This window comes from Sciurus vulgaris (assembly GCF_902686455.1).
Source record: "Sciurus vulgaris genome assembly, chromosome: 2".
NCBI lineage: Eukaryota > Metazoa > Chordata > Mammalia > Rodentia > Sciuridae > Sciurus > Sciurus vulgaris.
In genome coordinates, this window is record NC_136462.1 from 98,789,089 (window position 1) to 98,915,596 (window position 126,508).

Below are 126,508 nucleotides of genomic sequence, written 5' to 3' on the forward strand. Positions count from 1 at the left end.
GTAGGTGAATATTATCAGAGTCCTAATTATTGAACCTTTCTGGGATCCCATCATCAGAGATTTTTTAGTTAGTTGGTTAGTTCACTCCCATAGCTTAGTTCTCTTCCTCTTTCACATCACATTCCTGTCATCCTCCCTCTCAGATTGTCAGGGCACTCCAAATTTTTGTTTGCAGTCTACTTTCAAACTCAGTTCTATATTTTTCTTTATCTAAAACCATGAAGTTTCAACAGAGGAGGTAAAACCAATCTTATTTTAAGGTCCACCCTCAAAAAACAAATGCATTTTTTCTTTAGTTATGAAAAAAATCTAAGACTTTGTTTATACACTAGTTTCAGGTATTACTACGTATTTCTTATGATCATCGGTCTTGCATATTTTGGGCAAATAGTGCATAGCTTAGGTTTTAAAGTGAGATAAAACAATATTTTTGCATGTATTTCATTATAATGGAAAGGAAGTTAACATTTATTTAAAGACTACTATATGTGAAGCACTGTTGGGCTGGGTGCTTTTATTTATTCGTTACAGTTATTGAACACCTATCTAGAGCAGTTTCACTAAAGGCATTTACTAGACTTCTCCTTCCAGATTTCCCATCCATGAAACACCTGGGCTGACCCTGGGCACTTAGTGACCTCGGCCAGCAGGTCCATTTTAGGCACCTTTATGTTTACAGATAATCCGAGCATCAATCATCGTTCTCTGCGGTAGTACCTAGGTCATCTCTCAAGAAAGTTAAGAACTCTCGATTTGTTTTTTAAAGACAGGGCATTTAAGTGACGATAAGTGTGTGCATGAAGCCTGTTTTAGGATCAAACCTGGTTTTCTCTGACTAAAGCGTGGCTTCGGAGAATGTTTAGCCAAAATATCGGGGGATTCAAATCTCTTTTCTAGTTTTTTCTAATTTCCAAACTGAGAAAAATTCTTAAAGATATAGGACAACTGTCTCCTCCGCGGCAAGACCCACGAGGAGAAGTGACACTAGTCGCCCCAGGTACTTCCTGAAACTGCAGAGTACAGGAGCAGGTGAAGGAATCCATACAGGATCTGAACCCAGAACGTCCTGGGGGCTTCAGCGAACTCCAGCGCTAGCCTCACTGGCAGGGGAGGAGCCAAGGCCACGCACGCGAAGCCCCGCCCCACCGTGACGTCAGGGACGCGACGCGTCGCCACGCAATGCAAATCGGGAAAAGAGGATGAGCTGGGCTGGTTTCCGTCGGGGTAGCGAAGGCTAGTTTTCCCTCGGTTTGTTGGGAAATGGGCCTGTGGCACGGAGGCCGGCGTTCGTGAAATGTGCCCGGCGCTACGGTGAGTGCGGGTCAGGTGTCTGGCCTTTGTTTCCTGGGAATTTGTCCTCAGTGAACCCTTTACCCTTCCACCAGGTGTTGGTCACCAGGGAAATAAGCTCTGCCGGCGGAGAGAGGTGGGACAACCCCAAGAACTGTCTTGTAGAGGAAGGGCCAACCTCTAGTATTTCCAGCTGCCCACCTACGTTGCCCAGCAAGTTTCCTGTGGTTTTCCGATCTTAGAAGGTGGCCTTGACCATTCCTTCTTTCGCTTGGACACTCAGACCCAGTTTTGACCTCCTCCTTCGTTACTCAGTTTTCTGATTCTTTGCTGTGTATCTAAAATCCCAGGCCTTGCTACAACCCCTCACATTCATCCCAGTTCCTCCTGCGCCCCGGCTGCACTTGGTTTTAGTGAAGTGAAAGCATGAGTTTAATAAGCTAATCAGAGTTAAAACTGACTTCCTCTAACAGAAGGATTTCTTTCTAAAATATGTCTAAGATCCTAGAGTTGTAGCCCGGACAAATTTATTTCACCTCTACGTACCGAGGAGATTATTAGAACCCTGAATTGCAGTGATGTATTTATATATAAAGCTACAGACCACACTCCAGGGTTTCTTTCCTCCAGTTTATCCTTGTGACCTTGAGTAAGTCACTTAATCACTCCCAGAATATTTACCTGACTCACGGAGGTGTTTTGGAGCCCCAGGTATTTAATATTTGTTAAGTGCTTTAAGGGTTTCTGATCAAAGAAATGTCTAACTAGAGAGCATCCTTACTTTTGTATATATCCTGCTGTATTAAAAATGCCCAGTGATAATTGTTAAGAAGTGTTCCTGTTGTAGGCTTGTCCTGCGGCTTGCAGAGTAAGCAGATTTTGCATTTCATCTGAGTCTCTTTAAGGTTCATTGTTGTGTGTCATTCATGATAGTTTCTCATCATTACAGTAAGGTGATGTCAGTTGTATGTTTTTATTAAACTGGTATGGCTGCTTGAAATAATGTATTCCTATTCTTGTGACATGTTAGGTGCATCCTTAAAATTAGTAAGAATCCTGCAGTAGTAAAACACACACACACACACACCTGTCATTAATGGAATTTTACATGAACATGTATTTGGGAAAACTGCATAAGAAAAACAAAACTATTTTAAAGATGCTTTGAAAAGCATTTTAAAATATATTTACTTGAACTTTATTAATTATGGGCATTTGTTTATTGATTGTGAACATAGTGGGAATCAAAATGGCTTCTTAAAGCAAGGCAATTGAAAAATAAAGTCAGCATAACAGTTTCTTTAAATAAAATGGCTAGCATTTGATTTAATTATGTGGTTTTCTACATGAAAATGCAGTATATTTTTGTAGAAGTCAAAGGAAGAGTCCAGTCAAATATTAGTTGCTAATAAAATTAAATATAATTAAGGAAGCATTTGAAAAAAATATTTTATGTTCTAACTACAAGGATTCAAGACCACCTTGGGCAACAGAGTGAGAACTTGTTTCAATAAAGGAGGAAGGAGGACATTTTACTATTATCGTAATTACCTTTTGCTGCATCATAAATCACTCAAAAACAGTAGCTTAAAACTACAATTTAGTATTTTATGTTTCTCTTGGCTGACTGGATTTAGGTTATTCTCACTTAGGGTTTTATGAATTTGTATTCAGGTAAGTTGCTAGGGTTGGAGTTAACCTGAAATCTAAACTGGGTTGGACTCGAAGGTGGCTTACTCACATGGATGGCAGTTGATGTTGACTGGAAGTTCAACTGGTGGGTCTACATATAACCCCTTAGTGTGTTTTGAACCTCTCACAGTGTGACTGCTGGGGTCCAAGAATATATGTTTGAAGACACAGCAAGTAGAAGCTGCTAATCTCTTAAAAGCCTGGACCTAGAAATTGGCACAGCATTATTTCCAACATGCTACACTAATTAGAGCCACCAGAGAGCTGTGTCCCCATCAGATAATAGACTCCCCCCCCCCCTTTTTTTTTTTTTGGTGTTAATGGGTAACCTAGGGCCTTGTACTCTACCACTGAGTTAGGCCCACAACCAGACTCCTACCTTTTGAAGCAAAAGATACCAAAGAATTTGAGACTATCTTCATTTAGTTCACTATCATTTTGATGACAAGGTCGTATTGAACTCATATTTGGATTTCTATAATAGATGAAGAATAAGGTACACTTATTTCTTTAATTATAATGCTTTTTATCTTCATGGCATATTAAAAATTTGAGGAACATTTTTCTGTATATATATTTTAACTTGATACAGATGGTAACCCTATAGAAGCAGAGGGATCATTTTTATTTAATTTTGCAGATAAACTGTGGATATGCAGTGGTGTGTTGGGAGAATTTAAGGAATTTGCTTAACAACATATGATTAACAAGTGGAAAATAAAACTAAGACCTACAACATTTCCTTAGTATTAAGTAAATTAGTGGTAAAGGATAATATGTTACATTAAACTTATTGGGAATTCTATACTTAAAACTATACCAATTCAAGTGAAATAATACTAGTACATTATACATTGCATATTATAATACTGTTTTCAGAATAACTCATTCTGAAAAAGGTTACAGGCACAGGACTCCTGGAGGTCTTATTTTAATATCTCATTATAGAATTTTTAAAATGAAGATGATTTTATTCTTTTATTAGGTTGGGGAGTATATGATTTAAGATGCTGATTTCATGGAGCAAATTATATTCCATGCTTTTATGATTATGTCAAAATGAAGCCTGATATTATGTATAACTATAATGCACTAATAAAAAGAACACATAGGCTAGGATATAAAAAAAAAAGATGCTGATTTCAATTAGAAATAAATTGTCATCTTCCTTTTGTTGTTTCTAGAAACATTTGTTACTATGTTTTCTTTATGTTTATGGTTCTTAGTCTTGACTGAAAGTAAGAAATCACCTGGGGAGCCTTTATAATACCTGTGTGTAGACTCCATTCCCAGAGATTCAGATTTAACTGTTGAGGGGTGAGGCTTAGGCCTTAATATTTTTAAAAAGTTCTTGAGGTGATTTTAGTATATAGCTAGGACTGACAGCCATATCTTTTTCTTTCCTTTCTTTTGTTCTCCTTTTCTCCCCCTGCCCCCTCTCTGTTTTGGTACATAGTAAGGTATAGTTCCCTACTTACCTATTTTGCAGCTGTTAAAAAAAATTGGGCAGCAGGGCATGGTGACACACACCTGTAATCCCAGCTATTTGGGAGGCTGAGACAGGAGAATTGGAAGTTTGAGGCCACCCTGGGCAACTTAGACCCTTTTTCAAAATAAAATTAAAAAGCTGGGGCTGTAACTCATTGGTAGAGTGCACCTCAGTTCAATCCCAACTTCCCCTCCATAAACAAAAATGAAAAACCCTACACAATTAAATAAAACATTGGGCAATAAATGAAGGAGAAGATAAAAGAAATGGATTCAAGTTTCAAGTGTAGACAAACATCTATTTAGAAAACCTTTTGTTTCTAGGAATGGTCTTTAATAAAAAACAGATTTTGACTTGTTTTGTTAGTCCTGTGTTTTGGCACTAAGCATTACCATTATTTACTTGTCTTTCATATTAAGAGGTAGAAATTCTAGTGTGTGTGTGTGTCTGTGTGTGTGTGTATTCCCTGTAGCTCTCAACATTGCACCTTATATATAGTAATGTTTACCATAATGTCGAAATGTTTACCATATTTCAGCTGATTTATGTCGTCTCTGTTTAGAACTAGGGCTAGTTATTTTACTCTTCTGTTTATTTCCCCCTTAGCATTTTAAGAACTTTGTAAAACTTTCTTGAAATTCTTTCCTTGGTTTCCACGATATTGCACTTTCCTGATTTTCCTTCATTGTAATGACTCCTGCTTCCTTTTCTCAATCTTTTTTCCTTTAGACTTCATCAGTTCTGGAACCTTCGAGTAAATTGTCAGCTGAAGAGAAACAACTCACTTCCTTGATGATTTATTCTCCTGATTTTGGTTACTAGTATATATGATGTCTGTTTTATTTGTTTTTAAAAGATATATTTATTCATTTGTATTTTTTTGAGATGAGGATCTTGCTGTGTTGCCAAGGTTGCCTCTACCCCTGGGTTCAACTGATCCCCCTGCCTAAGCCTACCAAATAGCTGGGACTTCAGGAATGCACCACCATGCCCACCCTGCTGATGTCCATGTTTTTAAAAGTACTATAGAAGTTTTAAAATATACTACACAAAAATGAAGAAAATAGAATTGTTCTAAACGAAATCTAGATAGCATCATTTCAGTTTCACTCCTTCATCATTTCCCAAATAATTAGGATTATAAAAATTAACATTAGTGGGTTGGGGTTAAAGCTCAGTGATAGGGGCTGGGGAGATAGCTCAGTCGGTAGAGTGCTTGCCTTGTAAGCACAAGGCCGTGGGTTCGATCCCCAGCACCCAAAAAAAAGAAAAAAAGCTCAGTGATAAGAGTGCTTGCCCAACGTGTGAGGCACTGGGTTTGATCCTCAGCACCACATAAAAATAAATAAATAAAATAAAGGTATTGTGTCCATCTATAACTGAAAATATCTATTTTTTAAATTAACATTAGTGCCTTAATAGTTGATCCACAGATTTAATGCCTGCTCTCTCTACTGCTTTGTAATTAATTACATATTTATACCTTTGGTAAGCCATCTTTCTTTAGATGCCATTCTCTTATCATAAATTGAATTATGTACTTTCCTCTAAATCAGTGGTTCTTACTTGGGAGCAATTTACCTCTCAGGACATTTTGCAGTATCCAGAGACTTGGGTATCACAACTGGAGAAGGATGAGTACTACTGACTTTAGTGGGAAAAGGGGAGGAATGCTGCTAAACATCCTACACTCTACAGAGCAACCTCCCACAACAAATTTTTATCTAGTCTAAAGTGTGAATTTTATCTGGTTGAGGAATGCTGCTATAAATGAATCACTTTAACCTAAAGTATTCAGTTTTTGTTAACAGCAGTATGGTCTTCACATTTCACAAGGGAGGAAGAGAGAGGGGCGAGAATGGGGGACTGGAGGAATTGAGATTGTGTCTGTAAACAAAACACAGTACTCATTTCAATCAGTATACTACCAAATCATGTTTCTGCCTTTTTGTCTTCTTTTCTGCAGTAGTCTTCTAGTTCTTTTCCATAGTATCCTTGTCCCTGTCTCTTTTAGATCCAACTTGCATAATCAATTTGACTACCCTGAGATAATTTTTTTTTCATCAAGACTTCCTTTATTGCTTGCTAAGTTAAACAATTATGGGTGGCTTCAAAAGTCCTCCACAATGTTACTATCTCTACCTAATATAATTTAGTTATTATTGTTACCTAACAGTTATTAAATGTTGACTGAGGACTACCTAGGTAGGTGCCAGGGATACAAAGACATATCAGTAGACTCCCTTGATCCAGTTGATTATTTCTCAATAATTCCTATAGTATCCCTCATTTTTCTCCTGTTCTAATTTATCATTTTGTGTCTTTATTCCTGGTGGTTCTTTCTTTTGAAGTGCCCTCCTTTCTCACTCTGTTCTTAGTTAAATCTTATCTTTGGGGCCACTTTCTGTCTCTGCTTCATCATTTCAGCATAATCGTCCTTTGGTCCAAATACCACACTGAAGGAACAATACAGATAATAAGCAATATGGTGATCAGACCAAACAGTGAACTGCAGGGAGCTGGAATCTTTAGGAACAGAGAAGTGAAACTTACGTTGGCCCTTGAAGGAAGAAAGACCAGCACAAAGGATGAGAGAGTATAGTCTCAATTGGAAGCAACTTTGTCTTTTCTAGCTAAACTGAATTTTCCTTACCTTGTGACTTCCCAGTGTCCAGAGTCACAATATATAATCTAACAATTAATGAATATTAATTTGTTCTTGGTAACTAGGCAAAGAGACATGTAATCTGAAGGCCTGTTCTCTATTTCCTCTAGAATAGTGCTATTCAAAGTAGCCAGTCTGAATCATTTAAAGTCCTTCAGTGTTAAGATAAAAGCCTGCCCTAAAATGTAAATCAGTGCACTGTTTTCTATAGTGAGAAACTCTTGCTACTATAAAAAGGTCAGTGTGCTTAATTGATTTACATTCTATCACAAGCTTCTTATTTTATCAAGACTAGCAATAAATACTTTTGCATTGGTCTTTGGATGACACTTGAAGTAGCATTGCTATAATGGGAGAAGTTAGTATGTTTTAAAAAATTATAACCTCTAGTAAGAAATACATTTTATATTTTAATCCAGTATTCCATACATATGCTTATGCACGTTGTATTAGTTCTGTTTCTGTTACTATAATGAGACACCTGAGGCCAGATACTTTAGAAAGAGGAGAGATTTGTTTAGCTCACGGTTTTGGAGTAAAAAGTCCAATTAGCCTAACAATGGTTCTTGCAGAGGCCTGGTAACTGCATTACATCATGGTGGATTACATCATGATGGGAGTGGGTATGAGGGGGAGAGATCACATGGTAAGACAGGAAGCCAGAGAGATACACTGGGGACTCTCTGGAATCCTATAAGTCCCTCACGCCTTATACCTTCCAAGGGAAGTGCCCACGAGGCCCTACCTCTTAAAGGTATCACTGCCCTTCATTATGTGTGCCGTACTCCAATATTTCTATTTTACATATTTTTGAAATGCTAATTGCAATGTCATGAATTTTTGGGGGGTGTGGAGGGTACTAGGGATTGAACCCGGGGGTGCTTTTACCACTTAGCTGGACCCTAACCCTTTTTATTTTTTATTTTGAAACAGGGTCTCATTACATTGTTGCTGAGAGTCTTGTTAACTTGCTAAGTCTGGCCTTGAACTTGCAATCCTCCTACCTCAGCCTCCTGAGTCACTGTACCCAGCTTGATGTCATGGATTTTAAAAACACTGCCTTCAAGCATTTAGCACATTGCTAGAAGTATAGTATATGCTTTAAAAATGGCAGAAGTTTTAGCAGTAATTAAATCTTGAGAGAGGATTGACTTCTTATAATTATAAAATGTTATTTTATCAATACTTGGTTGTCTGTGTCATTTTGCATTGAATGAATTTAGAGTGGATTATATGAGATTTAAGAGACAGCCAGTCTTAGAAGATAGAGTACCAGATACCAAGTACCACTGTGTGAAGAGCAGATATGGGGAGAGACGGTGGGTGACCAAGAAAGACAAACTTTGTATTCCTCTTATTGTTACTAAGGACCTTGGCAGTGGCTGCTGTGAAGCCCCAGTTCGAATATCAGGATCAATTTAAGTGACTGAACCTCAATTTTTACTTTTATTTTTTCAGTGAAGACTTTTTAATCATCCTGTCATTTAATCATTTAAGTCATTTAATCTCTACTCTTTCTCTGTGGAAGGATTCAGCACTGTCAGGATCTTGCTTTTGCACCAACACTGAGGTTCTTAATCTGTCAGATTTACACATCTCAAATATTGTTCTTAGAAGAAATTTTTCTTATACATACTTATTTTCTTTCAATTTATGATCCTTTTTGAAGCATAACATAGTTTTACTGGGTGATATGTTTTATTTAGTTTGTTCTAGATCCAAACCAATAGATTCTATAAATTGACTTATGTGGTTATTGAACATGTAATCTTGTATAGGAATCAATTGACTGCCATTGTTGCTGCTGCTTTTTTCTTTGTTTTAAACTATTACAACCAAAGGAAATTGTGAATTCATTTAGTTATTTTGGCACTGATTTACTTATGTCAATTCATGTTTAGTTTTCTTTAATGGCAAAATGCAGAATGACTTATCAAAAATATAATTATTATGTTTAGGTTGGATATATTTCTTTGCTTTTTCATTTGATTAGGGAACAATACCCCTTACTCTGTTTGACTTCTGCAGAAACATGTGTGCTTGTGGAGACTAAAAGATCAATTAAAATAAAGCTGAAAATATTTTTAACACCAGCATCATCATTCCACAGTATAACATATACAATTTTGCTAATAAAAATAGAAACAAGTAGTTCTTTGTTGGACTTTGGAGAAGGTTGTTGAACTGTTCTTGAAACTCAAAAATAGAAAAGGTGGCTTAAAAAAAAGTATAACCCTTCTAGAAGCTCTTGCTAAAAACCTTGATAACATCCTAATGTTATCCCTTTTCTTCTTCGTGTCTAATCATTTTGCCAAGTCCTGTCATTCTACTGTTGCAGTGCTTCTCGTGTTTGCTGCCTCCATTCCATCACAACTGCTCTCCTTCTGACCTTCATCTTTGTTTAGGATCATTGTAATAGATAACTAGTTGTTTTTCCTACCTTTAGTCTCTTAAAGCCTAACTTCATACTTTCATTAATTTGGATAGCATAACTCGCTTCAGGATCTTTTTATGGCTCTTCAGAGAACAAAGCAAGTGCTTTAGTGTGACATTCAAGGCCTTTAAAAAAAAATCTATTTCAAGACAATTATTTTAGGTTTTCCTGCTTACTAGATCTTGTTCATTCTCCACAACAGCTAATTCCTAAAGATGTACTTTACTTTTTTAACTCTTTCCTTATATTGTTCCTTACCTCTCTCAGAAGCTTTGTATCATCTGATGCTATTCTTTTGTGATCACTTCCAAGATCTCTGTGGTCGTACTTAATCTTTGCTCTTAATTTTTCTTATAGTACTTTATTTATAAGTCCTTAGTTTGATATCATAGTATATTATCACCGCTTAATATGCTTTCTCTTTAACATTAGTTTTTGTAGAAAGTTAATTGGGTCCTTGAAGTCTTCATTTGGTGACAATACAGTCTTGCCAAGAATCCCCATTTGGTGTGCTCCCCTGATCTACCCCATCTGCAAGCATCCCTGTTATGTGTACACACATAACACAACTTAATTGATACATACCTAGCCATTCTTCCTCTTACCTTCATTTTTTACTACCTGCTCTATCTTCTTGTTCAGAATTTGCCAGATCATACAAGGAAACAAAAATGTCATGAAACATCAAAGACTTTTTAAGAGTAAACTAGAGTGCTTGGATGTTTTCTTATAGAAACGAATATGTTCTTTTATTCCCAGCTCCATATAACATGGCCCTACCTACAACTTGTTTTCTTTTATAACCTGATATCATCAATTAGAAAAAGAATATTTCTAGATGAAAATTCCTTCTGCTTGTGATCTGTACATTAATGTGGTTTTAACAGAAGATAACTGTAAAAACTCTTATTAGTCTTACTGCTAGTTCCTTTAATAACTTAATTTCTTAATAACGAAAAATGATACAAACAAGAATTCATTTAATGAAAATTTGAAACAATTATACCTTATGTATTTGAACTCCCAAAATAGATAGTCAAGATAATTTAAAATTAACTCTTTTAGCAAAAAATACAATTTAAGAGGTCTTTGGTTTTTTGTTTTGTTTGTTTGCTTATGCATAGATTTGAACCTAAGACCTTGCCCATGCTGGGGCATGTGCTCTACTACTGAGCTATACACCCAGCCCTGGAGATTTTTAGCTGCTCTTTTGCTTTACTGTGAGTGAGGAAGATTAGTGAAATTATTTGTTTTGTTTCAGGAAAGAACTAATTTTCATTAAATACACCATCCATTGTGAAAGTGGAAAAGTAAAGATTAATCATCATGCCTGCTGTGGCTTCAGTTCCTAAAGAACTCTACCTCAGTTCTTCACTAAAAGACCTCAATAAGAAAACAGAAGTTAAACCAGAAAAAATAAGCACTAAGAGGTATGTACCCTTTGCTAGTTTGATTGAGTCATGTATTAATTTTAGTTCATTTCCTTATTCAAGTTAGATGAATAGTCAATTTAATGTTTATTTGAAAAATGATACCATCACATGAATAAAGTAAGACCTTAGAGAAGTTCTTCACTTTGTCTTGGCAGATTATATATATGTGCTGCTTGTGTGTGTAATATCTGCTCTCTGGACAGTATGTTTAAGAGACAGAAAATATTGAGGGTTTTATAAACCATTGTCTTCATAAAGCAGTGTAAAAAATGTTTGTTCTTGTTACTACACATGTGAGTTATTGTGCTAACATAGTCTTTGTGATCAAAAGAGAACTAATAGGTAGTTTTTGTTCACTATTCAGAGAGTTATTATCTTGTTCAACCTCGGCTTTTAACTTAATGATTTATTTTATGTATTTTTATTTTTGAGAACACATTTACCTGCAGAGGCAAGGCTAAAGATGATACCTTCTTGATAAAGATTAAAGAATCTGTCGTGAAATAAAATATAATAGTCATAGAGACATCTGGTTATTTCAGTATTTACTGCAAATATGATTTTGCTAAAAATCATGAATCACTAAAATTGTAAACCTGTTAGTTGTGCTCTGTTGAGGGACAAAAGACAATAAGAGAACTTTTCTTCCCAATTTATTTTGACTAACAAAGGAGATTAGGAGATAAATAAGTAACCACATTATTATAGCACCAGAAATGAGTTTTTAAAAAGCAAAGTGGACCTAGATGACCATATTCCCCATACTTGGGGAAAGCAGACTATAAATTAAGGGGGAAAATGACAAGATAAATAGGAGGGTCTAAAAATTGGTATATGTTCTCAAATGGACCAACAAGTAGATATCCATAGAAACCTATGAATGCACAGGGACATCTTAATGAGTCATTTTTTTAAGGGAAATATACAGAAGATCGGAAGAAAACAAAACATCAAGGATTATAAGAGAAAGGTAAAAACTTTTAAAAATATCAGGAAGGAAAATCCCAGAATGAATGAAATTTCTAAATGTTACCAAGACAAAATTTTTTTTTTATTTTTAATTTTTAATTTTTTAATTTATTTTAATTTTAGATGTCGATAGGCCTTTATTTATTTATTTACATGTGGTGCTGAGAATCAAACCCAGTGCCTCACACATGCCAAGCAAGCACTCTACCACTGAGCCACAACCCCAGCCCTAAATTTTTTATTTTTAAAGATAACCTTTTGGGGGAAGAATAAGAGGGATTGACTTATTTCTTGGACTAAGTTGGTTGTGTTAATGGGTGATAAGGAAAGTGGTTCTACTTAACTCCTATATGTGACTTTCTAAATAGGAAACAGTGGGAAGATAAAGCCACTTTTATGCTCTTTCAAAGCCGAAGGACAGAAGGATCTTTAAAGTCAGACTTAAAATGGGTCATTCCTTTCTGGAAGTGTTTGATTTACCTCTAAGATTACCCTCACTCCAGAGGAAGTGGTTTAAGTTGGTTGTATCCAAACATAATGTACTGATTGAGGTAGTTAACATAAATCATGAAATTTACTTTATCAAGGTTATGTGTGGACTTTATATATAACCTATAATTTTTTCCGCAGATGTCAAGTATTTCAATTTTTTTCCTCTTAATTTTAAGTTATGTACACAGTGCCCTGAAGATCTTCAAGGCAGCAGAAGAATGCAGATTAGATCGTGATGAGGAAAGGGCTTATGTCTTATATATGAAATATGTGACTGTTTATAATCTGATCAAAAAAAGACCTGATTTCAAGCAGCAGCAGGTACCTTTTATTTTTGCATTTTTATTTGTTATTTTTGCATAATGGAATGATAAATTTCCCCTAAGAGTTTAAATAACAATGATCTTTCTTTTCCTTTCCTCCTCCTCTTCCTTTTCCTTGTGGTGTTGGGGATCAGATCCAGGCCCTCAGTCATGCTATGCAGGTCCTCTACCAATAAGCTGCACCTCCAGCCTAACAACGAAATTTCAATCACATTATGCAACATCAAGTTCAAACTCTTATATTGATAGGAAAAGCAAACTAAAGATATGTTTCATTATTTTCAAATATACATGTGTGTATTCCCATATGTACACACTTTTATTTTGCCTTGGATTAGTACAAGTTTATAGCAGTATATAGACTCAATATATATCTGCTTTCTGTTGTAATAAATTATTGACAGGTCAAGTGGAAGTGGAAGAACTGAGTTTACTCATGTGTTAAATTAGATCTCAGCTTGTAACATTAATACTGATCACTTCTGAAATCCTTTAATTTTAAATTATTTTCTGCTCATGATTCATTGAATAGGTGTTGATCTTCCTTTTGCTGAAGCCAGGAGTAGTGATGGAGGATGGAGGCAATGTAAATGAAGACTAGCATAGGTGTTGGTAGAGAAAATGGTTTCATTTCTTGTGCCAGAAATGAGCAAAAGAATGTAGAGGTTATATTAAAGAAATAGGAAATATGTTGTGTTTTCACTTATTTCTCTTTTCCCCTCTCTTCCCTTTCTGCTGGGGATTATACCCACGGCCTTAAGCATGCTAGGCAAGTGCTGTACCACAGGGCTACATCCCCAGCCCTGGTTTCATCTTAGGAATGGTTTTGCTCTCACACAGTAGTAGGAAAGGGGTGCTTATATATTTCTTACCTGATAAAGAAGCTATTCTTTTTTTATTTTTAAAATTATTATTTTTAGTTGTATATGGACACAATGCCTTTATTTATTTTTATGTGGTGCTGAGGATCAAACCCAGTGTGCCTCACATGTACCAGGCAAGCACTATACCACTAAGCTACAACTCCAGCCCCAAGAAGCTATTCTTAAATTAATATTGAGATTTTTATTTTATTCTTTGGTGGTCAAATTGACTTGTCTCATTTAAATGAACTTCTAACAAAATTTCTCTTATTTGAAGTTACCTATTTTCCCCAGAGTAGCATGACTAGTATAATTTGTTTTGTTTGTTAGTTAAGGGATAATTTTAATGTTTTAGTTAATGGTGATAAGTCATTGTTAGTGTTTCTCCCCACCAGTGAAATTATGCTAATAATATTTACTGAATTTTAGACCTAGTTTTGAAAAGGCGTCCCTTTGCATTTGAAAGTTCACCTGCTTGTCCACCAATGGTTGAATTGCTGTGGCCATGAGAAAAACATTTTGATTTATTTATTTTTATTATTTATTTGTGTATGTATTTTTGTGTTGGAGATTAAATCCAGAGCGTACTACCACTGAGCTACATCCCTGGTCCTTTTTTTTTTCTTTTTTTCTTTTTTGTGGTGCTGATGATTGAACACAGGGCCTTACGCATACCAGGCAAGTGCTCTACCACAAGCTACATTCCTAGTTCCCCCATCCCTAGTCCTTTTTTATTTTTTGTTTTGAGACAGGTTATCACTATATTGCTGAGGGTCTCACTAAGTTGTTGAGGCTCATCTCAAACTTGCAGTCTTCCTGCCGCAGCCTCCTAAATTGTTGAGATTACAGGCATGAACCACCACACATGTCAGATTCTTAGGCATACTTATCTGCAGATGAGAAGCAGAGGCCTGCCTGAATTCAAACTAATTGTATCCTGGTTAAAATCTGTTAATATGAAATTGCTTAAAGAGTAAACTGGGTGCAGTGACGCACACCTGTAATCCCAGTGACTTGGGAGGCTGAGGCAGTAGGATTGAAAGTTGAAGGGCAGACTCAGCAACTTAACAAGACCCTGTCTCAAGACAAAAAAATAAATAAAAAGGGCTGGAGATATAGCTCAGTGATAGAGTGTCCCTGGGTTCAATCCCCAGTACTACAAAAAACAAAACAAAGGTATAAACATTGCTTACTAAAGTAAATTTTAATTAATTAATTTTTTTTGGTACTGGGGATAGAACCCAGTGCTTTGCACATGCTGCAAGCTGTCTATCACTGAGATATATCCATGGGCCTTTTTATTTTACTTTGAGACAAGATGTTGCCAAGTTGCCCAGTCTGGCCTGAAACTTGTGATCCTTCTGCCTCAGCCTCCCATGGAGCTGTGATTACAGGTTTGCATTACCCACATCCAGCTATTAAAGTGAATATTTTTGAAAGATTTGAGATTTGGAGAAATTGGGTGTTTGCTCTTTTGCCTGTTAGCGCTGTTTTTATGTATTAGCTTAACTGTTTTATGTACTAGATTACTTTTTGCTATAGTTTTAAAGGTTGATGGTTGTTTTTTTTCTTTGATGAGGTTGGAAATGTTTTTCCAGCTACCCTTATTCCCCCTTGAGTAGGTTGGGAGTAAATTTTAATTGATAAGAGATTTTTCCATTGCCACAGTGTCCATTGCATTTCCAAAGGGTATCTAGGTGAAAGTGGCAGAAGTTCAGGTTAGGAAGCTGCCTGCAAAGGCTCAGATAACATATGCTGTTACTTTATATGCTACAGTTACTCATTTCCTGGTTTTCAATAAAAGGATTATTTTCATTTGCTCTGTCTAGAGTACCTCATCTGCTTCTTAGAACTGTGTTTTGTTTTTTATTTTTTGTTTTAGTCTAACCTATCTAGTGTACCTTAAGTATGTGAGGTATTAACTTTACTGTATATATTGTCCCTTAAATCAGGTAGGGACAGAATATATGTCAATTTCTTCAGAAACTTGTATTTTTCACTCTATTCTACCAAATATTTAAGATTTAGGTTAAACTTAATTTAGCAATCTCTCACTAGTAGAGGACACAGTACATTTATTGCCTGCACATTGAAAAAAACCCAAAAGGTATTATGAGGGTTTTGTAAGCATCTAATGGTATGAAAATACTTTTGAGACATTTGGAGAATAAATTGTACATTTGTGTGGATTAAAAGCTTTTAAAGATGTTTCAATTATATTAATGTTTTTATTTAAAAATGTTCTTTATGTAAGCACCATGATTTAGTATTTTTAACATCAGTGCTGTGTGCAGTACCCAGTACTAACGGTACGGCATGGTTTTCCTGTAATTTTAGGAGTACTTTCATTCAATACTTGGACCTGCAAACATCAAAAAAGCTATAGAAGAAGCTGAAAAACTCTCTGAAAGTCTTAAACTGAGGTACAGACATTATTATGAAATCTTGAAAAAAAATGTAAATTTAGCTTATAAAAATATATGTCCATTTATATCTTATCATATGTATAATACCCCAGTTCCTAGGGTTAAGATTTCTGTTAACTGGGACACAAAATATTTTTCTCTTCACCTATAGTTCATATGTTATTATCAGTATTTTGTATTGAAATTTTCAAAGTATTTAGAATGATAGGTTGTAAAGGTAAGTTCTGATAGATTAGAACTGAGGTCCAATTTTTTTAAATTATACTATTTGTAATTTCTGATTGTATTTTTCAGAAAAATTTAATTCTTCCTATGCTCCATGTTATACTGTGCTACTGGATACTGGTCTTAAGGAAATAAAGTATTTACTCTTACTTTTGATACCCATGGTTGTGAAAGTTATTTATGTTTAAACAAAGATCTGATTCTGGTATTTGCTATGACTATCTTACCACACTTAAAAATGGTTACAGATGTTAAACAGTGTTTCTCAGCTTTTAGTTTATTGCTATTATAGACAACATAATGGTATCATATAGATCCTAGTAAATAAATAAATAAATAAGTTTCTGCTCACTTCTGCACCATAAAAATTGTTGATGGATAAATCTGCAAGCAATGAAACTGGTTTCAGGCAATGCAAGCTGCTAGTGAAAAAGGGCGTACTGAGAAATTAATGACACAGATAGTAGAGAGAAGAGGGAAACCAGAAGGTTTAACCAGGCCAATGTATTTATGGTTTGAACTTTTGTTTCCAATGAGAATGTATCATATTACTTGTATTTTAAAATATTATTTTAAAAATAAAGATTGAAACCTTTTTTTGATGTTGGGAAGCAAATCCAGGGCCTTTCCCATGCCAGGCAAGCACTCTACCATTGAGCTATACCTCCAGTCCCTGAAACATATTTTTAAAAGACAAAAAAAACACCAAAAATTTAATACTTGAGTTTAGGTAGCAGGAATATTAATAATGTATCTATTTTAAAGTGTTTATTTACTATTGATATTCTATTGCTTTTGTAATACAGGGGAGAGGAGAATCTTGTTACTGAGTTCTTCAGAAGGCAAATTAATAAATATATGATGACTCACACAAAAGTTATATAGGTTAAAGAATGTCTTTGTATAACTTTTTAATCCTCATAACAGTAACTTATTACTGGGCAAAGGGACCTTGATTATAAAATTTTTTAAAACTTGGTACAGTAGATCTTGACTTTGAGCTTTTTATTGTCTATTTCTTTTAAATAAATGTGCAGTGTTCGTGTGAAGAAAATTATATACATAATAGATTACAATTGACAAAGATAACTTCTTGAAAAAAAGTTTTCTATCATGACACCTTTTTTCTTTAAGAAAATAACTCCACTTATAAAGGAACTCAATGAGAATGATTCAATATTCAAATATTTACTTTTACACAGTTATAGAATGGCCTCTCTTACGGTGAAGTCCTTATTGCTGAATGAGCTCTTGGACCTCAATTCTAAGGTTTTTGAATGTACACTGAGTTTTTCCTGTTGCATAGATTAGTTTGCATCTAGATGGAGAGAATCATTACACTCTTGTTTTTCTCCCTGTGTGTTGTTCTCCTGTTCCTTGCCCTATGTTTGTTTTTTTCATTGGCATTTAGAGCAGTTCTGTATTAATATATTTCACATTCGTCTTTACTAATTCTCTAATAAATCAGCCACAGAGCTCTTCTCCTTTTAAGTTTCTGAAATCTGTATATAGTTAGGATTTCTCTTTCATCAGGCCAGCAGTCTGAGAAAGGAATTTGAAGATAGTCTGTCTGAAGTTTGGAAGGTAAATTATAACTTTAAAATGAAAGTCCTAAACACATTGGGGTAAATTTTCTGCTAAAGTCTGCCTGGTCATTTGGTATCATGCTATTTATCTCCCCTCTCCTAGGGCAAGCATAATTGTAAATTCCAAAAACACTTGAACCAAAAGACCTAATAAGTATGTGGAAAATGTTTCAGCATCACTTGCCATTAAGGAATATTTATTTAAACATTTATTGATTTACCCATTTTTTTCATATCCATGTTAGAGTGATCTTAGATTTAATTTTTACCAACTCTGGAAGTATCAGAATTCTCCAGAAATTAAATAGGCAGGTAAAGGAACCAGAAGTGAGTGTCCGATGAAGAGTGAGCCTTGATCTCACTTACGTTAACTAGTTGAAGCTCTGAAGTGGGAACGTCATCAGCTCTGTTTGAGGATTTGCCACTCTACTGTAGAAATGGAGCAGACAACAAGGTGGGGGGTGAGATGTGGATATCAAAAAGAAAACAGGAACTGGACACAGTGGTGCCCACCAGTGACTGAGTCTGAGCAGGAGGATTGCAAGTTCAAGGCCAGCCTCAGTAACTTAGTGTGGCCCTAAACAACTTAACTAGACCCTGTCTCAAAAAAACAAAAATAAAAAGGGCTGGGGATGTAGCTCAGTGGTACAGTGCCCCTGCGTTCAATCCCTGGTACCACGAAAGAAAAGAAAGGAAACAGAAATAAAGAGAATCTTAAAAGTTTCCTCATTTCTGCCAGCCTGACTGTGCTTACTTCTTAGGGTAGACAGTTCACATACTGTTCCAGCATAGAATACTACTAGAGAAGAGATATAGAGCAGTGGGTAAGTGTGTGGAGCCAGATTCCCTGGGTTTGAATCCCTTTTGTACTTACTAATTGTGTGATCTTGGGCAGGTTACTTAGTCTCCCTCTGCCTCTGTTTTTTCATCTGTAACTGTGATAAGAATAAACCTGCCTCGTAGAGTTTTTTAGTGCATTAAGCAAATTAACACATGTACAAACGCTTAGATTGATGCCTGGCATGTAGTAGATACTCAGTATTTGCTGTTGTTATTAACAATGGAAGCAGCCTCCTTCAGCACCTTTCTTTCTGGCATTCTAATGATTTACATTATTGAGTCTAGGTAAAACATCTGCATAATTTTGTTTCTTGTCCCAAGTCTTTCATTTCTGTATTGTAACTGTGAAATAGATGTTGGCATATGAGATAGAAAAATCTGGAGTTGATGTTTCCGTTAACATAACCAGTGATGGTACTTGCTTGTTCTTCTGTCAGCAAGTTTTCAAACAGTGCAGTAAGAAAATTGGGGAAGCAAATACAACAGAAATTGGTCCTATTGGAGATTTCAGAATCTAATACTGAATATTGTCTGAACAGGTGTAATCTGGTGAAACCTCTGTTTTTGTAAAATCCTATATGAAATTGTTCACTTTTGTTTCCATTTATTTTAACATGGATTTTTATAAATCTAATAGCATATTGTTTTCTCTGTAGAGTTTTATAATTTATTTGAAAATATTTTAAAATTTCCCTTGTGATTTTTTTCCCTTGATCCTGGGATTGTATAGAAGTGTGTAGTTTAATTTCGAAATATATGAGATTTTTTTTAATATCTTATTGATTTCTAATTTAAGTTCACTGTGGTCAGAGATATTCAGTCTCTTTAACTATATTTTTATACTATGTCTCAGCATATGGTCTATCTTAGTGAATGTACTTATGTGTACTTGAAAAGTGCAGTTGTTGAATAAAGTGTTCTCTGTATGTTTTTAATTCATTTTGTGTCAGTACAATGAAATACAAAGATAGGCAGACTGACTTTGTAAAGAAAGGAGGTTTATTCAGCTCATGGTTTTGGAAGCTGAAAGTCCAGACAGCATGGTGCAATCTTGGGCACCACTACAATGACTTTATCTAATTCTAATCATCTCCCTGAGGGTCTACCTTTAAGCACCAAAATCACATTGTTTTACTAGCTTAACACTTTACAGTGGGGATTAAATTTCACCATGAGTTTGGTAAGGGGGAGGGGGGTTCACAAATGATTTTCAAATTATAGCACTATGTATCATTCAGCTCAAAGTGATTGAGTTTTGTTCAGATCTTCTCTGTCTTAACTTTTTTGTTGTTTTTTATTCATTGAATTTGAGGGGATTTTGTTTGCTTGTTTTTGGCTAAGTTGTAATAGTTACTAAGAGAGGGTGCCAAAATCCTAATGTATTTATTTCTAATGTATTTATTTAATTCTTTCAGCCTTGTTTTATGTATTTGACATTGTAATTCTGAGTACCCAAACTTTTATTGCTATTATAAATTCCTGATGAATTGGCCTTTATTTAGTTAGTTATTTTTTGCAGTAATAGGGATTGAACATAGAGTATTGTACAACTGGCCACATCCCCATCATACTTTGAGACAGGGTCTCACTAAGTTGTCAATGCTGGCCTCCAACTTGTAATTCTCCTGTCTTAGTCACTAAGATTATAGATGTGTGCCATTGTGCCCAGTTTGAATTTATCTATTTATCATTATATCCCGCTTTAAATCTGGGAATATTCTTTTTATGTGTATTGTTTGCATATTTTTCCATTTACTTTCAGCTTTCCTATACTTAAGTGCCTCTCATGTACATATATAATTGAATCTTACTTTTTCATTCATTCTGACAGTTTCTACCTCTTTATTGGTAATTTTTATCTGTTTGTATTTAGTGTAATTACTGATGTAGTTGTACTTTTAGCTCTGCCATTTTACTATTCTTTTCTTTTGTGTCATGTTTATTTCATTTCTTAATTATTTCTTGCCTTTTAATTATTATTTAAATTCTACACAATCACCTAGCTTTTAACTATATTAAATTTTTTAAAAATAGGTTCTCCAGGGATTTCTTTCTCAGATGTATGTGTGTGTATATATAATCTTTAACTATAAATGTTATATATCATTTGCAATCATATGTCTGTTTACCACCCTTCATCCTTTATGCATTAGTTGTCACATACACATACACTAGAACCTCCCCCAAAATAGGGTTATAATTTTGCTTTAAATATGCATATATGTTTTAAAGAAATTTTAGAGAAAAATATTCCTTTATATTCACCCTTTTATTTACCATTTCTGGTACTTTCTATTTCTTCTAGATACAAGTTCCATCTAAAAACATTTCCTTGGCCTGAAAAACTTCCTTTAATACTTCTAGTAGTACAAGTCTGTTTGGAACAAATTCTTGATTTTCATTTATCTGAAAATATCTTTATTTCATATTCATCCCCACCCCTTTTCTCTCTTTTTCTTTTCTCTCTTTCCTCCCCCAGCATTGGAAATTGAGCCTGGGGTGCACTACCACTGAGCTATACCTCAGCCCTTTTGTTTTTATTTTGAGACAGGGTCTTGCTAAATTGCCTAGGCTAGCCTTGAACTTCCTCCTGCCTAAGCTTTGCAGGTGTTGGGATTACGGGCTTCATCTTTATTCTTAAAAGATATTTTCAGAATAACAGGATTTATCCTTTTATAAATTACAGGATTCTGGTTTACAGGTTTCCCTCATTTCTTCTAATACTTTAAAGCTATTTCGGTGTCTTGTGACATCCATTGTTTCTTATGTGGAAATTCATAAGTCATTTCTGTCATTGATTCCTTGTATGTAGCGTGTCGTTTTTTTCCCTTCAAGATTTTCCCTTGAGCTCTGGTTTGCCTATGATGTGGGAAGGTTGGTTTGCTTTGTATTTTTCGTGTTTGAGATTCACTCACATCCTGGTGTATGTAAATTCATATTTTTGATCAAATTTGGAAAGTTCTTGGCCACCATTTCTTAAATATTTTTCCTGTCCCATTTTCATTGTCTTACTGGAGCTCCAGCTATACATATGATAGACCTTCCTATTTTGTCCATCAAATCTAAGTTGTATTGTTCTTCTCATTTTTCCTCCTCCTCCTCCTTTAAATTGTTTTCTCCTTTCTTCAGATTGGATCATTTCTATTACTCTTTAAGTAATGTCTCCAGTTTTCAGGTAGGTGAGTTTTTGGGGTTTTTGTTGTTGTTGTTGTTGCTTAGCCCCTCCTCCCTAGACATGCATTTCAATTCTAGAATTTCTGTTTGGTCTTTTTTATAGTAACCATTTCTTTGCAGAGGTTTCCTATTTGTTCATTCATTAGAAGAACATTTTAAATTTATATTCTTGATCCACTTTGAGTTTTGTATGCTAAATCCATCATCAGGGTTATTCAGAGTCAGTCTGCTTTGCTTACCACTTCTAAGTGTGGTCACATTCTCTTTTCCTTGTATATCTAATAACTTTAGACATTGTGAATGATATATGTAGAGGCTTTGCATCTATTTTATTCCTCTGAAGTGTTGATTCTCTTGTCCTTACAAGCAGTTTACTTGGTTAGACTCAGATTTTAGGTTCTGTCTTGCTGAAATATCTTTCCAATTCTTTTAAACTTAGCTAAAAGAAAGACTTAGCTCCTTAGTGTCTGCCCCATGCAAGATTAGTTCAGGTGTCACATAGAGATTTGGGCAAATTTATACAAAGAAATTAGAACTCTGGCTCTCTGGAATTAGGATTTCTATTGGAGTTTTAGCTGCTTCCAGCATCAAAAAAGCCCTGGTTTTAGGTGTTAAGCTTCAAAAAATGGGAATCTCACTTTGTTCAAGCATCAATTCCTGTCTACTTCTTGCCTGATTGTGGTTGCTACCTGATTCTTACGTGTTGTCCAGAGTTTATAGTTTTCTGTGATGATTTTGGTACAATAGGAACTACTAATATATTACCAAAAAACAGAACACCACATCTTTTTGTTGTTGTTGTTATTTATTTTGGCAGTACTGGGGATGGAACCCTGGGATGCTTTGCCCCTGAACTGTAACCCTAGCCCTTTTTATTTTGAGACAGAGTCTGGCAAATCGCTCAAGAATTTTTGGCCTGGAATTTGTGATTCTCTTGCCTCAGTCTCCTGAGTGGCTGGGATTACAGGTGCGCTGCACTGTACCCAGCTTGCAGCTTTATTTTTTACAGAGAAAGGATTTTGATTTTTTTTTTTTTTTTTTTTTTTTTTGTACTAGGTATTGAACTCAGGGGCACTCAACCACTGAGTCACATCCCCAGCTCAATTTTGTATTTTATTTAGAGACAGAGTCTCACTGAGTTGCTTAGCACCTCGCTTTTTGCTGAGGCTGGCTTCCAACTCAAGATCCTACTGTCTCATCCTCCGAGCTGCTGGGATTATAGTCCTGTGCCACTGTATCCAGCAAAAGGATGGTATTTTTTTTTTTTTTAAGTGTGAGATATAGTTATAATCACCATGTTTCTATCAAATCATAGTGACAATTTCACCACTGAAGTAAATCATTCAGAACCAGTCTCTAAGCATAAGGATACAAGTAGCTTAAGGATTTAGAGAAACATCATTTTCCTTATACTCTTTCCCCTTAAGGACTATCTCAGCCTTGTTTGACATTCTAAATTCTTCTCCAAGACTTAAAGATTTGATTTCTTGTTAAGTGGATGCTTATCAAATTGGAAATATCTTATTGATAATATATTTGTTCACTGTTAACGTGATGTTGATAATGTGGTAGGAAACAATTTTGAGACTAGAAGTCATTCTTAAATTAGGCTTAAATTTTTTAATGAGTAAATTTGGCAAAATTGTTTGAGTAGTCACCATTTCCTTTGAATAGTTCTGTTTGTTGTATAGTCCTATTTGTTCATTTACAAAATTTTAATTGAGAGCTATGCATTCAAAAGGGTATATAAAATGTAAGTATATAACAAAAAATAAAATGAAAACTATTGATTCATTCTTTATTGCCCTTGTTATTCGTTTTTCTTCCTCCTCCTCTTTCTTTTTCTCTCTTTCTCTGACTTAAACTTGAAACTCACAGACATTGCCAAGCATTGCTGGTGTTATAATCTGATAAGAAATCATTCCATATCTTTTGGGCATCTGCTGACTGTAGTTAGGATAGCTGTGTAATTTTCAACAAAATGGAAAATTCCTTGAAATCCTCCTTTAAAAAAAAAAAAAAAAACTATTAACCTTGATAATACTTCCTCCTCCCCTGTGGTGTTAATACTCTTTAAAATGATCTTTTTGACATATTTAATCTAAATCATAAACACAGGTGTAAATATTTGATATTTGTTTCTTTTGCAGAAAGAATTAGGGACTTGTAAATCTTGAATCATTGAAAGATTGAAATTGTGCCAGGTGGACATGGTGGTACATGCCTGTAGTCTGAGCTACTCAAGGAACTGAGGTGGGAGGATCACTTGAAAAAGGAAGAAGATGGAAAACAGAGGAATAGAGCAGAGAGCATAAAGTGACTTTCAACTTGAGAGCACAGACTTTCTTTTCAAGATTTTTTGGCAGGTTAAAAGGAATGTACAGATAGCCGCAGAGGGCAAATATACGAGTTGTGGTTTATAATGGAGCTCTAGCAGAGTTAGATTGCAGATGGAAGGAGAGATCATGCAGCCACAAAGTACCTCCAAGGCAGGGGTACTAATTTTTTAAAACGTGAACTCCTTTGCTTTCCATTCTCATGCTAGTAAAAGACATCTTGACTTTTTTTTCAACTAGATATGAAGAAGCTGAAGTTCGGAAAAAACTTGAAGAAAAGGACAGACAGGAAGAAGAGCAACTGCAACAACAGAAAAGGCAGGAAGCAGGAAGAGAGGATAGTGGTCCATCGGCTAAAGGTTCTTTGGAGAATATGTTGGATTCCAAAAACAAAACCCAAAGGGTATTTCAAATTTATTGTGTAAAGTAAAAAGACTGATTCTTTTTGTCAGATGATATGCTTATGGGGAGTTAAGATAGCTCTATAATGTTCTTTTAGGCAACAGGGATAAAATATATTTTAATTTGAAGCTGAATTAAATATTATAGCTTCAGTTGAGTTTAGGTTTTTCTTTGAGTGTCTGTAGCAGTGTGTTCTGTTTATTAATTATATTTTTAAGTCACTGTAAACTTGATGAGAGTGGTAAGAGCAGTTGAACTGTGATTCAGTACATCTAAGTTCTGGGCTTGTGTCAACTCTTGCTGAACCACTCTGGGACTCAGTAGATGATCTTTAAGGTTTCTTCTTTCTCATAATGAAATTCACATTAAAAGAAAGATTTGGTATACTACTTTATTTGGTGCTGAATATCTATTTCTGGAGTCTCATTCACTCCTTTTTGCTTTCTTCCTTCTTTCTCTGATTTTTCCCTTCCTCTTTTGCTCTTTCTTTCTCTGATTTTTCCTTCTATCTCCTTCCATTTTGTTTAGCTACTACTTGTAGTCTTTTTAGCTTATATCATCTGTTTTCCAAAAGCCACCAGTGACTTATTCTATATCTCCAGCTATTATTATCTCCCTAACTTCCTCAGAATTATTCTTCCTAAAATATAATTTCTTTGTTATTACTTCCTTGAGAAATTTTCCACTTTGATTTTTTTTTTTTCCTGGACATTTTATAGCTTTCCGATATCATTTGTATGTGAATCATCAGTTTCTTTAAGTAGTGTCAGCTACAAATGTAGCCCAATGATAAGAGTGCTTGCCTAGCATGTGTGAGACCCTGGGTTTAATCTCCAGCATTGCCTGAAAAATAATAGCAGTGACATTGGGCTAAGCACTACGTAAAAAGAAGTGTAGAAATCTGGTTTTTAATTTTAGGAACTCTGTTATGGAAGAGAAATAACACTGCCTTTGGAAGATATTTATTTATGGGTCACATGGCTGGTATTATCAAATAAGATTTGAAAGGACCATAGGAAGGGAACTTTCTTAACTCTTCACTTTGTTGCCTTTCCAGAAGTGGTCACTTATAACTTTTACTTGGTTTTGCCTTTTTATTTTGGAACTAGAACACAATGAAGTTCTCTCACCAAGCTTTAAAAATCAACTAACATTTTGCCATACTTTTAAATCTGTCTTCTGTCCTTTTTCTTTTGCTGGGTGTTTCAAATCAAATTATGGTCAAGTATACCATTTTACTCCTAAATATTTCAGTATTCATCTCAAAAAAAAAGGAATATATTCTTAATAATTACAATGCTATTTTTCCCCCTCACAAAGTTAGCAATAATTTCCTCATATAATCCAATAACTATTCAGATTTCCCCACTTGTCTTGACATGATTTTTTGAGTTGATTTATTTCAATCAGGATCCAAACGAGGTAGACAAATTTTTGTTTGGTTGCTGTGTCCCTTAAGTCTCTAAAATAATCTCCACTTAAATTCTCTTCCCTCGTTTTTCATTTCATGTACTTGATTTTTTAATATTGGAAAATGAGCATATTCTGTATTTATCTTAGGACTTCCTCCTTTTCTCATGTACTTGTTTTTCTATATTCCATATTTCCTTTATTTCCTATAGAGTTAGTTTCAAGTTTGTTTCATGACAGGACTGCTCCACAGACGATGATGTATCTTCATATTGTATCACGGGAGGCAGCACATAACATACATTTATTTTTAATGTTTTTATTAGTGAAGCTAAAATTGATCCATAGGTCTGTTTCCGGTGTGTATCAGACGAGTTAGTATCTTACAGGATTATCACATGTTGTCTTGGTTAGAAAATGTAAATTATGGAATTAGTACTTTGTATTACTTCATTTTCCTTTAATGATATAATAGAGGATACTGGCATAGTTAGAATTATTTCATTTTAAGAAACACTTTCTTAATAAATATTAAATTTCTGTAATTTGTGTTTTAAAATTATATTTGACCTTTAATAGAAGAAAATTGTAAGGAAATGTCCTATGATTCTGATATGCTTCTAGTTATTTTAGCTGTTGTTTACTTCCAGCATGACCTGGTAATGATATTATTATTCATCTATATTTTTATAAAATGTTATTATTTGGCACACTTCCTTTCTTAGACTTTGTGTTTCAATGAAGTGTTAATGTTGAACCTTTTGTTCTATGAAAGTTGAAATTTTTTTTCTATGAAATAGATCAATGGTGAAAAGAGTGAGAAAAATGAAACTTCAGAGAAAGGTAAGTGTAAAGAAAGAGGAAGTTCTTTTGAGAGCTTCCTTTAATGAGAATAAACTTGAGATTTTATACAATAATTCTTAGCATTGTGTCAAATCTCTGTAAGCTTTATCATTTTTCCTGACCTGCATAATTATATTGAAAATGTTTTAAATTCTAGATTTATTCACTGAAGGGAATATTTTATGAATAATTTTAGCCTAAAGGACATGATAAAATATGATAATGTGAAGTTGAGAAAATGTCAAAACTATAGTTGTCCTCATTTTCTAGATACAGTTTAGCATGGTGTCTAAGAGCATGACTTCTCAGAAGTCAAATTGCCTGGATTTGAATAATAGCTTCTCCTCTGAATTTTCACATTATCTCCAAAATATTCCTTAACCCCTCTACCTCACTCTCTCCATCTGTAAAGTAGGGATAATAATAAAACCTGTTTCATATAGAGTTCATGTAAGATTGAATTAGTTAATATATGTAAAACTCTTAGAATCTATAGTAAACTTTTAGTGCTAGCGATTATTATTTTCCTCTCTAGGTTGTAGACCTAAATTCTTTGCTGAAAATATTGCCATAACAGTGTTTAAAATAAACAGAATAATGTGAGGTGTTGTTGATTTATTCTAAGATTAGATTTTATCCATTTGTTGCTTCATAGTTTCTCATGCTTAAAAATTACCGTTCTCAATGTTGTTTTCACCTTGTTAGTCTGGTTTGTTGTCAAAATAATCTCAGTGGTCAGAGAGGAAAGAAAGATGTGTATTAGCAGTTGTAGGTGTTTTAGCTTAGGAAATACTGAGACTAGCTTCTTTCCATAGCTACTACTGAAATAGTTGTTTTTATATCTAAATTCCCTTGTAGTGCTCTTAAATTTTATACTCCAGGTGGTAGAGCTGAGGAAAAATAGCATCATGGGGCATATTTATTTTGTCAGGGTCCCCCCTCCCAAATTAAATAAATAATTGCAGTAGCTTTGGTTTCTTTTTTGTTAAACTTCTTAGAAAACATATTTTTCTTGCTTTCTGACTGGGAGCCAACTAAAGAGCATCAAGTAAAATGAGAAGTGGCAAGCTTTCCTGTAAGGTGTTAGGTAGTCAGTATTTAAACTGGAGACCTCTGTCTTTTTTCTCAGCTGTTGCACTGAAAGTAGCCATAAAGAATGTGTGAACAAATGAGCATGGCCCCATTCCAATAAAATAGGTGACTTTAGTTGTCTTCCCCTCATGTGGAACACTGATAAGTTTTTGGCTTATTACTATGGGAGTACTTGGAAATCTAAAAGTTTTTTGAGTACTCATAGCACTCCACTGGAAATTTTTAAAGAGAAACTTAGAGTCTTTTGGGAATTTTCAAACCATAGATTTTTTTTCTGGTGAACGTTTTCCTACTGTCTTAATTTTTAAAACAAGAATATTCATACCATTCATGTAATCTTACATATACATAGGATAATGATATCTGTCTCATTCCACCATTTTTCATTACATGAATGGTATGAATCTACATCATGCACAATCATAGAAATGAAATGATGTTCCCCATTTGTGTACAATGAATCAAAATGCAGTCTGTAAAAAATTTTTTTAAAATAATAATAAAAACAAGAATATTTACATAGTTAAGTATATTAATTTCCTTTATTTTGTACCAGTAACAGAGCTAACACTAGATGTAGTTGTAACTTCAAGAGCAAGTTTTTATTTATTTATTTATTTTGTGATGCTGGGGATGAAACCCAGGACCTTGCATGTCGTAGGTAAGCTCTTTACCTCTACCACGAGCTACATTTCCAGCCTAAGATTTGATATTTAAATCTTTATAAACAGAGCACTGCTCTGGCACTGTGGTGTACCTGTGATCCCAGCTATGGCAGGAGAATTGCCTGTTCAAGGTCAGCCTCAGCAATTTAGCAAGACCATATCTTAAAACTAACAAATAAAAAGGACTGGTGATATAGCTCAGTGATAAAGTATGCCTGGATTCAGTCCCCAGTACCACAAAAACAAATAAACAAAGCACTAAACTGGTTTCTTAATAAATACTAACACAAATTATATTTGTTAGTTTAAAAGATGATAAGTGGTATGGGATAGTACATATATGATAGCAAGTATACTTTGCTCTTCTAGAAAAGGTGTGTTGGTCCTGTGTTTGGTAATTTGCTAGCACATGGAACTGTGTTTTTCATGTCTCTACTTTCTCCCTCCATTTCAAGGAACAGTCACAGCAAAGGAACTATACACAATGATGATGGATAAAAACATTAGCTTGATTATAATGGATGCTCGAAGAATGAAGGATTATCAGGATTCCTGTATTTCAAATTCTCTCAGTGTTCCTGAAGAAGCCATAAGTCCAGGGTAAGTCATAGTGTATTTAGAGAATATGGTAAACTGTGCACAGTAGTAAATGTTAGAATCCAAGCTAAAAGCGATAAAGTAGTAATTTCTCTTCCTGTTGACCTTTCATTCTTTTCTTTTTTATGACATCATACCTCAACCCTTTTTTGAAGCATAATGTCAAGAAACATTCCACATTGGCTATTTTCTCCTGTCAGTGGCATTTGGAGTCTTACTAGAAATGAGATGAAACTGTTTTTTTGTGCTTTCTCTCCCCAGGTATTTGTTGACTGATTTCTCCTGTTACTTTCTATTTATAGATTTATGAATCATGTACCAAATTGTGAACCAATTGTTCTACATACCACAATTCCCCACACTGTTATCTAGAAGTATACAAATACTTTCTTTAAAAAGAATTATAGCTAAGTGATTAAGAAAGGATACAGTCTCTGAGTCAGACTACATTCATGTAACTGTCATTTATTGCATTATCCTAGCTTGTGCCTATCCTGAGCCTATGTTTCCATTTGTAAAATGAGGACAAATAATAGTACCTACCTTACAGAAGTTTGAGGTATTTTGTATATACCACATGCACTTAGAACAGTGTTGGCACAACTAAAAGCTTACTACAACATCACTTTAAACATTTTTGGTAAAAAGACCTTAAGCCTTTTTTGCATGTATCTATGCAAGTAACTTCATAAAATAAAATAAAGTTACTTGCATAGATACATCATATATTAGAAATCATTATGACATAGTACCAGAGCTAAACTTCTAGATCCAGGGCTATTTTCATTCTTTTGAGCTTCTCATATGTAAATCATATACCCTGTAGATTTTAGTTTATGGGATTGGATTAGTTAAAATCTGTGGTACAACATTAAAGTATGCATTTTTTTAATCATATGATGAAATCTGCAAAATTTTTGACATATTGCAGATGCTTAATAATTGTTTAACCTGAAGAGTAGAGTACTTTGTAAATATCCTACTTAAAAATAAGATCAGAATGCTTAGTCTCATCAAGCAGATGTGAATATATTCCCAGAATTTGAAAAGATGAAGTTAATAGTATTTAGATGATCTATACCAACAGAAAGCTGGTGGTTTGAAAGTTTGTGCTCAGTTCTACATTGAAACTCAAAAAGATGACTTTAGGTTGAAGATTAAGGACAAATTACATATTGAGAAAATTATTCCCTTTTAATTTCTGTTCCAGTCCTGAGTTGATTAAAGGAGTTTCAGTTTGGTCCTAATGTACCTCTTAAATATTTGATTATCTCCCTTTCTTACCAGGGAGCAGGCCTTAAGTTTCTTTAGGCAATCGTACTTATAGCTAGCTGATGGGGATTACATATTTTTTCATTTCTATTTCTAGATTATTTTAATATAGTATATGCCTTCCTAAGTGTTTAGCTCCTTTAGCTAGCCTCCAGACCAAGAAATAGGACATAATCATCACTTCAGAGCCCCTAGTATGTGCCCTCTAAGTTATTGGAGGAAACCAACTTTTTCTTCCCTTAAATATCTTAATTGACTCTATTTTCTATTCTAGTATCAGGCAATTCCTCCTTCCATCAAATGGAATAAATGCTTCAATAGATGAGTAGAAAACTACCAGTTTTTAACAGAACATATTCATTTGTCTGTTTTTAAAATTTTATATAAATGGAATCATATAATTTGTAGTATTTTATGGATAACTACTTCTGTTCAACCTTATGGGCTCTGTGTGTGTGTGTGTGTGTGTGTGTGTGTGTGTGTGTGTGTGTGTGTGTATTACTGGGAACTGAAGACTGAACCCAGGGCTTTACAAATGCTAGGCAATACCACTGAGCCATATACCTACCCCTAAACCTTATTAGTGTCATCTCTGTTATTGTATGTATTTGCAGTTAGTTAATTCTCATTACTATGTGTGTTCTGTTATGTGAACACAGCATAATTATCTTTTATTTTTAGACTTACCTTTTTATTGGAAATTTTTCCATATATATAATGACATATAATTTCTTATTAAAATGAATTTATTTAAGTAGCTGGGCATGGTGGTGCATACCTATAATCCCAGCAGCTCAAGAGGCTAAGGCAGGAGGATCACGAGTTCAAAGCAGCCTCAGCAAAAGTGAGGTGCTAAGCAACTCAGTGATACCCTGTCTCTAAATAAAATACAAAATAGGGCTGGGGATGTGACTTAGTGAATGAGAGCCCCTGAGTTCAACCCCCAGTACACCCCCCAAAAAAGAATTTATTTAAGTAAAGGATCATTTCAAATTGAGTATTTAGATTAATTATTACATTTAAATATTAAGTTATAGGACAGAGCAGAGTTGAGGCAAATTGTGAAGATGATCCATGAAAGACTGAAGTTTAGGAAACACTGGTTGATACTCTTGTTTCCCAAAATGCATTCAGTAGAATACCAAAAGGGATCCAGATAGAGGGAGTGGCAAGAGTAGAAGCCTATAGGCAGGAGCATCCAAGAATCTCAAGGAAATTGATGGCCGGACTGAGTGAATAAACCAGGGCAAGTAGTTAGAGAAGAGGGACATTGAGATAATAGGATTGAGGATACACACACACACACACACACACACACACACACACACACACACACACGGCAGGACATTGTAAGGATTTTACTTCTTATTTTAACTCTTTTTTTTTTTTTTTTTTTAAGCAAAAGATAAGGTGAACAGCATGCCTAAATAGTTGACATAAGAGGCAGCATTGAAAGTTGCCAAGTAAGATTATAAATATGAGGCCGATTACCAGAGTTTTAATTCTGTCTCCACTTACCAGCTGTAGCCTTGTGCAAGTTACTTAGTCTTTTTGTAACTTGGGTTTCTTGTCTATAAAATGGGAATTATGTCTACCTTATAGGATTCTTATGAGGGTTGAGTGAGGCATTGAGGTATTTAAAATAGTATCTGGCACATAATAAATGCTATATGTGTTCGTTAAATAAACATTTTGCTATTTAGTTAATTATCGATTGCCTGTGTAGGTATTATAAGAGAACTGAAATGTGAATAATGTTACTCAGATGATCCCTGAGTTGTTTATATGTGGTAGAGAGAGGTGCCCTGATGACTTCCTCTGTTTTCAGTTTTGCCCCAGCTTTCTTTTTTTAAAGGTCAGAATTGAGTCCATTTATTTCAGTTTTAATAATTATTGAAATCATTTTCCAGCATGCAGTAGTGAAAGGGTTCAATGTTTAGGTTATTTGATATCTTAATATACAGTTTGACCTTAGAAAGAAATCTGCTTGAAGTTTGCTATGACTTAGTACAGACCAGAACAAAACTCATATTAGTATGCCAGCATCTTCTGTCAAATTTTGTCCCAATACAAATGTTAATACATTTCAGAGTCACTGCTAGTTGGATTGAAGCAAACCTCCCCGATGACTCTAAAGACACATGGAAGAAAAGGGGAAATGTGGATTACGTGGTGCTTCTTGATTGGTTTAGTTCTGCAAAAGATTTACAGCTTGGAACGACTCTGCGGAGTCTGAAAGATGCACTTTTCAAGGTTAGCAAGTTTCCTTGTTAGTTTATTGTAACTGTAAGCCGCCTTTGGTTGTTAGGAAAATGTGTTGACCAGCTTTTCTCTCTTGCTTTGGCTATATAATTTTTTAATATTCACATTTAAAAGATTAGTTTTCAGTCACCAGATAACAGTAAACTGATTTATATAAAATGTATTAGAATTTTCATCAATATAAGTTGTCTGAAAAAATGATTTTTTAAAAAAATGTTTGCTTTTTGTTGTTATAAAAACTAGGGTGGACATGGTGGTACACACCTCTAATCATAGCTACTCCAGAGACTGAGGAGGATGAGGAGTTCAAGGCCAGGCTGAGCAACATAGTGAGATCCCATTTCAAAAAAAGAAGAGAAAAGGAAAGAGAGGCAGAATTAGACTATAAAACATAAAAGTAAAGGAAGAAGTTATCAAGGGATAAATGTTTGATAGATTTGACTTAATAAAATAAGTATAGAAAAATACCACAGGATTAGAAGGTGTAAGACAAAAATATTTGCAACAACTATGGCAGTGTTTTAAAACATGCAAAAACTGAAGAGTGTTTACAAATACTTAAAATTAAATTGTAATATAAATAGTGGACTACAGATAGTGATGAACAGAAGAGGAAAAACAAGTGGGCCTAACCAGAAAAACAGTCTTTAGTATTAGATATGTCCAAATTAAAATGAGTACCATTTTCACTGATTAAATGAACAAAGATTAAAAAATAATATTCAGTTTAACTTGTTAAATTATTAAGTTCATTCTGCTGGTAAGAGGGTCATTTGAAAGATTGCCCATCAGTAGAACAATCTTAAAAGCTTTAAAACAGTTCGTGTTTTAAGACAGTTAATACACCTGGGGGTTTGACTTAGTTGGTAGAGTGCTGAGGCCCTGAATTCAATCCCCCCCAATGGAAAAAATAATAATAAAAAGTAAAATAATACAGAAATAGACCCAAACATAGACCGATTACGTGAAATGCCAGTATTCAACTGGCTTTGACCTATAGAAGAGGTTTCATGAAATTCAAGCTTTCATATATGAAAGTTTAGTGTCTGATAAAGGTGATACCACAAATCAGTGCAGAAAAGATGAACTGAAATAAGTGGTTTAAGGACAACTGAATAGCCAGCGAGTAATTGGAAATGGATCCCTTCCTTATTTCTTAGATCAGACTGGATCCCAAATGGATCAAAGGTATGGAGCTTGAAACAGTAAATGACTAGGAAAAAGCACTGGTATTTTTAATTATCTTAACCCCTAACTAAGATGCCATGAAGTAAAATTCAGGGAAAATATTTGTAACATACATGACAAAGACCTGTTTTCCCTAGCACATTCACTGTTTTCTAAAAAACAAAAAAAGGAAATAGCTCTGTAGAAAAATGGTCGAAATCATAGAACAATATTAATGGTTAATGAACATGAAAGAATGTTTAACTTCACTAATAGAGAAATGCTAATTAAAATGATCCCATTTAATGTCCACTGGTGGTAAAAATTACAAAGATTATGAGAATTCTCATATTGTTGGTTAGATGTGTAAAAGATATAACCTTTTTGAAGAGTAGTTTGGCATCATCTACCAAACTTTTAAACTACAGCTCTGCTCCTAGGAAATGATTCTAAAGAAATACACAAATGTTTATTTCTTATAAGTGATCATTTTGAAGATGAGCAATATATATTGAAAGCCATAAAATATTCTTGTGCCTTGGCTCAGCAACTCTACTTCTAGGAGTTTTCCCTAAAGGAGGTGATTAGATGTGTGTATGAGGATCTTTGGTTATTTATTTCAGCATTGCTTGACAATTAATTGAGGGGATAAAGCATTCAAATGATTGATTCAGTTTTGAGGTGTTTGTGTCTGTAAAATAGTACCTAATCATTGTAAATGATGATATAGCTTCTTTTTAAAAATATTTTTAGTTGTAGGACACAATGCCTTTATTTTTTATTTACTCATTTTTGTGTGGTGTTGAGGGTTGAGCCCAGTGCCTCATATATGTGAGGCATGCCCTCTACCACTGAACTACAACCCCAGCCCAATATACCTCCTTATTAATAAATGGTGTTCATATGAAAGAAAAGCAGCAGAGTTTCATTGTTTTATAAAAACAAAATTATAAAGTAAAGTGTATTTAGATAGAAAACTGTATTAAGAACAAACTTCAAAATGTTAAAATGGTACCTTTGGTTGGTGAGTTTATAGGTAACTTTTACTATATATTAATTTATTTTCTAATTTTTATTCTGAGATTGCAGATTATATGTATGATTCTTAAAACCTGATCTATACATTGGTTTTATTTAATGATGACTTTAGAAATTGATTCTCATTTAGAAATCATTTATCATTTAGAAGATGAATCTTGTCTTCAAGGGAACAATTTTACAATTCAAGTTTTCTGTGTTTTTCACTGTCAAGAGACTGTTCCCAAATTAAATATACTATTTCCTTATTTTATAGTGGGAAAGTAAAACTGTCCTGCGCAATGAACCTTTGGTTTTAGAGGGAGGCTATGAAAACTGGCTTCTTTGCTATCCCCAATATACAACAAATGCTAAGATCACTCCCCCACCACGAGGCAAGAATGAAGAGGTGTCTATCTCATGTATGTATGTGAGAATTTTGTTTTAAGTTGCTTCAGTAACATATAGATTAATTATGTTTTCAGGGTAATGTTTCTTCATTATAAATGCATTTGTCCTATTACATAGCAGTTTGTTTTCAGGCAAAAAACAAGAACAAAACAATACAGCCTGGAAGTTAACATTTTCTTTGAGACTTTCATGACTGTCAATTTCATTTAGTGTAATTGTCATATATAACATGCATGACAAGTATAAGTACTATTTGTGGAGTTTTATTTATTTTTTTAAATATTATTCTTTTGGGGATTTTAGTGGATTTTACTTATCCCTCACTGGAAGAATCAATTCCTTCTAAACCTGCCCAGATGCCACCTCCTTCTATAGAAGTAGATGCAAATATAGAATTGGTAAATGATCAAGATGAAAGAATGGGACCACTGAATATGTCAACTACAGTTGAAACAATTTCTACTTCCAAAGCTGATGTTTCACCCATAATTCAGCCAGTGCCTATTATAAAGAATGTTCCCCAGGTATTGTCTTGCTTTTCTTTTAATTTTATTCTAATTTGTTTTGATATTAAATACATAGTATAGAAATGAATTTTTATATATAATCTTTAATATCTTTAAAAAAGTATCAATTGTAAGAATCTGTACATCTTGAAACCTTTATAATCCACTAATTTATTGATTCATTTAATAACATAAAAAACCAAAATTGACAATGAGATTCATAACATGTTAACATAAATGACATTTTGATGAAGATAATTATGTTTTCTCAAACAAAAATATTAGTGGAAAGATTGAAATTGTTTTACATTTTTGGAAAGCATGTCCCTATCTGGCTTGATAGAAGACAACTGGATTGTCACGTCTGCTTCTGATTCAATCTTTTGCAATGTTGAATGTCACAGAATCTCTGACATAATTTATTCTACTCTTGAAGAATGAGTCAAAAGAGTAAATAACAACCTGAGTATTATGAAAATTGTTTTGACCTTATGGGCCTGCTGAAAGAGTATCTGGAACAATCTTTGAGTACTACTGCTCTAAAAATTCAAAGACATGTCCCTGATACCAAAGTCCTCACAGGTGGCATCTTTATTTCTACAAAATTTTTACTATAATTCAGCCCTGTTGCCACAACTACATTCTAATAGATAATTCAAAGGATTTCAAACATAGCTGCTGACGCTTTGCTACAGATAGTACCAATAAAAGCCTGTATTTCCACAGTGAATTATAACAAATCTTTTGGGGGGTTTTTTATTGTAATTTGACCGATAGTACAGTTGTCCCTTGGTGTCCTTTGTGGATTGGTTCAAGGACTCCTGGATAACAGGATAACAAAATCAGTAGATGCACCGGGCGCAGTGGTGCACACCTGTAATCTCAGCAGCTTGGGAAGCTGAGACAGGAGGATCTCAAGTTCAAACCCAGCCTCAGCAATTTAGTGAGGCCTTAGGTAACCCAGCAAGATCCTGTCTCTAAATAAAATATAAAAAAGGACTGGGGATGTGGCTCAGTGGTAAAGCGCCTCTGGATTCAATCCCTGGTACCAAAAAAACAAAATCAGTAGATGCTGAAGTATCTAATATAAAATGGTATAGTATTTGCATATAACCTAAACACATCCTCCCATATCATCTCTAGGTTACTTGTAGTACAATGTTAATGCTTTGTAAATAGTTGTCATACTGTATTGTTTAGGGAATGACAAGAAAAAGTCTCTGTTTAATACAGATAGCAATTTTTTTTTAAATTTCTGGGATTAGAGATTTAACTCAGTGACAGAGTGATTACCTAGCATGAGCAAGGCCCTGAGTTCAGTCCTCATCTCTGAAACAAAAAAAAAGATCCTTTCACTATAGAACCCACGGATATGGAGGGCTGATTTTGGGAAACTAATTTTCCCAGATATTTGGCTTATACACTACTTAAATGTGTGATGGCAATATTTTGGTTTTAAAATAACTTAATTCCATTGCATTTAAATTTGACACTTTGACAATAACTTATTTAAAACTTTTTAAATGACCAAGATGGTCAAATTAAAAATTGTAGCTTTTTCTTAGTTAGGTTAAATTTAAGAGAAGATTAATATTTCATAGGTAATCACCAAGATTTTTTAGCATTCATTTCAGATTTTTTCCCCACACATCTTTAAGCAGTATTTCACATTTAAAATGGACAAAATTAATTTGTAGAGCAGACTGTGAACAGAAAATTTGGTAGTTTTTGTTTTTTTGTTGTTTGTTATTTAAGGAGGTTGTTCATTTCTTAATTTTTAAAGGTCATCGTTAATATTTCAAATTAAAATGTAGGATTAAATAGAATTTGGTGAAACATGTTTTCTTAAAGTATAAATTTTAAAAGTTCTAAAAGCAGCTTGCATCCTTGCACTTCCTTTCAAGTTAATCTGTGTATTTGAACTATAATCCTTTTTTGTTCAACATGACTCTGAAATATGTACAATTTGTCAAATGTATTTTGAGAATCTTCTACATTCAGCCTTAGTCGAAAGTCCAGGAAGTGATTAAGGATCTTCTCTATGAAAGATAGCATGAAAATTTACAAATATGAATAAGACCTGGATTCTGTCTGATGTTTAGAAGGAGAGACTTGCATAAAATCATTTATAACATAAGACAGAATATCATTATTGTACTTCTAGTCACTGGTACACAGAAAAAGGAGAAAAATTTTAGCTGAAAGGGCCAGGGAGGTTTTCATAGAGAAGAAAGCAATATTTTATTTGGACCTCGGTAGGTTTTGCAGATTTAAAAGACTAGAAGAAAACTGTATGACTAAAGACAAAAGGCTTGCTCTGGGACCAGTGAGCAGTATTTGACATATGTAGGCAGGATTTGTGTTGGACAGAGGAGAGTGTAGATGAGATTGGAAAGATAGACAAGAATCATCGAGACATGTATCAAATTTACATTTTATCCTAAAGGTACAAGGAAGCCATTAGAGAATTTTAAATTTGAAAGCAGCATGATCATAGCTATGCTTTTAAGATTAGGGAATAATGATTCAGCTACCAAAACGTAAAGAAATCTTTATTTTGGTTTCTGCTCCACCTTTCATTGGTAACCATCTCCATAGTGGGTTTTTTTTTTTTTTTTTTTTTTCTTTTCTATTTCATTCTGAAATATGTGTAGAAAAGAAAAAGGAGTAAGTTTTGTTTTTTGTTTTAAAAAATGAAGAGGTAGAAAGAGAAGTGAAGAGAAACTCGGCATGATTTTTTTCTTCACTAGATTTCTCCTCTCATTTCTGTGTGATATTCATCTAAAATTTATTTTATAATAGCACATAGGTTGTTAGTGTCAGTGTTCTCACAAGTTCTTATTTTGTTTCAGTACAGTGTATTCTCAAGAAATAATATTAGACTCAATTTTTTCAGTGTTGTAGGGTTAATATGCTGTTAAATTGAGGTAATAATAAATACTTAACTCATCAAATCAGAAATTTAGGTTGTTGTGATTTAACTTGGAGGAAACTAATTAGGAGATTATCTCTTTTTAAAAAAATTTTTTTAGTTGTCAATGGACCTTTATTTTATTTATTTGTACGTGGTGCTAAGACTTGAACCCAGGGCCTACACATGCTAGGCAAGTGTTCTACCACTGAACTACAACCCCAGCCCAGCATATTATCTCTTAATAAAAGCTGTTATGGAATATTTTATTTGTTCCCTCAGCAACATATTTATTGACTATGTGCCAGGCACCATCTCTACACTTTTAGAAGCATATGTTTTAGGAAGGAAGAAAGGTTTTAAACAAATACAGTTATTTAACCAAAATCCCACTAAGTGGTCTGAGGGGAAAGAATCAGGTATTATAAGAATATAGATAAGGGGATTGGCTAGTTTTAGAAATCAGAATTTTTTTCTGAGGGAGAGATTTTTAATGTTGTAGTAGGTATTATATAGATGAACAGCTGATAAAAACATCCAAGTTCGGAACAAGTGTGGTAGGCTTTGGGGGAAAAAAATTATTTTAAAGGCAAGTATGACTGATGCATATAATAGTGATAAGAATGGAGAGGTAGGCAAATGTAAGACCTCATGGCCTTTTCCAGGCCATGGTGAGAATTTTAGATATAATCTGAGTGTAGTGGGTGACAATTTAAAATAGGGTTTTAAGCAAGGGGTGGAACATGGTTAGATTTGTTTTAAAATGATTACTCTAACTACAATATGGAGAAATTGTTCGGAAGCAGGTAAAAGAAGAAATTGACTACTAGTTGGAAGTTATGCTATGGTTCCAATGGATGTTGGCCTGGGCTTGACTGGTTGGTTGTAACAGAAATAGAGGTACAGATATAGGAGGAAAGGCATCAGACTGCACAGGGGTACAAGAAGATGTTATAGGACTCGGAAGTTTCTGGTTTGTACAACTATTTGGAGATGGGTTGCATCCAAGGAATAAGGACCATGAATCAAGTTTTGGCCATGGTTTTAAGGTGTGACATTCCCAAAGAGTTAATGAGTAGGTAGTTGGCTACATTGAAATGGCACTTAAATCTAGGTTTGTCAGATTTAGGTTTTATGTTTTAGTATGAAGACATTAGTGACTCTTCCATATACATTACATATCAGGATGAACACATCTTTTCTAGAAAAAGGAAGTATCATTGGTGTTTTTCTCCCATTCAAGTACTCCCTTATAAAAAAAAATCTTGACATTGAGAAATTTATAAATAGTCATCCTGGCTGATGTTCTCTCCAGAGTGACGTTCTTCTATCACAGCTTGATTTCAGGAACTGAGGCTATATGCTCCTGAATTTTGTCAAAAGAATGTGTTGCTCTGTTTTGGTTTCCCTAGATTGATCGTACTAAAAAACCAGCAGTCAAGTTGCCCGAAGATCACAAAATAAAATCTGAAAGTACAGATCATGAGCAACAGTCTCCTCAGAATGGGAAAGTTGTTCCAGATCGTTCCACCAAGCCAGTATTTCCCCCTCCAACTGCCATGTTAACAGATGAAGAAAAAGCTCGTATTCATGCAGAAACTGCTCTTCTAATGGAGAAAAACAAACAAGAAAAAGAACTTCGTGAAAGGCAGCAAGAGGAACAGAAAGAGAAACTGAGGAGGGAAGAACAAGAACAAAAAGCCAGAAAGAAACAAGAAGTTGAAGAAAATGAAATCACAGAGAATCAACCAAAGGCAAAAGAAGAAGTGGTGAAGAGAGAAAGTGAACAAGCCAAGAAAGAAGATAAAGAAACTTCATCAAAGAGGGGCAAAGAGGTAACAGGAGTAAAAAGACAAAGTAAAAGTGAACATGAAACCTCTGATGCCAAGAAATCTGTGGAAGATAAAGGAAAAAGGTGTCCAACTCCAGAAGTACAGAAAAAGTCAACAGCAGATACCCCTCCTGCATCTGTAACGGGAGATTCAAGTGCAGGCAAGGTAAGCAGAACAGTACAGACTGCCAACTATGAGAAATAAAATGTGTATAAAAAGATAACACTACACTTGGGGTGTTGCTCAGTGGTAGACATTTGCCTAGCGTGCGTGAGGCCCTTGGTTCAAGCAAGGTACTGAGGGGGAGAGAGAAAAGAGAACACCTGTGGCATTCTGTAAACATGGCAGGTATTTTGAGTCATTTTCTCGGGTTGATAATTTGTTCTGATTCATCCACATTTGTTCACCTACTCTTCTTTGAGGCCACTGACGTGTATTAAATGATTGGTTGGCAGTGGCATTGTTTTTTGTGTCTGTAAGATGTAATCTGTTTTTAATAACTGGACCTGTAGCTACTTCATTTTCATGTGATGTATGACTATCAGAAGACTTTAAATGAAATACAATCTTCCTCTCAGTATGGAGAAATCAAGTGCTAATTAACATTTATTATGAGTTTGTATCTACTAAGCAAATGTGCAAAGTCATTGCCATCTAAAAATAGCCAACATTTATCTTTGCTTATAATCATATTTTTGGTCAGGTCTTTGTCATTCTGTTTCTTTGTCTATTCAAATAATATTGGCAATAACCCCAATTTAATGTTGCCTTTTTCTGCCCTTGGCTACACAACCAAACTTGATTCTCATAATTTTGGAGATGTTTTTTGCTGTTACTGTTTTTCAGTTTAATAATATACTTTTTTTTTCTCCATTATGCAATTAACAAGACCTTTTCCTTTTGAACCCTATATAAGTTTTTATAATAGCAGGAACAATTTTAGCTCCTTTTACATATATAAAACTATTTCTTGGTATAAAAATGATTTCTAATGGAAGACAAAATACCAAAATACCAAATGTCAGTTTCTATACTTCCAAATCAACAAAGCAGTTCAGGCATGTTACCAAAATTGACAATTATATTGATGCTGGACTTACTTGATAACCTTTAGTGTCAAAAATATAGCTCATGTACAAAAATCTTCTAAACACTCAAGGTAAAATGTGTATAAAATGTGTATAAAAAGATAACACTACACTTGGGGTATTGCTCAGTGGTAGACATTTGCCTAGCGTGCGTGAGGCCCTTGGTTCAAGCAAGGTACTGAGGGGGAGAGAGAAAAGAGAACACCTGTGGCATTCTGTAAACATGGCAGGTATTTTGGTGCCCCTGTACCAAGACTCAATAGGAAGATCAGAACTTGTGAACTTTTATATAAGATATAATTTAAACATCTTTCTTTAAGTGTCTACCATCTGCCAAATATCTTCCCAACATTAGCTTGTTCATAATGGTAATCCCATAAGGCATTCAGTTTACAAGTGAAGTTGAAACTTAGACATTAAATGTTTGCCTAAAATCGCACAGGTTGTGAGATTCCAAAGCCACTTTCTTTTCATCTTATTATATTTGAGACAGTTTTTTGAACTTAAACCATTCATATTTGTGGGATATTTTAATATAGGTACCAAATATCCCTACAAATCTAAATAGCCCTCAGATTATGACAGTTTTTGTTATGACAGAGTTTTTACTCTCCCTGTAACACATTGAAAAAAGCAAAGATTGCATTCTTCTAGGCTTCTTTCAAAAGTAGAAGCAATATGTAAATTATTCTAGAATAAATTTTGCTAAAATTAATCAAGTGTTTTTTTGACAGTTGTTTTAAAAATAGGATGAATTCTTTAAAAAAACCTATAATGTTATGAGAAGATTAAAAAATGGATTTTGCGTTTTTTAATTTGGTCAGTATAAAATTCTATATTCTCTTGAATACTTTAAATTTTGGGGGGAGCATTAACCCTCTCAGAGTAACCAAAATCATGTGAGATTTAAATAAGAGTCCAGTGAATATACAGCATTTTATCCTTGGTCATGTATTATATACTGTAAACCACTACTTCCCAGACTACTTTGATTTTCATAATTTTTTTTTCTTTTTCACCGATTCATCAGTGTTTTAGCTTTTTCTCTTTAGTGTTAGGAAATTCTAAATGACCTTAAAAATATGTTTTGAACTTGACAGTAAAGTAAAGTACACTTTCCAGAAGCCTAATTTTTTCTCCTTTTACATTTTTAGTACTGGATTTGATTGTATTAGCTAGTGGTAGATTGGCTTTTATTGAGACAAAGGTAAAGTTTTCTTTCACTTCTGTAATTTTAACAGTTTTACAGCCTATTAAGATTAAAGGACAACCAGAAAGTAGATTTCTAAAGACAGAAACTTTTATAGAAAATTCAGAGGATACTGAAAGAAATTAAATAGTTCACTGGTGTTAAAAAAATTGGAAAGGGTTTGGAGGGTATCCCAGTGGTAGAGTACATACTTAGCATGCTGGAAGGCCCTGGTTTCAGCCCCCAACACTTCAAAAAAAGAAAAATTGGAACAAAAATCATGGATTAAACATGTATAACCATAGGGTTGTCTTTGTCACATGGTCTACATGGTCTTGAGATCTACTCTGAGAGGATTTTTATCATCTTTGGTGGCTACTTTTTGTTTTTACATGATAGATCTATATATATGCTAGAAGGAATAGAGTTTGATTTCCTATATAAAGCTGACAGTATGTTCTCTTCATTTTATGAAATATAAAAATACGTAAACCTTATTGTATGATCTAAGAGTTCTACTTCTGGATATATGCCCAAAAGAATCAAAAGTTTGGTCTTAAAGGGAGATTTGGATACCTATAACAGTATTATTCACAGTTCATAACAATATTACTCACAATTGCCAAAAGATAGAAGCAACCCAGGTGTCCATTAGCAGATGAATGCATAAACAAATATGTAAACATACAATGGGAAATTATTCAACCTTTAAAGGAAGGAAATTCTGATACATGCCACACAGATAGACCATAAAGACATATGCTAACTGAAATACACCAATTACGAAGGACACATACTGTGATTCCTCCTATATTAGGTCATTTAAAGTGGGCAAATTTATAGGGACAGAAAATAGAATAGTGGTTGCCAGGAACTGGGAGAAATAAGAAGTTTAATTTTGAAACATGAGAGGAGTTCTGGAGATGGATTATGTAACAATGAGAAAACACCCAGCACCACTAACCAGTATACCTAAAAATGTTTAAGAGGTTAAATTTTGTTTGATATTTCATCACAATTTTTTAAATACTTACACTTTTTATAAGACATTTTTGCCTTCGTTTCAAGAGCTTAATTGACGTATGATTTACATACCATAAAAATCACCCATGTTTAGGGTACAGTTGGGTGATTTAAAAAATTTACGGAATTGTGAAACCATTAACAATCCAATTTTAGAACATTTCCATCACACCCGAAAGTTAATCACTCTTGTTAATCACTCTTGTTCCCACCTTCAAGCCCTAGGCAACACTGAACCTACTATCTTGTATCTATTGATTGACCTTCCCTGGGATATTTTGTAGTCTTTCATATCTGGCTTCTGTCACTTGGCATATATTTTTAGATTAAACTATGTTGTAGCATGTACTGGTAGTTCATTTATTTGTATTACCAAGTAGGGTTACATTTTGTGGACATACTACATTTTATTCATCAGTCGATGGACATTTGGATTGTTTCCACTTTGGGACTTATTTTGAATAATGCTACTCTGAACATTCGTATATATCTTTTTGTGAAAATGTTTTCATTTGTTTTGAATGGATACTTAAGAGTGAGATTTTCTTGCTGTATTTTGAGGAAGCTTTGTAAAGAAACTTGCTAAAATGTTTTCCAAAGTGGTTGCCACATTTTAAGTTCCCACTGGCAACATATGAAGGTTCCCGTTTTTCTACATCCTGGCCAGTACTTGTTATTCTTTTAGATTGGAAACATTCTAATGAGTGTGAAGTTGTATTTTGTGGTTTTAATATGCATTTTCCTAATGACTAATGATGTTGGGCATTTTTTCCCAAGTATAGACCTTATGTTTATCTTCTTTGGTGAAATGTGTATTTAAGTCTTGCCAATTTTTAAATTTGGATTATTGCCAGCTTTTCTGAGTTGTATAATTTATAATATTCTCAATACAAATTCTTTATTAGAAATGTGAATTCCAGATATTTCCTCCCACTCCATGGCTTAGCTTTTCATTTTTTTTTTTTTTTTTTAGTTGTAGGTGGACACCTTTATTTTTATTTATTTATTTTTATGTGGTGCTGAAGATTGAACCCAGCGCCTCACGCGCTAGGTGAGCGCTTTACAATTAAGCCATAACCCCAGATCATAGCACTTCATTTTTTAATGAAGTTTTTCAAAGCACAAAAGTTCTTGTGGGTAAGTTCAGTCTGTCTGTTTTGCCTTATGTGACTCATGCTTTTTAATATTATATCTAAGGAGCTTTTGGTCAAAGCCAAATTCATAAAGTTAAGAATATTTCCTGTTTTGTTTTTAAAAATTTATACTCTTAGTTTGTACAGTTAGATCTCTGTCTACCACCACCCCCCACCTTTTTTGTTTTGTTTTTTGGTGGTGCTAAGGAAAGAACCCAGGGCCTCAGGCAAGCACTCTACCACTGAGCCACATCCCCAGTCTCTGTCCATTTTGGGTTAATTTTTCTTTTCCTTGGTTTCAGTTACTCATGGTCAGCCATGGTCTGAAAGTTACATGACAAATTTGAGGAATAAATAATTCATAAGTTTTAAATAGGTTTTATTATAGTATAATTGTTCTTTCTTATTAGTTCTTATTGTTAATCTCTTGCTTTGCCTAATTTATAAATTAAATTTTATCACAGGTCTATGTGTATAATGGGAAAATCATTATATATAAATATATATATATATATATATTTCACTGTTATCTGTGGTTTCACCCATCCACTGGAGATCTTGGAACATGTTTCCCATGGATAAGAGAGGACTACTATAGTATGGATTAAAGTTCTAAATTCATCTCTTTGTATATGTATATTCAGTTGTCCCATTTGCCTTTGATAATATTTTTCTAGCACACAAATTGTATTAATTATTGTGTTTGCCAAAATTATATTTTATGATGGGAGAATATGAAGATAGAAATTGGGTGCCTTATTATTAGGTCCTTTTGTTTTCTATTAATAACAGGTTTTCACTGAAGGAGGTAGAGAAGTGTGAGTCATCTGTTTAGAGAAGTTGGTGCCTCAATATATCAGTCCGTATTTTTTCATAATACTACAGTAATTTGTGAAGTGAATAAACATAAATGTGTTAGAGCAAGGTGACAGAGTAGGCCATGGTATTTAAATTTGTAGCCTTTTTTATTTGTATCCTTTGTCCTCATGAACCAATATGGAAGGCCACCTACCTGCCATCATTATAGGCTTATGCACACTATTCCTGTTGATTGTTCCAGACTCAGGAGCTGCAGAAGTAAAATGGACTTTGTTTAGGGTCTTAGGAATTGCAATTCAGGAAGGACAGATTTAGATAGCTCCAAGTCAGTGTTCCAAAGAAGACAAAAAAGGAGGTTGCTTGTAGGAAAACTTCTGTTGGAGTATAGGTGCTGTGTGACAGGGGCTATGTGACCAATAGAAGATGTAGAGACATTTTTACTTAGTAAGATTATTAACAAGTAAATAAGTATCCCATTTTTACTTGGTAAAAATATCTATAAAAATATTTGGGTCCATTGTAATTATTTATTCTAGATGCCTATAGTTAGGAGGTAACAAAAGTTAATATTCCTAGGCAGCAGCTGGAGTTGTGCATAAGTCCTGCCTCCTTTTGGCCTCTAGACTCCATTTTTAAATGCCTTAAAAAAATATTTTACTGCTCTTTGTTGTTTTCATCATAGTTTTCCTTTTCACACTCCTCTTCCTATTGGTATAGTAATATTTGGATGTGGAGAAAAAGTTTTCATCTTTGAATCTGTTTTTAAATATATGAAGGACAGCCAAGGCAAAATTTTTATTCTTTGGTACAAGCATCTTCAGTATGTATATGGCAAAATTTAATTGAAAAATAAGAATTATTTTTTCCTTTATTTTCAAATTAGGCTCAGCGAGAACCTTTGACAAGAGCACGAAGTGAAGAAATGGGGAGGATCGTACCAGGACTTCCTTTAGGCTGGGCCAAGGTAAAAGTCAAAATGAAAACGTATAATTTTGTGCTTTGAAATAAATTAAAAAGTTACTATGTTCCTTTAAAAATATACTTTTGTTTTACTTATTCTACCTCACCTCTAATACAGCCAATTCTGTTTCTTCATTGTAGAAGACAGCTCCTTCCCCTAAAAACCACAAGGTTAGATGTTTCAATACCCAACCTGGAATATTATCTGCAATATATGAGTATTCTGTCAATATTATTTTGAAATAGTGTATTATGTTAAAACTTAAACGTCTTTGGACGTTTAATTAGAGAAGTGAGTGTCATTTTATTGGAATTATTGTAAGAATGTAGTTTGATGCTAGAGTATGAGCTCTAGCATATGTTAGTCCCTGGGTTCAATCCCCAGCAAACCACCCCTCCAAATTAACCTAAAAATAAATTTAGCAGTAATATACTTTGGAATGTTTTCTTTGTTTATAAAATGGTCATTTTTGGTTTTTTGTTTTTCTTTTCCTTCTAAGTTTCTTGACCCAATTACCGGAACCTTTCGTTATTATCATTCACCCACCAACACTGTTCATATGTATCCACCGGAAATGGCTCCCACATCTGCACCTCCTTCCACCCCTCCAACTCATAAAGCCAAACCCCAGATTCCTGCTGAGAGAGATAGGGAACCATCCAAACTGAAGCGCTCCTACTCCTCCCCAGACATCACCCAGGCCATTCAAGAGGAAGAAAAGAGGAAGCCAACAGTAACTCCTACAGTTAATCGCGAAAATAAGTAAGTTTATATTAACTCCTAGAATTAGAATAATATGCTATATTTTAAGACCTACTCTAAATAGATTATCATATTAAAGATAGGGAATCAGAAATTTCTGTGGAGGCTGTACTAGCCATTGTTATTTATCATGGAGAAAAAAGAAATGAATAAGAAAATGTTCCTTGTTTTTTCAGCGAAGTGCAGCTAACTTAATATACAAGAGGGAATTATAAGTAAATGTAGATCTACAAGTATTTTTATACAGTTAGAATTCATAGTGGTATACCACAGACCATCCACAAGTTTTTCATAAACTGTGGGAGACCTTTTTCTCCCTTTTAGGACCATAATTTATAGAATTGTTGAATTTTCATTCTTGCAGCACCTAAGTTCCAAGCTTTTTTCTCCTCAGCCAGTAATGTGAGAGCAAAGCTTCCCTGTTATATGGAAACAAGCACTATAGTGTGTCTGCCTCTAATCATCATTCTGTTCCTATTTATTTATTGTATTTCTGCTATTCTGTTCACAAGTAGTGATCAATGGGTTCATTTGTTTCCCAAAGTAGTATCTCATTTAGATACATTTCTGGCTTCATCCCTTTTTTAATTTGCTAATGGATAGACTTTTTTGTCATTTCCTAAACAATGCAGTGTATTGGTTATTACAAGTAATCAGGTGATTAAAGTACACAGGAGGATATAAACAGGATAATACAAATACTGTAGCATTTTATAGAAGGGACTTGAGTTCTTAGATATTGGTATCTGCAGGGGGTCTTGGGTACTTATTTATATTGACTATAAATAAATGAGTTTGTTTTCTCATTACATACCTTTGTTAATTACTAAGGAATTCCAATTAGGCTATCTTTTTGGCCCTTTTAGTAATACATTTCATGGAAGTAGTTGATATTTTTTCCTCCTGAGAACTTATTCTGTCAGGTAGAAACTTGTTTGAAGGAGTTTTTTAAAATTCTGTTTATCTGTGGGGCACAGTGGTGCACACCTGTATTCCCAGCAGCTTGGGAGGTTGAGGCAAGAGAATCACAAGTTCAAGCCAACCTTGGCAACTTAGTGAGACCCTGTCCCTAAATAAAATATTTTTTTTAAAGGACTGGGAATGGGCTCAGTGGTTAAGTGCCCCTGGGTTCAATTCCTGGTCCCCCCCCCCAAAAAAAAAAAAAAAAAATTCTGTTTATCAAGTTACAGATTTTAGAAATCATAATAACTGGTGAGATTTAATTCCTTCTTGACTCATAATTCTTATTAAAGTTTATTAACTTGGCTACTATTAATTAAAGACCACCTCATATTCATTTCAGTTCACGTATTTTATACATACTCAAAAAAACAGCTAGGCATGGTGGCACATGCAGAAGGATTACAGGCTCTTCAAGCTCAGTCTCAGCAATTTAGCAAGACCATGTCTCAGAAAATAAAAAGAACTGGGGATGTACTTTCAGTAGTGGAGAGCCCTTATGTTCAGTGCTTCCAAAAAGAAAAGACCTATCATTTAAGATTTTCCTTAGAGCTGTAGTTCTAGTAGTTCCACATATAAACCAACAAAAGTCTAGGAGTTTTTCTCTAATCTGAAATTATCCAATGGATCATTCCATGCTAATGGAAACATTCTTTATCAGTGCTAATGTGAGTTTTGGCTATTTTGAATGGAGTTAGTGACACTGAAGAACTGAATTTTTAATTTTAATTGATTTAAATTTGACTAGCCCACCTGTGACTAGTCAGCCACAACTCTAGACTTGAAGTAATAGTACCTAAATAACCTCTGCTTCTTCTGATATCTCTTCCATGGTAATGTTTTTTTATGATTCTTTGCCATTTTGGTTAGGTTCAAATATTTACAATGCCAGCCTCCCTGGGCCATTTAAGGGGTTTGAAAGCGCCTTCTCTATTAGAGATCCTCATTCATGAGAAGCTAGAGGATCTCTATCATGGTATCTTTAGGACCACCAACCCACATAAGAGGTTAAAAGTACATGTTCGTGGGAGGGACATAGATGACATCCAGGTGTAACCTAGTTAATAAGTGTCCTGTAAGATGCAGTTACCTTATGAACTAATAGACTGTGGACAAGGTTAGTGTGGTACAAGTAGTATAGTTGGCTGCCAATTGTAGTATGAACCTTAGTTTCAGATGCTCTGCATTTTAAGACATCTTCTGTACTCTTTCTTCCTTAGGCCAATATGCTATCCTAAAGCTGAGATCTCAAGGCTTTCTGCTTCTCAGATTCGGAACCTCAATCCTGTTTTTGGAGGATCTGGACCAGCTCTTACTGGACTTCGTAATTTAGGAAATACTTGTTATATGAACTCAATATTGCAGTGCCTATGTAATGCCCCACATTTGGCTGATTATTTCAACCGAAACTGTTATCAGGATGATATTAACAGGTAATAAATGTCTTATTTGTGCAATGTAGTGTGTGTGTGTGTATATGTGGATGTGTGTTGTTTTTTGTAATTCAACATATTTATGATCCTGAGCCCTGTTTTTTTTTCCCCTATGTTTCTTTTTATTGGTGTTTCATAGTTGTATATAATGGTGGGATTTGTTGTTGTAATTCATGGCATTCACACAATATGACAGTATAATTTGGTCATTATCACATTCCATTCCCTCTCATCTCCTATCCCTTGGTTCCTTTCCTTTGTTCTGTTGATCTCTCTTTGATTTTCATGAGATCTACATCCCCACTTTTTTTTTTTCCTTCCTCCTCTAGCTTCCACATATGAACAAAAACATGCAAACCTTGACCCTCCAAGTTTGGCTTATTTTGCTTAAGATAATGGTCCCAAGTTGCAATATACTATTAAAAGGATATTTAATCATACTTATTATCTGGTCCATTTTGTACTGCTCTAACAAAGTACCCGTGAGTGAGTAATTATAAAGAACAGAAATTTATTGTTCTCAGTTCTGGAGATGGGATGTCTAAGATGAAGGTGGTAGCATCTCTGGTCAAGGCCTTCTTTATTTTGGTACTGGGGTTTGAACCCAGGGGTGCTGTCCGAGCTGCATCCCTAGTTCTTTTGAGACGGGGTCTTCCTAAGTTGGTCTGAGTTGCTGGGATTAGAGTTTACAGCATCATGCCTGGTTGGTCAGGGCCTTCTTGCTGTGTCCTCACATAGCAGAAGGTGGAAAGATGAGAGAGGACAAACTCCTTTTGTCATGCCCTTGTCTAATTGTACCTAATCACATTCATGAGGGGGAGCCCTCATAGCCTAACACCCCACCTTTTAACACTGTAACAGTGGCAACACCTGAATTTGGAGAGAACACATTCAAACCATAGCACTTCTCAGTTCCAGAGAAGATAAATTAGGAAAGGGGAAAATATCTTTATTTGTAAGAGTAAGATAGAGAAGAGCCAACTCTAATAGTAAGGGACAGACAGGAAGAGAGCAGCACAAGAAATCAGAACCTCACTCTTATAAAACTGCAACCTGTTGATGAGGAGGAGGAGCAGGGCTTACAGCCAAAATAAGTAAGTTGGAGGACTGAAGCAGAGTAAGATTCAGATGAGTATTTGGTAATAAATCTGCACGTAAATATTTTAATGTAGGACTGTGGTATGTGAATAGTTTAATGTTGACATCAAGAATTCACTGTCCCTTTCAACATTTCCTTTATTGCTATTTTTTGTAACTTTAATTTCACTTACATAGGTCAAATTTGTTGGGGCATAAAGGTGAAGTGGCAGAAGAGTTTGGTATAATCATGAAAGCACTGTGGACAGGACAGTATAGGTACATCAGTCCAAAAGACTTTAAAATCACCATTGGGAAGATCAATGACCAGTTTGCAGGGTACAGCCAACAAGATTCACAAGAATTGCTTCTGTTCCTCATGGATGGACTCCATGAAGACCTAAATAAAGTAAGATTTAATTTTTCTAAGTTGCAGACTCCCTAGGGTTGTTCAGTGGCAATTTATTGAAATGTAGTGACTTTGTACTAAGGCATGGAGCTACAATACAGATATATCTGGTGAATGTAATACAAGTTGAGGATCCCTTATCTAATATGCTTGCTTTTGGGGTGGTTTGGATTTTAGATTTTTTTGGATTTTGAAATATTTGCATATACATAATATACCTTGGGACTGGGGCCTCAATCTAAACACAGAATTCACTTATATTTCATATTTACCTTATATACATAGCCTGAAGTTAATTTTACAAAATATTTTTAAGTAATTTTGTGCATGAAACATTTTCATGGTGTGTAATTTTCCACTTGTGGCAGCATGTCAGTGCTCAAAAAGTTTTGATTTTGGAGCATTTTGGCTTTTCAGGTTAGGAATTCTTGACCTGTATTTGAAAAGAAGTATATATAATATTAGTGTTAACAGACAGTAATGCTGAGCAGTTTGCAAATGTTAAACTAGTTGTTGTAGATACTATTCATAACTCACATGTATTTGAAAATAAAATCAAGTGATTTTATAGAAGATTAGCTACAGATGGCCTGAACTCCTTTATTGTATATTTATGCTATTACAAATGTTGGTTACATAGTATGTATATATCATTACACTATATTCTTACTCTTTCTAAAATAAGAATTATACCATGTAACCAAATGATGCAGGTTTAGTTTTTATTGAGACATGTATCTCTACATAAATGACCATCCTCCATTTGTATGACAGCTGCAACCATCATCTCTCTTTCAGATAACTTTGGGGTCACCATTCTTACCAGTGAACACACACATCAGTATTTGGATATATACACATATTTGTATATGTTTCTATTTATGAAGCTAGAACAATGAAATTACATTTCTCTAGTTATAGCCCTGATTCACAGCTTCTTTTTTTAAAACCAGACTTCATAAAGTAGGTTTATTTCAGCTACAATTACTTTTTGCAGCACTTATCAGAACTACAAGCATTTTAAATCTGCAGTGTTTATATTTAATTTTATTCTTTCAATTTTATATTTAATGATGTCTTTCAGGTGCTAATAGTCTAAATAATCTTATTTCCAGGCTGATAATCGGAAGAGACATAAAGAAGAAAATAACGATCATCTTGATGACTTTAAAGCTGCTGAAAATGCTTGGCAGAAACATAAGCAGCTCAATGAGTCTATTATTGTTGCACTTTTTCAGGGTCAGTTCAAATCCACAGTACAGTGCCTCACCTGTCACAAAAAATCTAGGACATTTGAGGCCTTCATGTATTTATCTCTACCACTAGCATCCACAAGTAAATGTACATTACAGGTAAGTTTCAGAAGGAAAGAAAATGATTTGTTGGGTAAAAATGTCATTTATATACATACATACTTTTTTCAGCAACTTTTTTGTGATCATCACCTCTGTAAACATAAGAATTAGAAATTTACCTTTTTTATCAACTCTTTTTGAGAGTTGATAATGTTTTTTTAAATTTTTGGTTTTTTGTCTTGCATCACTGAGGGTAGAACCCAGGGCCTTGCACATGCTAAAAGCACATGCTTTACCTAACATGCCCAGCCCTAAAGTTTCAATTTGAAAAGTTGTATGTTTACTTCACCTTAGATCTGCTTTATAGGGGGATATCATATATTTTGGTATATATGTGATTTATATAATTGTGATTATATAAATGTGATTTATATAATTGTTTGTTGATACTGTTAGTCTTAACTTCCTCTGGAACATCATTTCCTCCAAGCAAGTCTTCCCTAGCCCATCTAGTGCAAGTTGGAGGTCTTTCCTGTTTGCCATCATGACCCACAGCACATTTCCTTTCATCATAGACCCTCACTGTGCTGATTCTGTTCATTGGAGTATGTTCCTCACCCAATTTGGAACTTTTGTTCAAAAGACTGATGTATCCCTGGTGCCTAAGGAATGAATTAGTAAAGAGCTACTGTCTGGTGCTGTGTGAGGACATTAATTCTTGAACATTGCTACTTGTTTTTTTTTTTTCACTAGGATTGCCTTAGATTATTTTCCAAAGAAGAAAAACTCACAGATAACAACAGATTTTACTGCAGTCATTGCAGAGCTCGACGAGATTCTCTAAAAAAGATAGAAATCTGGAAGTTGCCACCTGTGCTTTTAGTGCATCTGAAACGGTAAAGGGAAAATTTTTTCTATCTGTTCAGTAAAACATAGATGAAGAAATTCAAAGTCCTAGGTAATTTACACTTCTTATACTGGCTACAAAAGAAACATACCAAAGGTAGATTGTCTGGCTGGGGCAGCTGGAGGGAAATAAAGCAGAAATGACCCCAGAATACAATACTGTTACTTCATGTAGTTCCATGTGAAACTAAATTGTTACATCAAGTGAAAATGTATAAAAATAAATGTTGTACAGTATACTTCTAACACAAATTAGTAGGTCAAAATTAACATTCCAACAGTAAGCATAATGAAACAGATTTAATCATGTGTTAAAAAATGAAATAACAGGATTTTTTAAAAGTGTAATTTTAAAGGTAAAATATGTTAGTGATGTTAAGTGTAGACTGTTTTGTCCAGATTTTTCTAACTGATGAAAAAAAATCTAGTCCTATAGTAGAGGGAATGATGGTGAAAGATGTAAAACACATACCAGATCTTTTACTCTTACTCTTTGGTCTTTTGATAACTTTCGAGTTGGTTTTGTGAAAAACTTCTTTAAAGGATGTTTCCCATCTTTTTATTGAGAAGTGTAATTTTTGTTTCAAAGAAAGCATTTCTGTATGGAAGATTCTTAGTTATTAATGTTAATTTCAAGATTGTTGTGTTCATATTTCTCTTATATAAGTTTTTCCTAACAAAACTTGACCATTGTCCTTTTTCTTGAGGATTGTAGAGGTATAAACATTTTATAAATGAACACAGATTTGTTCTGTAAATATTTGAGTGCTGTTATTCTTAAAGGATATTCACAAGTGTATACCGTTTAGAATTTTCTTTTTAAAAAATAATGATGAACCGGGTGTGGTGGCACATTCCGTAATCCCAGCAACTCAGGAGGCTGAGACATGAGGAGCACAAATTCAAAGCCAACTTCAGCACTTTAGTGAGGCCCTAAGCAACTTAATGAGACCCTGTCTCAAAATAAAACATTTTTTTAAAGGCTGGGGATGTGGCTCAGTGGTAGAGAGCACTTGCCTAGCACACAGGAAGCCCTGAGTTTGATCCTGAGCACCACAAAAAATTAATTCTGGAATAACCATGTTACACCAACCAAAGCATCAGTATTTTTGGTGTTTAAAAAGAGCAGAGTATGCAAGAATGATGATGGAGATTAAAATAATCACCAGTCTGCCTACAGTCACTTTGTGGATCTAGTGTTCCCTAAAGTACAAGTTTAAATCTAGAGCAGCTCTCCTCAGTCTTTTTCCTGTCTGCTTTTGTGGCGATTAGTGTTCTGAGCATGCAGTCCTTTGTAGAGGACTTACATAACAATTGTAGCTGGTCAGTGGGTCAAGGGATCGAAGTGGGGACTTCCTCTATCATTGTTATTTTGGACAAGTTATTTAATATCTGCAACTTCAGTGTCCTTGTTTGTAAATTGGAAATGAAACAAATGTTTTTAACAGGTCCTTCCACTCCTAAAATTCTGAGTCTTTATATTTGAAATGAACTTTGTGGTTGTGGCTAAAAATCTGGATGTTAAATGAATGAGGATTCATGCTGATGTTTTTCTCTGGCAGTGTAATTCCTGTAATGTTTTGTTCTGCAGTTTTTCCTATGATGGCAGGTGGAAGCAAAAATTACAGACATCTGTGGACTTCCCTTTAGAAAATCTTGACTTGTCACAGTATGTTATTGGTCCAAAGAACAATTTGAAGAAATATAATCTGTTTTCTGTTTCAGTAAGTATCTTCTTAAACTAAAAACTTTTTTTTTTTTAAGTAAACTAATAGGAGTTTCAGATGGCTTTTACCTAATAGAGTAAGAACAGCATAAACATTTGAAATTACTGACATTTTAAATAACCATTCAATTTTCATTTATGCTCTGTCTTGTTTGGCACAGAATCACTACGGTGGGCTGGATGGAGGCCACTACACTGCCTATTGTAAAAATGCAGCAAGACAGCGGTGGTTTAAATTTGATGATCATGAAGTTTCTGATATCTCCGTTTCTTCTGTGAAATCTTCAGCAGCTTATATCCTCTTTTATACTTCACTGGGACCACGAGCAACTGATGTAGCCACATAAGGGGAGCTAGTTAAGTTGTAAAAGGTTCAGTAAACAACTCTCAAAATGCTTACAAAGATAATGGATAGCTGCAACTGGTTATTTAGAGGAATTCTAGGACAGTGGGAGCTGTTTTACTAGCACTATATAATTCAGGTCAGTGCTGTTATCAAAAAACTGACAAACAATATTTAACAAGTATCACAGTAAGCATCCCTTACCAGGTACCCTTTATTTCAAAACAACTTTTTTAGTCTGCTCCAAAGTTAAAATAATTAACTAGCTAAGCATTATTATTCTACTGATCTGAAAACCATTATAACCTTCATTTTCTTTTTCACTGTTATGGCCTCTTCACATTTCTAATCCCAGCTTGATCTGCTATGAATACTCTAGGATGATGTAAAGCAGATAGGAATGTATATGTACATATTTATTGCACACTTGCACATCAATGTACATAGTTTAATGTGGTCCTTTTGTGAAGCCTAGAACTCAGAAGATTGCTGTTTTTGTTTCTTCTTTTTGTTCTTTTTTGGCCTATTCTGAGTAATGGCAGTGCTTTCTTAGGGAAATGACAGGGCAAAGCTATTTTTCTGTTGGCTTTGGGCTGTATTTGTGCACTAAATCTTTATTCTAAAACAATAAATGGAAACTTTCTTTAATTTTTTAAAATAAGAATTTCATTTACACCTACATTAAAATCTTAATGAGAAAAATAATTAAAAACCCTGTAAGTGTTCTGTCTTTAATATTATCAATATAGGACAGTAGAACTATAGATTTTACACATATATACACACACCATTTATCCCACCACACTAACTCTAAATTTAGTTCACTTATCCCGTTGAATCAGGGATTCCATTCTTCCTTTAACATGGCACCAGAGCTACAGAGAGTACTTAACAATTCTCTAAGTTGAAAGTGAAAGATAAAAATAACACCCAGACTCATTCAATCAAGGGTAGAATTCTTAAGAATTGAGGTAAAAGGGTACGAGTCTGACCTGATTGCAGAATGAACTGCAATAATGAACCACATCTTTTCAGAGTGATATATTAAAAATGATAAAGGCTCTTAGACAATATCATTTATCTCAGGGACTCAGTTGCTACAAATTAGGTCAATAAGACACTTCATATAAAACACTCCATATGATTCTGAAAGTGCTTCTGAAAAATTGTTGCCATTAGCTCTCAGGGAGAAGATGAAAAGCATGGGTTTCCAGTGATAAAGCTGACAACTTTTCATGTTCTTTAGTCGGTTTAGAAGACTTACATATTTTTGGCTGAATTATTATGTCAGTTAAATATTTTACAGTCTTATTTTTAAGCTCAGAGTCATTTGAATAAAAACAAAAAAATTGTTATGTGCGCCAGGGGTAGAACCCAAGCTTCACATGTGCTATAAAGTGCTCTATCACTGAGCTACACATAGCTTGATCCTGAGCAAAAATCATTGTCACATAGCTCCATGCAGTATCTTTGGAACAAAATTTGTTGAATATATATATATAATTGAAATATTTCATAATAGAGAGCCACGGTAATAAGTAAATTTTGAAACCTGAACTCTATATAATCTGCAGTGCTTTGAAGCTCCCCACCATTAGCATTATTTTCATGCTTTTTTCAGTGAATCAGGACCCATCTTTTGTGTATAACTTTTCTTACAAAAACATTGCAGGTAAGACTGAAAAATGTTAGTGATGCAATTAAGTTAGTTGTAAGAGTTTTAATGACAAAGCAAAACTTAACTACCAGTTTCTGATTGCTTGCTTTGCATTTTCCAGGAAACATTGTTTTCCTAGCTCTTGCATTTTTGTATAGGTTTAGAAAAGGGCTGGCAGCTATAGAACAGGAGATATGCTGTAGCAGTTTGAACAGAAGTTTCTGGAATCTCACTGACTCTTGTGTCATCAAAGCTATACCAGGCTTGGGTAACTGAGTTCTTGCAGAAAGCAGTGTAGTGGCCCCCATCCAGATCACCAAAGTGGTTCTAGGGAAGAAAGGAATGTCAGACTTAGTATTGACATGCTAGTGCTCTAGCTATTACAACCAAAACATTAGGGCCAATAAAATTATTAAAATTGTCCCTTATACTTAATTAAAAGGAAATAATTTTGTTACGTCATATGCATAGCCTGTGACTGCTATATTGTTTATCACTTCATTGGAACTGCTTACATGTTGTGCCCAGTGAGTAACAGAATCAGTGAATGAAATAGGATAGTATATGACAGCATTTGATTAATATTATCAGTTAATACTTACTGTACATGCATGTTGAACATTAAAAGAAATTTTTTTAAAATAAATGACAAGGTAGCTAATCTTTACTAAATGAACTTATAATTTAAGGAGGAGCTCAAACATAAAAAGAAAAAAGTCATTTAACATTAGAATCAGACATTTAAGCAACTGCATATTACCACAGCACAATTTGAGGGAGATGGGCATCAACAACTACCTCTATCACTTAGGGTCCAAAAAAGAACCTGTCCCATTCCTTATTTTTCCATGTCTTTCTTAAGCCAGCAAAGGATTACGTGAAACAAAGACATTGAGTAACCTTACTCCCAAGAACATAATATGAGGGGGTGCACACCTGTAATCCCAGCAGCTTGGGAGACTGAGGCAGGAGGATTGCGAGTCCAAAGCCAGCCTCAGCAAAAGCGAGGTGCTAAATAAGCAATTCAGTGAGACCCTGCCTCTAAATAAAATATAAAATAGGGCTGGGGATGTGGCTCAGTGGTAGAGAGCCCCTGAGTTCAATCCCCGGTACACACCACCTGCCACCCTGCCCAAAAAAAGAACATAGTATAATATAGAACAAGGGTTGGCAAACAATTACCCATGGCCACACCTAGCCTGATACCTGTTCTCACATCACCCATGAGTTAAGAATAGACTGTATATTTTTATATGGTTGAAATAAGTCCAAATAATAATTTGTCACATTTGAAAATTTCATGAAGTCCAAATTTCAGTGTTCTTAAAGTTTTATGGGAACACAATTAGGTTCATTTGTTTATGTTTTACAATGGCTCCTTTAATGCTACTGCAGTAAATTTGAATTATTGGAACAGAAACCATATGGTGTGCAAGGCCTAAAATATTAATAGTATCTAGAGCCTTTTACAGACTAAGTTTGCTGACCCCTGGCATAGAAGAAAATTGATTTTTGTAGCCAATTTCAAATGTGAATTCATGTATAATAATATATAGTGACCTCAGAATAATTAACCTTGCTGAGCTTTAATTCTGCATCTTTTAACATGAATATTAGACTAGTCTTACACAGCTATTGTCAGATACATATTCTAGAATTAGCTCAGAGGAGGTAAATTACATGTCCCCTTACACCTACCTCTTTTGTACCTTTCCCCTTTTGTGTCAAAGAAATATGCCCAAACTGACAATTAAAACATCTTTCTGGTCCTGGTCCTTGCCATATGATCTTAAACTAACAAGCTTCAATGAAGCTTCCTTGTGTGTGTGTATGTGTGTGTTTAATGGTGCCCACAATAGTGTGATATAACTTCATTGAGAAAAACAAAACATCTAGTGGATGTGTAGTTCTCAGGTCAGAAAATTATGTTCTGAAATGATTAGATCATGGCTGGAGTATTATGTTCAGTTTTGATGAATTTTTTTTTAGATTGACATAATGAGAGAAGGTGAAGCATCTTTCTTGACTTCCATGTCCAGCACTTAAGGTAGACAGCTAGTCCAGAAGCCTATTCCAAAACTTGTAAAGGATGCTGGATTTAAAAAAAAAAAAAAAAAAAAAGTAAATACCCTTTAAAATGCATAGCTCATGTGAAAGATGTTAGAATGAGGGTAATTCCCAGGAGTAAAAACAAGAAATTAGAAAGTAGCATGATGCCCTACGCCCTTGACTACTTGGGAATAAAGACAGTTCCTGGTCTGTTACCAGAGTGCCTGTTAAATGGTTACACATTAGGGGTAATATCTTAGGCCCTTGCCAGGTGAGAAGTTGGCTTGATGTCTATATACAAAACCAGATGAGAGATTCACCCTCAATGAAAGGATAAACTAGCAGGGGGTAGGGGAAATCCTCCCTTTAATGCTTGTGTTAGCTTGGACTCTGGGTATAGATAATAGAAGTCATTCCTGAGAATTTGTTACTACAAATAGCCTTCTTACCAGTTTGGGATTCAAACTTACACTACCTGTACTGTCTGTGAATCCTGGCATTTAAAAAATGAAAAGTACTTCTTGAGTACTTAACCTGAAGAAAATTTCCAGATTGAGGCACCTTAACTCAGGCTATCCAAGATACCCATCTAGAAAACCCCAATGGAAAAAAAAAAAAAACAATGAAGTTGAGCTCACAGTTCAAATAATGGAAGGCACAAGGAAACAGTTCACTCCTAATAAGCCAGGAAGCAATAAATATCTAGATTAAACTCCCAAAGGACTTTAAATAATAGAATTGTCAAAATAAAGACTATAAATAAGTATATTTAAGATTATTAAAGACATTTAAGAGAAGGAAACTAATAAAATAAAAAGGCTAAACAACTTCCAGAAACAAAATTACAATACTTAAAAATTAGTGGATAGGCTGGGTACACCTGTCATCTAGCAACTCAGGAGGCTGAGGCAGGAGCATCACGAATTCAAAGCCAACCTCACAACTTAGTGAGGCACTAAGCAACTCAGTGAGATTCTGACTCAAAAAAACAAAAAAGGCTGGAACTGTAACTCAGTGGCTAAATGCCCCTGGATTCAATCCCCAGTACAAAAAAAAAAAAAAATTATATATATATATATATATATATATATATATATATATATATGTATATATAGTGGACAGACCAAGCATGGTGGTACACACCTGTAATCCCAGCCACTTGGAAGGCTGAGGCAGGAGGAAGGCAAGTTCAAGGATGGCCTGGATGGTTTAGCAAAAGACCCTGTCTCAAAAATGAATTGGGGATTTAGCTCAGTGGTAAAGTGCCTCTGGGTTCAAAACCCGGTAATTGAGAGGGGAAAAAAAAAAAGGAAGAGGAAAGAGCAGAAGGGCTGTTATGTATAGAATATAAAGAGACTGAATAAATTATAAAAATTAAGCTGTGCAAATGACCATGAATGGAATAGTGATAGAAAAATATGGGTTAAGAAGCATGGCATCATGTATAACTAATTGTAACAAATTTTAAAAAAAGAAATGCATGGCAAATTGGATGAAAAAAAGTCAGTATATTTCTAGTAGAAGGCCTAGGAAGGAAAGCAGAATATAGGAACAAGGCAATATTAAAAGTGATGATGGCTAAAAATTATTAACAAAAGATATGAATTTTCTAACTGAGGAAATGTAATGAGCCAGAGACAAATAGACCTGCAGAGCAAGGCAAGGAGGAAAACCTTAAAAGCAACCAGAAAGAAAAGACAGATTACTCACACCCAAAAATGACATGTTGCTGATAGAAGTTCTCTGGCAACCACAGAAACCAGAAAAACAAAATAGCTTCAAAATGAGGAAGGTAAAGAACTTGTTATTCCAGAGCTAGTTTTCTAATTGCATTATCATTTAAGAATGAAAGTAGACTAAAGACTTTTTCAAAGGCTGATATAGAAGGATATAAGAGCCTCACTGAAAAGTCTGCTAAAATATGTGCAATATATATATAAACAAAATTGAATAAAAGAGGGAAGAAAGAAGAGAGAACGATTAGCAAAAAAGACTAGTAATGCTATTGGCAAATATAAACCAACAAGAACTGGGTAAGTAATGTCTCCTATGGAGGCACAAAAAAAAAAAAAAGTTAAAAATAAGATGCTGGAAAACAATAATGGTGTTCAGTGACCAGAATTTTAAAAAATGCTATCAAACCCATTTGTTTGTGAGGAATACAAGACCTTGGTTAACTTTAAGTTTTAAGTATGGAGTCCATAAATTTTAGGGTAATTGCTAAGGATTCAATGTGTAACTTCCAAAGTTGTGGAGGAAAAATAGTCTAACGAGTACTTTATCAACTAGTAACCACCAAAAAATATGAGGAAACAACTAGAAAAGTCAAGATAACATAAAGCACAAAAGATGATCAAAAGCAACCCAACTTTATTTATGACCAGTTGAAATATATGGAAATAAACTAAACTTACCAGACCACAAACTGGATTTTAAAACTTTAGTTCTAGGGCTGGGGAGATAGCTCAGTTGGTAGAGTGCTTGCTTTGTAAGCACAAGGCCCTGGGTTCGATCCCCAGCACCGCCAAAAAAAAAAAAAAAAAAAAAAAGGAACTTTAGTTCTATACACTTTATAATATTTAGAAGTCAGAAAAAACTAAATTTAAAGGGATGACCAGGCCCAGCGGTGCACACCTGTAATTCCAGTGACTCAGGAAGCTGAGGCAGGAGGATCACAAGTTCAAGTCCAGCCTCAGCAACTTAACAAGACTCTATCTCAAAAAATAAAAAGGGCTGGGGATGTGGCTCATGGTAAGAGTGCCTCTGGGCTCAATCAAAATAATAATAATAATAAAGGGATGGAAAAAAGATGTAGATGTACTACAAAAAGAGGATTAGCTATATGACTAGCAACCATATAATTATCAGCTAAAATGAACTTTAGGCCAAAAGGCACTACAGTTACTTTAAAATGAAAAAAGATCTAGGTCACCAAAAGATTATAATTCTTAACTTTTGTGAACCTAATAAAGTAGATTTGTTTAAAAAGAGAAAGAGAACTGTAGGGAAAATTTGAGAAGTTTACCAGCATAATGGAAGATTTCAGCACATTTCTTTGAATTGTCAAACACAAAAATAATGTAGTTGTAACTTTGAACAATACATGCTTCACTTACCTAATAAAGAATCTGACTTCTAAGGTAAAAACATACAAGTCTCAACAACTACAAAAGTTTCAGACAGACAATAGTCTTTGAACACAATATAGTAAAATAAGAATTTTTATAAAAATTACCCAAGTCCCCATACTTTTGGAAATTAAAAAAATATTTCTAGTAACTTTGTGAATAAGAAATTACAGCATCAATTTAAAATACTTAGAAACAATAATGAAAGCACCAAAACATAGGATATAGTCTCTGAGAATATCTTTAAAATAATATGGTGTGAGGAAAGGAGTGGGTCAGTATTATAGATCAGTTGAAAATTGTTGATACTGGTTGATGAATGTGTAGGAGTTTATTACACCCTCCTATATATTTTGTATTTGTTTGCAATGTACTATAATAGAAAAAAATGGTAGGCAGTAAAAATGGTACCTATAGAATTTGTAGTTTTAAATGCTTATATTTAAAAGAACAGACTAAACGTTAATGAACTAAGTATCTAACTTTAACCATTAAAACATGAGAGAATAAACCCAAAGAAAGGAGACAGAAAGAGAATAAAAATGTTGAAATAGAACACAGAAGATATAATGAGGAAGATCAGAATGCAAAAGTTAATCTTTCGAGAAGACTTAATTTGGACATCAATAATAAAACTAATAGAAGAGAAAAAAGAAATGATAAGTAATAGAAATAGTAAAAGATAGTATAGCTACAGACCCAACAGAAGTTAAAATATCTTTTTGTGCTGTGTGCGCGGTACTAGGAATTGAACCCAAGAGTGTTTTACTACTAGGTTACATTCCCCAGCTCTTTTTATTATATCTTGAAACAATATTTCACTAAGTTGCCCAGGCTGACAATTTTCCTGCCTCAGCCTCCCAAATTACTGGGATTACAAGCATGTGCCATCATGCCCAGCACAAGCTCATTTTTAATATCCTGAAAATTTTAAGTCAGCAAACTGGACTTAGATGAAATAGATAAATATCCAGAAAATACTTAGCAAAAACAAAGAAAAAAGACAAAACCTGAATAGACTCATAGAGAAATTCAATCAATAGTTAAAAATCTTCCTCCAAAAGGAACACCAGGAGCCAGGCGCGGTGGCACATGCCTGTAATCCCAGCAATTTGGGAGGCTGAGGCAGGAGGATCAAGAGTTCAAAGACAGCCTCAGCAGATTATCAAGGCACTTAGGAACTCAGTGACAACCTGTCTCTAAATAAAATATAAAAAAAGGCTGGATATGTGGCTCAGTAGTTAAGCACCCCTGGGTTCAATCCCTGGTACCAAAAAGAATAGAAAAGAAAGGAACGCCAGGCCCAGATGAGTTTACAGGTGAGTTCTATCAAATCTTTTAGATACTTTTCATTATAGATTTTCACACACTTCTATATAAAAGGAGGAAAAAACTTCACAGCTCACTTACTGAGATCAATATAACCCTGATACCAAACTAGACAGTGACAATATTAAGAAGAAAACACAAGTCACTCTCATTGAAGAAGATGTAAAAGTCTTAAAATGTAGTAAGACAAATACAGTAAAATATTACCCAAGACAATAACAATCAAGTTATGTCTTTTCAGTAATGCAAAGATAGTAATATTACAAAGTACATAAATGTAATTGTATTGTGGTTCCAGGGAGCCATAACAGCTTGATTATTATAGAGAAAAATCTAATAAGATTCTACCCCTTCACAAACACAAATTTAAAACCTGAACCAAAGGAAATGTCTATAATGTGAAGTTACCAAAAACTTACAACTTCATTTTTGATGATTTCCTTCAAAATGAAGAACAAGAAGATGCCTACTATCACTATCTTCTACTCAGCATATACTGGAGGTCCTAGACAGCAATAACACAGGATAAAGGAATAACATAAAATAATTGGAAAGGAGAAAACAAAACTGACATTTGCAAAAGAGCTGTAAACATATTGGTAAAAATGAAAATTGAGTTAGTTGACTGGGGTATGGTAAAATGACCACTTGGATGCATCAGCCATAAACAATTAAAACAAAAATTTTTAACATTTGTTACAGGAACAAAATCAACGAAAATGGGGCTTATAGGAATAAATTATCAGAAAAGATACGTAAGACCTCTGTGGAGGAAATTATAAACTATTACTGATACTAAAGCAAATCCTAAATAAATAGAGAGATGTACCATTGTTCCTGGGACAGAAGACCAAACTCTCTATAATCAGTACAAACAAAATAAAGTAGGCTTGGTTTTGTTTGTTTTTAAGGAAGTTGACAAGGGCCAAGAATAGTCAACACACTGCCTGAAGAATAAGAATAAAATTGTGATGGTCCTGACTTAGGGGAATAATGATGGTTCTTGCTCTGCCAGAGATCAAGATTTATTTTACAGCTATATAACTAAGATAGTATGGGATTAGCCCAAACACGAATGACTTGACCAAGAGACATAGCACAGGAAAAGCAGCATTATAAATTACTACTGAGAAAAAGAGAATGCTGACATTAATTATTCATATAAAAAAGAAAAATTGAGTTTCTACATCACACCATATCTTTTAACAGAAGTACAGAACAACAGATTTTTTCAGAAGACATATAAATAGTACATAAATGCAGGATTGGAAATGATTTTTTTTCCTTTTTGTGGTACTAGGGATTGAAACCAGGGGCTTTACACATGCTAGGCAAGCACTATACCAATATCCCCAGCCCCTTTTATTTTTATTTTTATTCTTATTTTTTACTTTCAGACAGAGTCTTACTAAGTTGCCCAGACTTCAAATTTGCCATCCTCCTGCCTCAGCATCCCTGTGTTGCTGGGATGGCAGGCATACACCAACGTGCTGGGTTTAGTGAGGATTTCTTAAATGAGACAGAAAAGACTAGAAAAATTTGGTGTTTCAACTAAGTTAAATTAAAACTTCTTTGTCAAAAGTGACTGTAAAACATAACCAAATATAGTTTATGAATTGTGAATAAATTCTGATCTTTAAAAGAGCAAAACTTTGGGACAATTGACATTAGAAAGTATATAAGTGATATAGTTTTAAAGTGATATAGTTTTAAGTTTTTTTTATATATAACACTGGTATTGTGGGTATGTAAAAGAATGGGATTTAAAGATCTATGTTGATTTTTATTTTGGGATGGAATGTCATGATAAATGCAACTAATATTCAAATAAGTCACCAAAAAAAGTGTGTGCATACCCCCATACAGAGAACACAAATATATTAAGGTGTGCCCAATGGTAAAATGTTAATTATTGAGACTAGGTGAAATATGTATCAATGTTCCTTATATAGTTCTTTCAGATTTTCTTAATATTTGCAAATTTTATTGAAAAACCCTGGTACAAAGTACATGAAAGGATGCTCAGCATCATTAGTCATAAGGAAAATGCAACTCAAAACCACAAGATACCACACTTTCCACTTGTATGGCTAAATTTTTTAAAAAGATGGAAAATAGCAAGTGTTGATGAGGATGTAGGGAAATTTGAATCTCATCCGTTGCCAGTGGGATTGTAAAATGATGCAGACATCTTGGAAGACAGTTTGGCAGTTTCTCAAAGGTTGTATAGACTTACCATATATCCAACAATTTCACTGTTAGGCATGTATCCAAGAGAAATGAAAACATATGTCCATGTAAGAACCTGTACACATACATTTGTAGCAGTGTTATTGATAACAGGCAAAAATTTAGAAACAAACCAAATGTTCATCAACAGATGAATGCATAAGTGAGATGTGGTATAGCTATATGATAGAATATTATTTGGCAATAAAAGGAAAAAGAAGTACAGATACAAAATGGATGAAACTTGAAAATATGCTGAATAAAAGACCACACATAAAAGGTTATATATTGTATGGCTCCGCTTATATGAAATGTCCAGGATAGGCAAATCTATAGAAGTGTGAAGTACATTAGTGGCTGCCAAGGGCTGGTGAAGAGAAGGCGTAAATAAAGGAGCTCTTTTGAGGATGAAAATGTTCCAAACCTGGATTGTGGTGATGATTGCACAACTGTGAAAACACTTAAACCCACTGAATTTTATGGTATGTGAATTAGCTCAATAAAAAATTATTATTTTTAAGCTGGGAGACAAATAGATAATGTACAATAAACTGAAAACCAAAAGAAGTTATTTGGAACATAAATACTATGATTTAGAGGAGTGTACCCCAAAGGTCCATATGTGAAGTATGAGGTTCCCCAAGTGGTACTATGGGGAGGTGGTAGACTTTGATAGAAGTGAGGTCTTCTGGAAAGGTCCATAGGGCACTGGGGCTATCTCCTGGCATGAGATGTGAACACTCTAAGGTGAACTGCTCCCCTCACCAGAGGTCCAAAGCAATGGGGTTACTGGATCTTGGACTTGAGTCAAAATAAACTCCCTACTTTAAAAGTGACCTGTGTCAGATGTTTTGTTATAATGATGCAAAGTTGACTAATACAACATATAACTTACAAAGAAACAGTACCCAGAGCATATAAAGAACCCTGCCACGACTGGGGGTGTGACTCAGTAGTAGAAAAGAGAGAGGAAGAGAGAAACTCCTACAAGTCAATAAGAAAAAAAGAAATAACTGGGTTTTATATAACCATATATATTTTCCCAAGAATGTCTAAACATTATTCATAATACCAAAATCTGGAATCAATCAAATGACCATTATAAATGTATAAATTATGGTGTATGCATATGATGTAAGTCATGTTAGTGAAATTATAACCACATACAACAATGTGAATGAACATTAAAAACTATGTAATGAATAAAACAACTTGATAAAGTCTAAAGAGAATAATAGATTTTTATAAAAGTCAAAAGGAAACTAAACATTTAATATCTGTAAAAAATAATATTAAACAGTCAAAAAATGATATGCATTAAATTCAAGATAGTGTAACCTCAAAGTTGTAGAGCAAGTGATAAAGAGAAGAAGCAAACAGGTAGATGCAATTGCATTGATGATGGCCAAGTTCCTGACTTGGGTGATTTCATGCTTCATGATATCTGCTGTGGTCTCAATGTTTGTTTCCTCTCCCCTTTCCCCAAATCATTTGTTGAAACCCAGTCAACAATTGATAGTATTAGGAGGTGGGGCCTTTTGGAGGTGACTAAATGAGATTAGTGCCCTTTTAAAAGAGACCCCGGAGAACTGTCTTGCCCCTTCCACCATGCGAGGACACAGCAAGAAAGCACCACTTCTGAACCAGCAAGCAGTGAATCTGCTGGTGTCCTGATCTTGGACTTCTGAGCCTATAGAATTATGAGAAATGTCTTCTATTTTTAAGCCACCCAGCTTATGGTATTTTTTATGAGCATTCAAAAAAACAAAGGTAAGATTCATATATCCTATATATTTTTTATATTGCTCAAACATTATGTAACTTTAAAAGGAAAAAATGTGGAAAAAGAGCAAACATCATCATCCAAAAGAAAGCTGACACAGACATCAAGATCAATGTTACCTAGATGTTAACTGGAAAAAGCATAATTAAATATAAAGAGTTCCCACACAGTGAAAAAAGGAACAATTCACTAGAAAGATATAAAACTGCACATGTAACTTCAAATAAGATAAATACGAAAATGAAAATGACTAGAAACTTTTGACAAAAATCACAATTTTTATTTTGCATCTTTACATATCTTTGTTATTTTAAAAAGCAAACAAAAATATAATATTTCAATAGATTATATAATTAATGTTAAGTAAATCAACAGGTTATATTTAATGGACACATGGAACCCTAAAACTAATCTTTTTTTTACTTTATTTATACATGGTGCTGAGGATCAAACAAGCATCTATGTGCATCAAACAAACCCTTCTCAATTTCAAGAACCAAACAGACCACAACAGAATGATACTGGGTGTTTAACACCACTGGATAGATCCTCCAAACAAACACTAAGTAAAGAAGCTATAGAACTAGAAAATACAATTAACTTAAACTTAACAGACATATGTAGAGTATTTCATCCATCAATGAGTGAATGCTCATTCTTTTCAGCAGCACACAGATCTTTCTCTAAAATAAACCGTATCTTAGACCACAAAGCAACTCTTAGCAAAAAAAAAAAAAAAAAAAAAAAAAAAACAGAGATAACACCTTGCATCCTATCAGATCATACTGGAATGAAATTGGAAACGAATGATAAAGTATAAAATAGAAGCTACTCTAACACTGGAAGATTAATACACTATTGAATGATGCATGGATAGCAGAAGAAATAAGGGATGAAATAAAAAATACTTAGAGGTAAATGAGAATAGTAACACAACATATCAAAATCTCTGGAACAATATGAAGGTGGTGATAAAAGGAAAGTTCACTGCATTGAGCTTATTTATTAAAAGAATAGAACATCAAAAATAAATAACCTGACATTACATCTCAAAGCCCTAGAAAGAAAAGAACAAATCAACACCCAAAGCAGAAGACAGGAAACAATTAAAATAATAAAAATCAGAGATGAAATCAGTGAAATTGAAACAAAAGAAACAATTCAAAAGATTGACAAAACAAAAAGTTAGTTCTTTGAAAAAAAAATGAATAAAATTGATAAACCCTTAGCCTAACAAAGAGAAAGACAGAAAACTCAAATTACTAAAATCCACAATGAAAAAGGAAATATTAACAATGGATATTACTAAAATACAGATGGTAATCAGAACCAATTTTGAAAATTTATACTCTAATAAAATAGAAAATCTTGAAGACATTGACACATTTCTAGAGACATAAGACCTAACCAAATTGAAGTAGGACAAAGAAAATTTAAACAGATTAATTTCAAGCAATGAAATTGAAAATGCCATCAAAAGCCTACCATCAAAGAATCCAGGACCAGATGGATTCTCAGCTGAGTTCTACCAGATCACTGAAGAAGAACTAACACTAATCCTCAAATTATTCCATGAAATAGAAAAGAACAGAACCCTTCCAAACTCATCATATGAAACTAGTATCATCCTAATACCAAAACCAGACAAAGACACATTAAGGAAAGAAAATTTCAGACCCAAATCCCTGATGAACATAGATGCAAAAATTCTTAATAAAATACTGTCAAATTGCATACAAAAACATATTAAAGGGATAGTGCACCATGATAAAGTGGGGTTCATCTCAGGGATGCAAGGTTGGTTCAACATATGGAAATCAGTAAATGTAATTCATCACATCAATAGACTTAAAGACAAGAATCACATGATTATCTCAATAGATTCTGAAAAAGCATTTGACAAAAAACAGCATCCATTCATGTTCAAAACACTAGGAAAACTAGGGTATGTTGAACATACCTCAACATTGTTAAAGCTATATATGCTAAACCCAAGGCCAACATCATTCTATAAATGGAGAAAAATTGAAAACATTCTCTCTAAAAACTGGAACAAGACAGGGATGGCTTCTTTCACCACTTCTATTCAACATTCAACATAGTCCTGGAAACTCTAGCCAGCACAATTAAACAGAAGAAACAAAGGAATACAAGCAGGAAAAGAAGAACTCAAATTATCCCTATTTGCTGATGACATGATTCTATATTTAGAAGACCAAAAAAAAAAAAAAAAATCAACCAGAAAACTTCTTGAACTGATAATTCAGTAAAGTAGCAGGACACAAAATTGACACCCATAAATCGTTTTCCTATACATCAGTGATGAATCAACTGAAAATTAGGAAAACAATCCTATTCACAATATCTTCAAAGAAAAATATTTGGGAATCAATCTAACAAAAGAGGTGAAAGACCTGTACAATGAAAACTATAGAACACTAAAGGAAAATTGAAGAAGACCTTAGACCATGGAAAGATCTCCTATGTTCTTAGATAAGCTGAATTAATATTGCCAGAATGGTCATGCTACCGAAAGCATTATACAGATTCAATGCAATTCCTATGAAGGTTCCAATGGCATTCATAGAAATAGAAAAAGCAGTCATGAAATTCATTTGGAAAAATAAGAAGCCCAGAATAGCCAAAGCCATCCTCAGCAAGAAAAGTGAAACAGGAGGCATCACAATACCAGATCTTAAATTGTATTACAGAGCTATAGAAACAAAATGGTGTGGTATTGGCACCAAAATATATGAGGACCAATGGAACAGAATAGAAGACACAGAGAAAAACCCACAGAAATACAGTTATCTCAGACTAGACAAAGGCACCCTAAACATACATTGGAGAAAAGAGCCTCTTTAACAAATGGTTCTGAGAAAACTGGAAATCCATATGTAATAAAATAAAATTAAACCCCTATCTCTCACACTGCACAAAACTCAACTCAAAGTGGATCAAGGATCTGAGCATTAGACCAGAGACCTTGCACCTACTAGAAGAAAAAGTAGGCCCAAATTCTCTATTATGTTGGCTTAAGAACTGAATTCCTCGACAAGACTCCTAAAGCACAAGAAGTAAAATCAAGAATCAATAAACGGGATTGTACCAAATTAAAAAGTTTCTTTACAGCAAAGTAAACAATCAAGAATCTAAAGAGAGAGGCTACAGATTGGGAGAAAATCTTTGCCACCTGTATCTCAGGTAGAGCATGAATCTCCAGGATATATAAAGAACTCAAAAAACCGAATGCCAAAAAAACAATGCAATCAACAAATGGGCAAAGGAACTGAACAAATGCTTCACAGAATAAATACAAATGACCAACAAATATATGAAAGAATGTCCAACATTACTAGCAATTAGAGAATGCAAATTAAAACTACACTGAGATTTCATCTCACTCCAGTCAGAATGGCAATTGTCAAGAATACAAGTAACAATAAATGTTGGCAAGAATGTGGTGAATAAGGTACACTCACACATTACTAGTGGGACTGCAAATTGGTATAACTACTCTGGAAAGCAGTGTGGAGATTCCTTAGAAAACTTGGAATGGAACCACCATTTGACCCAGTTATTCCACTCCTCAGCCTATTCCCAAAGGACTTAAAATCAGCATACTACAGAGATACAGCCACATCAATGTTCATAGCTGCTCAATTCACAATAGCTAGATTGTGGAATCAACCTAGTTGCCCTTCAATAGATGAATGGATAAAGAAAATGTGGTACATATACATAATGCAATATTCTTTAAACTTTCTTTATAGTTGTAGATGGACAGAATGCCTTTATTTTGTTTATTTTTATGTGGTGCTGAGGATCAAACTCAGTGCCTCGCATGTGCATGACAAGTGCCACTGAGCTACAGTCCCAGCCCCCACAATGGAATATTACTCAGCCATAAAGAAGAATGAAATTATGGCATTTGCTGGTAAATGGATGGAACTGGACACTATCAAGCTAAGTGAAATATGCCAATCCCAAAAAACCAAAGGCAAAGGAACTGAACAGATGCTTCACAGAATAAATACAAATGACCAACAAATATATGAAAGAATGTCCAACATCACTAGCAGCATAGGTGGGGTGGAGGGAAGACTGGAAGTTCACCAGATTGGACAGAGGGGGAATGGTGGGGAGGGAGGAGGGATGGAAATGAGAAGGACAGTAGAATGAATCGGACATACCTTTCCTATGCTCATGCATGCATATGCAATCAGCATAACTCCACGTCATGTACAACCAGAAAAACCGGAAGTTATATTCCATGTATATATGATAAATATATTAAATATATTAAAATATATTCTACTGTCATGTATAACTAAAAAGAACAAATAAAAAAATAGCAAAATAAGCATAACCCAAAAAACCAATGCCGAATGTTTTCTCTGCTATGCGGATGCCAGTTCACAATAAGGGAGGGATAGGGAAGAATGGAGTTCCTTTATATTAGGTAGAGGGAGTGAAGGGAGGGGAAGGGGCATTGGGGTAGGAAGGATATAGAGTGAAACAGACATCATTACCTCATGTACATGTATGACTGCCTGACCGATGTGATCCTACAGTATGTATAATCAGAAAAAATGAGAAATTACATTCCATTTGTGTATGATCTATCAAAATGTGTAAGTGCATTTTACTGTCATATACAACAAAGTAGAATAAATAAAAAAATTTAAAAACTAGCAGAAGACTTGTTCAAGCCTTTCAAAAGGAAAACATTCAAAATTTAAGTGGATATTTTAACCTCAATGTTGTACTTCTATGTAGGCAACCAGAATGAGCAAAACAGAAACTACCAAGCATTAGCAAGGATTTAAGGCAATTCAAACTTTCAGTCATGTTGACAGGAATATAAATTGGTATACTCACATTAGAGATCCCTGAAGAGGAGTTTCTAAAGCTCAGTATGTGCATACCCTTTAAGACAGGTATTTCACATTCAGACAGAAAAAAATAATAACGAAGAGGGTATTCAAGATCTTTGAGTCAGGCGCGGTAGCACACGCCTATAATCCCAGTGGTTCAGGAGGCTGCGGCGGAGGATATTGAGTCCAAAGCCAGCTCCCGCTAATTTAGTGAGGCCATAAGCAACTCAGTAAGACCCTGTCTCTAATTTAAAAAATTAAAAGGGCTGGGTATGTGACTCAGTGGTTGAGTGCCCCTGGATTCAATCCCTGGTACCAAAAAAAAACTTTGGGATACTATTAAACAAACATCGGCATCACTTGAATACCAAAAGGCAAGGACAAAAAGGTTAAGGTCACAGAAAACCTATTCAATGAAATAATAGCAGAAAATGTCCATATTCTTGGGAAAGACATGGACATCTATGTATAGGAGGCTATAAAGCCCCATGTAGACATGACCAGAAATGATCTTCACCATGACATATAGAGAGTCAAAGTATCAAAAATAAAAGACAAAAAAATGAATTTTAAAATCTGCAAGAAAAAAGCACCAAGTGATGGTTGAGGGCAACCTCTTTAAACTATCAACAGATTTCCTACAAGAAACCCAATGGAGAATATCATGCTAAGTGCGATAAGCCAATCTCAAAAAGCCAAAGGACGAATGATATCGCTAATAAGTGGAGGATGACACATAATGGGGGGGAGGGAAGGGTTAGTGTTAGGGTTAGAGTTAGGGTTAGGGAGGGGGGCAAGTATGGAGGAAGGAAGTACTGTATAGAGGGTAAAGAGGGGTGGGAGGGGTGGGGGGAAGGGAAAAAATAACAGAATGAATCAAACAACATTACTCTATGTAAATTTATGATTACACAAATGGTATGCCTTTACGCCATGTACAAACAGAGAAACAACATGTATCCCATTTGTTTACAATAAAAAATAAATAAATAAATAAAAATAAAATAAATAAATAAATAAATAAAAATAAAAAAAATAAATAAATAAATTGCAAAAATTAAAAAAAAAAAAAAAAGAAACCCAATGGGCCAAGGAAGAATGGAATGACATATTCCAAGTCCTGAAAGAAAACAACTCAGGCAAGATTACTTCATCCAGCAAGACATTCTGTACAAAGAAATAAAAAAAGACCTTCCAAGGTAAGCAAAAGCCAAGGGAATTCATGACCACCAGACCAGCCTTATACAAGATGCTTACAGGAGTTCTACAGGCAGATGTGAAAGAAATACAACTACCATTATAACAGTACATGAAAGTATAAATCCCACTAGACTAGCAGATATACAAAGGAAAAATAGATAAATCAATACAGCAAACCATCAAACTGCAAAGATGACTGAGAGAGAGTAAAGAAGCAAAATTTCTAAATACAACTGAAAGAAAACCAACACAATGACAGGCATCAGTTCTTATCTTTCATAATACTCATGAATGTAAAGAGACTAAATTGTTCATTTAAAAGATACACGTTAACCAAATGGACAAAGAACAAGATTCAACAATAAGCTGCCCACAAGAAACTCAGTTCACTAGTAAAAACATACACAGACTGAAAGTGAAAGCATGAAAAGTGATATTCCAAACAAACGGAATCCTAAGGACAGCAGGAGTCCCTTTATTTATATCTGACAAAAGAGACTTCAAGACAAAAACTATAAGAATAGTCCAAGAAGATGACAATATAATGACCAAGGAATCAATTCATTAAGAAGATACAGCAATTGTAAATCTGTATGTACCTAATGTCAGATAACCCAATTTTATAAAACAAACACTATTAAACCTAAAGGAAGAGATAGGCTCCAACACAATAAGAGCGGGGAATTTCAACTGAAAAAAAAAAAAAAAAAAAAGCATCAGGGTTAAAACATATTATTGATCAAATGGACTTAACAGACATTTACAGAATATTCCATCCAATAGTATAGGGCACACATTCTTTTCATTAGCACGTGAAACTTTCTCTAGATTAGACTATATAAGTCCACAAAACAACTCTTAACAAATTCAGAATTGAAACCATACCCTGTATCTTTTCTGACCACAATAAAATAAAACTAAAAGTCAAGAAAATTTAGATATTATACAAATACCTGGAGAGTGAATGCATTTTTGAACTGTGGGCCATTGAGAAAGTCAGAAATTTTAAAATTCCTAGAAACGAATGAAAATGGAAACCCAACATACCAAAACCTGTGAGATGCAGAAAATGCAATACTAAAAGGGAAGTTTATAGCAATGAGTGCCTATACGGATTAAAGAAAGAGAAAGATTTCAAATAACAATCTCATGTTGTAATGTTGCATCTCAAGGACTTAGAAGAGCAAGAACCAACCAAACCCAAAATTACTTGTGTTTTTTCGTACCAGGGATTGAACCCAGGGGCGCTTAACCACTTAGCCACATCCCCATCCCTTTTTATGTTTTATTTTGAGGCAGGGTCTGGGTAAGTTGCTTAGGGCCTCACTAAACTGCTAAAGCTGTCTCTGAACTCTCTATCCTTCTACCTCAGTCTCTTAAATTGCTGGAATTACCAGTGTGTGCCACCACACACAGCCCTATTTACTCTTGTAGACTTTCACATTCTAAAAAAAGCTTTATTAATTTTACTTTGCATGTTTCATTAAACCTATTTCATTATTAACTAAATATAAAAGCATTTTTTGTTTATTTTTGGCAGATATGAAGGGAACATAGGAAAGGATGATCAGATTCAGATTTGTAGTAGTGTTCCCTCTTCCAGCATTATTTACTTCTCCATGACTTCTTTGAATTTTATTATCTAATAGTAAGCACAATATATTTGAGTAGATGACCTAAGATGCTGAAGTATCCAGTTTCTGTATATTATTACATACCCTAGTATAATGATGTTGACTGAATCTCAACAAAAGATAATATGATAAAATAAGCATTCAGAGTTTCAACAGTTTACGGTGGTAATAATAAAAAATAATATTTAAGAAATAAAGGGGCTGGAATATGGCTCAGTGGTAAAGTGCTTGCCTTGAATGCATGAAGCCTTGCACCACAAAAGCAAAACAAACAAAACAGAAATATATTTATTACATGCCTCTATATTGACTTTAAATTGGCATATTAAGTTTTTCAGTGTGATTCTTTCTTTTAAATTCTTCATTTTCAGTAAATGATCTTAGAAAGATTTCACACAGAACATATTCTTTGAATGGTTTAAGAAAGGAAAACAAAAAGATGAAACAGAATTTCAAAGTAAATAAAATCATTTCTGATATAAAAGCCTCCATTGATTTTACTATATTTTCTTTCACCTTGTCATACAGTGTTTGATGTGATGGAACTAAGTCTATCAATATATATATATATATATATATATATATATATATATATATATATATAATCGCATTTTGTGATAGACAAGTGATTTTTCTTTTCCCTAAAGATTATATATTAATATAAAAGGCCAGGGATATAAAATACTTCTTGATTGCTTTCCTTGATTTTGCTGAGGACTGAGTATGGTTTTAGGAAGAACACTTTGGGGGGTTTTATTTAGTGTATTTTTCTGTCTCTTGCAATAGTGACAGTGCATGTTCTCAAAAACATAGGAAGGTTCAGATATAAATAGTAGCTTGAAGTTCTTGCTGTAGTAAAAAAAAAAATCAGCCAGATATGAGATGCACCATTGTGGTTTTAGTTACTTGGGAAGCTGAGGCAGGAGGATCTCTTAAGCCCAGGATTTCGAGACCAGCCTGTGCAATACTTTAAGACCCAATCTCAGAAAAGAAAAATCATGTGATCCTTCCAATATCTGAACTGCTAGGCAATTACTTCTTGGTTTTATGTCCTTTTTAATATCACAGAAATAAATATGAAACAAAACATTAGGTAATGCTCTTATTTATGTTTGTCAACAATTTAAGTTGTAGCTATATCACTGGAAATATTTTGAAGGTACTTCTCATTGCTTGTATGCATGCTTTTTTTTCTGTTCTGGGGATGGAAGCTAGCACCTCAAGCATGTTAGGAAAATGCTCTGCCACTGAGTCAATGATTTTAAAGTTTATATACATTAGATGCGTATTTTTGGTTTGACATAAGCTACTATTATAATTTTTTCTTGACTTTTGTTCATGAAGAATTTTATGAAGAAATTGTGACTTCTCAGGATTGTGAATAAGCACATTTTTACATTTAAAAAAAGTTAATGAGACAATGGACTTGAACAATAATTTAGACCAAATGGACCTAATAGACACATACAGAACATTTCCTCCAACAGCAACAACATGCACATTCTTCTCAAGAATGCATGGACTATTCTCCAGGATAGATTATGTATTAGGCCACAAAACAGACTTAAAAGTTTGAGTTAAAATTTTATCAGGTATCTTCTTTTCCAATTAGAGTGGCATGAAACTAGAAATCAATAGCAGAAGAAATTATGGAGAATTCATAAATATGTAGAAATTAAACAACATGTTCTTTAAAAACCAATAGGTCAGAGAAGAAATCAAAAAGAAAATTTTAAAGAATATCCTGGGACAAACTAAAATGAAAACAACATATCAAAACTTATGGCATGCATCAAAAGCATCTCTAAGAGAGAAATTTGTGGTAATAAACACCTTCAAAGATAGAGCACCATGATCAAGTGGAGCTCATCCCAGGGATGCAAGATTGGTTCAACATATGGTAATCAATAAATGTAATTCAGCACATCAATAGACTAAAGATAAGAATCACATATTATCTCAATAGATGCAGAAAAAGCATTTGACAAAATACAACATCCATTCATTTTTAGAACAATAGAAAACCTGGGGATAGAAGGAACATACCTCAACATTGTAAAAGCCATATATGACAAACCCAAGGCCAATATCACTCTAAATGGAAAAAAACCTGGAAGCATTCTCTCCAAAAACAGGAACAAGACACAGATGCCCTCTTTCACCACTTCTATTTGACATACTCCTTGAAACCCTAGCCAGAGCAATCAGAAAAAAGAAAGAAATTAAAGGGATATGAATAGAAAAGAAGAACTCAACTTATGTTTGTTACAATCTACTTCTATATTTAGAAGACCCAAAAAACTCTACCAGTGAACTTCTAGAACTCATAAATGAATTCAGCAAAGTAGCAGGATACAAAATTAACACTCATAAATCAATTGTATTTCTACTCTAAAGAGGAAAGCAAAAACAAGTCCCATTCAAAGTAGACTCAAAAAATAAACACTTAGGAATCAACCTAACAATAGGGGCGAAGGATCTCTACAATAAAAACTATAGATCACTAAAGAAAGAAATCAAGGAGGATCTTAGAAGATGGAATGAACTCCAATGTTCTTGGATAGGCAGAATTAAGATTGTCAAAATGAGAGGGGTGGGGGGAAGGGAAAAAATAACAGAATGAATCAAACAACATTACCCTATGTAAATTTATGATTACACAAATGGTATGCCTTTACGCCATGTACAGAGAAACAACATGTATCCCATTTGTTTACAATAAAAAAAATGAAAAAAAAGATTGTCAAAATGACTATACTACCAAAAGCACTATACAGATTCAATGCAATTCCCATAAAAATTCCAATGACATTCTTCATATAAATAGAAAAAGCTTTCATGAAATTCATTTGGAAAAGTACCAGAATAGCCAAAGCAATCCTCAGTGAGTAAAATGAAGGAGGAGGCATCACAATACCAGGCTTTAAATTATACTACAAAGCTATAGTAATAAAAACAGCACTGTATTGGCACCAAAATGGACAAGAACAACAATGGAACAAGAATAGAAGACACACACAGACCCACATAAATACAGTTATCTCATACTAGACAAAGGCACCAAAAACATACACTGGAGAAAAGATAGCCTCTTTGACAAATGGTGCTGGGAAAACTGGAAATCCATATGTAATAGAATGAAATTAACTCATATCTCTCACCTTGGAATCAACTCAAAGTGGATCAGAGTCCTAAGAATTAGACCAGAACCCTGCACATACTAAAAGAAAATGTAGGCCCAACACTTAAACATATTGGCTCAAGAACTGGTTTCCTTAACAAGAGTCCTAAAGCACAGGAAATAAAATTAAAAAAAGAATATTTCTCTAATTGACAGAGATGTTGAACATTTTTTCATATATTTGTTTTTTGTTTGTTCGTTTGTTTGTTTTTAGTATTAAAAATATTTTTTACTGACTGAAGCTGATCAGTTCTCTTAGAAGGGACACAGAGGCACACAATATATTCTTTAAAAAATAAAATTACAAGTTAAAATGGAAGTATTTTAGTCTTTAATATAAAAAAATTCACATGAAACTTGGTCTTCTAGCAAGTTTCTGTTTGAGTTATGGACCCAGACAAGACAGGGCTCGGGGCTCTGCTGGCTTAGGACGGATGTACCTCACCTGTCAGCCACCAAGGCAATATTTTCCCCTTTAAAACATTTTATATCATATTATCTCATGTCTGTTAACACAGCAAAGTCCAGCACTAACACTGGATGAGAAGAGAATACTAATCCTCATACATCTGGAGCTGACTCTGGTGAGCTCCTGGCTATAATTTCACATCTGCCCAGGGTTTAGGAAAGCAGGTGGGTAGGTGGCATCTACACGCAGGTGCTCTACCTGATCTCCCGAGTGAAGAGTTTCCGGCACCCAGCTGCCATCTGCACCTTTACAGAGGCCTTTTTCTGTGTTATCGTAATTCCATACTTACATACAATGAGGCCTCACTGCTTACAAATGGAAATATTTCTTGGACATGAAATTGGTTAAATGAAAACAATAGATGTTTAAAAAATAAACTTTCAATTTCTGCTCCACTTTGGTGTTAAACGTTGCCTGTGAGGATCACAGTCCTCTCTGGTTCTGAGGTGAAGTCAGATTGGTGTCTGCCTTCTGCCCTGCGTGTAGATGAGGAGTCTGCTGCCAAGATAACAATAAATGCTCAGGCTGACTTAGTTTTCTTCAGTGACTGAAAAGGTATTCTTCTGATCTGACTCTTCTGAGACTTCTAAGTTGCTTCTGGCACTGCTGACCAGATTCTCACCGCTGATGGGCAACAGCGTGCTCAGCTCCAGATCGGTGACCATCTGCCGAGACTCTGCCAGCAACCGCTGAAGCTTACTTGTAGATGAAAAGTCTTCCTTTTTGCGTATGATGCTGCATCTTTGTTGGTTAACAAACCCTTGGATGAATTACTTTTATCAGGAGGGGCCTCTGTCTCATCCTCTTTTAGGGCAGATTTTGAAGAACTCAAACAGTGGGGATGCTGGATGGCAATCAGCTCACTCACCGAGGAGTTGTATTTTGTTGCACTGACACAGATTTGTGGCGAACAATTCTTTGCATTTTAGAAGGCTCGAAGATGCTCATCCACTCCACGTCAGACATGTGGCCTGGGGCTTATGAAGTTACTCGGGTGGCAGCGCTTGGACTCCCACTCCCACAAGTAGCTGTCGCTCTGACAGCCTTCATTCCTGGGGCAGCGTGAGAGCTCAGCCCTTTCTGCCGGGTCATGGCAGTCCGCATCCAGCGTTTCAGGTGGGTTTGAATCAGAAGGGTCGGCCAGGCCCAGGTACACACTGACATCACGCCACTGCTTTTCATCAGGTAAAGATGCAGAAGTTTCTAAGAACTGCTTCTCTTCATTCTGAAACCTGGATGCCAGGGCCTTTGATTCTCAATCTTTGAGTCATATATCGGTATTAATTCCTGAGAATTCTCCACATTGAAGTTAAGAAACTGCACATCGCTCTGTTGTTTTACATAAATCTGTCTCAAATTATGCAGCTCTGAATTTGTACATTCTTGCTTTGACTTTGTGATATCCAGTAACTCATCTTTCCTCTTTTCTGTCTCTACAGTAAAAACCAATTCGTTGTGCAGGCAACTTTTCTCTTGCTTAAGGCGAATGAGCTCTTCTCGCTGTTCATTATTTTCTGTTGTCTTTTCGGTTAGGTCCTCTCTTAGTTTATTGACTTCAATCTTAAATGTCTTCAGTTTCTGCTTATAATCTTGCTTTTCTTTCACAATACAATTCTCCACCATCTTAGCATCACGTAAAGCATGCTCTAACAATTTAAATTTACCCGAACAATCTGCAATGTGATTGACTGCCTCGATAATATCTTTGTCCTTAAGATTTATCATTGTAGTGAGAGCCTGTTCTCTAGCTTGTACTTGACCTATCTGAGCAGAAAGTTCCACTAATGTGTTGCCGAGATTTTCTTTTCTAGCCTCAAGATCTTCAGAGAGGAGGGAAGAATGTGTCGCCTTTTGAGCCATCTCCTGAAGCTGCAGTTGAGTCTTCTGAAGGACTATTTGGCATTCAGTTTGACTGGACACAAGGACTTTTACCTTCTTTGTGAGTGACTTGATTATTTCACTTCTTTTCTGTAGTTCGCCTTCTAATTTGCTGCAACACTTTCTGCCCATCCTCTTCCCATGAAAGCAGCTGTCTTTGATGCACAGCAACCATATCATTGAGCTCTTTATCTCGATCTTTTAATTCTCCAATGAGCACCTGTAGCTCCTTCCGTTGTTTCTCAATAGTGGAATTCTCAACTTCTGACCCGATGTTCTGGCGCCTGGCGAAGAAGGTCGCTGAAGGGATCATGTGTGTCGCCTCCGCCCGCAGAGAGTCGGTGCGGGTGCATCACCTGGGAAACGCCATTGGTGCGCCTGGCCTGAGCGGCGGGGGTGGCCCGGCCAGCATCCCGCTGCCCCCGGGGTCATATATTTGTTGATTGATTGTATTTCTTCTGTCAAGATCTGTTCAATTCCTTAGCCCATTTATTGACTGGGTTATTCATTTTTATGATATTCAGTTTGTGAGTTCTTTATATATCCTGGAGATTAATGCTCTCTCTGAGGTGCGTGTGGTAAAGATTTTCTCCCATTCTGTAGCCTCTCTTCACGTTTTTGATTATTTCTTTTGCTGAGAACCAGCTTTTCAGTTTGATTCCATCCCATTTATTGATTCTTCCCCCCCCCCTTGGTAATTTTTTTTTTAATTGTAAACAAATGGGATACATGTTGTTTCTCTGTTTGTACATGGAGTAAAGGCATACCATTTGTGTAATCATAAATTTACATAGAGTAATGTTGTTTGATTCATTCTGTTATTTTTTCCCTTCCCCCCACCCCTCCCACCCCTCTTTACCCTCTATACAGTACTTCCTTCTTCCATACTTGCCCCCCTCCCTAACCCTAACTCTAACCCTAACACTAACCCTTCCCTCCCCCCCCATTATGTGTCATCCTCCACTTATTAGCGATATCATTCGTCCTTTGGCTTTTTGAGATTGGCTTATCTCACTTAGCATGATATTCTCCAATTTCATCCATTTGCCTGCAAATGCCATACTTTTATCATTCATTATGGCTGAGTAATATTCCATTGTATATATATACCACAGTTTCTTTATCCACTCATCAATTGAAGGGCATCTAGGTTGGTTCCACAGTCTGGCTATTGTGAATTGAGCAGCTATGAACATTGATGTGGCTGTGTCTCTGTAGTATGCTGATTTTAAGTCCTTTGGGTATAGGCCAAGGAGTGGGATAGCTGGGTCAAATGGCGGGTCCATTCCAAGTTTTCTAAGGAATCTCCACACTGCTTTCCAGAGTGGCTGCACTAATTTGCAGCCCCACCAGCAATGTATGAGTGTACCTTTCTCCCCACAACCTCGCCAACACCTGTTGTTGCTCGTATTCTTGATAATCGCCATTCTAATTGGGGTGAGATGGAATCTTAGGGTGGTTTTGATTTGCATTTCCCTTATTACTAGAGATGTTGAACATTTTTCCATATGTTTGTTGATTGCTTGTAGATCTTCTTCTGTGAAGTGTCTATTCATTTCCTTAGCCCATTTGTCGACTGGATTATTTGAATTCTTGGAGTAAAGTTTTTTGAGTTCTTTATAGATTCTGGAGATTAGTGCTCTATCTGAAGTATGATTGGCAAAGATATTCTCCCATTCTGTAGGCTCTTTCTTCGCATTGCTGATAGTTTCCTTTCCTGAGAGAAAGCTTTTTAGTTTGAATCTATCCCAGTGGTTGATTCCAGCTTTTATTTCTTGTGCTATGGGAGTCCTGTTAAGGAAGTCTGATCCTAGACCAACAAGGTGAAGATTTGGACCTACTTTTTCTTCTATAATCTGCAGGGTCTCTGGTCTGATTCTGAGGTCCTTAATCCATTTTGAGTTTAGTTTCGTGCATGGTGAGAGATATGGGTTTAGTTTCATTCTGTTGCATATGGATTTCCAATTCTCCCAGCACCATTTGTTGAAGAGGCTATCTTTTCTCCATTGCATATTTTTGGCCCCTTTGTCTAGTATGAGAAAATTGTATTTATTTGGGTTTGTGTCCGTGTGCTCTATTCTGTACCATTGATCTACCTTTCTATTTTGGTACCAATACCATGCCGTTTTTGTTACTATTGCTTTGTAGTAGAGTTGAAGATCTGGTATTGCAATACCCCTGTTTCATCTTCCTGCTAAGGATTGCTTTAGCTATTCTGGGTTTCTTATTCTTCCAGATGAATTTCATAATTGCTTGCTCTATTTCTGTAAGGTATATCATTGGGATTTTAATTGGAATTGCATTGAATTTGTATAGCACTTTAGGTAGTATGGCCATTTTGACAATATTAATTCTGCCTATCCAAGAACATGGAAGATCTTTCCATCTTCTAAGGTTTTCTTTAATTTCTTTCTTTAGTGTTCTGTAGTTCTCATTGTAGAGGTCTTTCACCTCTTTTGTGAGATTGATTCCCAAGTATTTTATTTTTTTCGAGGCTATTGTGAATGGGGTAGTTTTCCTAATTTCTCTTTCTGAAGATTCATCACTTATGTATAAAAATGCGTTGGATTTATGGGCATTGATCTTGTAACCTGCTACTTTACTGAATTCACTTATGAGTTCTAAGAGTTTTCTGGTGGAATTTCCAGGTTCCTCTAAATATATAATCATGTCATCAGCGAACAGGGATAGTTTGAGTTCTTCTTTCCCAATTCGTATCCCTTTAATCTCTTTGGTTTGTCTAATTGCTCTGGCCAGAGTCTCAAGAACGATGTTGAATAGAAGTGGTGAAAGAGGGCATCCCTGCCTTGTTCCAGTTTTTAGGGGGAATGCTTTCAGTTTTTCACCATTTAGAATGATATTAGCCATGGGCTTAGCATAAATGGCCTTCACAATGTTAAGGAATGTTCCCACTATCCCTATTTTTTCTAGTGTTTTGAGCATAAAGGGGTGCTGTATTTTATCAAATGCTTTTTCTGCATCTATTGAAATAATCATGTGATTCTTGACTTTAAGTCTATTAATGTGGTGAATTACGTTTATTGATTTCCGGATGTTGAACCAACCTTGCATCCCTGGGATGAAACCAACTTGATCATGGTGCACTATCTTTTTAATATGTTTTTGTATGCGATTTGCTAAAATTTTGTTGAGAATTTTTGCATCGATGTTCATTAAGGATATTGGTCTGAAATTTTCTTTCCTTGATGAGTCTCTGTCTGGTTTAGGTATCAGTGTGATATTGGCTTCATAGAATGAGTTTGGGAGGGTTCCCTCCTCTTCTATTTTATGGAATACTTTGAGAAGTATTGGAATGAGCTCTTCTTTAAAAGTTTTGTAGAACTCGGCTGAGAACCCATCTGGTCCCGGACTTTTGTTTGTTGGTAGGCTTTTGATGACTTCTTCTATTTCAGTACTTGAAATTGGTCTATTTAAATTGTGTATGTCCTCCTCGTTCAGTTTAGGCAATTCATATGTCTCTAGAAACCTGTTGATGCCTTCAAAATTTTCTATTTTGTTGGAGTATAGACTTTCAAAATAGCTTCCAATTATGTTTTGTATTTCAATCCTGTCTGTTGTGATATTTCCTTGTTCATTCCGAATTTTAGTGATTTGGGTTTTCTCTCGTCTTCTCTTTGTTAGTGTGGCTAAAGGTTTATCAATTTTGTTTATTTTTTCGAAGAACCAACTATTTATTTTGTCAATTTTTTGTATTGTTTCTTTTGTTTCAATTTCATTGATTTCAGCTCTGAGTTTAACTATTTCCTGTCTTCTACTACTTTTGGTGCTGTTCTGTTCTTCTTTTTCTAGGGCTTTGAGCTGTAGTGTTAGGTCGTTTATTTGTTGAGTTTTACTTCTTTTATTAAATGCGCTCCATGAAATAAATTTCCCTCTAAGTACTGCTTTCATAGTGTCCCAGAGATTTTGATATGATGTTTCTTTGTTCTCATTTACCTCTAAGAATTTTTTAATTTCCTTCCTAATATCTTCTGTTATCCATTCATCATATAATAGCATATTGTTTAATCTCCAGATGTTGGAATAGTTTCTGTGTTTTACTCTTTCATTTATTTCTAACTTCAATCCATTATGATCTGATAGAATACATGGTAGTGTCTCTATCTTCTTGTATTTGCTAACATTAGCTTTGTGGCATAATATATGGTCTATTTTAGAGAAGGATCCATGTGCTGCTGAGAAGAAAGTGTATTTGCTCTTGGTTGGATGGAATATTCTATAAATGTCCGTTAAGTCTAAATTATTGATTGTGTTATTGAGATCTATGGTTTCTTTGTTCAATTTTTGTCTGAAAGATCTGTCCAGTGGTGAGAGCGGCGTGTTAAAATCACCTAGTATTATTGTGTTGTGGTCTATTTGGTTTCTGAAATTGAGAAGGATTTGTTTGACATACATAGATGAGCCACTGTTTGGGGCATAGATGTTTATGATTGTTATATCTTGCTGATTTATGCTTCCCTTAAGCAGTATGAAATGACCTTCTTTATCCCTTCTGACTAACTTTGGCTTGATGTCCACATTATCTGAAATGAGGATGGATACTCCAGCTTTTTTGCTGAGTCCATGTGCATGGTATGTTTTTCCCCATCCTTTCACCTTTAGTCTATGGGTATCTATTTCTATGAGGTGAGTCTCTTGCAGGCAACATATTGTTGGATCTTTCTTTTTAATCCAATCTGCCAGTCTATGTCTTTTGATTGATGAATTCAGGCCATTAACATTCAGGGTTATTATAGAGATATGATTTGGTTTCCCGGTCATTTGGTTCATTTTTTAAATTTTATTTATTTATTTGTTTGACACAACTTGTTTCCTCCTTTATTTGACAATTCCTTTAGGATAATTCCTCCCTTTGCTGATTTGCTTCTTTGTTTTTCATCTCTTCGTCATGGAATATTTTGCTGAGAATGTTCTGTAATGCTGGCTTTCTTTTTGTAAATTCTTTTAGCTTTTGTTTATCATGGAAGGATTTTATTTCATCGTCAAATTTGAAGGTAAGTTTTGCTGGGTATAAGATTCTTGGTTGGCATCCATTTTCTTTCAGGGCTTGAAAAATGTTGTTCCTGGACCTTCTAGCTTTAGGGTCTGGATTGAAAAATCTGCTGATATCTGTATTGGTTTCCCCCTGAATGTAATTTGGTTCTTTTCTCTCACAGCCTTTAAAATTCTGTCTTTATTTTGTATGTTCGGTATTTTCATTATAATGTGCCTTGGTGTGGGTCTGTTGTAATTTTGTGTATTTGGAGTCCTATAAGCCTCTTGAACTTGATTTTCCATTTCATTCTTCAGATTTGGGAAATTTTCTGATATTATTTCATTGAATAGGTTGTTCATTCCTTTGGCTTGTTTCTCTAGGCCTTCCTCAATCCCAATAATTCTTAAATTTGGCCTTTTCATGATATCCCATAGTTCTTGTAGATTCTGTTCATGATTTCTTACCATCTTCTCTGTTTGTTCAACTTTGTTTTCAAGGTTAAATATTTTGTCTTCAATGTCTGAGGTTCTGTCTTCCAGGTGTTCTATCCTATTGGATATGCTTTCTATGGAGTTCTTAATTTGGTTTATTGTTTCCTTCATGTCAAGGATTTCTGTTTGGTTTTTTTTCAATATCTCTAACTCTTTATTGAAATGATCTTTTGCTTCCTGTATTTGCTCTTTTAACTGTCGATTGGTGCGATCAATCAATGCTTGCATTTGCTCTTTCATCTCATCATTCAGTGCATGCATTTGCTCTTTCATCTCATCGTTTGCTTCTCTGATCATTTTAATTATGTACATTCTGAACTCCTTTTCTGTCATTTCTTCTGCCATGCTGTCACTGGGTTTTATTGATGTAACATCTAGATTTGTTTGCAGCATTTTCTTTCCTTGTTTTCTCATATTGTTTAGGTATCAGAGGACCGCTGAGATATTACAGATTTCCTCTATTGACTTACAATGTCCCTGAAGATTTCTATATATATCCCCCCTTAGCCTTCAGTAGGCTGAAGTCTTGGAGGAAGTTGATAATGCGGTGCTCCACAAGGAAGCTGCCTCTCTAGGAGTGGTGGCCTTCAGGTGGGGTATAATCCCTGCTAGTGGGCAGAGGTGCCTCCACTTGTTGACCAATGGTCATCCAAAGGGGACCTAGGCTGTGGGCTGAGGCAAGGCCTGTTTGGGCCTGAGTCTCTGGTTTTACCGTCCTTGTGGGGAAACCTCACCCGGCAGGGAAGACTCACCCGGTGGGGAGGTCTCGTTGGTTAGTTCCCTCCTAGAGGTTCCCCTCAATTTACAGCTACCGCCTGGGCTGGGCTGCCTTCCTCTGCAAAGTTCCCAGGGGCCCGGCCCTACCTCCTGGGCCTGGGAGCCTCACCCTTCGCAGATGAATCTCCTTAGGCTGCCCCTCCTCAGAGAATCTGCCCACAGGCCTGGAACCTTTGCTCCTCCCTAAGCGTGTCTGTGTGCGGCTCTTCCACCAAGACGACTCCTAGGTCCTGGGACCCTGCTCTGCACCTAATCACCTGGCTACGCGGCCCCTCCTCTGAGCAGCCACCTGGGGCCCCGTACAATCACTCTGAGTTCCAGAGACCCGCCACACGCCTCTTCCTCCAGACAGCCGCCCAGTATTTCGGTGCGGTCACTAGGAGTCCAAGCAACTCACTGCGTGCCTCCTCCTCCCACCAACCACCCGTAGCCCTGGGCAATCAATCACTCTGAGTCGAAGTGACCCTCCCCGTTCCTCCTCCACCTCCAGGTAACCCCCCGGGTGTTCAGGAGCGGTCGCTCTGAGTGGCTCTGAGTCCACGTGACCCGCAGCACGGGTCCTCTGGGCAACCGCCCGGAGCTCTGGTGCGGCCACTCAAGATCAAGCGTCCCACCATGCTTCTCCTCCAGGCAGCCCCCCTGTGTTCAGGAGCTGTCACTTTAAGTCCAAACAACTCACCACTCGCCTTCTCCTCTGAGCAGCCGCCTGGAGCGCTAATGCAGTCACTGCGAGTCCAAAGGACCCGCCGCACTCCTCCTCCTCCTCCTCCTACTCCTCCGGGCAGGCCCCGGGGTTCAGAAGTGGTCTGAGTCCAAACAGCTCGCCACGCAGCCCCTTCTCTGGCAACCGCCTGTAGCTCTGGTGCAGTCACCCGAATCCAAGCGGCCGCGCTCCTCTTCCTCCTCCTCGTCCTCAGGGCAGGCCCCGGTGTTCAGAAGCGTCGTTCTGAGTCCAAACACCTCGCCGCGCGGCTTCTCCTCTGGCAACCGCCTGTAGCTCTGGCGCAGTCTCTCCGAATCCAAGTGGTCACGCTCCTCCTCCTCCTCCTCAGGGCAGGCCCCGGTGTCCTGAGTCCACACAGCTCTCCTTGCCACTCTTCCCCTGGGCAGCCGCCGGAGCCCCAGTGGTTGCTCCGAGTCCCAGCGCTGTGCCGAGCGGCCTCCTTTACGATGCTCCCAGCTGTCCGACTTCACTGCTCCAGCGGGGGGAGGGGCGTCTCGCCGGCAGTTCTACTTCACAAAGTTTCCTGCGTTCCGGGACCACCGTCCCATCCGGGATGCCTCCCCAGGGGGTGAGAGTCACCCGGCTGCTTTGAGTTGGTCCCAAGCGTCTCAATATCTCCTCTTTTGAATCCTGAGTCCTGGAGCAACATGAAATGCAGCCACCCTCTAGGCCGCCATCTTGAAACCTCTCCCATTTATTGATTCTTGATTTTACTTCTTGTGCTTTAGGAGTCTTGTTAGCAATTAGAGAAATGCAAATCAAAACTACACTGAGATTTCACCTCCCCCTAGTCAGAATGGCAATTATCAAGAATACAAGCTATAGTAAATGTTGACAAGGATGTGGGCAAAAGGTAGACTCATACATTGCTGTTGGGACTGCAAATTGGTGCAACCACTCTGGAAAGCAGTGTGGAGATTCCTCAGAAAACTCGGAATGGAACCACCATTTGACCCAGTTATCCCACTCCTCAGTCAATACCCAAAGGACTTAAAATCAGCATACTACAGTGATAAGCCACATCAATGTTTATAGCAGCTCAATTCATAATAGCCAAACTATGGAACCAACCTAGATGCCCTTCAATAGATGAATGAATAAAGAAATTGTGATATACATATATATATATATATATGAATATTACTCAGCCTTAAAGAAGAATAAAATTATGGCATTTGCCAGTAAATGGATGGAACTGGGAGAATATCAGGCTAAGTGAAATAAGCCAATCCAAAAGAACCAAAGTCCAAATGTTTTCTCTGATATGTGGATGCTAATTCACAATGGGGGTGGGGCTAGGGGAAAATAGAGGTACTTTGGATTAGACAGAGGGAAGTGAAGGGAAAGGAGGGGGCATGAGGGTAGGAACGATAGTAGGCTGAATTGGACATTATTACCCTATGTCATGATTATACAACCTGTGTAATCAACATCATGTATAGCCAGAAGAATGAGATGTTATACTCCATGTATGTATGATGTGTCGAAATGCATTTTACTGTCAGTATAACTAATTAGAACAAATAAAAAGAAAAAACCTCTACAAAAAAAAAAAAAAGAATAAACGGGATGGTATCAAATTTAAAAACTTCTTGACAGCAAAGGAAACAATCAAGAGTGTTTTAGTCAGCTTTTTTCCTGCTCTGACTAAAAGATCTGACCAGAACAATTTTAAAGGAGGAAAAGTTTATTTGAGGTCTCATGGTTTCAGAGGTCTTAGTCCATAGAAGACTCTCTCCTTGCCTTGGGGCTTGAGGTAAGGCAGAACATCAGCTCACGTGATGATCAGAAAGCAGAGAAAGAATCTCCACAGCCCAGATACAAATATATACCCGAAGCCACGCCCCAATTGCCATCTCCTCCAGCCACACCGTACCACTTCAGTTATCACTCAGTTAATCCCTATCCAGGGATTAATTAACTGATTGGGTTAAGACTGTTACAACCCAATCATTTTTCCTCTGAACCTTGTTGCATTGTCTCACACATGAGCTTTTGGGGGACACCTCACATCCAAACCATAACACAAGAGTGTGAAGAGAGAACCTACACAATGGGAGAAAATCTTTGCCACCTGCACCTTAGTTAGGGCATTAATTTCCAGGAAATATAAAGAACTCAAGAACTTAACACCAAAAAAAAAATCAAATGACCCAATCAATAAATGGGAAAAAGAAATGAACAATCCTCAAAAGAAGAAATATGCATGGTCAACAAATATATGAAAATATCTCTAGCAATTAGAGAAATGCAAATCAAAACTACCCTTGAGATTTTTATCTTACTCCAGTCAGAATGGCAACTATCAAGAATACAAGCAACAATTTTGGTGAGGATGTGAGGAAAGGGGTATGCACATACATTATTGATAGCATTGCAAATTGTTGCAACCACTCTGGAAAACAGTATGGAGATTTCTCAAAAAACTAGGAATGGAACCACCATTTGACCCAGTTATCCCACTCCTTGGCATATATCCAAAGGACTTAAAAACCAGCATACTACTGTGATACAGCCACATCAATGTTTACAGCAGGCAATTTACAAATGCTTAAGCTATGGAACCAACCTATATGCCCATGAACTGTGAATGGTTAAAGAAATTATGGTTTATATACACAATGTCATATTACTCAACCATAAAGAAGAATAACCTTATGAAATTTGCTAGTAAATGGATGTGTCTACAGGCTATCATTCTAAGTACAATAGGCCAATCTCCCCAAAAATAGCAAAGGTTGAATATTTTTGTTGATATGTGGAAGCTAAACCACAATAAATTGGGGAAGGGGATAAGTTCAGTAGGTTAGACAAAGGGGAATGAAGGGAAGGGAGGGTAGGCAGGGGAAAGAGAGTGGAATGAATCTGACATAATTTTTCTATGTACATATATGAAAAAACTTAAGTGAATCCCACCATTATGTACATCAATAAAAAAAGATGAAAGACAACAAGTGCTGGATGTACAGAGAAGGGAACTCTTATACACAGTTAGTGGGAATGTCAATTAGTACTTCCGTTATGGAAAATGAATTAAAGGTTTCTCAAAAAATTAAAAATAGAACCACTGTATGATCCAGCAATCCCACTTATGGATATATATCCAATGGAAATGAAATTAATATGAAGGGATATCCACAAGTCCATATTCATTACAGCACTGGTCACAATTGTCAAGGCACATACTTAATCAACCTACATGTCCATCAGTTGATGAATGAATTAATAAAATGTGGTATATATACACAATGGAATACTATCTGGACTTTAAAAAGGAAGAAATTCTTTCATTTGCATTGATGGAGGAACCTTGAGGATACTGTGCTAAATGAAATAAGCCAGGCACAAAAAAAATAAATACCACATGATCTCACATCTGGAATCTAAAAGAAGTCAAACTCACTGAAGAAAACATTAGAATGTTGGCTACTGGAGGCTGCAAGGGAAGCAAATGGGAATGGGAAATTGTTGGTCAAAAGTAAAGAAGTTCAGTTAGGAATAAATTTTTGAGACCTGTTGTACAACAGTGACTATAATCAATAACGTATAGTATATTTGAAAATAGGTGAGAGTAAATTACAAATGTCTATCACAAAAAAGTAAATGAAGCCATACATGTTAATCAACATACATTCCACATTGCATACATATATCTGCCTAGCAGACGCACTAAGCATACAAACAATAGTACATGGTAGGAACAGCTGCATACATGTGTGAAGAAGTAAAAAAGGATAAATGGGAAAAATACACATGGAGCTCATATGACGGTAACATCAGGGAGGCCAAGGGAGTGGGATCATTAAAGACATACAGAGTTTGAGTCTATCTACAGTATGTTGTTTCTCAATGTAGGTTGAGAGTAACGTGAATACTTATTCTATTTAGTTTTCTGTGCCTGAAATGTCTTATAAGTTCTAAAAGAGCCTTTCTAGAAACCAATCATTTGAGGATGGTTGAAGAAACAAAATATTAGCATATGATTGCTATTTTCAAATATTTGAAGGAACATCATGTACGAGGAAAAAAGATTTTCTTGCCAACACATGGACAAGCTCTTGTTCAGCATGAGCCATGTGCATATTACTATTATTGTTTCAGAGGACAAATGGGGGGAAATTCCAAGGAGCAGGGTAGAAGCTTGCTCTGGGCTTCGTGTAGAGAGGTGTTCCGCATGCAGAGGTGGCAGGATGGGGAGCCGAGGACTGTCTGGAGCCAGCCTCCCTCTTCAAATCTTGTCTCTGTTCTTCCTAGCTAGTATGATTTGGGGTAAATTATTTAACCTCTGTGACTACTGCCAGACTGGAAAATAGGAATAACATTGGTGCCTGTTGTCACAGGGCTATGTTGAGGGTTACATGATTATTTTAAATGTGCCTGGTACTTAGCAAGTACTACTAAGTATCTGTAAAGTAAATTAAATAAATATTCTGGCAGATAAAGGGCCTTCCTTATAAAGCAACAAACTCTTCAAGGCCTCAGGTAAAGAATGCATAAATCTCTTCTAAGGAAGGTGAGGAGGTATTCCTTCCCTTTTGGTCTAAATGAATAACTCTTAAATTTCAATCTGGGGGACTTCCCCAAGCAGCCCAGCCTCCTCCGGCGGGAAGCACCTTTCTAGGCTAGCTTCTCGGGGCAGACTACCCAGTGAGAGCCTTTCGACGCAGAGCCAGTCACAAGTCCCCAAGCCAGTGGAGACCTTCGACCCGCAAGCAGCTTCTGGGACCAGGGCTGGGCAGCCAGAGACCGCTCCAGTCAGCCTTGCCCCCCTTCAGCTGCAGGCTTTTTCCACAGGGTGATCCAAGATGGCGGACTAGAGGGTGACTGCATCTCCAGTCACTCCAGAACCCAGGATTCAAGAAAGGGAGGCATTGAGAGACTCGGACTAAAATAGAACCAAGGGGTGAGTCTCCCCCAACCAGTGAAGCTCAGCTGGGCGGCAGGCCCAGATTCGGGCGGCTTATTAGAGTAGGACAGGGCAGATAGTGTTTCCCCCAGGCAGCTTTGAGCACTCTGGCAGTGGGCTCCTCCCACAGGGCCAGATTCTCCAGCCTCACGGAGCAGGCCCCCCAGTGAGAGCCTTTCTGCACAGAAGCCACGCAGGGCCAGCTCCCGCCCACCCGCTGCCAGCTCCCGCCCGCCCCACAGGTTGCTTCAGAGACCAGCACAGGTCAGCCAGGGACTTCCCCAAGCAGCCCAGCCCCCTGTGGCAGGAAGCATCTTTCTAGGCAGGTTCTCGGGACAGACCGCCCAGTGAGACCCTGTCTACACAGAGCCAGCTACAAGTCCCCAAGCCAGTGGAGACCTCCGACCTGCAAGCAGCCTCTGGGACCAGGGCTGGACAGCAAGAGACCTCACCAGGTCTCTCTCCCAGGAACCAGTAGCGGGCTAGGGGCAGCATTCTTCGGAAGCACTACATTATCAAGTTAATCCAAGACTTCAGGCTACTGAAGGCTGGTAGGTGATACACTGGAAATCTACAGGGACACTACAAGCCAATAGAAGAAATCTACAATATCACAGAGTCCCATTGACATCTGACCAATGAGAAAACAAGGGAAGAAAATGTCCGAAACAAACCTAGATACTATATCAATAAAACCCAATGACAGCACAGCAGAAGAAATGTCAGAAAGGGAGTTCAGAATGTACATAATTAAAACAATCAGGGAAGCAAACGAGGAGATGAAAGAACAAATGCAGACATTAAATGATCTCACCAATCAACAGTTAAAAGAGCAAATATGGGAAGCAAAAGAGCATTTCAATAAAGAGTTAGAGATACTGAAAAAAAAAACAAACAGAAATCCTTGAAATGAAGGAAACAATAAACTAAGTTAGAAACTCCATAGAAAGCATAACCAATAGGATAGAACACCTGGAAGACAGAACTTCAGATATTGAAGACAAAATATTTAATCCTGAAAACAAGGTTGACCAAACAGAAAAGATGGTAAGAAATCATGAACAGAATCTACAAGAATTATGGGATATCATGAAGAAGCCAAATTTAAGAATTATTGGGATTGAGGAAGGCTTAGAGAAACAAACCAAAGGAATGAACAATCTATTCAATAAAATAATATCAGAAAATTTCCCAAATCTGAAGAATGAAATGGAAATCCAAGTACAAGAGGCTTATAGGACTCCAAATATACAAAATTACAACAGACCTACACCAAGGCACATTATGAAAATACCTAACATACAAAATAAAGACAGAATTTTAAAGGCCACGAGAGAAAAGAATCAGATTACATTCAGGGGGAAACCAATACAAATATCAGCAGATTTTTCAGTCCAGACCCTAAAAGCTAGAAGGGCCTGGAACAACATTTACCAAGCCCTGAAAGAAAATGGATGCCAACCAAGAATTTTATACCCAGCAAAACTTACTTTCAGATTTGACGATGAGATAAGATCCTTCCATGATAAACAAAAGCTAAAGGAATTTACAAAAAGAAAGCCGGCATTACAGAACATTCTCAGCAAAACATTCCATGAGGAAGAGATGAAAACAACGATGTAAATCAGCAATGGGAGGAACTAGCCTAAAGGAATAGCCAAATAAAGGAGAATCCAAATTATGTCAAAAAACAAAAATGAATCCAATGACTAGGAATACAAATCATATCACAATAATAACCCTGAATGTTAATGGCCTGAACTCATCAATCAAAAGACATAGACTGGCAGATTGGATTAAAAAGAAAAATCCAACAATATGCTGCCTGCAAGAGACCCATCTCCTAGAAAGAGATACCCGTAGACTAAAGGTGAAAGGATGGGAAAAAACATACCATGCACACGGACACAGCAAAAAAGCTGGAGTATCCATCCTCATTTCAGAGAATGTGGACTTCAAGCCAAAACTAGTCAGAAGGGATAAAGAAGGACATTACATACTGCTTAAGGGAAGCATAAATCAGCAACACATAACAATCATAAATATCTATGCCCCGAACATTGGCTCATCCATGTACTCAAACAAATCCTTGTCAATTCCAGACATCAAATAGACCACAACACAATAATACTAGGTGATTTTAACACACCTCTCTCACTGCTGGATAGATCGTCCAAACAAAAATTGAATAAAGAAACCATAGATCTCAATAACACAATCAACAATTTAGACTTAACCGACTTTATAGAATATACCATCCAACAAAGAATGAATACACTTTCTTCTCAGCAGCACATGGATCCTTCTCTAAAATAGACCATGTTTTATGCCACAAAGCTACTGTAAGCAAATACAAGAAGATAGAGATACTACCTTGTACTCTATCAGATCATAATGAACTGAAATTAGAAATAAATGACAGAAAACAGAAACTTCTCCAATACTTGGAGATTAAATAATACACTATTATATGATGAATGGATAACAGAAGACATCAGGAGGGAAATTTAAAAATTCTTAGAAGTAAATGAGAACAAAGACACATCATATCAAAATCTCTGGGACACTATGAAAGCAGTACTTAGAGGAAGATTTATTTCATGGGGCGCATTCAACAAAAGAAGTAGAAATCAACAAATAAATGACTTAATATTACAGCTCAAAGCCCTAGAAAAAGAAGAACAGACCAACACCAGAAGTAGTAGAAGACAGGAAATAGTTAAAATCAGAGCCGGAATCAACGAAATTGAAACAAAAGAAACAATCAGAAAAATTAACAAAATAAATAGTTGGTTCTTTGAAAAAATAAACAAAATTGATAAACCCTTAGCCACACTAACAAAGAGAAAGAAGGAGAAAACTCAAATTACAAAAATTTGGAATGAACAAGGAAATATCACAACAGACACGAGTGAAATACAAAACATAATTAGAGGCTATTTTGAAAATCTATACTCCAACAAAACAGAAAACCTCAAAGACATCAACAAGTTTCTAGAGACATATGAATTACCTAAACTGAACGAGGAGGACATATACAACTTAAATAAATCAATTTCAAGCAATGAAATAGAAGAGGTCATCAAAAGCCTACCAACAAAGAAAAGTCCGGGACCAGATGGGTTCTCAGCCGAGTTCTACAAAACCTTTAAAGAAGAGCTCATTCCAATACTCCTCAAAGTATTCCATAAAATAGAAGAGGAGGGAACCCTCTCAAACTCATTCTATGAAGCCAATATCACCCTGATACATAAACCAGACAGAGACACATCGAGGAAAGAAAATTTCAGACCAATATCCTTAATGAACATTGACGCAAAAATTCTCAACAAAATTTTAGCAAATCGCATACAAAAATATATTAAAAAGATAGTGCACCATGATCAAGTGGGTTTTATCCCAGGGATGCAAGGTTGGTTCAACATCCGGAAATCAATAAATGTCATTCACCATATCAACAGACTAAAAGTTAAGAATCACATGATTATTGCAATAGATGCAGAAAAAGCATTCGATAAAATACAGCATGCCTTCATGCTCAAAACACTAGAAAAAATTGGGGTAGTGGGATCATTCCTTAACATTGTGAAGGCCATCTACGCTAAGCCCATGGCCAATATCATTCTAAATGGTGAAAAACTGAAAGCATTCCCCCTAAAAACTGGAACAAGGCAGGGATGCCCTCTTTCACCACTTTCTATTCAACACTGTTCATGAGACTCTAGCCAGAGCAATTGGACAAACCAAAGAAATTAAAGGGATACGAATTGGAAAAGAGGAACTCAAACTATCCCTGTTCGCTGATGACATGATTATATATTTAGAGGAACCTGGAAATTCCACCAGAAAACTCTTAGAACTCATAAGTGAATTCAGTAAAGTAGCAGGTTACAAGATCAATGCTCATAAATCCAATGCATTTTTATACGTAAGTGATGAATCTTCAGAAAGAGAAATTAGGAAAACTACCCCATTCACAATAGCATCAAAAAAAATAAAATACTTGGGAATCAATCTCACAAAGGAGGTGAAAGACCTCTACAATGAGAACTACAGAACACTAAAGAAAGAAATTAAAGAAAACCTTAGAAGATGGAAAGATCTCCCATGTTCATGGATAGGCAGAATTAATATTGTCAAAATGGCCATACTACCAAAAGTGCTATACAGATTCAATGCAGTTCCAATTAAAATCCCAATGATGTAACTTACAGAAATAGAGCAAGCAATTATGAAATTCATCTGGAAGAATAAGAAACCCAGAATAGCTAAAGCAATCCTCAGTAGAAAGAGCGAAGCAGGGGGTATCGCAATACCAGATCTTCAACTCTGTTACAAAGCAATAGTAACAAAAACGGCATGGTATTGGTACCAAAATAGACAGGTAGATCAATGGTACAGAATAGAGCACACGGACACAAACCCAAATAAATACAATTTTCTCATACTAGACAAAGGTGCCGAAAATATGCAATGGAGAAAAGATAGCCTCTTCAACAAATGGTGCTGGGAAAACTGGAAAACCATATGCAACAGAATGAAATTAAACCCCTATCTCTCACCCTGCACAAAACTCAACTCGAAATGGATCAAGGACCTTGGAATCAGACCAGAGACCTTGCATCTTATAGAAGAAAAAGTAGGTCCAAACCCTCAATTTGTTGGCTTAGGATCAGACTTTCTTAACAGGACTCCCATAGCACAAGAAATAAAAGCAAGAATCAACAACTGGGATAGATTCAAACTAAAAAGCTTTCTCTCAGCAAAGGAAACTATCAGTAATGTGAAGAGAGAGCCTACAGAGTGGGAGAATATCTTTGCCACTCATACTTCAGATAGAGCGCTAATATCCCAAATCTATAAAGAACTCGAAAAACTCTACACCAAGAATACAAATAACCCAATCAACAAATGGGCTAAGGAAATGAACAGACACTTCACAGAAGAAGATGTACAAGCAATCAACAGATATATGAAAAAATGTTCAACATCTCTAGTAATAAGTGAAATGCAAATCAAAACTACCCTAAGATTTTATCTCACCCCAATTAGAATGGCGATTATCAAGATCATAAGCAACAATAGGTGTTGGAGAGAATGTGGGGAAAAAGGTACACTCATACATTGCTGGTGGAGTTGCAAATTAGTGCAGCCACTCTGGAATGCAGTATGGAGATTCCTCAGAAAGCTTGGAATGGAACCACCATTTGACCCAGCTATCCCACTCCTTGGCCTATACCCAAAGGACTTAAAATCAGCATGCTACAGAGATACAGCCACATCAATGTTCATAGCTGCTCAATTCACAATAGCCAGAGTGTGGAACCAACCTAGATGCCCTTCAGTTGATGAATGGATAAAGAAACTGTGGCATATATATACAATGGAATATTACTCCACCATGAAGAATGATAAAATTATGGCATTTGCAGGCAAATGGATGAAATTGGAGGATATCATGCTAAGTGAGATAAGCCAATCTCAACAAACTAAAGGAAGAATGATCTCGCTGATAAGCGGATGAGGACATATAAGGGGGGGGTTTAGGAGGGGTTAGTGTTAGGGCTAGGGTTAGGTTTAGGGTTAGGGATAAGGAGGGTGGTAAGAATGGAGGAAGGAAGGACTGTATAGAGGGAAAAGAGGGGTGGGAAGGGTGGGGCGAAGGGAAAAATAACAGAATGAATCAAACAACATTGCCCTATGTAAATTTATGATTTTTAATAAAAAAATGGAAAAAAATTCAATCTGCATGCAAATCACACTAGAATCTTGATAAAATGCATGTTCTGAGTCAGTGCACCTGGGGTGGGTGGGGCCCCAGAGTGTTGATTTCTAACGGGGAACTGACGCTGTAGGAATCCTGGGCTCCAGCCCTACAGTAGCAAAGCTCTAGAGGGATTTTTCCTATTGCCATAAACCTTAATGTCAAAGATGTTTAGTTCTTATTTCTCATGGATCATCATTTTGCCATGAATTCTAAATGTATGTCTTTTTCAAAATCAATTTTTAGTCTTTCACTTAACTAATAATAACTGAAATACTAAATGGATTCAGAATTTACTAAAGTCTTGAGAGATTCTTTATATAAATGTGTATCTTTTCATAATGCACATAGATTTTAAATGTAATTCTGCTTCTTGTCATTTGAATTTTCTTAAGAGAAACACTTTTTAGAGAAGTTAAAAATAGTAAAAATCTAGGGGAGGAAGTTCCTTTACTATTTTGAAATTCACATTAGTATCGACATTTGATATGACACAGAGAGATGGCACTGTAGGTTCCTAGTAGGATAGTGAGGAAAGAAAAACTAGTTGGGGGCAGGATAAATCGGAAAGAAGAAGAATGCCAAGGATTTAAGTGAAAAAGATAAAGTGATCATTAAAAAAGTTTGGAGGTATTGTTCTGAGTGATATTAATGAGAATACCAGAGAGATTATCATTTTAGAATATGTTAATTCAACAGTAAGATGAAGAGGCAAATTGGCCTTCGGTATATCAGAAGGCCTGGTGGAGCACACTGTTCTCTGGTGGGGGTCAAACCCATCTGATACAGACGCAACTGGACCTCCAGGTCCAATCTGGAATACGACTAATATGACTATATTCCGAAACAGATCTTTGACACCATGATCCGGAACAGAAGCCCAGAGAACAGTCCGCTACGTAGGGCTGGTTAAAGTGGGAAGTTCTGGTGATTTGGTCTGAATTATTCTCCATCCTCTTTCCTTCAGGGACTCCTCACAGATACAGTTGACTTAGAGCCCCAGGGAACCCCTGGGGATTTCTTAGGACTAGCTGCACGTAGGCATCGGATCTGTGACTATCAGTGGCTTTTGCCACTGAGTGGCTCATTATTATGCAGTTTAACACTATTGGAACTGATATCTGTGGCCTCTAGGAACACAATCTGCAAATGTCCCTCCATCTGCAATAGCCCTGAGTGGAGAGAAAGCAGAAAGGCAGTGGACAGGACATTTCACTCTTTCACTACTGTACTGTTCAAGGTCAAAGCAGAAAGTTTCCAGGCTCTATCATTTGTTTTTTACAGGAGGGTACAGGAGAAGTCAGAGAGAGAGAAGGGGCAGAAATTCAAGCAGATTATCTAGAATTTTCTTTAAATATGTTACTCCAAGTTTTAGTATTTTACTCACCACGACTGCACAGAGGTTGTATTTGGGATGCTTCCGGAAAACTGGACAAATATAAGGAGTGAGGTCCAAGTTAGTGAGTGGGTAATGAATATCTGTTCTCAGTTTCCTCTTCAGTGTACCCTGAATGTCAAACCTGGAGAAATAACAAGTGTGTTAAGTATAAAGTGTGTGAAGCACACATGAATGAAGTCTGCATATCTTGACAAATTCCAAGTACAGATAAAAGTAATTTATTAGAAAGATTAGCTGGCACAGACCTGTACATAAATTTCTTCCTTCTTATCTAACAATATTTGGAAACACCACATCCACAAGCTTCACCAACAGTGAGGCTGGTATGAACCAGGAGTTGGAACCAGAAGTGAAACAGTGTAGATTTGAGCTAAACTGAACCTAGTGGGGGCAAAGAACCAAAGCCAGGTTTAGCAAAGGGGAACAGAGATTCCACTGGACAGCTCCTGAGGACTTTGCTCCAGCAGATGTTAGCCATCCTAACCCATGCCTTATCTTGATTTCAGCACATGTTGTCTTGCCAGTGTCCTAATTTGAAGCTCTGAGGTCCTAATACAATGTTTCAATAAGAAAATGTGAAAATCTCTCACATTCTGGACTGTTATATAGATTAGAAGTTTCTAAAGCTGGGCTCATATCTGAATCCTCAAGAGCTTTAAAAATAAAATCATCATGATCATTTCAGAAAAATAGTTGGGTAAGGCCTGAAGTAGGGGGATTACTAAATAAGGCTGAGTCTTCTTGTGCCAGAAAGCAAGAAACCTTGTTCAGAAAAACTAAGAGAATACCATGGGACCCAGGAATCTCATGAATAGGTGCCATCCCAAGAGTAATGAAGATTTATGTCCACAAAAAACCTCTATGCTAGAGTTTATAGCAGCTTTATTCACTATTGCCAAAAATTGGAAATAACTCAAATGTCCACCAGCTGGTTAATGGATAAACAGCTGTTTATTCTTTCATAAAAGTAACAATACACAGAAATAATAAAGATCTACTCATACATGCAACATAATGCATGGGCTAATCTCAAAAGCATCACGCTAAGTGAAATAAGCCAGACTCAAAAGGTTACACAGAGTATGACATAGGTCATTCTGGAAAAAAGCAAAACTGCAGAGATGGAAATCAAATCAGCAGTTTCTAGGGACTTCGGGTTGGGGAAGCGGGTAGTGGAAAAGGATCATAAGAAAACTTCTTGGGGCGATGGAATTCATCTATACATTAATTGTAGTGGTTATACTACATATACATTTGTCAAAATTCATAGATGTGTACATCTAAAAAGGATAAATTGTAAGCAAAACTTAATAAATATAAACAGAAAAATTAATAGGGCCATAGGAATGGGCTTAAGGGGGCTCCCACTGGCCAATTTTGAACAAATTAAACACCAAAGACAACAGACTTCTGGTTTATAATTACAATGCAAGAAACTTGAAAGTTACCACTCTTCCAAAACTATAAGTTGTTGAACAAACAGAATATCAACTCTTCTAAGATCTGTGAGAGAAGTAAGGTGGCAGAACAAACTGGTATCCCCAAAAATCAGAGGGAGAGGGATAGAGAATCACAACTTACCAAAGCAGAAACTGATCAGTAGAAACCATTGAGGGAACCAGTTTGTGGTAGGAAAACCAAATCATAATTGGAGAAGTGCTGGAGATTCATGCAAACAAGTCTGAGAATTAAAATCTCTATAGGACTCAGTCATAAAGGGCTCCACACTTGTGTAAGTTTTGCCTCCAGGCACCCAAAAAAAATTCTCAATATCAGAGGAAAATTTCCTCCTGACCCTGGTGGGGAGAAAGGGAAGGAGCCATTTTGAAATATGCCAGGAGCACTATGATCTTAATAGGGTCTGCCCTCAGGAGAAACCAGTTAACCAGAGCAGAGCCTGTTAGGGTTTCTCTGAGCCTAACTGAGCTGTGGGGAGGGAATACCCAACTCCAGCCTGTTCTGACCATCCTCCTCCCTAAAGGAGAAGAAAAAACCTGAGAGGCACTTGTGAGTTCAATCGGGAGGCACAGACTCATTAAAAGACCTAATCACAGAATTGAACACGTCCCCCTCCCCAACACCTCACCACCACATTACTAAGACCTACTTATAGCTGTTCCTTTTGTGCAGTACATCCTGTTAACAATCAAGAAAAAAAATTATAAGGCATACTAAAAGTTGAAAAGCACAGTTTAAAGAATATCAGAGTCAGAAATAGCAGGGGTGTACAATGATCAGACTGAAAATTTAAAATTGGTTAATATCCTAAGGGCTCTGAGGGATAAAGCAGACAACAGGTGGTATCAGATGCTTCACAAAGCCCTCGCCTGCTGTTATGGTTGGATATGAGGTGTCCCCCAGAGCTCCTGTGTTAATGCAGGAGGTGAAATTATTAGACGATGAGAGCTGTGACCTAATCAGTAGATTAATGCATTTATTGGATTGGTAATTTGGTAATTTTTTTCAGTGCTGGGGATTGAACCCAAGCCCTCACACATGCCAGGCAAATGCTGTACCACTGGAGCACATCCCCTGATGGACTGATAATTTGATGAACTACTGGGTGGTAAGTATATGCAGGTGAGGTGTGGTCAGAGGAAGTGGGTCACTGGTGGCACGCCTGGGGCAGAACATATTTTGTCCCCGGCTCTCATGCTGCTTCCAAATTGCCATGTGGTGAACAGCTTTCCTCCATCATGCCTTGCTGCTGCCTCACCTCAAGCCCAGAGCACAGGAATCCACCAACTGCTGGCTGAACCTCTGAAACCATGAGCCCAAAATTAAACTTCATCTCCTCTAAGTTGTTCTTCTTGCCTGGTATTTTGGTCACAGAGACAAAAAGCTGACTGACAGCACCTGTCTCATTGCCCGTCATCACACCTTTCTGTTCCATCCTCACTCTTACCTAACAGACATACCAACGTGCCTCAGCATGTAGGAGTCCCTTCTCTACCTGGAAAACTCATTCTTCAACCTTCACTCTCACATACTCATTGTTTTTTGTTTGTTTGTTTCATTTGGAAAAATAAGAGACTCAGAATAGCCAATACATACTCATTCTCATGTTTGTTTTTCTGTAAAATTTCTATTCCAAGTTGGTCTGAAGATTTCACTGGATATTTGAATCAGGCATCAACTTTTCTTTCTAAGAAGAAGCTTCACTGATCTAAATATATTCTATTTCAACAATCATTGCATAACCCCCAAATTGACAGGAACTTGTAAAACTGTTTCAACTTCTTGTGTCCTTTTCATTCTTTAAATCTGCCACAACAAAGCATTTGAAAATACATGCCTTTCACAAAGATACACAAGTGGACAATAAGTGCATGAAAATTGCGCAAGAGCATTAGTCACTAATGTTCAACGAGATACTAAGATGAGGGTGGTTCTTAAAAACAACAAAGTGGAAAGAAACAAGCAGAGGTGAGGACCCTTGTAACCCCCCAAGGGAAAGAAAGATGATGCAGCCACTATGGAAAAGAGTTTGGCAATTATCATAGGACCTATCAAGTCCACTCCTAGATATAAACCTAGAGGAACTGAGCAAGACGCAAGCAGATACTTTTAAAAATACATTAGGGAGGCTTTTTCCACGGGGCGATCCAAGATGGCGGACTAGAGGGTGACTGCATCTCCAGTCGCTCCAGAACCCAGGATTCAAGAAGGGGAGGCATTGAGAGACTCGGACCAAAATAGAACCACGGGGTGAGTCTTCCCCAACCAGTGAAGCTCAGCTGGGCGGCAGGCCTGGATTCGAGTGGCTTATTAGAGTAGGACAGGGGAAATAGAGTCTCGCCCAGGCAGCTCTGAGGACTCTGGCGGTGGGCTCCTCCCACAGGGCCAGATTCTCCAGCCTCACGGAGCAGGCCCCCCAGTGAGAGCCTTTCTGCACAGAGGCAGCGCGGGGCCAGCTCCGGCCCACCCGCTGCCAGCTCCCGCCCGCCCCACAGGTTGCTTCAGAGACCAGCACAGGTCAGCCAGGGACTTCCCCAAGCAGCCCAGCCCCCTGTGGCGGGAAGCATCTTTCTAGGCAGCTTCTCGGGACAGACCGCCCAGTGAGACCCTGTCTACACAGAGCCAGCTACAAGTCCCCAAGCCAGTGGAGACCTCCGACCTGCAAGCAGCCTCTGGGACCAGGGCTGGACAGCAAGAGACCTCTCCAGGTCTCTCTCCCTGGAACCAGTAGCGGGCTAGGGGCAGCATTCTTCGGAAGCACTACATTATCAAGTTAATCCAAGACTTCAGGCTACTGAAGGCTGGTAGGTGATACACTGGAAATCTACAGGGACACTATAAGCCAATAGAGGAAATCTACAATATCACAGAGTCCCATTGACATCTGACCAATGAGAAAACAAGGGAAGAAAATGTCCGAAACAAACCTAGATACTATATCAATAAAACCCAATGACAGCACAGCAGAAGAAATGTCAGAAAGGGAGTTCAGAATGTACATAATTAAAACAATCAGGGAAGCAAACAAGGAGATGAAAGAACAAATGCAGACATTAAATGATCGCACCAATCAACAGTTAAAAGAGCAAATACGGGAAGCAAAAGAGCATTTCAATAAAGAGTTAGAGATACTGAAAAAAAAAACAAACAGAATTCCTTGAAATGAAGGGAACAATAAACCAAGTTAAAAACTCCATAGAAAGCATAACCAATAGGATAGAACACCTGGAAGACAGAACCTCAGATATTGAAGACAAAATATTTAATCCTGAAAACAAGGTTGACCAAACAGAAAAGATGGTAAGAAATCATGAACAGAATCTACAAGAATTATGGGATATCATGAAGAGGCCAAATTTAAGAATTATTGGGATTGAGGAAGGCTTAGAGAAACAAACCAAAGGAATGAACAATCTATTCAATAAAATAATATCAGAAAATTTCCCAAATCTGAAGAATGAAATGGAAATCCAAGTACAAGAGGCTTATAGGACTCCAAATATACAAAATTACAACAGACCTACACCAAGGCACATTATGAAAATACCTAACATACAAAATAAAGACAGAATTTTAAAGGCCGCGAGAGAAAAGAATCAGATTACATTCAGGGGGAAACCAATACGAATATCAGCAGATTTTTCAGTCCAGACCCTAAAAGCTAGAAGGGCCTGGAACAACATTTACCAAGCCCTGAAAGAAAATGGATGCCAACCAAGAATTTTATACCCAGCAAAACTTACTTTCAGATTTGACGATGAGATAAGATCCTTCCATGATAAACAAAAGCTAAAGGAATTTACAAAAAGAAAGCTGGCATTACAGAACATTCTCAGCAAAACATTCCATGAGGAAGAGATGAAAAACAACGATGTAAATCAGCAACGGGAGGAACTAGCCTAAAGGAATAGCCAAATAAAGGAGAAACCAAATCATGTCAAAAAACAAAAATGAGTCCAATGACTAGGAATACAAATCATATCACAATAATAACCCTGAATGTTAATGGCCTGAACTCATCAATCAAAAGACATAGACTGGCAGATTGGATTAAAAAGAAAAATCCAACAATATGCTGCCTGCAAGAGACTCATCTCATAGAAAGAGATACCCATAGACTAAAGGTGAAAGGATGGGAAAAAACATACCATGCACACGGACACAGCAAAAAAGCTGGAGTATCCATCCTCATTTCAGAGAATGTGGACTTTAAGACAAAAGAGATTCATAATGATAAATTATTTAATTCACCAAGCATTTGTAACAATTTAAAATTTTTGTGCTCTTATTAATGTAGTTTCATTTTTTTAAATCCAAAGTGACAGCACTACAATAATTAGATAAGTCCATAATGTAATCAAAAGGTGTCAAACAGATACTTTTATACTGGTGTTCATTGTAGCAATTTAAAATAGCTGAAAGGAGGAAACAACCCAAATGTCTGTCTATCGTTAGATGATAGATGAACAAGCTGTGGAATATACATGCTTTGAATACTATTTGGTTATAATAGGAAGGAAATTCTGGTACATGCTGCAACAGGGATAAGCCTTGGAAGTATTACACTAAGTGCATATGCCAGAAAAAAAGCACAAATACTGTGCGACTCTGTTTATGTGGGTTCCTAGAACAGGCAAAGTTATAGAGACAAGTAGGTGAGGGTTCCAGGGACCAGGAGAGGGAGGATGCAGAGTAATTGCTTAGTGGTTACAGAGTTTCTGCTTAGAATAATGAAAAGTAGTGATTATTTTACAACATTGTGAATGCAATTATTGCCAAAAAAAATTGTACCCTTAAATTGCCACAATGGCAAAATTTATGTTATGCATTTATTGCCACAACTTTTAAAAAATTAACAATGTAATATACCAGATACCATTGGATTGTACATTTTAAATGGGTGAATTGTTGGCCTGTGAATTATATCTCAATAAAGCTCTTCTAAAGTATCTGCCCATAAGCCAATTCCCAGGGAATTGAGAGGCTGAGGCAGGAGGATCACAAGTTCAAAGCCAGTCTCTGGAACTTAGGAAGACCTAAGCAATTTAGTGAGAACCTCTCTCAAAATAAAAAATAGAAAGACTGGGAATGTAGCTCAATGATAAAGTGACCCTGGGTTCAATCCCTAATATAGAAAAAAATTGCCCACAAAACATCAAAATTCATACCTTTTTAAGTGAAAAATAATTATTTTTGGTGCTTTGGAAATACTGGCCCTCACAGCTGTTTCCTGCTTGGTTTCACAAAAAGAGCAATGAATTTGGTTGTTCCAGGTCAATGTGTCTTGTTGAAAAAAACACTGGAGACAGTCCTGTTGAGGAAGAAAAAGCATTTGGTGACCAAACTGGTAAACTGCATCCTGGGGTCTCTGTCTGTATTAGAACTTTTAAAGAGTCCTGGAACTGTGCTCCTCTGTGCTTTTATTCAAGTCAACAGTCCTGGAGATATCCGCATCACATGCTGCAGCCTGAAGAACTGTCGCTTTCTCACTTAGTTACTGAGATGGATTGAGGGCTCATCTCACTTATAATCTATGAATCAGCATCTTAACATTGGTGGTTTATTTCAATTTCCACTAATGAAGTCAGGCAGCTGCTTCATACTATTCTTCTCATCCCTAAAATGACCTGATGACTGAAAAATGACCATATCTCAGGGTTCAGGTGTGGCAGCCCATAAAAACATCAGGGCAGAGATAAATGAAACTCCATGTCCCCAAGATATACCCTCACTGTGGCCAGGGCCCTGGTTCTGCACACTCTTGACCTAAAGAGGAAGATGAACAGCAGAACAGCCAGCACCTCATTTAAAGAGTGTTTAGAATTCCTTCCAATCAATCTTTAGTTGTTTTATCTGAGAACAAAATCCAGTCCTGAATAAGTGACAGGATTCTGTTCTCTCATTCTGGTATGTGAAAGCTTTTTAGCATCCAGGTGTGGTGGTGCATGGACTTGGGAGACCGAGGCAGGGGAATCTCAAGTTTGAGATCAGCCTCAGTAGTCCAGCAAGACCACCTCAAAATAAAAGTAAAAAGAGCTGAGGGTGTAGCTCAGTAATAGAGCATCCCTGGGTTCAATCCCCATTACTAAGAAAATAAATAAATAAAATGAAAAACTTTTAGCAATAGAAGTGCTTTCATAATTTAGGGAGAAAATAAAAATTCATATTATTCTGCAAAGAATATTATTGCTCCCCACCTCCTATTATGCTTCTAACTTACCGCTTCCCCACTTCTACTTCCCCTGCCTGACCCCCAGCCCCACACAGCCCTACACTGTTCCACCCCATATTCAGGCTTACACATTAACTTTTGGCACTATAGTGAAGAAAATTAGAGAACTAAATTAAGGTACTTGAGTCCACTCTCTCTTCCCAATACATTTCACAGCTTTAGTCCAAAATATAACAGCCTAAGATAAAGTCCAAATCTTTAATATCTAGTTCCCAGTCTGAACCTACAGAGCTCTGGTGTGAAGGAGGGTCATAAAGCTTTTGCAAGAAATGATAAATTCCTTATATATATTCCAGACCAACTCCATAAAGTAAAAAGTCCCACCTAACTTTACAATGTTACAATGAGACCGCTTTTCAAGTAAGTGTGTTTAGAAATACAATCACTGCTGGTCATGGTGGCATACGACTATAATCCCAGTGACTCAAGAGGCTAAGGCAGGAGGATTACAAATTCAAGGCCAACCTTAGCAACTTAGGGAGGTCCTAAGCACCTTAGCAAGACCCTGTCTCCAAATAAAATATAAAAAAGCTGGGGATCATGACTCAGTGGTATAGAGCCCCTGTGTCCAATCCCTGGTACCAAAACAAAAAACAAAAAGCAAAACAAACAAAAAAACCTGAATTCACAGTAATTTTCAGCTGATATGTCGCTTTTCTAAAAAATGCTATTATCATGAGCTTCCCTCCTTCCTTTATTTATTTTTGAAGTTGTAAAGTTGCTTTCTCATACTGAAAAACGTAGAAAATAGTTCTGAGAACATCGGGGCTGAGGGTAGAGCAGGACTGGCATATCTAGGAGTAGGCCAGGTACAGTGGCGGAGGCCATTAGCCCCGGCTACTCAGGACATTGAGGCAGGTGGCTCTCTTGAGCCCAGGAGTTCAGAGGCCAGCCTGGGCAGTGCAGCAAGACACTGTCTTAAGAAAAGAAAAAGCACTTAGTAGTAAGGAACGCTTACCTGAAGGGAACATTCATATTCGGATGGAATGGGGAGGGAGAGGACAGTGAAGACTTCGTTCTTATAGGTGCAGTTCTCACACTTCAAACATGTGATGCCGTAATTGAGCTGCCCTTCAAACAGCCGGGTGATGATGGATGTCTCATTGGCAATCATCTTCCTGCAGCATCTTTGAGCAGATCCTTTCTCATGTGATCTTCTTCGGTGGTACTGAATCAAGGAATACATTCCCTCATATCAACTATTCATTATCAAGAAACATTTTTAGTAGAATAACTTTTTCCTGTCAGGATGATATATTCCTGCCAGAAACCACTTCGTTTTGGATTCAGACAATGAGTAGAACAAGGCCTTCCTTGAGAGTTTATGTCAGTTGTGATTTTTGATGATTCTGTTTTTTCCCTTATTTGGTAAAGCTGAAGACTGAGGACACCCCAACCAATAAACACATGTCCAGGCCCCCAATCTGACAGCCTTTGACTGGGATACAGAAATCTGGAGCTAATTTTTCCTGGCAAAAGGGTAAGTCAACTATTTCGGGAATGAAAGCTGATCTAGAAGTAAAATGAAGGAGTATAATCTTTCTTCTCTCCAGTCTTTTCTGCTTATGTTTCCTACCTTTTTCTGCTTTCAGTTATAAATAAGTAAATGAATGAATGAGTGTTGTACCCCAAATGATTCTTTAAAGAAAAAAAAAAGTAGCTGTTCCTGTCAAACGTGGGCATTTGGTCCTTAGTGTAGCTTCTGTTCAACTTTGTATCACAGAAATGAACTGCTGTGAACTCTTGGCCCTCATCTTGATTTAGCCACATACACAGTCCATGATCAGTGGACCAAGCGCTTTGTCTAAGATGACAAGGGCCAGCTAAGGGGGTGTGGGGAAAGGTGCTTTTCTTCCTCTTTGTCATTGGAAGTTTTGACCTCAGGGTAAATACAAAACATTTGTGCTTTCTCCAGTTTTCTGATAGTGAAAGAATGGAAACAAAGCTCTACTGATTTTTGAGGCATACACACACACACAAAGGCAAATCTTAAATTCCCAAGGCAGCCTGATGTAACAAGTCTTGTGGCCTGGTTTGAGTCCAGCTCATACTCAGAAATAGCGTTTCCAGAATTTCCAGGGTTTTAGGGCCTCTGCAGGCTGCATTTGGAACTGGAGCGGCTTCTGCAGCCAGCTCTAGCTGGAACAGTGCTCTCACCATTGTGCAGCTGCTGTCTGCTTTAATCATGCTTGTCTGCTGCCAAGGTCTTCCACCCTGACAGGAATCAAATGCCCGAACTTTCCCTGATTTCTAGTTTGGCCCAGGGAACCAGAATGCTATTTATTTCAGATTGGCTGCAGACGAGGACATGAGTGATCGTTACTGACCAATACCTTCCACTCCGGCTAAAAAAAAGGGTGCTCTGCGGATATCTTATTACTAACAATGAGAAATAGAACTGATGATTATGATTAGTGGTTCCAGTTTGTGATCCTAATCCTAATGCTAACACTTTCCTGGATGTTAGGTACGGACGAAGGAACATTAGCATAAAGGAGGCTGCACAAAGTCAAACACATATCTTCAGAAAGCATGGGTCTCAGACCAAGACCAAGGCAGACCCTTAGAGGAATGGAGGAATTCGTGTTCAATCAAATGTATGTCCTGATCCAATGAAGAACTCAGGTTCAACTTGTTCAGTTTGGAGATGTTTAGTACATGGGTTTGTCCCTTAGGCAAACCCAAAGTTTAATATGTTCATGGATTTCTAGTTATCATGAACATTTAAGTTGTAAAGTTTTATGTTATTTCTCAGGAGGAATTTATTTTTTTTATTAAAAAATATGATTTCCACTCTTTAAAACTAGTTCATGCAGCTGTTATTTGCAAAGGGAACTAGATTAGTGGTTCCACACCTGGCTGATCACTGCAAATGCCAAGAGTTTTCTCAGAAGACAGCCCAAGACAGTCCAACTAAATAACACCAATAAGTGCTGTAGAATCCCATCTCCCCAGGCGATCCTGCTGAAGTTTGGTAAATACATTTGTACATTCAAATACCCCAGCACCTAGCATAGTGCTTGGCATGGAGTACGCCACATTGACTAAATGAATAAAAGAATGAAAAACAGAAGTTGCTGATGAAACTGCAGGCCTATCCTAAGACCATAAGCCCTACTTACCTTTTTCAGAGCTTCATGAAGTTCATTTAGGACATAAATCAAGAATTCCTGAGCATCTTGTTGTGTCTTTTTCATAAACGCTGGGTAGAGGTTGCCAAGAGCTGACCGAAATACTTCTGGAGAGACACAGTCGGAGTCTCCAAGCCACATGTCTGTCATCAGGTATGCAAAAGCAGTGGCAACCTCACTGCAATCCCTTGGAAGAAGGAAGGGGCATGTTTCTGGCTGGTTTAATGAAAAGAAGGCACCTAATCACTCAAGCATGGGGAATCAGTCCAAAAAGCGAACGTCATTTGCCCGTCCCACTTTACTCACCCTAGGTCTCTTGTCTGGGGAGCTACAGCCTCGACAAGCCTGTTTAACCCCTTGCAGGGACTCCGGAGGGTTCCTTCCCTAACCTCTCCTGGGGGGCTGGGGCTGGGGCTAACTGCAGGGAGCACACAGGGTCTTACTTCTGAAGAGCTGTCATGTACTTTCCAGAGAGGAAGTACTCCACCAGCGGCGAGATGCTGCAGAGGCACTGCAAGATGGCATTCATGTAGCACGTGTTGCCCAGGTTCCGTAGGCCAGTCACGCCCTGGAAATGGGGCTGGTTCTCATCTGCCTCGTTAACTGGAAGGGAGTCATAATAGTCTGTGCACTCTGCACTGTGTTGGTACCACGTGGAAAGAAGGAAAGCGTTTTGAGGGAACAAAATATGTGCAAATGACAATAAGCCCCTTTTGACCTCATGAAATAAGAGTCCTTAGTGAGACGTCCCTCAAACACATTCCCAGAAGGATTTGAACCTGAAGTCTAAAATTGCATTCTGTAGTTCAGAACTCTTAACAAGTGCCTGAAGCCAAACAAGACCTAGATACAACTTTCTTCCTAAAATTAAAATAAGAGAACTGAGTTGTTCAGAGTTCTAGAATTGGTCAGCCTACAGGGAAAATTTTCCTACTAAAATCCAAAGTTTTGCCATTTTTCCTGGGCAAGTAAATTATTATAAGTAGTAATGACAACAATTGGTAACAGTTGATAATAGCAATAGCTATCATGTATTTAGCTTGGCAGTATGTTAAGCACTTACCTGCATTTTCACATTAAATTTGTGCAACAGTTATATGGAGTAGGGACAATTCTTTTAAAAGCCCATGTTACAGATGAGACACAAGGTTTTAAGCGGGTTCGTCATTTGCCCATAGTAATACACCAGGGCAGAGGTACAGAGGTATGTAGAAAAAAGGAAAATCTACCTACTATCATTTTACCCACCCCATCAAGAAGTTATTTTGAATTATATGTCATATATTAAGAATGTATTTTATATGTATACACATGTATATATGACATATGAGAATATACTACATATACATATTAAGAATATACATACATATATTAAGTACACAAATATGTGTGTGTGTATATATACATATCCATATATAAGACACCTACACATGCATACATAGAGAAAAGGAGAGAAGGAGAAAGAAAAAGCATAGACTTTATTGAAAAATAGGTCTGAGTTTAAATTCTGACTATGTCACCTACTAGCTATCTGGTCTGGGATGCCTATGCCGGCTTTTCATCTGTAAAACAGAAATAATGAGCTGGGTTTGTAGGTCAGTGGCTTGCTCCCCTGCCCCCATACTTTGTCTGATATTAGGGCCGCAAGAGACAGCTACTTCACTTCAGTACCTCTGTTCACAGTCATGCCCATTTGAAAAGTCCCCACTGGTACACAAATGGTCATTTTCACTTTTATTTACCAATGTAATGAACGTCTTGGACTGTCACTCTTTAGGAAGTACATGTATTGATTGCCTAGATATTAGATAATATCTTCCCTTCCTCTGGGTCAAACCTGGAGAAACCCTTTCTAATGCAGCCTGAATCCCCTCCCTCATTTGAGCATGGCTACCCCCCCCTCCTGAGCTTATCTAGAAAGCTGTAATAAATGGAGGCTCACAGGACATAGTAGATACCAAAGTCGTCCGCAGGGAATGACCGATGAGAAGTCATTTTAATGGAACCACGTTGGATTTTCACTTCTATTCAGGAGCTGCGGCTAATCCTTTTAACTTCATTTCTCCAAGCCTGTTATGCTGGCTCTTCTTGTTTGTTTTAAATAATTTATAACTCTTCCCCTTTTCAATAGCTGCCAACTGATTGTCACTGGTGTCACACACCATTCCAACTTGGATCTTTTCATGCATCATAATCCTTTCCACCCACCCTCAAGATTCTAGCATGTTGCCAGGAGATACTGTTACTTGGTTGTCTGAAACTCATTTATAATATTAGATTTCTGAGAATGAAATGTGCTTGTAAACTTTCTCCATCACTCAGTTTCTCTTGTGTAAGTGTCAGGAGCGGTGAATGAATCACTGCTCTGAACTGCCCAGAGACAGAGGTGACACTTCCCTCAGGAATTTCTTGATGCAAAGGCGTCAATCAAAACTGCCCAGTTGATGGTGATACCCTCTTAAAAGGGGGATTCTGTGCTAGCCTTGGAATTTATTAGTTCATAACCTTGAGTTCAAATGCCAGCTGCCTGGAGGTGGAGAGCTATGGGCACAAGCTGATAAGCCCTAAATGAGCTGCTTTACCCTCAATTTCAGTTTTGTTTGTCTTGAAGAAGCTTTCTCACAATAAATCCTTTTGATGTTTAAGTCTATATAATAAAGGTGCTGAGCATGCTTGTGGTCAGTCTTCTTGCATCAGAAGTGGGCTGATCCAGCAGTTCTCACTTTTTTCTACTTTAGTGTCTGTTTATCTTTTTCCAATTCCCTCACTGCCCAATTCAGGAAACTGAGTAAAGCAGTCATGCGGGTCAGGACAGTTGGTGCCTTGGGACTGGGACTCAAATGCTGGTGTGAACTCTAATTTGTCAAGGTGAGTGGTACACTCTTAATAAAGAGAAGCATCAATTAAAGGAGTGAGTTTTGATATGGCTTGGTGATAAACGCCAAGAAACTAAAGAAAAGAGAGCTCTGTGTTACAATGCTAAAGACTATGTTGAAATCACAGGGCAGCCCTAAAAGGAAGGCACAACTGGCCCAGTTTTTAGAATTTGTTCTTAAAACGTTTGTTTTCTTGGAGAAGGGGGCAGTAGATGTAGATTCATGGGAGAAACTTGGTAAACAGCTATGTGTTAGATAAACAGCCAAGGAATCAGACAAAATCCCTGTGGGAACTTTCACCTTGTGGTCTTTGGGTAAGAATTGTCTTGATCTATGTTGTGACAGCATAAAATGTTTGGCTTTTGACCTGATTGATTTCTGGTTTTAAAAATGCTGTGAAAGGCTGCAAACAGTGAACAGAATCTTCAGCCTGCAGCATCTCCTGCAGACCCTCCCCCTGCTCTGTCAGTCTGTCTTCTGAGAGTAGTGGTGGGGGAGGGTTGAAACTCTGGCCTCGGCCTTAAGAGAAGTTTTTCATCCTTCCTGGAGAAATAAAAATTCCAAAAGGAGGTGTTTTAACTTTGACAAGCCTAGATACTTGGCCAAAAACTGTCTGTAGCTGCTTAGATATAAAAACAAACTAGGTCTATGTCCATGTTGCTGCTGCAGTAAACATTGAGCTAATGAGTGTAAATCACAATCAAATGTAGAGGGACAGTTTTTAACCTTCTCAGCTAAAACCTCACTGGGATAATGTTTCCAGAAAAAATGTGAACTATAGCACCATGCTTTTAGCGAGTCCTGCAAGAGTTAAGACCACAGGAAAAAGTGTCTTTTTAAAATTCAAGCTGTTTCTAACTCAGATGGCTAAAAGAAAAAAAAAAGTGTCACATTTAAATCCAAGCTTCTTCTGGTCTAGATTAACTGGTTGTCTTTACCATACTGTTTTGTTAATAACCTCCCCCTAATACTACAGCACCTGGAGAGAACAATGGAAAGATTCTAAATGTATAAGTTTTCCTTTTTTTGGGGGGGGGGGGGGAATTGAATGTCTTTATTAAATAAATGAGTAAATGGCAGCACAAATCAGCAATAATTTTGGAAGGAACAAGGTGTAGGGGCAGAATGTAATCATTCATTTCATGGTAGCTTTAGAATTGTGCATGAGGCCGACTGATCAGTAGTATTATATATTGCAAATGAGGAAGGGGCAAGACTAAATACTCAGGACCAAACCCCTATGCTTTTTAGAAGACTGAATTAGAACCTTACAAATTATCCTAATAGCAAGGTTTCTTCTTAAGATTTAAAATCTGATTTTCCTTAGAATTTTCAACCCACAGTTAGAAGCAAAGTTATAAGTGAGTAGGCTCAAGAATACCCTTTTGGACTAGGGAGGCTGACAAAAGAATGATGAGTTCAAGGCCAGCATGGGCAACTCAGACCCCATCTCAAAATTAAAAAAATAAAATGGGCTAAGGATATAGTTCAGTGGTAAAAGGCCCCTAGGTTGGATCCCCAGTAACTGCAGAAAACAAAGAAAAGAACACTTTTTGGAAGGAAAGAGCTTCAACTATTTCTGAAATGATTCAGTGCTTTCCCATGTTTTAATTTTCCATAATATATTATTTTCTCTTGTTTTATACCTTAACCCCCAATTTCTCTGGGGAAAAGAATGTATTATAGGGAGCAGGATTAAAAAGATTATCATTTTAGCATTTTGGATCATTCTGTGTGGCAAGTTATCTTAAATTAAAAATTAGAATATTTTCAGTAACCCTGGAAAAAATACTTAAGTTTACTGGTAATTACAGAAAACTACAAAGGTTTAAGCAATCTTTTTCTTTTTTGTGGTGCTAGGGATCAAACCCAAGATCTTACACATGCCAAGCAAGCCCTCTGCCAGAGAGTATGAGCAATCTTTAAAGCTGATTAAAAATGAAATCAAAATGGTCTCCTATTTTACACTACTATTCCCTGATGCCTCCCCAAAGCCTATTTTCTGGGGTTAATAATCCAGGGGGTGGGGGTAGGATTTCTGTGATCCAGTACTCTGTTGCTTGAACCCTTTACTTTGGTGTGAGGTCTTTTGAGAGAAATGGAGTAGGTAGGTAGATAGTTAAACAAACAAACAAACAAACAAACAACTGGTGGATTCATCAGCACCACCAACACAATAGAGAGAAGAGAACAAGATTAATTTGGGAAAAGGATGAGAAGGAAGGGGCTTGAAAGAGAAGACAGTGAGGGCAAGGCGGTAGGAGAGGTAAGTCTTAGCCTAGAGCAAGTCCAATTTGAAGGAGTGGATGCTGGCAATGGGAGCTCTCCAGAAGTTGAAGGTGCTGTACTCTAGGAGGGTGTCACCTTCTGGGTTTTTCTTGTTCTGCTCCTGTTGCTTGCCGGGTCATTTTGCCAATGCTGCTGTCCTTGGTCTTGTAGGTGGGTGTATCTGACAGACCCAGGCCTTCCAGCTCCGACAGATCCAGTTCTGGGATAGGCATCCTCCAGAAAAGAAAGGAGCTGTACTGGCTACTCACAGGGTCCCTCATAGTTTCCTGTTATCAATGAATTACTAGCATGTTCTAAAGATGGAGGGAGGGCCTCAGGGGCTCTGGGGTCTGCTCAGGGATGAAGAAAAAGGAAGCCGCTGAGGTTTGGACGGCTTTGTCCTCTCACTCCCTCTCCCTCCACAATGACTCAGTTTTCCTTTTCTTAAAAATCTTTTCTGAGAATTTTATAGGCTCTCACATTCTTTAACTATCTGAACTAACTCTAATCTGAACTCAGAGTGAATGCCGAGTTCATAAAGATGTTCTACATGCCCCTTTACTAGAGGAGTTATGGTTTTCTTTAAAAAAAAATCCTACATTTTTGAGCTCACCATTTTAGCGTGAATTCACATTTGATCTTGTGTGCCTACATTAATGTGTTTTTCTAATCAGTTTTATTTTATCTAACTACAATCTGTTTAGAGGCCAAGTTTTCTATGGATGGTGGTATTGGGGTCGATCTGATAATCATCAGAACAAAAGCTGCTATCTGAAATCTTTTATTCCAGTGTCCTCATGGATGTTAGATCATATACCTGACGTTTCCATCTGCACAGGCTTGTTCTATATTTAAGTCATGATATAAAAGTCTGATTGGCTTTACTTTAATTTCTAACAGGTTAAGTCTAACAGAGGTTTTAATAAATATCTGTAACATTACCTCCTACCTGTGGAGCTCCACCTACAAAAAGTTGTAAAAATCTTTGTTTCCTGTTTTGTGTATATGTGCACACTGATGTCTTGTGTCTATGTCCATATAGCATGTACATGACATTATAATTGGCATATAGATAAATTAGTGCTCATAAATTAAAATTAAAAATGGATTGAAATATTTTTAAATTTACATGACTTAAAAAGAAGTTCAGTTTAAATTGGGTAAAGAGATAAAAATAAAGATGACTTTAACATTACTAACTCGAGTTTTTCTAGGTGGTCAGGCAATTAAGCGTTGGTTTCTATAAAATCTCTAAACTATAATATCATTGCTTCTAACAATTTTCTTCAACAGGAAAGAGATGGTTAATACTGTGTTTTACATTTGTTTGATATCTTAGTTTTTACAGTTAAAATAAGTAAATTAGATTTAACATAAATGGGATTAATCTTCATAAATTTGTTTGTTAAAGAGACACCTAATTAATTTACAAAGTTAAAATACTAAAATATCATCTATTAAAGATAAAAATCAAGCACTCTTAACTAAAATGTACTTAAACATTAAATGTGTTTTCATAAATTGGTTAATGGAAAAGTTTACTTTGTTTCTCTATTTTCACTAAAAACAGAGTTGCTGGGAGTTAAGATTCTGTCAGGTGTGATTTATGTGTAAAGATTCTAAGAGGTTTCGGTCTGGTAAAGTAAAAAGTTGTAAATGTCTAAATAAATTAAAAAAAATTGTGGAGGATAAATTTCAAAAAGTTTGTGTGTAATTAAATTGGTTATATATAATTAACACAATCAGTTAAAGTTATCTAAGGCTTTTTCTTCTTTTAAAAAGAAAAGTTCCTAATCTACAAGGCTGGTTTTTTGTTAAGTTTCTGGCATTGAGCCTGTTTGCAAAAATAGATAAGATTCTTTCACAGACGTCTGCTACATTTCAGGAGGTTAATTGGACCTCCTGAATAAAGGCTGAGAAAGGAAAGAAAATTGACTCTATCCCCAGATACAAGTCAAATATTAATGTACTGACATAAAACAAAAGTTTAACCCTCTATGTGTTAAAGCAATAAGGATTTCTTACAACATTAATCTACTCTTAGTCCAACAAAATAATTTATGTCAAGTTCTATTATTCAGAGAAACTAGTCTTAAAGGAATTAAGGTTTGTACAATTATGGTTAAACAACAGATGGTATTTAAAGTATTATAATACATTTCAGATTTCAAAGTTTTCTTTAAAAACTAAACTTGGTGGGCAGACACTTCACAGAAGAAGATATACAGGTGATCAACAAATATATGAAAAAGTGCTCATCATCCCTGGTAATTAGAGAAATGCAAGTTAAAACCACCCTAAGATTTCATCTAACTCCAATTAGAATGACTATTATCAAGAACACAAGCATTAATAAGTGTTGGTGTGGATGTGGGGAAAAAGGCACACTCATACATTGCTGGTGGAGTTGCAAATTGGTGCAGCCACTCTGGAAAGCAGTATGGAGATTCCTCAGAAAACTTGGAATGGACCCACCATTTGATCCAGCTATTCAACTCCTCATCTTATACCCAAAGGACTTAAAATCAGCATACTACAGTGATGCAGCCTCATCAATGTTCACAGCTGCTTAATTCACAATAACCAGATTGTGGAAACAACCTAGATGCCCTTCAATTGATGAATGGATAAAGAAACTGTGGTATATATACATGATGGAATATTACTCAGCCATAAAGAATAGTAAAATTATGGCATTTTCTGATAAATGAATGAAGTTGGAAAATATGCTAAGTGAAATAGGCCAAACTCAAAAAACCAAAGGCTGAATGTTTTCTCTGATAAGTGCATGGTGATATATAACAATGGGAGGTGGCGGGGGAAATAGAAGAAGGAAGGAACTTTAGGTGGTGTAGAGGAAAAAGGGGTGGGAATGGAAAAACAGTAGAATGAAACAGATGGTATTACCCTAAGTATATGTAGGATTACATGAATGGTGTGGATATACATTGTGTACAACAACAGAAATGAAAAGCTGTACCCCATTTGTGTACAATGAATCAAAATGTGCCTGTAAAAATAAAAACATTAAAAAAAAAAAAAAGATCAGAACGTCCCTGTCAGCAATGTTGCCAACTTGTGGAAGAGCCTGGTGTGACTTCTCCATGTAAAGGTTCTCGTTCCCATGCCACTTGCCTTCCTGAGCTGCTATATTTTTCTCCTTAGCATTATCACCATCCGTCACACCATATGTTTTCTTCTCATGTGTTTATTATCTATTCCCTCACCAGAATGGATATCAGAATGAATGTTGCATGAGAGCAGGTCTTTTGTTTGATTCTTTGCTGTATCCCTGGTGCCAGAACAATTCCTGATATGTAGTAAGGGCTCAATAAATATTTCCTAATTTTAAATAAATAAAATCAGTTTGAGATCCTTCCCACTGACTCTGTGAATTGACTGGTCAATATGGTTGATCAGCTGCTATTTTCATTTATGGATAAAATTTACTTCACTCTGAAAAGCATTTGATATGGTTCCAGAAATATATGCACTACAGAATTTAAAAAAAAAAAATTATACTTGGTCAATATAAAAACGTCAGCGTAATTGTGATGCTGTTACCGGCTTATTCAGATACTAAATGTATTCTCATCTTCCAAGTATACAAATCTTGAAAGTATAAGATTTCAAAGAACATTTTACCCAGCTGGTTCTCTCCAAAATGAAGTTTTCTCTAACAGTGGTCTCTTACAGATTTATATAAACATAACAAATTTGGTTACAAATCTATGTCACTTAATATTTTGTAATTAGATAAAAATAATCTGTCATACATTATAAAATTTTATGTTACTTTCTACACTGAGGAGTTAACTTAAATAAGTAAAATTTTAAAAGACAATACAGAGAGCCTAGTTTAAGTAAAGATTGACAATATGGTATATAAAAACATTTTGCCACAAAAAGGGGTATTGAAGCTCTCTTGTTTGGTTCATGTTTCAGATATAATGTTAAATTGTGTTAACTGGTTCATATAAATTAATATCTATATATATAAACATTATAAAGTAATATTCAAGAAAGAGACAAAAGATTAGTTTAAAAAATAAAACACCTTACCTAAGATTTGTCAAGAGGCCACCCCACCTAAATTAAGACTCTGCCTCTCATCTCATTCCTTGTTAAGATAATCATTCAAGTTCATTTAAAATCAAGTTTAAAAGATGAGTTTTTGTTATAAGGATCACTGCAATCTTAAAATAATTTTCTTTGGTACATAGTTATTATACAATTATGTTTTTACTCTTGTTAATTTTATTTTGTATTTTTCTTACAAACCATAATTGTTGCCTATTAATGCCTTATATAAGTACAATTTTTTTTTTTTTTTTTTTTTTTTTTTTTTTTTTTGTGGTGCTAGGGATTTGAACCAGGGCTTTGTGCTTGGGAGGGGAAGCACTCTACCAACTGAGCTATATCCCCAACTCCGTAAGTACAATTTCTACTGTAACAACCTAAGTTAATTTAAGATAATAGGTTATCACTTTTAGGACGTCAAGATGTAAGGTTGACTTTCAGTATTTATACTGACCCCATTTCATAATCTGGTTGCTCAACTTATTATTAAAGACAAAAGTTAAGTCATACAACAGGTGGGAGTTGAGCCTCCCTTTTTGTGATGCCCCTTTTAGTTCAACAACATTGGTTTTGGCGATCCTCAAGTGCCTAACAGGTGACTTTTACTAACTTTCCTGCCTAAGTAAAAAAATGCTCATTAAGTCATTTCTTACTGCTTAAATAACTTTTGTGGTGCTGGGTCATCTTCTACAGTTTAAAATGCTCCAGCTTATACCAATTTTTCCTTTCAAAAAAAAAAAAAAAAAAAAAAAAAAAAAAATAGGAGAGATAGAACCCCACAAATCTGTTTGAATCATGCTCTCTTTGTTTTAAATTTTTAAAAACCGTGATCCTGAAAGTTGCAGTGCTGCCAGGTGACACGTCTTCTACCACAACAGGCCAATCAGGCCTAATTTGGTGGAGAGACTTACAAACAGGACAACAGAATGCACCAGATCCAGGAATAATGTGGGGCAGAGGCCATGCTTGTATCTTTCCAGAAGGTGCTGCTCATCATATCTGGGTACCTGAATATGCTGTTCAGCATCACCATGGAAGATTTTGAGCCACAGTACAGACAACCTAAGAACCTGATGCATCAGGCTGAACAGACAGTCAAACAGCAGGGAGGCCCTAAGTCTCTAGCCACAGGGTTTGTGGCTATGCTGGCTTTATTGAGCTGTCAGGTAAGAGGAGTTCATGGGGAAACTTAATGGACTTATTTCCCAGATCTGCCTTTAGTACAACCAGCTGTGTGGACTGGAGAATCCATTCCAGTATTTATTAATGATACTCTTATGATGGGAGACTTTTCAGATAAATATATTACACCTGTTCATTCAATTGGATTTAATTATAGTGGATATAGTGGGAATTTACCTATATGTTGGTCCCATGAGCAATGTGCTGGCTGTTTGAAAGTAGCCTCAGAGGAAAAGACAGCATATGGGAGGGGGTAATCAATCTCACTGGCACCTCAGACTTAAAATTGTATGTCTGGACAGTTACTAAACTGGGACTCCCCCATGACAAGACAGTCTGTCCCAGGGAGCATCCACCAATACCTTATTGGCCTAATCATACTACATCAGAATTGGGTACCTTTCCTAAATGGATGGAATGTGCTAATATTCTGCCAGTGCAGCATAACATCCCAGGCAACAGTAAATATGTTTTGGGTTGGTCTCCTAGAATTGATAAAAAACAACCACATCAGGATTCCATGGCTCTTGGAGGACTTGTTAGTAATGTCCTGACTTTCAGTGGTTGTGGCATGCAAAACGATCTGTGGCATTAAATAGCTGCCTCAGATGGTATCAGTTATGACAAGAGCTCCCTACCTGATTTTGTACACAGACGCTGTAAAGTGGTTTCCTGCTATGGCCTGTGGGCCTGTGCCCAATTTCCTATGTTTTCATTTCTGGAAGAATAAAAGTAAAAATGACAGGACAAAGATATCACGTAACTTGTCAAAGATGTAATCTAACCAATTGCATTACCAGGTATAATAGAAACAAGGAGTACTTGTGTTATACCAACCTTCCTTTGTTTTACTCCCAGCTAACGTTTCAGAGCTGTGGTATTTTGATGCTGGGGTTCAAGTCCTACAACAGATGCATGCCCGGCTAAATAGACCCCGATGTGCTATTGGTCTTGTACTTGAAATAGTCACTTTGATATCTGTTTTGGTCTCTGACATGACATCTGCCATAGCTTTGTCCCAAAACATTCAAAATGCTCATTTTCTTAATAATTTAGCTGAAAATACGTCCAAAGTCCTAAACAATCAGGTAAATGTTGATGAAAAGATTGAAACTAAATTAAATGCTTTGGAAGCTACTGTCATAAATATAGGAAATGAGCTTATAGTCCTCAAATTTAAACCAATGCCTACAAATGGCTACAAATTTGTTTGTGTTACAGCAGCCAAATATAAAGCTTCCCAAGGGATTAGGAAAAGGTTAAAAATCATTTAGGGGCTGGGGAGATAGCTCAGTCGGTAGAGTGCTTGGGCATTTGGCACAACGTGGAGAGACCCTGACTCAAAAAACAATTACATAATGTATAAATATTTGCCAAGTGGGTAAATTTATGAATGTTATTCACCTGTTTACCTCAGCATTCTATTTACATATTTTTGGTTTGAGTGTATCCTTAATATTTTCCAAGAAAAAGCATGTGTAGTAAACTTTACAAAAATATCATCTCATGGCCAACCTCAAATTTCTCCTCTTTCCCCTTAACATTTACTGCTTTGCTGCTGCCTCTGAGATACTGTACAGCAGGTGAGAATCCTGATGTCAGTCTTTTTTCCTTTGTAAACTTCTTTCTTTACTTGCAGAGTCCCTTAAATGTAACATTCAGTGAATTATTTTATTTTCTCCTTTCTGGTTCTACTTCCACTCTGAAAATCCTAAATCATATCACTTCATGAATATAGAAAATACTGTGTATCTACTTTATGCTAGTCACTGTTCTAGGTGAATAGTGAATAAAATACAAATCTATTGACCGTTGGGATTTATTCTGTGTGCTTCCACTTCCTCTTGCATATTTGCCATTACTTTGACAAGGAATTGGTTTACTTGTTTATGACTGAGCACTTGCATGATTACTTAAATTCTCTTCATGTTTTAGTTTACATTTGGTGCTTATGGCCACTTTTTAACCCATTTCCTAGTTTTACCTCTTCTTTTTTTTTATGTGATGGGGATAGAACTTGGTGTCTCCCACATGCTAGGCCAAGAGCTTTGCCATTCAACTACATTCCCAAACCCCTTTGTACCAGTTTCATTAAAGGAAAACCAAAAAGTAACTTCAGATGTTAAGAGATGAATATGGAGTAGATTATGCACTGTGATGCACATTACAAATAATACACCTACAAACCTAAGCATGTATTCATATTCTAACTATACTACTGTAATGGTAGAAACTCCAAGATGGCAAATTCTTTTGCAGAGAAAAATCTGGTTCAATATATGTATATGTATACTCTTAACATGTATATATTACACTCTAAATGCATATGGAAAATATACACTTAATGTATGACATATAAATCTGAGTGATTCTTTTTTCTCCCCAGTTCCAGGGATTGAACCCAGGATGCTTTATCACTGAGCTACATCCCCAATCTTTTTTTTTTTTTTTTTTTTTTTTTTTGAGACAGCTGTCACTCAGTTGCCCAGGCTGATCTCACTCAAATTTCTGATCTTCTTGCCTCAGCCTCCTGAGTAGCTGTAATTAAACATATGCACAGTGGCCCACATAACTCTTGATAGGTAGATTTTTCTTTTTTCTGTATGTTTCCATGACTTGATAAATTTTTAAGGGCAAATAACTAAATCACTTAAACCTGACATCTTTCTATAAAATGGGATTAAAATGAATAATTAAAGTAAAATATTAAAAATTAATGCAAAAGTTAATGGGAGGACTGGGCTTTATAGCCTGGTGTAAAGCATTTTTAGCATGCACAAGGTTCTCAGTTCTATCACCAGGACCTCTAACACCCACCCCCACAAATTTATTATGAAAATGAATATTAAGTAGTTAACATAGTACCAGGTTCAGTACTTGATAGTTATTATCATTATTAACAATTATCTACTATTAACCTCTGCTTAGAACTCTCCTCCAAAGCTTGAACAGTCCACTTCTCTTTTATTTTCATTGTTACTACTTACAATTGTATAATGGTACTTCTATTTGTTTCTATTTTGTAGTCGCTATCACATGCTCCTGTGAAAAGAATGTAGTGAGGGACCTAATGTTGGAGTACCCTATGTGCTGAGTAATTAACTCACAGCACCTTCCTAGCCCCACCATGAGACACATGTTCTCAGAGATGCCTGCTCAACTAGCGGACATCACTCATGGAACAAGTGGCAGAATAAGAGAGTCCAAGTCCATCCAGCTCCATTTAGCTCTACAGTGTATATAAAATGCAGTAGCTACAGAATTGAAAGGCCCATAGGATGTATCCATACTTCATTTCTTTTTATTGCTACATAATATTCTATTAGATGAGTACACACACATCTACTGCATGGATATATGAAGATCTCTTCAGATCTTTAGCCCATTTTTAAAAGGGGGGTGTATTATCTTTTTACTTTTTTTTTAAATATTTTTTCAGGTGTTGATGGACCTTTACTATATTTATTTATTTATTTATTTATTTATTTTTAATGTGAAAAGCCATGGGAGGTTTTATTTTCAAGTGTGGTAAAATATGCATAATATAAAATTTACCATTTAAAAAAATAAATTTAGCTGATACTTCAAATGGTACCACATGAGGTTTCCATACACGAATGTGTTGTGGAGAGCTCTGGTCACAGTAAACCTCTCCATATTCTCAGACACTTATCATTTATTTATGATGAAAGCATTCAAAATCCTTTTATTCTAGCAAAATTTACCATTTTCACCATGTTGTGTTGTTACATATACTCACACTTTTTGCAAACATCACCACCATCTGTTTAAATATATTTCCAAACAGAATATCCAGCATGCAATAACTGCCCATTTCCCTCTCGCCCACCTCCCAGCAGCCTCTCTTCTACTTTCTTTTTGTTGTTGTTTTGTTGCTGTTGTTCTTTTTAGATACACATGACATTAGAGTTGTCATGGTTTTGTTTTTGTTTTGTTTTGGTACCGGGGATGGAACCCAGGGGCACTCAACCACTGAGCCGCATCCCCAGCCCTCTATTATATTTTATTTAGAGAAAGGGTCTCACTGAGTTGCTGAGGCTTCCACTTTCCGTCTCTGTGCATTTGACTACTCCAGGTATTTCATGTAAATGCGTCTACATAATATTTGCTCTTTGGTTTTTGAAACTTAGCTTCTTTCACTTAGCCTCAGAAGTTTCGTCCATTTTGTAACATGTGTCAAAATGTCCTTTTTTTTTTTCATTTTTATAGACTGTATTTTGATTCATTGTACACAAATGGGGTACAACTTTTTGTTTCCATAGTTGCACAATGTAGATTCACACCACTCATGTAATCATACATGTACATAGGGTAATGGTGTCTGTCTCATTCCACCATTTTTCACACCCCTGCCCACTCCTCCCTCTCATTTCCCTCTATGTAATGTAAAGTTCCTCCATTCTTCTCTCACCCCCACTCCCCACCCCCATTATATATCATCTTCCACTTGTCAGGGAAAACATTTGGCCTTTAGTTTTTTGGGATTGGCTTTTTTTCACTTAGCATGATATTCTCCAATTCCATCCATTTATCTGCAATGCCATACATAATATTGTTCTTTTTTATAGCTGAATAATATTCCATTGTGTATATATACCACAGTTTCTTTATCCATTCATCTGTTGAAGGGCATCTAGGTTGGTCCACATTCCAGCTATTGTAAATCGAGTTGCTATAAACAGAGGAGTGGGATAACTGGGTCAAAAAGTGGGTCCATTCCAAGTTTTCTGAGGAATCTCCATACTGCTTTCCAGAGTGGCTGCACCAATTTGCAACTCCACCAGCAATGTAAAAGTGTGCCTTTTTCCCCACAACCACGCCAACATTATTGTTTGTGTTCTTGATAATAGCCATTCTAATTGAAGATGAAATCTTAGAGTTGTTTTATATTTCTCTAATTACGAGAGATGTTGAACACTTTTTCATATATTTATTAATCGCCTGCATATCTTCTTCTGTAAAGTGCCCATTTCCTTGGCCCATTTATTGATTGGTTTCTTTGTATTTTTGGTATAAAGGTTTGTAAGTTCTTTATACATTTTGG

The 126,508-nt window shown here is 36.2% G+C and overlaps 2 protein-coding genes and 2 pseudogenes across 10 annotated transcripts; 1 reads left to right on the top strand and 3 right to left on the bottom strand.

Annotated features, from left to right (window-relative positions):
- The first annotated feature begins 1,155 nt into the window (after positions 1–1,155).
- On the top strand, positions 1,156–56,468 carry USP8 (ubiquitin specific peptidase 8). 6 transcript variants are annotated; one of them, XM_079129903.1, is made up of 21 exons: positions 1,170–1,311; positions 5,201–5,303; positions 10,832–11,000; positions 11,920–11,973; positions 12,641–12,785; positions 15,988–16,073; positions 24,478–24,640; positions 26,850–26,892; positions 29,105–29,249; positions 32,609–32,771; positions 35,242–35,386; positions 35,679–35,899; positions 40,205–40,789; positions 46,760–46,840; positions 47,337–47,599; positions 49,780–49,992; positions 51,268–51,478; positions 52,594–52,830; positions 53,527–53,669; positions 55,271–55,403; positions 55,567–56,468. In XM_079129903.1, exons 3-21 carry the CDS (start codon positions 10,897–10,899, stop codon positions 55,750–55,752), a joined length of 3,321 nt encoding a protein of 1,106 aa, XP_078986029.1. In that variant the 5' UTR covers positions 1,170–1,311; positions 5,201–5,303; positions 10,832–10,896; the 3' UTR covers positions 55,753–56,468. The 6 variants fall into 6 exon arrangements, with proteins under 6 accessions (XP_078986028.1, XP_078986033.1, XP_078986029.1 ...); XM_079129904.1 differs by having other exon boundaries at positions 5,201–5,292; XM_079129905.1 differs by having other exon boundaries at positions 5,201–5,285.
- Positions 56,469–56,613: 145 nt separating this feature from the next.
- On the bottom strand, positions 56,614–113,032 carry USP50 (ubiquitin specific peptidase 50; the record flags this gene model as incomplete). Of its 2 annotated transcripts, none has more annotated exons than XM_079129982.1 (7): positions 56,614–57,732; positions 100,205–100,337; positions 106,843–106,985; positions 108,865–109,074; positions 111,029–111,224; positions 111,481–111,640; positions 112,996–113,032. In XM_079129982.1, the coding sequence occupies 7 exons, from the start codon at positions 113,030–113,032 to the stop codon at positions 57,541–57,543; spliced, it is 1,071 nt and encodes a 356-aa protein (XP_078986108.1). In that variant the 3' UTR covers positions 56,614–57,540. The 2 variants fall into 2 exon arrangements, with proteins under 2 accessions (XP_078986108.1, XP_078986107.1); XM_079129981.1 differs by having other exon boundaries at positions 111,481–111,675; positions 112,980–113,032.
- On the bottom strand, positions 79,058–81,563 carry LOC306653690 (coiled-coil domain-containing protein 62-like; annotated as a pseudogene). Its single transcript has 2 exons — positions 80,545–81,563; positions 79,058–80,509 (listed from the first exon to the last, which is right to left on the bottom strand). The product of its transcript is annotated as a coiled-coil domain-containing protein 62-like (transcript).
- Positions 113,033–114,994: 1,962 nt separating the features above from the next.
- On the bottom strand, positions 114,995–117,508 carry LOC306653122 (protein AF1q-like; annotated as a pseudogene). Its single transcript has one exon. The product of its transcript is annotated as a protein AF1q-like (transcript).
- Between the last annotated feature and the right edge of the window lie 9,000 nt (positions 117,509–126,508).

What these genes read in the sequence shown, in the direction of transcription:
- USP8 (XM_079129902.1), top strand. Translation starts at nt 10,897, where the DNA reads ATGCCTGCTGTGGCTTCAGTTCCTAAAGAACTCTACCTCAGTTCTTCA. An exon ending in CTGATTTCAAGCAGCAGCAG is followed by an intron (nt 12,786 to 15,987) that starts GTACCTTTTATT and finishes CTGTAATTTTAG; the next exon opens with GAGTACTTTCATTCAATACT. An exon ending in CAAGTAAATGTACATTACAG is followed by an intron (nt 52,831 to 53,526) that starts GTAAGTTTCAGA and finishes TTTTTTCACTAG; the next exon opens with GATTGCCTTAGATTATTTTC.